The 133,007-nt window shown below is 36.6% G+C and overlaps 4 protein-coding genes and 1 pseudogene across 6 annotated transcripts; 3 read left to right on the top strand and 2 right to left on the bottom strand.

The window, feature by feature from the left end:
* Positions 1–20,411: 20,411 nt before the first annotated feature.
* On the bottom strand, positions 20,412–23,173 carry LOC140811931 (lysine-specific histone demethylase 1 homolog 1). Its single transcript, XM_073170061.1, has one exon. It carries the CDS (start codon positions 23,109–23,111, stop codon positions 20,670–20,672), a length of 2,442 nt encoding a protein of 813 aa, XP_073026162.1. The 5' UTR covers positions 23,112–23,173; the 3' UTR covers positions 20,412–20,669.
* Positions 23,174–50,015: 26,842 nt separating this feature from the next.
* Positions 50,016–51,079, top strand: LOC140811796 (protein EXORDIUM-like 2; annotated as a pseudogene).
* A 17,631-nt stretch (positions 51,080–68,710) lies between these two features.
* On the bottom strand, positions 68,711–71,653 carry LOC140811858 (phospho-2-dehydro-3-deoxyheptonate aldolase 2, chloroplastic). The gene is made up of 5 exons (XM_073169968.1): positions 71,037–71,653; positions 70,075–70,352; positions 69,715–69,991; positions 69,365–69,610; positions 68,711–69,256 (listed from the first exon to the last, which is right to left on the bottom strand). Exons 1-5 carry the CDS (start codon positions 71,079–71,081, stop codon positions 68,990–68,992), a joined length of 1,113 nt encoding a protein of 370 aa, XP_073026069.1. The 5' UTR covers positions 71,082–71,653; the 3' UTR covers positions 68,711–68,989.
* Positions 71,654–82,009: 10,356 nt separating this feature from the next.
* LOC140813051 (2-carboxy-1,4-naphthoquinone phytyltransferase, chloroplastic-like) lies at positions 82,010–85,360 on the top strand. Of its 3 annotated transcripts, none has more exons than XM_073171465.1 (10): positions 82,010–82,355; positions 82,878–83,047; positions 83,162–83,265; positions 83,505–83,576; positions 83,705–83,843; positions 83,921–84,031; positions 84,251–84,337; positions 84,406–84,444; positions 84,530–84,640; positions 85,031–85,360. In XM_073171465.1, exons 1-10 carry the CDS (start codon positions 82,307–82,309, stop codon positions 85,163–85,165), a joined length of 1,017 nt encoding a protein of 338 aa, XP_073027566.1. In that variant the 5' UTR covers positions 82,010–82,306; the 3' UTR covers positions 85,166–85,360. The 3 variants fall into 3 exon arrangements, with proteins under 3 accessions (XP_073027566.1, XP_073027564.1, XP_073027565.1); XM_073171463.1 differs by having other exon boundaries at positions 82,798–83,047; positions 85,031–85,358; XM_073171464.1 differs by lacking the exon at positions 85,031–85,360 and adding an exon at positions 84,793–85,024 and having other exon boundaries at positions 82,798–83,047.
* A 25,042-nt stretch (positions 85,361–110,402) lies between these two features.
* On the top strand, positions 110,403–114,041 carry LOC140812485 (2-carboxy-1,4-naphthoquinone phytyltransferase, chloroplastic-like). The gene is made up of 10 exons (XM_073170755.1): positions 110,403–110,562; positions 110,647–110,902; positions 111,050–111,153; positions 111,247–111,318; positions 111,410–111,548; positions 111,636–111,742; positions 111,824–111,914; positions 112,002–112,151; positions 113,422–113,487; positions 113,789–114,041. Exons 1-10 carry the CDS (start codon positions 110,471–110,473, stop codon positions 113,921–113,923), a joined length of 1,212 nt encoding a protein of 403 aa, XP_073026856.1. The 5' UTR covers positions 110,403–110,470; the 3' UTR covers positions 113,924–114,041.
* Positions 114,042–133,007: the final 18,966 nt, after the last annotated feature.

The raw sequence follows: 133,007 nt of genomic DNA on the forward strand, positions 1-133,007 counted from the left end.
AGAAGAAGTGGGTAGAGAGAGAGAGAGTTGGAAGAGAAAGCTTTTCACAGAGAATAAATGTAGTGACCCGTTCCAGAATCACCTACTAATCAAAAACTAAACATGCAATTAACCTAATTAATTATAATCAGAGATAACAGCGGAAATATGGCCAACAACAATAGTTATACAACCCAATCGAAATCGAAGTCTAGACTAACTCAAAATGAAATATCCAGTACAACCATATCGAATCAAATGGAAAACACTGAAAACTAAACCAACCAGCTACTCAACGTCCTCCTCCTGCTCCTCCTGAGCCATCCAACCTGAGGCCTGCCCCGTGGGAATGGGGTGTCCAAGAATAAACAAAACCGAGGACGTGAGCGATAAGAACGCCCAGTACAAAAGTATGAGTATACAAACCTATATGAAATGCACATGCTATGATATGATACCAGGGTAGTCAAGAAACAGGAATCACAAAGGATCTCAAAATGCTCAGTCTAGAGGCGCCAAGTGGATAGTGCCGCGCGGTCCAACCTCTGGGTCACTGCATCCACTACAAGACAGACGTGGACCTAAAATGTCCCGGACCACCGAAGCCCTCCCGACCCGTCGGCCACTGTGTACTCTCGGTGTCCATGCGTCCACAAGACAGGGCTGAGCGGCCCCAAGATATAGCTTATCTCGAAAGAGATACAGCTCAACAGTAAAGGCTATCTCGAAGGAGATACGGCTCAACATGATATGCAATATGCATCATAACTCGTGACATAATAGCATGCATCATATGACATATAACAATGCAGCAAATACTCATGCAACACATATATGAATGTATACTCAACCAGGATATCTCGGATAGTACTTTCGTACCTCTATCACAGCAAGCCTAGCCTTACGCAACACCGCTAATCAGGTCTAGCACAAGCCTACGCATCAAAAGCATACTCAATCAATACTACCATGCTCGACTAGCAAAACCAGTACTCCCTAGTACTACCAAAGGTTTAGGGTTTACCTTCGTCCTTCGACAGCCCTTTGATGTCGATTGCCTTGAAACTCAGGCGCCGCTACGCTACTACTCCTGGCAGCTCTTGGCTATCGCTCGACCAACAACTAACCCTAGAAACCTTCCAAATCCTCTCAACTATGAGGCAAAATCATGAATTGGCAAGTCACAAATGAGAAATCCGAGCACTATTTATAGGCCATGTTCGGATCCTCCGAACAACACTTCGGAACGTCCGAACGCTACGTGTCCATTGGCTCTTGACAGCTCATGATCGGATCCTCCGATCATACACTTCGGACCGTCCGAACATGCATGGAAAATGACGTGTCGATCAACACTTGACACCTATGATCGGATTCACCGAACTACACTTCGGATCGTCCGAACTCTTCGGTGCTTCCGAACCCTCTTCGGTCCGTCCGATCATGACCATAGCCAAAATTACACCTTAAACCTTCTTAATCACCATTACTCCGTTAATTACCCAATTTGGAATTCGGGCTACTACAATAAATTACAAGACTCCAACATTTATTTGCTCTACAGTTTTTATGTGATCGACGATCACTTTTGTAGGAGCTTTTCGTGTGAGCCTTTTGGTGTGACTCTTTCGTGAGGTCGGCAGAGGAACGCATACACAAAAGAAAATACGAAAGCCGAGCCTATTTTGATGAGACGTTTTTTTATTTTATGCATCTAGTTTTTATGTGGTTTGTTTTGATGCATTTTTAATTCCTTGGAGTGTCAAGGAATTTGGTTTTGTTTTCTCACTAGTATTGTTGTTTTTGGTGTAAACGATTTACATAATTTTTCTAGTGAATTTGTTGCCATGAGGCACCGCACAAGTATTCGTACTTGTGCATAATTTAAATCTGGTGTTAATCTATTAAAGTTATATTTGTGTGTTAAATATTTAATTTCCGCTGCCGTGTTGTGTACAGTGTTGACAACACCGGACACAACACTAACTTCTGATACACACATTATAATATTATTTTAATTTATTTCCTGCACAACAACAATTCCTTACACAAAGAATTATACTGCAATACTTGGGACAATCTGTTCGGCATTAGCACAATAGAAGACACCTCCACCAATGGCAATTCCCACATGTGATGAAGCCAGGGCAGCTGCGTCATTGATTCCATCACCAACCATAGCTACAATATTATGACTCCTCTGAAGTCTGATAATAAACTTCTTCTTTTCATCTGCTTTCACTCCATACAAGACCTGCAATTAACTATTTCATTCAATACAAACAAATAACCTCTGTGGTTGTTTAGACCAGGGTATAAAGATCCATTTAGTATGCAAATATTCACATTCAGCTAACCACCACAATTTATGCACACCATTTACACTGTTTTCAATCAGCAGCTACTTCAGGGGTACAATCAACCAAAGACCATATATGCCAAATATGCACTTTTTGCTTTGGAGATAATAAAGAAACAACAGAGAAGGTAAAAATTGTTTTCAAGTCCAAGCAAGGGTATAACTCGTCTATACATAGATTTCCTAAAGTAAATTTAGGGACCATGATATTAGATTAGATGTCTTGTAAGCCAACGGTTGGCTAGAGAATTTATCGACTCGGATCTAATAAGCAGTCTGGACTATTCTAATTAATTAACAAAGCCCAGTAAATTTAATTAAAGAACCTAAATCCACAATTAGCTATGCCTAATCTGGGTCACTATTGGAATGACAGCCACGAACATAATTCTCCATTATCATTAACTTAATGAAATTATGGAGCAGCAATTCTGGCTTCAGTGATGGCATTCTCCTTACCTGTCTTTTTATTCAGCACTGAGTTTCTTCTATCTGTTAGAGTGGGCCCATTGTTTCTTGGTTAAGGGTGTAAAGATTGGAATTTGGACCTAACTCAACCCCAAAAGCTAGCTCAAGGGGGGAGGATTGTCCAAGCCAATATATGCCACTCAAAGGTTATTTATCTAACCGATGTGGGACATTTAACACACTCCTCTCACGCCCAGGAATGAACATCTGGAGCGTGGAGTTTACAAATGACCCAATTATGGGCAGAACGGGTGGCCTAATTATAGGCAGTCCAACACATAACGGTGAAACCCGGGCTCTGATACCATGTAAAGATTGGAACTTGGACCTAACTCAACCCCAAAAGCTAGCTCAAGGGGGGAGGATTATCCAAGCCAATATATGCCACTCAAAGGTTATTTATCTAACCGATGTGGGACATTTAACAAAGGGCGGAAAATCTCTCCTCTCGAGATCTATGCAAGAATTTCAGGTTATTGAAAAACAAAGTTTGATAAATGGTGTGGCTATCATGTGAATGATTGATGGTGCGTTATGATCGCTTCAAATTAATGGAGGTCCAATTTGTGATTTGATAGCAACTGTATTTTAAATGCTGACAAATTTGGAGAAAATTCCTAAAAATGAAAGGTAGTTCAAACACATTCCATTGAAACAGGGAGAGAGTACAATTCCACATCTCGTTTCTTTTTTCTTCTCTTATTCCCTATCTTTGACAGGCCGGTTCCGATTCGATCCCAGACAACCTGGAAGATCTAGGGTACGTTGAAGATGAAATGCTCGACATAGAATCTCTGTTGGATGATGATACTTTCATGTCTCTGGCATTCCGGTGAGCACCCGGAGGTACCTTTATCACTAGGGATGTAATCGAGTCGAGCATAGTCGAACTCTTGAATGTTTGAGCTTGGTTCGTTTATAATCGAGCCGAACTCGAGTTTTATTTAATGAATATATGCATGTCTCACGAGCTTATTCAAGCTTTTATCGAATCTAAACAAGGTTAATAAATATGAATTATACATTTAAATTTTCATTAAATTAATTAAAAAATAAATTATATATTTAAAGAAAAATATATTATTTTATTAAAATTTGTATATTTATTATAATAAATAAATTTAATAGATTTTTATATATATATTTCATAAATAATATGCAAAATCAATAAATCAAATATCAAAACTATTATTTTTTCGTCTAAAAGATTACACATAAACTTACCAACGAACATGTTCACGAGCTAACGAGCCGAATACTGTAAAGCTTGAGTTTGGTTTGTTTATCTTAACGAACCTCATTAAACAAGCTCAAACGAACTTTTATCGAATCGAGCTTCGAATAACTAACAAACGATTTGGTTCGTTTACGTCCCTATTCATCACATTGATTCACCTACTTAGCTCTACTTGTAGTCAACTTTTGTATATACCTAGTACTGATGCTGACAGGATTCTTATAAATTATATAATAGTAATTGGGTTATGTCTAATTGAACCGAAATTCTCGAGGGAGCCAATGAAAAATTTGGTCTTTTTCCTTCACTTCAAATTCAAATGAAGGCTCAAATCTAAGAATTTCTCATCTCTTATCGAGGGATGAATGCAACCCCCAAAAAAGGGAAAGAAATTGCAAAAGTTCAGAGCTCTAAAATCTCTTTGATGATAAATGCAAGTTAAATGAATTTGAATATAATTTGAGGTTGTATTTGGATTAAAAGATTTGGATGTAAGGGTGTTCAAACTTCAGATAAAACCGAAAAAATCGAAAATTCAAACCGAAAAAACTGAACATCGAACCGAAAGCCGAATTTTGTAATTCGGATATAAATGTTAAAACCGAGTTTATTTGGTTCGGTTTCGGATTATATATGTCAAAACCGAAAAAAACCGAAATTTCATTAAATTAATAATTTTTTGTGTTTTTATTTATATTATATATTTTGATATGCTATTTAGTGAATGAAAAAAACCATTTTGAACAATTTTTTTAGTTGATTGTTGTTTGTTTAATTAATTTAGACATTATATTTAAATATTTTACTAAGAAAACATGTAAAAAGTTAACATATTATATTTTACAATATATTTATATTATTAATTTAAATAATTATATCAAAACCGAAATAACCGACCGAAATAACCGAACCGTTTTAGTAGAAAACCGAACCGAAGAAAAATGGTTCGGATATCGGATTATGTATTTCTAAAATCGAAAAAACCGAAATAAATAATCGAAAACCGAACCGAACCGACCGATGAACACCCTTGTTTGGATGAGTTAAAAATTTGGAAAAGGGATTTTAAATGACTAAATATAAGATGAAATACTAGGTGGCTTCTTCGTCAATCCCACGTTAGAGCAACACCCACCCCCAGTATGATCAACCAGAAAAACATATGTAGTCTTTTAAAAAATTCACAAGAATATAGTTAACCAAATCTGATATGTAAATAATTCGAAAAAAAGAATTCAGAAAATAGTAATATGATAGCAAATAAATATATACAACTAATATCCATGCACGTAATTATCGAAAAGAAACAATAACATGCAAATTTGCATGCACACCCAAACTTGAAGTCAAGATTTCATTGTAGTTGAGCACAGAAACCCTTTACCCTACCGGTGAAAGTGGGGGTTTCGAACTGTGCGAATGCTTCGTCGAAACAAGTACGCGAAAGCCCTGCAATGGTGTGGCAACAATCTGCATTAACTCTAACTTTCCCCCCAAAATATGAAGATATCAGATCCGGTACACATCCATCCACATATATCAAAGCTGTTGAGCAATCCTGGGGATCCTTCTTCCTTTGCGTTGGTGGGTTCTGATGATTATAGGATGGCGACGGACGGGGGACTGGATGCGGCAACTTCTTGTGGTGGCCTTTATGGTGTTTATGCCGTCGTTTGTGGTGGGGATGGCGTTTGAGATGATGTTTTGGTGGAGCGTCGCGGTGGTGGCGAGAGCGAGTTTGTGGCTGAACCCACCGTGCAGGGAGACGGACCGAGAATGATGGAGATCGTACAATAACCTCTTGATCATCAATGGATTCATTGGCTAAAGATACAACATTCATGCAGAGGAAGAACATAGTAAAGAATATTGGATTTCTCATTTTCGTAATGATTGAACAAATTATTTGATGCATTGGAATTTATGGTGTGATCTCTTGAAGGTTAAGTGATTATAAAAGATTTTGGAAGATATCTCAAGAGTCCATTCCTATCAAGTTTTTGTGCACTTGATTATGTTGGGTTCATTTTGATCGGAACACGATAATTTCATAATGAGTAGGTCTACGGTCTAATAAATCTTAATTTGTGAGACGGATCAACCTACCGATATTCACAATAAAGAGTAATACTCGTAGCATAAAAATTAATATTTTTTCATGGATGACCCAAATAAAAAATCTGTCTCACAAAATACGACTCGTGAGATCGTCTCAAAAAGTTTTTGTCTTTCATAATTATAATACATAATTAGTACACAAATTATATAAGAAGCAAATAATATGGTAAATATCATATCCCATTATTGTGTGTGGGAAAATTTTAAAAGATATAACATCTTTTGAAATTTTTAAACTTAAGAATTATCCTCACTCATTTTTAATTTAAAAATAGATAAGATATATCACTGGATAGCCCAAGTATATGTTCTTATTTTTTTTTAGTTACGTGAATACTCAATTTCATCAAATATTTGAGAAATTTTATTAAGTAATAATATTAGGCAATCCACAATAGCAAATATATTTCCTCCAAATATTTGTAGGTCCCATAATCCACATCATCAATCAAATATTTCACTATTCAAATATCTCATATTTCTCAATCAAATATCACATCAACCAAATATTTATTGGTCTCATTGTCACTTTAATTGATATTTTATTTTCATTTAAATAAAATAACTTACAATTTTATAAAAAAAAATCTTTTCACCACTTTAATTATTTTCATCTATTATTTAATAAAAAATATTTATTCGAATATAAAATTAGAAAGTTTATAACGATTATTTTTGAATAACTAATTTATTTATATATATATATATATATATATATATATATATATATATATATATATATATATATATATATATAGAGGGTTGTTACCCTGCACCCCAGGGGTGCAGGGTAACATGGGCGTCTGAGCCAGCTGGGCGCCACGTTTAGCGACGGTTTTATGAATCCGTCGCCCATAGCGACGATTTTTCAAATCCGTCTCTAATAGCGACGGTTTGCAATAAACCGTCGCTAATTGTCCAATTTTTTTTAAAAGAAAACTGACACAGGGCGTTCAAAGAATTGAACTCCCCACACCAACGCCCACTCACAATAGAGAGGGGTGTTAACACCTATTTAACACCCCATTGTGGGTGCTCTTCTGAAAGTGATTTTGAATCCATACTGTAGATAAATTGAGATCAAACAACAGAATGCAAAATTTCCAAGATGTGCAGGATGTTTCATTGTTCAGTAAAATTTTCAGTGTTTGATTTTTCAAACACAAGATTTACCTTCAAATACCATGCACATCTTGGAAATTTTGGATTCTGTTGTTTGATCTCAATTTATCTACAGTATGGATACAAAATCACGTCCATAAGAGCACCCACAGTGGGGTGTAACACCTATTTAACACCCTTTCCATTGTGAGTGGCCGCCTCTGTGTCAGTTTTTTCAAAAAAAATAAATTGGTGTTTAGCGACGGTTACTCATAACCCGTCGCTATTAGCCACGGATTATAGTAAACCGTCGCTATTCGCGACGGTTTTTCAGACACTGTCGCTAATAGCGGCGGATTCTGAGAAACCGTCGCTAAACATCCAGCTGGGCGCCAAAACAGCGCCTGCTGTGCAGGCGCCCATGTTACCCTACACCCCTTGGGTGCAGGGTAACAACCCTCATATATATATATATATATATATATATATATATATATATATATATATATATTATAATGACTAACGGTGTTGACTATTAGAAAAATATTTTTTGAATATTAAAAAATATTAAAAATATTTTTGAATATTAAAATGACTATTAAAATTAGAAAGTTTAATTAAAAGGTATTAAAAAAGGAAAAAAAAATATGAATAATCGGTCGTAAGCGGTTATGGATTTGGCATATAAATCAAGAGAACACAGTGGTGAATATTTGGGGTTGAAAAAAATTTGGATGAATATTTGAGGTTGAAAAAAATTTGGATGACATGGCAAGTACAAAATCCACTGATGCCACCCGGGTCGAACAGTGGAGTCGGGTCGGGAACTCTACCGGGTAAGCTATCAAGAATACGGGAAAAAATATGAGCTAAGACGGCGAACTGGAAAGAAGATTCTTCGTTTGCCTTTTGAAAGATCTGCCAATAAGAAAAACAACCACGTGAATGGGCGCCGGAGGGGGTCCCCGGCGTGACCACTCCGATGCTTAAGTCAGCAGGGTACTCAAGCAATAAAACCAACGTAGCCAAGTGATGGCTGTGATATTGGTGTGCAATAAATGAGTGTGTTAAATGTTCGTTAATATCTGAATGAAGGAATAAATGCAAAACCTGGTATTTATAGTGGAGGAAATAATGATGACCTCGTTTTTTGGGATGTGCGCATTAAATATACTAGGGCGGCTGATTATACCCTATTGTTCTGACATGTCAAATCATATACTAGTCATATCCCATCTGTCCAGTCACTCATTAATGTTAACAGGTCGGCCGCGTATATCTTATTAAGTCAACGTCATTAAATGCCTCCCTCGCTTCGAGATGTCAGAAGAGAGAGTTATACCAGAACTCTGGTGCTATGTCCTAAATCAACCACTCGGGAGATGGGCTGTCCTGACCCGGGCATCGCTCATGGGCCTGACCCATGACCCGAGCATTCCCGGGATCAACTGCCCGGGACATATCGGGGTATCAACACTCCTTCCTTAAATAGTCGGGCTAGAGTCTACTCGCTGTCCCGATTAGTCCCTCGTGCCCGGTCAGGAAAGCCATTTTGATACACCTTCTGGACTGAGCATAGCTACACAGACGTCGGTGTATGGTGAAGACTCGCGATGTACATCAATCAATCACATCTCCCACGTTTTTATGTTTTCGAGGATGATTTATCGCAATATTTCGATAGGCGTGTATGTCTTTTCAACTTTCTGGTGCAATTCCCAATGTCCATCCTGACCGTCTACGTATCCAAAGATTCGACGGTTGTGATTAGCCCCTTGTTATTATAAATATAGCAACATCTTTTTTCCCAAGTCACCATTAAATAGTTGGTCACAAGAGTCAAATGGCGAGCTCCAGTAATCCGTTGAATTCAGATATGGAAGAAATCTCGTGGCGATTAGTTGAGAAGAAGAAAACCGAGATAGAAGATGAAGTGTTCCATAAGATTGTTCGTTACTGGGAGAAACTTCAGAGATTACAACTTCTCCACGAGACCGGAGAAGCTAATGCTTCTAGACTGGTGGTAAAGATGGAGAAGTACCGGGAACGTCTGAACGTGATCGAAGAGGTGAACATCTTCGAGGATGACTACATCTACCAGCTAACGTTGCTTAAGGAGATGAAAATCCTCTCGGGCATTACAAGCACCGAGGGCTTCCTCAAGTCTTCCCCAAATGAGCTAAGAAAGTGGAAGACCACGTGGATACTCTTTGTAGAAGAAGAATACTCCGATGTAATTAATAGAAATGCTAACAAATGAATAAAGTTACTCTCCTGTTTCACCCTTGCTTTGTATTTTTAAGATCTGGTATGAGTCTTTATTACTGAATGCCTGCTGAACAAACCAAACAAAAGTATCCCACTATCAACGGTAATGATTGATCACCGGCTTTGCTTTGAAACATTACGCTGGGCCCTGGCACTCTCTTAGAGAGGATACGAAGCCCCAAGGCTTGTGATATCCGGGTAGTCATAATGATACATGCATTATCATTAAACATTATCTCGGGAAACCTTTCATATTCGGGGTCGTTTTGATAACTGCATCCGCCTTTTGGTCTATCCCACGTAGTTTTCGAGGCCCTTATTAATCGCCCACGTGCACTGGTCTTAATGGCTATGATACATTCTCCTTCCCAATAAATGACGGCATGCTTTAATTAACCTTAGGCTCTTCACATTCCCTCATCTCAAACGTCTTTTACTCCCTTTCCTATAAATAAATTGGTGGATAAGATGCACCCATACCAACAGAACAATGTCGAGCTCCAGCGACTCCAGTACTTGCAGCAGTGCCATCTCTTCTGTTGGTGTGCAAAGTCAAATCCCAGCGGAGTTACGTCCCTATGTGGAGCTTTTCAAAAAGAATGTCGATGAGTACATTCTGGCCAAAGTCATATGTACCTGGCATAAGCTTCAATTCATCGGCCTTCTTTATTTGAACGGCACAGTCCTCACTCGTTCTCAAAGGATGGTGACAAGGAAATACAGGCGGGAACTAGGGGTATCCCGCATTGAAGAGTTGTTGACTGACCAGAACCTGCTGCATGCTATGTTGTGGAAGGAATGGCGGCATCTAAATAAGGTCTCGAGCACCGATTCCTTTGTCAATCTTGGCATCCAAGAAGTTACTGACTGGATGGATGAGTGGAAAGGTCGAGTGGCCACTGAAATTTCTGTAATACGACGCCGACCATTCCCTTAATGAAAATTTAGACAATTAATTCTTGTGTCTTCTTTTAATTCTTTGCAAATGTTTTAACACCAGCTAAACTAATCATCAATCCGAAAACCGAAAAAGGTAGGCCTAAACATATCAGAACGCCGGGTCCCCATGCTGTCCGGGCCTTTTAGCCGGGTGATGGGATCCTCTACTCCCGAGTTATCTCGTAAGAGGCCGGGACTTGGCATGATTTCTTTCTTGCTTGTGATAAAAGGATTCTATCGGGGCGTATTACCTCTTTACCTTTTTCACGCATGGATATAAAAGAATAGTCATATGATAAATCGGTAAGTCCCAATCTGGGTATAGTGGGTACTCATTCGATAACTTTGGTTCTTCCGGGATCTGAATAAGACCGAGATATGGCATTATCCCAATCCCTCTCTTCGCTTTTTCAGTCAATCATTGCGCAGTCATAATGATAGAATTCTGATGACGTGTTGTCAGAGCCCGTACGTATTCTCAGCTACCATGGCGCCTCGATTTGAGCAACTGTCTTTTCAATTTTCCCGCCGAATGATGCCGCTCAACTTCCAAGGCTAATCTAGCCCGTCCAATCTATGCTAGATCAACGGCATAGATTCCATCTCTCCCTTATATATAGCGATCCATCGATTTTTCTAAAAATCACTTGCAAATTTATTCTTCGGCGAAGCCCTGCTTGTTTTCTTCCTCGGTCTTCTCTGTAGATTTCTCCGGCGATCTCTCCGACTATCAACCATCACCCTCAATTCCTCTCAGTAAGTCTCTCTTTTCTGTGTCTTATTTGCTTCTTTTCCATCATGTCCAATTCCACTTCTTCTACCTCTGGCAAAAATGCTAGGGGCCTATCGGAGGACAATTCTCCCACCCCTTCTGACCAGTCTGTTCAGATTCCGAGGGGTATTCCTACTATTCCCTCTCGATCTTTGTCCAAGAAGACTGCTAAAGCGTCTTCTTCCCGACCCCTGGGCTCCCCGAGTAGAGGGAAGGATAAAATAACAGGGCCCTTCTGGTTTTCTACGGTGACTTCCACTCTCCGTCCGGGTAGTTTAGGAGACATTCGGTCCCTGGGAGCTATTCCTTCTACTTATGACATTAGGATTCCCGGACCTAATGACCATCCTGATACTCCTCCCCTCGGATACCACGCTTTCTTCCTTGAGCAGCTTAGGAGTGGTCTCCGTTTCCCGGTTCATCATTTCTTTGAAGGAGTTGCTCGATTTTTTAACCTTCCTCTCAATCATCTTCATCCCAACGCTTTTCGTATTATGGCAGCTGCTTTTGTTTTGTTCCGCATGAAACTTATTCCCATTAACTCCTCCATCTTTCACTATTTTTATTCCTGTCGATTTAATGATGGGGTTTTTTCTTTTATGGCCCGGATGCACTATCGGTTTTTAACCGACATCCCTTCTTCTTTGAAGGGATGGAAAACAAAATTTTTCTTTCTTAAATTTCCGACTCTCCCCACCTGTGCTTTGGGGTTTCTTCCTTCCATGCCCAAACAACCCGAGCTTCCCCGAGATTTCAAACTTCTTCCCCCTTTTACCGATGCCTGGGATGCTTTAGGAAAGCAATCCTTCTTATCTTCAGTGCTGATTGGGTCGAACAATCTGGCCTATTACGGGATCGGGTCCCGGCCTGAAGACCCTGTAGATCAGATCATCGACGGGTTTGATCAACCCGGGTCGCAGGCGGGTAAATCGCTTTTCTTGGCTTTTTTTTTTTCGCAACTTTACTTTGCTGACCCACTGTGTTTTTGATGTAGCCGAAGAAAACATGATCAGAGCAAGCTTTCAAGAGGCTGCTGCTCAGAGGAAAGCGGAGCAAAAGAGAATTAGAGCGGAGAAAAGGGCGAAGGAAGCCCAGGAACAGGAGGAGCGCCGGGCCAGGGAGGCGGCCGAAGCTGGTGAATTGGAAGCACGCCGTGCTAGGGAGGCGGCTGAAGCTCAAGAAACAGAAGAACGCAGAGCCAGCGAGGCAGATTTGGCCCGGGAAGCAGAGAATGATGCCCAAGCAGGGGCCACTTCTCCCCGGGTGGGGCCTATCTCTTCGGGAGGGAAGGAAGACTCAACTTCCCTGAACCGTCGCAAGAGGAAAGCCACCATGGAGCCACGGGTGGAGACGATAGTGGTGGAAGATGAGCCCGAGGGGATGACCCCTTCTCCTGCTTTGGCTGATCCTTCTGCAGGCACTTCGGCGACGAGGCCTCTGGTTCTCCCCAATATTTTCGGGGATACCATTAGTTCAGATCTGCTAGGGGTGATCGGGAGCTTCCTCCGACCTGACGAGGTGGCACATCTTCAGGGAATGCACCCCAATATGCTCCTGAGCGAAGGAGCGGCCCGGACCTTCTCGGTAAGTTCATTTTTTGGTTCCCTCTCTTGCTTTTTCCTTTTTCCTGCAAATTTTCCTGACCTTTTCATTACCAGGGTTTACAAATGTTACTTCATGGGCATGAACGAGTGGCGAAGATAGCCAAGAGAGCTAATGCCCAAACCAAGGCCGCTCAGGGAGCGCATGGTCAGCTCCAAGAGGAAGTAAACCGGATCAGGGAAATTCACGAGAATGTCCTGGCCCGGGAGAAGGCCATTTGGCAGCAGCAGATGGACCTGCTTCAGGCAGAATTATCTGATGCCCGGGCGGAGGCGCAGTCGGCCAGGGCAGAAGCAGAATCCTCCCGGGCTCGTGCCGAGGATTTCGAGGCGATGGCTGCTGAGGCTAGAGAAGGGATGCTGGCTGCCAGAGAAGATGCAGAATACCACCGGGTCCGGGCTGAGGACTTTCAGGCGGCAGTGGCCCTTTTGAAGAAAACCCAGACAGAGCAGATGTCACACTTCCTGAAGTCTTCGGATTTTAAACGAATGCTGGCCAAAAAAGCCTTCCCGTACTTTGAACAAGGCTTCAACAAGTGTTTGGAGCAATTCGAGGAAGCCGGCATGGTTCCAGCGGATATGGAAGATTTCCCGGATTTGGAGAAGGCTGCTGCATCTCTCCCAGATGATGACAAGGAAGATATGGATAAGCAGGACCCTCCTGCGGAATGAATAACTCTTTTTTTTTCTTTTTTTTTTTTGCAACCTCTTTCCTCTGATCTATGTATGCATGTTTCTTTTTTCGATTTTGCTTCCTTTAGTAAAATTTCGTAATTTCGATTGCTAAATGGGATATGGTTTACCCGGGTTGGGTATAGGTCCTAAAAGATAATCCGGGGTACGTGTCCACCGGGCCAGGGTACGGGTCCCTGGTCTTAAAAGATAATCCGGGGTACGGGTCCACCGGGCCAGGGTACGGGTCCCTGGTCTTAAAAGATAATCCGGGGTACGGGTCCACCGGGCCAGGGTACGGGTCCCTGGACTTAAAAGATAATTCTTTCGAGTAATTTCCTTCATTCAGTGTAGAAATAACAGATACAAATGTTTCTTAAGCATAATACTTCTTTAAATGAAAAGCATTCCATGGCCTTTTAAGAACACGTCCTTGAGGATCTTCGAGGTAATAGGCCGTACCAGAACTGACTTTTCTGATTACTTTGAAAGGCCCTTCCCATTTGGCTTCTAGCTTCCCCACATCACCCACCGGTTTAACTTTTTTCATAACCAGATCTCCCACGTGAAAATCCCTTTTTCGGACGTGCTTGTTATAGGATTTTATGATCCTGCTGCGATAAGCTTCCATCCGGATGATCGCCCGATCTCTTTTTTCTTCCACAAGGTCGAGCTCCAGGGCTCGAGATAAGTCATTGTTGCTCGAATAGGATTCCACTCGAGTGGAAGATTGCCCGATTTCTACTGGCAAGACTGCTTCAGATCCATAAACCAGACCATATGGGGTTTCCCGAGTGGATGATCGAGGAGTAGTCCGATAAGCCCATAAGACGCTGGGTAATTCTTCTACCCAATCTTTTCCTTTCCCCTGCAGCCGGGCTTTCAAAGCTTGCACAATGATCCTGTTGGTTACCTCTGTCTGGCCATTGGCTTGAGGGTAGGCTACTGAGGTAAAAGATTGCATAATCTTCATTTCCTGACACCAAGAGGTAATCTTTTTTCCTTGGAATTGCCTGCCATTGTCTGAAATCAATTTCCTGGGGATGCCATATCGGCAGACAATGTTTCTCCATAAGAATTTCATGATTTCATCCTCGGTGATTCTTGCCAACGGCTCGGCTTCTACCCATTTAGAAAAATAATCCACAGCTACCAGGAGGAACTTCTTCTGGGCGCGAACTGGCGGAAAGGGACCCACGATGTCCAATCCCCATTGGTCAAAAGGGCATGATGCGGAGATCGGTTGCATGTTGGCAGTTGGACGGTGGTGGAAATTAGAGTGATGTTGACAACCTTGGCATTTCTGGACGAGCCGGGTAGCATCTTGGTTTACTTGAGGCCACCAAAATCCTGCTAAAATAACCTTCCGCGATAGAGCCGTTCCCCCCGAGATGTTCCCCACAGCATCCCTCATGTACTTCCCGAAGGACATACTCTGTCTCTTCCCCCGATAGGCACTTGAGTAAGGGGCCCTGAAAGGATCGCCTATACAAAACATCATTTAAAAGGGCAAATCGGGGTACCTGTTTCCTGATCTTTATAGCTTGGGCCCGGTCTTCTGGAAGTTTTCCCTCCTTTATGTACTCTATGAGAGGAGTCATCCAAGAGTCTTTTCTCAGCGGGGGTGTTTCTTCTTCAAGCGAGGATACGAGCTTCGAACAATAGAGAATCTCCCGGGTGCTTACTTCTGTCAAGGAAGCCGCCAATTTAGCCAACGTGTCGGCTTCGATGTTTTCTTCCCGGGGAATCTGTTCGATACTCCAGTCTGTGAAGGATGACGCTTGAGAAGTGATAAGATTCAAGTACTTGAGCATCTTCTCATTCTTAACTTCGTAAGCTCCTTTAATTTGTTGCGTAACCAGCTGGGAGTCGGAATAAATGATGATTCGGGAGGCCCCAATCTCACGGGCAGCACGCAACCCTGCCAAGACAGCTTCGTATTCTGCTTCATTATTCGTGACCCTAAAGTCAATCCTCAAAGCCAATTTAACCCTTTCTTCGAGTGGGGAGATCAAGACGACCCCCACTCCGCATCCCGCTATGTTTGAAGCGCCATCAACAAATACCCTCCACACTTTTTCTTCCTCGGGCTGGATCATTTCTGTTAAGAAATCTGATAGCGCTTGTGCTTTTATTGCAGCCCGGGGTTTATACTCGATATCATATTCCCCGAATTCTACAGTCCATTTGATCATCCTCCCCGAGACCTCGGTATGAGTCATAATTCTGCCGAGAGGAGAATTAGTGAGGACCACAATGGGATGTGATAGGAAATACGGTCTCAGCTTTCGAGCAGTCACTACCAAAGCCAGAGCAATCTTTTCTAATTCACTGTATCTCATTTCGGCTCCGCGAAGGGCGTGACTGACATAGTAGACAGGCTTCTGATCGGTCCCTTCTTCCTTGACGAGCACGGAACTAACAGCAATTTCGGTGGCTGAGAGATAGACCCACAATTTTTCTCCGGGCTCGGGTTTTGCTAAGACTGGCAATTCAGCCAGATGTTTTTTCAAATTTTGAAAGGCCTGCTCGCAGTTGTCATCCCAGCCGAATTTCTGCGCTTTCCTCAGAACTTGAAAGAAAGGATAGCTACGGTGTGCAGATCGGGAAATGAAGCGTGATAAGGCCGCAATTTTCCCTGTCAGTTTTTGCACATCTCGAACCGACTGAGGAGAGGGCATATCCATGATGGCCCTGATTTTTTCTGGGTTGACTTCGATTCCTCGATCCGTGACCATGAACCCCAAGAATTTCCCACTCTTAACCCCAAACACACATTTGGCCGGGTTAAGTTTTATCCTATACTGCTTCAAAGTGGCGAAGGTTTCGATCAGATCATCGATGAAATGAGCGACTTCTCGGGTTTTAATCAAAATGTCATCCACATATACTTCAATATTTCGGCCTATCTGTTTTTGAAAGACGAGATTCATCAGTCGTTGATATGTAGCCCCTGCATTTTTCAGTCCAAAAGGCATTACAACATAGCAGAAAGTTCCCCCGGACGTGACGAAACTAGCTTTGTCTTGATCTTCTGTAGCTAAAGGGATCTGATGATATCCCTGATATGCATCCAAAAAGCTCAAGAGTTCACACCCAGAAGTGGAATCGACTAGCTGATCAATCCGAGGGAGTGGGTAACAATCCTTCGGGCAAGCTTTATTCAGGTCTCTGAAATCTACGCACATTCTCCATTTCCCAGTAGACTTTGGGACGAGAACTACATTCGATAGCCAAGAAGGGAAATGGACTTCCCTAATGTGTCCAGCCCTCAGCAATTCTTCAACCTGTTTTTCAATTATTTTATCTTTCTCCGGGCCGAAATGTCGCTTTTTTTTGCTTAATTGGCCGGGACCCTGGGAGGATATTTAGTTTATGCTCGGCCACTTGGGGCGAGATCCCGGACAGTTCCTGCTGAGACCAAGCAAAGATATCGGCATTAGTTTTTAAACATTGCAAGAGTTTTACCCGGGTGGTGGCGCAGATGTCCCGGGCTATCCGGATAGTCTTTCCCGACTCAATCTCCACCGATTCTTGCTCTTGTTCCGCCACAAAGTGTACTTCCCTTTCCCGGGCTTCCTCCTGGTGTTCTTTCCCCTTCCCTTCCCTTCTTGCCTTCTTCTGATCAATTCGGACTGTTTCTCCATAACATCTTCGAGAAGAGGGCTGGTCGCCCTTAACTTCTCCGACCTGTCCTTTCACTGGGAATTTGATCTTTTGGTGGTACGTCGAGGCCACTGCTCTCATTTCATTCATGGCTGGTCTCCCTATGATGACATTATATGAAGATGGGGCGTCCACTACTGTGAAAGTAGTTATTACAGTTTTTCTCAAGTCTCCGGTGCCCAGAGTCAGGGGTAGAGCAATCTCCCCCTCTGGATACACGGCGTGACCAGCAAACCCGAACAGGGCGGTTTCCACAGTTTCCAGCTGGTATTCATGCAGATCCATTTGGATGAGGGCATCTTTGAAGATAATATTGACAGAGCTCCCATTATCCACGAAAATTCTTAACACGTCGTAGTTGGCGATGCGGGCTTGAATGACCAGCGCATCATTGTGAGGTAAACTCACTCCTTGGAGATCTTCTGGTCCAAAGCTTATAATCGGCTCGTCTCTTCTCTTATTATCAACTTCTAGACACTCCCTCCTACCCCTTGCCTTCCTTGCCCGATTAGAGTCGCCATCAGTAGATCCCCCCGAATCATTTTGATTACTCCTCGACTCGGAGAAGGATCCTCTCCTCCCGCTGGCTTGATTCTCTCTTCCCGGGTACTCGTTTCTCCTCCTCGTCTTCCACTTGGAGTGCTCATCGTTCTTTGGGGAATATTCAGCGATGAACGTCTGGACAACCAGGGTGGTTGTTTAGATCGTTCTCGTGGCGGGTGAGGCGCGGACACGGGACGTCTATTAGCATTTCTTCCCAGGACTCGGCACTGATTAGTATCGTGAGCACAATTTTTATGAAGGGTACAGTACCTTTTTTGTTCTGGCTTGGAGATTCTGACCTCGGAACGGGGAGGAAGGACCTCATTTGTCCTGCACTCTTGAATCTCTCTGTCCCGAGCCATCTTTAAAGGCACATGGGGAAAATGACCCCCACCACTTTTCTTAGGAGCTCTTTCTTCAGTTTTGTAAGTCCGATCTCCTCTTGCTCTTTTCAAGGCCTCTCTTTTTTGGTTTTGCGCTTCTTCCATATTGATATATTTCTCCGCTCGTGACAGTAGATCCTCAAAATTTTCAGGCAGTTTTTTGGTTAAGGATCGGAAGAAATCCCCTTCCCATAACCCTTGCATAAATGCGGTGGTTTTTGTCTCGGGTGCACAGGTCGGCACATCAAGGGCCACCCGATTGAATCTTTTGAGATAAGCCCTCAAGGTTTCATCTTGCCTTTGCTTTACTTCGAATAAACTGAAGGCGGTCTTTTTGTACTTTTTACTGCTGCTAAATTGATGCAAGAACACTTTTTGAAAATCTTCAAAGCAGCAGATGCTTTGTGATGCCAACCCTTCAAACCATCTCTGTGCGGAATCGACCAGAGTGGTAAGAAATACTTTACATTTGATTGGGTCTTCATAACAGTGCAACATGGCCATATTTTCGAAACGCGCGAGGTGTTCCTCAGGGTCAGAGCTCCCATCGTAATCTTTGATTTTTGCCGACTTGAAATGCCCGGGAAGTGGTTCCCGGATGATGATGTCAGAGAATGGGCAGCCTTTGCTTACAGAAATACCGCCCTTGGAGACAGCCTGCCCTTCCAATGCTTTCACTTTTTTTCTTAATTCTTCCAATTCTCCATCAATAGTGGGAGATTTAGAACCTGCGCTTTCCCTTTCTTCTTCCCTTCTCTCTTCTTCTTGTGCTTGCTTACGCTGCTGTTCGTGCTGACTAGCCTGGTGAGAAGCAGCCTTTCTTGCGTTAGCCATGTTGACAGCATCGGTTATGATTTTCTTCAATTCTTCGGGAGTCAAATGAATAGTGGGTTGAGGATCATTAGGGGGGGGGGACCACCTGCGCCAGAGAGACGTGTATTGTTTTCCTCTGGGGCTCGAGAGGCGTCTTGGTTTGCTCTCCTAGTAGGAGCCATATCCACGTCTTAGGACTCAGATTTCCCACAGACGGCGCCAATGATGCCACCCGGGTCGAACAGTGGAGTCGGGTCGGGAACTCTACCGGGTAAGCTATCAAGAATACGGGAAGAAATATGAGCTAAGACGGCGAACTGGAAAGAAGATTCTTCGTTTGCCTTTTGAAAGATCTGCCAATAAGAAAAACAACCACGTGAATGGGCGCCGGAGGGGGTCCCCGGCGTGGCCACTCCGATGCTTAAGTCAGCAGGGTACTCAAGCAATAAAACCAACGTAGCCAAGTGATGGCTGTGATATTGGTGTGCAATAAATGAGTGTGTTAAATGTTCATTAATATCTGAATGAAGGAATAAATGCAAAACCTGGTATTTATAGTGGAGGAAATAATGATGACCTCGTTTTTTGGGATGTGCGCATTAAATATACTAGGGCGGCTGATTATACCCTATTGTTCTGACATGTCAAATCATATACTAGTCATATCCCATCTGTCCAGTCACTCATTAATGTTAACAGGTCGGCCGCGTGTATCTTATTAAGTCAACGTCATTAAATGCCTCCCTCGCTTCGAGATGTCAGAAGAGAGAGTTATACCAGAACTCTGGTGCTATGTCCTGAATCAACCACTCGGGAGATGGGCTGTCCTGACCCGGGCATCGCTCATGGGCCTGACCCATGACCCGAGCATTCCCGGGATCAACTGCCCGGGACATATCGGGGTATCATCCACTATTGTGGATGCCCTTAATATATTAGATTTTAAGAACAAACTATTAGATTTGTTTTGATTTTCAAATTTCTGATAGGTTGATTTGCTTAATCCGTAATTCAAAGGGATTTGGGTATTGAAAAGATAGCATTTGGTGCCGTATATTTTTTACACAAGATAATCACGTGATGATCTTATGAACATCACATTATATGAAATAAATTTAAAAAGTTTTCAGATTAAACGAGATGATCATGTGAATCTGTAACAGAAAAGTTGTCTTGCGTTGGCATATCCAATTTAAATAGAGGTCGGCCTTAAATCATCTCATCTCCGTTTATATGAATACACACACACGTTGTTTGTAATTGCATTTAATCGGAAACTGACCGTAGTCTTAACTTTATTTAGCCTCTTTCTAAATGAGAGCTCAATTTTTATTTTTTTTAAATAAAATTAAAATCTGAAATAGTTTCAAAATATGTTTCAACAAAATCTGTGATAGATTTACGTGCTGTATAAACTATAATTATAATTTATGAATTATCAATATTTTTTAAAGAAGCGACAAAAATCCAAGGATGATTAATTTATTCTTCAATTTTTGGCTAAAATACGCCAAATGTTTGTATACGTTATTAATCTTTACTCATCGAATTGAACTAGGATAACAAGTCAATAAGATGTTCAAAGATAAAATTACAAAAGAAAAGTTTACAGCTAATTCCTAGAATTTGTGAGTGAACTCTTAACTAATCAACACGGAGGAGTAGCAGGAGCTCTGTCTCTCTTTGCTTGAAGAATACCTAATCAATAATCAAATTCTTGTAGTTCTTTAGACATCATTTTATTTCAAATCTAGCTCGAAGTTGATTTGATTTGGCTGATGAGGGCTTCCGCATCCTTGCATAAACCTTTTTTTCCAACCAATCTAACCCGAAAATCGCGAGTTAACATCTCAATCCTCCTTGCATCATCTTCAATCTTATTCAGTTCCACCGCCTGCTTTCTTTGAATCAAGCCATACAGATGTACAACACCAGACTCCAATTTTTCGTTCTTGAATTCAACTCGTACCAAGGCCTTTGATTCTGAATCAGTCGCTTGCGGATCATAGAGAACAGAAAAGCTACCAAATGTGAGGTCAGGGGTCTCGAACAATGTATCCACATCATTGTTTTGAAGACCACTTGGTATTATTTCAGATGGATGGATTGATCTTCTCCGAGCGACTCTCATGATATGAGCAGCTTCTCTCATCCCACTAAGAAAAGCACCATGCATTGTGGCTGGGTACTGCCTATTCGTGGCTTCTCCAGCAAAGAAAACTCGATCAGCAACGTTCTCTGCAAGAATATCATAATCGTCTCCAGAAGCACCAATCGCTACATAAGAATATGATCCATAAGAGTACAGATCCTGACCCCAGCGGGTGCATACGGCCTGAACTGGAGGTGGAACTGCAATTCCTTTTGGGCTGAAAATACCCTTCAAGATCTCCAAAACCCTGCCTACTGAATCCACAGGAGACATCTTTTCAAACTTGACTGCAGCCTCTCCAGCAACAAGGGCAACAAGAAGTGGCCCGCCAGCCACTGAAGAATAACTATAAAAGAGAAAGAACTCTCCTCGCATTTTCGGATCATCTGTCAAATGCCCAAAGGTATCGATTTCTCCACCCCAAAAATCATAGGGGAACAAAATGGCAACCTTGTTTAACAACCCGAATCCTAATCTCTCAATTGCATCTTTCTTCCGTTGAGGAAGCCCTGGTACAAACTCAATTGACTCCTTCTTGAGCACTCCTAGAGGAACTGTACAAAGCACCACATCACTACGAAATTCTTGTCCTCCAGCATAAACCAGAACCCCATCACTTCCATATCTAACACTGTCCACCGCACAATCATAAAAGATAGGAAGGTCTTCTGCCAGAGCTCTAACGAGCCTCCCATTACCTCCTGGAATAAAACAATGATCGCCACCCATTTCATACGGATCATCTTGATCCCAGAAAGCCATGGACAAATTTGACATCAAAGTGGCATTAGCATATTCTAAATTGGCTAGGTGCCAATCCAGTAACATCCGTTCCAACGGATGTTCAGCAACATTGTAGACATGTCTGAATGCCTCTAAAGCAGTCCCCAATGATATGTCCACGCTCCTTACTTCCTCCACTATACCCTGCCTGAGCTTACAAACTCTATCTAACAGTTTATTAAATGTAGACTCCACTTTTGAATCAACATCCGAATTTACCATCCTACCATTAGGTAAATACAAGGGACATATATCCCTCACCTTGTGAAGCGGGAACTCCAGCTGCCGCACTAAAACTCCCAATGGATTCCCATTAATTCCAGTCAACACGCTCCCACCCAAATCTGCAGCACCGACGACACTACCATCAGCTGCGCTCATCTTCTTGGTCCTAACTCTGCCTCCAGGCCGTTCCCTGCCCTCCAGCACCAAAACCTTGAAACCCAAAAAAATCAACTGCCTAGCAGCAACTAAGCCTGATAGGCCGGCACCAATAACAATCACACTGCCTTCAGGCATTTCTTGGACGACCTTGTTCTTAACGTCTTTGATCGCGGGGCAAACGCCGAAATTAATATATCCATGTTGAACAAGGAAGTTGAAGGCGGAATTAACCAGATTCTTGTGCTCAACGCGTATGGACTCGAGCGCGTGGTCTTTGGTGAGCCATACATCGACATTTGAGCGCCAACGGGACAGAATGTGGTTGCGCACGATAATGTAGTTCGCCTGCTCTGCCCCGCCAATTTGAGAGACTACATTTGCCTCAATTTCCTCCTCTGTGAGAGAATCTACGGGGAAGCCAACGGAGATGGCGATTAGAGCTTCAACGTCAACCTCCTTAGACAAATCAGAGGGGCCCCGGCGCTTGCGTTGGTAGGAGGAGGGAGAGCCGGGGAGGTCATCGTCAGCTACCGGCGTGGGTTTGGGGTGCGGCCGGAGGACGCGGAGACGCGAAGCCGTGGAGATCATGTCCGTGAAGATTTTCTTTCGGCGGCGCCGCTTCTTGCGTGGTTGAGGCTCCGGTTGTGCTTGAGGTTCGGGGACGGGTTTGGCGGTGCTGGAATTGTTAACCTGCTTAGGTTCGCTATTGGTTTCCATTGGTGCAGGGCTGGAATTGTTGATGTCCGTCGGTTCAGAGCTGGGTTCGGAGACGGGGTGCAAAACCGGGGATTCAGCTCCGATTAAGTCCTCAGTCACCGTGACGACGGCGACGGCGGCGGCGGCTAAATCTGATCGTGACTCGGTGGTTTCCATCGGACCACGCGAGTGCGCCGTTGGTTAGGGTTTAGTTGGGGGGTATACCTAGAATTAAAAAACAATTTCTAATCCTATTAAAAATCAATAAATTGTGATTACTAAAAAAAATTATAATAAAACAATTTGTGATCAAATCAAACATGTCTATCACGATTTATCCTCTTTTTAATAAAAATCTAATTAAACAATTTAGAGACGGTCTCATAAATCTTTCTCTATGAGACGGGTCAATCCTACCGATATTCATAATAAAAATTAATACTTTTAAGATGTATTTGGTTGAGTGGATTAAATAAGGATAGATTAATAGTCAAAATTTATCGTTTAAAATTTTAAGATGTTTTAATAAGCATTTTGACCCGGTTTAAGATCCAATTTTATGGATAAATATTTGATTAATAAAATTAGATCTTAAACCGGGTCAAAATGATTATTAAAACATCTTAAAATTGTAACGATAAATATTTGACTATTAATCTATCCTTATTTAATCCACTCAACCAAACACACCCTTAGCATAAAAAGTAATATTTTTTAATGGAAGACTCAAATAAGACATATATATGTCTTACAAAATACGATTCATGAGACCGTCTCACACAAGTTTTAGTCTTGGTTATATTGAGTTTGGATTTTTCTAATATAAATTTCAATTAAATAAACTTTTTCGGTTTAATGAATTTCAAAATCATTGTAAAATTTTTAAGCTATTGTAAATAAATTATCAATACAAAAAATATGATTTTTAAAAAGTTTACAGAATATGAAAAATATGATATAGGAGAAAAGAAAGGAGTAACTAGTGTTTATGTATATATTATTTTTAATAGAAAGAAGAGCAAGTTCGAGACGTTTTTCAATTAATTGTTCATAAAAAAATCTAGGTTGAATCAAGGACAAATATTGATATTTTATACTATTGGGTATGGAAGCTATGAATCGGAAAATCATTCTATTCCTAACCCAACAAGGATATTCAGTGCATTTTTGGGGTAAATTCTCGGTTTAATCCCAAATCTTAAGTGTGTTTCTCGGTTTAGTCCCAAATCAATTTTTAGACCCAATTTTGTCCCAAATCTTCCCATTATTTTACCCCATTGGTATTTCCGTCAATTTGAGGTTGGAATTAACGGAAAGGGTTTGCAACTCAATAAAAGGGTAACACAGAAGATGTATTCGGCTAAGGCGTGATCACGCCCTACCCAAACACCTCTTCTGATATCCCACAATAGAAAAGGGTTTGCAACTCAATAAAAAGGTCCACCACAGAAGAGCAAGGCACAGCTTTCCCCTTCGCACAACCACCAATCGCACAGCCGCCCCCGCTCGTGGCATAGCAGCATCGCTCAGTGCAATCAATTCCCTCTGAACACCACAGCCGCTCGCCACTCCCATCTGCAACTTCAACACCGTCGCTCACCATCTCCCAGAATCCACGTCTCAACGTTAGATCATTCGCAACTACTTGCATCAAATGATGAAGTTTCACTCGGTCACATTAAAACAGAGCTTGGCCTCATCCTAAGGGCTATTGATCTCAAATTTATACTCCTAAATCCTAATAAGCCAGTAGGGGCAAAAAGATTAACAAAAACCAGTACACTGAACAATAAAATAAAGAACAACCGAAAAAGTAGACTTCAATTTCCATCCATGACTAAATAAAAATTCATTTTACATCCATGACTAATTCAAGTCGAACAAGTTTCTTGAAGCACTGAAACAATAGAACACAAAGAAACTGGATTCCTAAACAAAATAAAATCTTCTCGACATAATATCACGTCCAAAAATTCATTTCTTCTTGAAAGATTCCTGAGAAGAGTTAGACTTGACACCATGAATTCGTGACGAAGATGATGACTGACCAACTCTACCTCGAACACCTGTTGAAGCTCGTAGTCGTGACACTGTTGTGAAGCTGGCGTCATCTTTCAGAAAAGCAGGTGTATGAATGTTCACTTATTGGTTAATCTATAACAATACAAACAAAATAATTATATCACATCAACCATTTCATTGAAGAATATATTGAACTCGTATGGATAATATTAAAATCAAAGAATTTAAAAAAACTTACATTTATCGAAGATATTGAGCATGAACTCCCTTCAATATTAACCCCAACTTGTCTTGCTCTTTTCACCTGCATGTAAGTACATACAACAACATTTTTATTAAAATAGGAAAAAATGCAATAAAAATAAGTTTTCATTTGCAGAACCTGTAGTTTTTCTTTTCTTGTTGCACCCAAATTATTATTGGGTAAAATAGCGCTTTCCTGTGTCATGGGCTCTTTTTGGAATGTTTCTTGATGTTGGACATCTTCAATCTGGATCTAGCCCCACGGCCGATAACAATTTCCCACCATGTTCTACCTTTAAGAAGCATCCATCAACGCCAATGACACGCCGAAGCATTCTTAAATCCTTGTTTGCAAGCTAAAAAACAAACATACAATCTCTGAAACCTTGGACCTTCGTCATCCTCTATCAACTTCAAAACTACAGTAGCCCCAGCGTCGGATCTTTTCAATTCAGCACAATACTTCCTTATTTGCCGAAACTGCTCAGCGACAGAACCTTGCACTAATTTCAGCGCCTTTCTCTTAGCCATGTAGGCGGTCTTCCTTGAAAAATCTGACTGAAGAATGGTAGAAATCTCTTCCCTAAACTCCAAGTGTCCCAATTTAGGATTTGTGCTAAATTTTTTGGCAAACGTCTTTCCCAACCACGTTGAGTTGACACACTTGTTTTTAAAATCACGAACACAATTACTGTGATATCCATCAAAATTTCTGACTTGCCAACAACTATCATTAGTCATCTTCGCAACATGGATCATCCAACAACATTTGTCATCATTGCACTTAGCCCACAATCGGATGTTATCATTTTTTACAAACTTCACCGGTCTTCCTTCTCTAATGCAGTGACTTTCAATTGTGAATTTTGCTTCTTTTTTGAGCTAAATACTAAATCAAGCTTCAACTCTTGATTTTCAAAATCTTTTTTTGGGTCAAACAACAAATAATTTTTAACTTCATCCTCATCAGAATCATGAAGACTGGTCAAACCGTCACTATCTGCACAAATATCCACTTCACTTTCATACTCATGTATTTTATGAAGGAGATTATCAGTATTTTCTCTTTCACGGACAACACTTTTTCCTTTCATAGATTCTATATCATGGGCAACAACTGCATCAACTAACTCATTATTTTTTGCAAAATCATAATCATTGTTATCAAAATTATCAACATTTTCATCTCCAACTTCGTCATTCTTACCATCTAAGTGTTCAATATATATTTCAACCTCATAACTAATTGGAATATAATATTCATGTAGTAGCCCGAATTCCAAATTGGGTAATTAACGGAGTAATGGTGATTAAGAAGGTTTAAGGTGTAATTTTGGCTATGGTCATGATCGGACGGACCGAAGAGGGTTCGGAAGCACCGAAGAGTTCGGACGATCCGAAGTATAGTTCGGTGAATCCGATCATAGGTGTCAAGTGTTGATCGACACGTCATTTTCCATGCATGTTCGGACGGTCCGAAGTATATGATCGGAGGATCCGATCATGAGCTGTCAAGAGCCAATGGACACGTAGCGTTCGGACGTTCCGAAGTGTTGTTCGGAGGATCCGAACATGGCCTATAAATAGTGCTCGGATTTCCTCATTTTGACTTGCCAATTTCTTGAGTTTTCTCTCATTTTGGAGAGTTTGGAAGGTTTCTAGGGTTAGTTGTTGGTCGAGCGATAGCCAAGAGCTGCCAGGAGTAGTAGCGTAGCGGCGCCTGAGTTTCAAGGCAATCGACATCAAAGGGCTGTCGACGGACGAAGGTAAACCCTAAACCTTTGGTAGTACTAGGGAGTACTGGTTTTGCTAGTCGAGCATGGTAGTATTGATTGAGTATGCTTTTGATGCGTAGGCTTGTGCTAAACCTGATTAGCGGTGTTGCGTAAGGCTAGGCTTGCTGTGATAGAGGTACGAAAGTACTATCCGAGATATCCTGGTTGAGTATACATTCATATATGTGTTGCATGAGTATTTGCTGCATTGTTATATGTCATATGATGCATGCTATTATGTCACGAGTTATGATGCATATTGCATATCATGTTGAGCCGTATCTCCTTCGAGATAGCCTTTACTGTTGAGCTGTATCTCTTTCGAGATAAGCTATATCTTGGGGCCGCTCAGCCCTGTCTTGTGGACGCATGGACACCGAGAGTACACAGTGGCCGACGGGTCGGGAGGGCTTCGGTGGTCCGGGACATTTTAGGTCCACGTCTGTCTTGTAGTGGATGCAGTGACCCAGAGGTTGGACCGCGCGGCACTATCCACTTGGCGCCTCTAGACTGAGCATTTTGAGATCCTTTGTGATTCCTGTTTCTTGACTACCCTGGTATCATATCATAGCATGTGCATTTCATATAGGTTTGTATACTCATATTTTTGTACTGGGCGTTCTTATCGCTCACGTCCTCGGTTTTGTTTATTCTTGGACACCCCATTCCCACGGGGCAGGCCTCAGGTTGGATGGCTCAGGAGGAGCAGGAGGAGGACGTTGAGTAGCTGGTTGGTTTAGTTTTCAGTGTTTTCCATTTGATTCGATATGGTTGTACTGGATATTTCATTTTGAGTTAGTCTAGACTTCGATTTCGATTGGGTTGTATAACTATTGTTGTTGGCCATATTTCCGCTGTTATCTCTGATTATAATTAATTAAGTTAGTTGCATGCTTAGTTCTTGACTAGTAGGTGATTCTGGAACGGGTCACTACATTTATGGTATCAGAGCATGCGTATGATTTTGGGATATAGATTCTGTTTTGGGATTTCCGTTGACCATTTTACCATTTTCCCTATTCTATCTTCTAGCGATGGCTGACCATTTTGATGACGGGAGTAGTCAGGGGAGTGTAGGTCGATGGGGTGACCAGGACGATCATAGACGTCATCGTGAGCATCGTCATCGTCGGGATGGTCCTAGGCGTTTCGATATGCATCGTTTCATGCAGATGGGGCCTAAGCCTTTAGTTGGTGGTGAGACTCCCGATGATGCTGAGGACTGGTTAGAGCGCATGGAGAGTTGTTTCCGTGCATTCCAGTGCACCGATGAGCAGAAGATGGAGACCCTTAGTTTTCTTCTCGAGGGCCGTGCTCGCAGGTGGTGGCGATCGACTTCTGCGCCGATAGTTCAGTCGCAGGGTAGAGCGACTTGGGTCGATTTCCGTGCAGCGTTCATGCAGCTGTACTTTCCTCCAGCTCTTCGCCAAGCCAAGACGATTGAGCTCCTGAACCTTAAGCAGGGGAGTATGTCTGTTGATGAGTATCAGCAGAAATTCTTTGAGTTGTTACCCTTCGCTCCTCATATCAGTGGCAGTTCTGAGGCCAAGTATGATCATTTCCTCCAGGGCCTTAATCAGGAGATCTTTGATCGAGTCACTGTCTGTGATAATCCTACTTCTTATGATGGGTTAGTGAACCGGTGTCGCCAGGCAGAGATCAGTCTCCAGCGTGGTAGGGCTATTCTTTCTTCTTCTAGACCTCCGAGTACTTTGAGGCCTCGATCTCAGTCATTCAAGAAATCTGGTTCATCTTCTTCTGGATCTGGATCTCGATCTAGTGGTGTTTTCCGCTTTGGTAAGAAGAAGGAGTCTTGTGCGCATTGTGGGAAGAACCATCCATCGGAGCAATGCCGAGTAGCCGCAGGAGCTTGTTATCAGTGCGGAGAGATGGGGCATATTAAGAAGAATTGTCCTCAGTTGCGAGGTGGAGCAGGATCCGGTTCTGGATCTCAGACGACTGTTCAGCAGAGGAGGCAGGGTCAGGCAGTGGGTAGTTCGAATCTTCGACCTCGTGCCCAAGGTCAGGTTTTTGCGCTGAACCAGGATCAGGCTGCAGATGAGACGGAGAGAGTCATAGCAGGTACTTTTCATTTATGCGGTATTCCTGCTTTTGTTCTTATTGATACAGGAGCCTCTCATTCCTTCATTTCTGCACGATTTGTTAAGCGTCATAGGTTACCCTATGTTTCTCTAGACGTCATTCTTTCTGTTTCTACTCCGATGGGTCATTCGGTGTTAGCGAAGCGTCTAGTGATGGGTTGTCCCTTAGATTTTGAGGGTAACGAGTTGACTGCGAATCTTATGATCCTAGAGATGGAAGATTTTGATTGTATCTTGGGTATAGACTTATTGACTACCTACCGAGCTACTGTGGATTGTTACCAGAAGCTTGTTCAGTTTCGTACGACTGAAAGCTCTAGTTGGTTTTTCTATGGTGAGGGAGCGCGACCTCCGATGCCAGTGGTATCTGCTCTGAAAGCCTGTCGTGCTTTAGAGTCGGGCGGGGAAGGCTACCTCATCTATGCGATTGATTCATCCACAGGTAGTGTTGGTCTAGAGGATATTCCAGTGGTTTGTGAATTTCCTGATGTTTTCCCAGATGAGATTCCTGGTTTTCCTCCGGTTAGAGAGGTGGAATTTGGCATAGATTTAATGCCAGGGACTGCACCGATTTCTCGTGCCCCCTATCGTCTTGCTCCGTCAGAGATGAGAGAGCTGAAGCAGCAATTGCAGGATCTTCTTGATAAAGGTTATATTCGCCCGAGTGTTTCGCCTTGGGGAGCTCCAGTCTTGTTTGTCAAGAAGAAGGATGGATCGATGCGGTTGTGCATTGATTATCGCCAGCTGAATCGGGTGACGATCAAAAACAAGTACCCTTTACCCCGTATTGATGACTTGTTCGATCAGCTTCAGTGTACTTCTGTTTACTCCAAGATCGACTTGCGATCGGGTTATCATCAGATGAGAGTCAGAGATGATGATATTTCCAAGACTGCATTTCGTACTCGTTATGGGCATTACGAGTTTCTAGTTATGCCATTCGGATTGACGAATGCGCCAGCGGTGTTCATGGATCTGATGAATCGAGTCTTCCGATATTTTCTGGATCAGTTTGTGGTGGTTTTCATTGACGATATCTTGATCTATTCCCACAGTGTGGAAGAGCATGCCCAACACTTGAGGATTGTGTTGCAGATTCTTCGCGAGAAGCAATTGTATGCTAAGCTGAGTAAGTGCGAGTTCTGGATTGATCATGTGGTATTCCTTGGTCATGTGATTTCCAAGGAAGGAGTTTCTGTGGATCCCAGCAAGATTGAAGCAGTGCTGAATTGGTCACGTCCGACGACGGTGGCTGAGATCCGTAGTTTTCTAGGTCTGGCAGGGTATTATCGTCGCTTCATCGTGAATTTCTCTCAGATAGCCAGACCATTGACGCAACTTACTCGGAGGGATGTTCCATTTGAGTGGTCATCCGAGTGCGAAGATAGTTTCAGAGAGCTTCGTCGACTTCTGACTTCTGCACCTGTTTTGGCGTTACCGTCAGGATCTGATGGTTTCAGTGTTTACACCGATGCCTCCACTCAAGGCTTAGGGTGTGTGTTGACGCAAAACGGTCATGTGATTGCTTATGCTTCCAGACAGCTGAAATCTCACGAGGAGAAGTATCCCACTCATGATCTGGAATTGGCAGCTATTGTGTTTGCGCTGAAGATTTGGCGTCATTATTTGTACGGTGTTCAGTTTGAAATCTTTACTGATCATAAGAGTCTGAAATATCTGTTCACTCAGGCTGAGTTGAACATGAGGCAACGTCGTTGGATGGATTTGCTGAAGGATTATGATTGCGAGATCAAGTACCATCCAGGTTCTGCGAATCTCACAGCTGATGCGCTTAGTCGCAAGGTGAGAGCCTCTGCACTTCAGACTTGTGCTATGACTAGTGCCATCCAGGATAGTTGCTCGTTGGGGTTTAACTTCAAGCATCGGAAAGGTATGGAGAGCATTCGTGTTGCTACCATTTTATCTGAGCCCAATTTGTTCACTCGGATTCGAGAAGCTCAGATGTCTGATCTCAAGACTCAGAGATTAGCTCGGTTAGTTGGTGGTGATAGTAATTTCCATTATCAGTCCAATGGTCTTCTGTGCTTATCTAATCGGGTTGTAGTACCAGAGGATGACACTTTGAGGGACGAGATATTGTCTCAGGCGCATCGAAGCAAGTTAAGTGTTCATCCAGGAAGCAACAAGATGTATAGAGACTTGAGGCTGCGGTTTTGGTGGAAAGGGATGAAGCGCAGCGTGTATCAGTTTGTCTCCAAGTGTCTAGTTTGCCAGCAGGTTAAGGCAGAGCACCGTCGACCGGGAGGATTGTTGTTGAACTTACCTATTCCAGAATGGAAGTGGGAGCATATTACGATGGATTTCATTACTCACTTGCCATTATCTTCGAGGAACAGCGATGCTATCTGGGTAGTGGTGGATCGACTCACCAAGTCTGCTCATTTTCTGCCGTATAATCGTGATTTCACTTTCGATCGTATGGCTCGATTGTACATTCAGGAGATTGTACGTTTGCATGGAGTGCCTGTCAGTATTGTTAGTGACAGAGATCCTCGTTTTACCTCACGGTTTTGGGGTAGTTTCCAGTCAGCTTTGGGTACTACACTGAGTCTGAGTACTGCTTATCATCCGGAGACTGACGGTCAATCAGAGAGGACTATCCGTACGCTTGAGGATATGTTGCGAGCCTGTGTTATGGATTTCGGACCCGCTTGGCAGGATCATTTGCCTTTGATTGAGTTCGCGTACAACAACAGCTATCATCGTAGTATTGGTATGGCACCATTTGAGGCGTTGTACGGGCGACGTTGTCGTACTCCATTATTCTGGGATGAAGTCGGGGAACGACAGGTAGAGGGACCGGAGTTAGTCCAGCAGGCTATAGATAAGGTTGCAGTAATCAAGAAGCGGATTAAGACTGCTCAGGATCGACAGGCTAGTTATGCGAACACAAAGCGTCGACCTCTTCATTTTCAACCAGGTGAGAAGGTGTTTCTCCGAGTTTCGCCTTTTCACAGGATTTTGAGATTTGGTCTCAAGGGTAAGCTGTCTCCGAGATTTATTGGTCCATTCGAGATACTGGAATGTGTGGGAGATTTAGCTTACAGACTTGCGTTGCCGCCGTACCTATCAAGTATTCATGATGTGTTCCACGTATCCTTGTTGAGACGTTATGTAGCAGATGAGTTGCACATCTTACATCTATCTGAAGTTCAACTTGATACGGATTTGTCTTACGTGGAGCGACCAGTTCAGATTCTAGATCGCAAAGATAAGGTGTTGCGGAATAAGATCATTCCTCTTGTCTTAGTGCAGTGGCAGCATCGAGGCACTGAAGAAGCCACTTGGGAGTTAGAGAGTCGTATGCGTTCGGAGCATCCAGAGCTCTTTTGAGTTGTGCTTTGTATAAGTTTGTGTTTTCAGTTGTAATCATAGTATCAGTTGTATTCAACAACAATTGAGATGTATTAATGATGTTGTTATTTCGTTTTGTTCATTCTCTAAGCCTGATTTCGAGGACGAAATCTTTTAAGGGGGGGAGAATGTAGTAGCCCGAATTCCAAATTGGGTAATTAACGGAGTAATGGTGATTAAGAAGGTTTAAGGTGTAATTTTGGCTATGGTCATGATCGGACGGACCGAAGAGGGTTCGGAAGCACCGAAGAGTTCGGACGATCCGAAGTGTAGTTCGGTGAATCCGATCATAGGTGTCAAGTGTTGATCGACACGTCATTTTCCATGCATGTTCGGACGGTCCGAAGTATATGATCGGAGGATCCGATCATGAGCTGTCAAGAGCCAATGGACACGTAGCGTTCGGACGTTCCGAAGTGTTGTTCGGAGGATCCGAACATGGCCTATAAATAGTGCTCGGATTTCCTCATTTTGACTTGCCAATTTCTTGAGTTTTCTCTCATTTTGGAGAGTTTGGAAGGTTTCTAGGGTTAGTTGTTGGTCGAGCGATAGCCAAGAGCTGCCAGGAGTAGTAGCGTAGCGGCGCCTGAGTTTCAAGGCAATCGACATCAAAGGGCTGTCGACGGACGAAGGTAAACCCTAAACCTTTGGTAGTACTAGGGAGTACTGGTTTTGCTAGTCGAGCATGGTAGTATTGATTGAGTATGCTTTTGATGCGTAGGCTTGTGCTAAACCTGATTAGCGGTGTTGCGTAAGGCTAGGCTTGCTGTGATAGAGGTACGAAAGTACTATCCGAGATATCCTGGTTGAGTATACATTCATATATGTCTTGCATGAGTATTTGCTGCATTGTTATATGTCATATGATGCATGCTATTATGTCACGAGTTATGATGCATATTGCATATCATGTTGAGCCGTATCTCCTTCGAGATAGCCTTTACTGTTGAGCTGTATCTCTTTCGAGATAAGCTATATCTTGGGGCCGCTCAGCCCTGTCTTGTGGACGCATGGACACCGAGAGTACACAGTGGCCGACGGGTCGGGAGGGCTTCGGTGGTCCGGGACATTTTAGGTCCACGTCTGTCTTGTAGTGGATGCAGTGACCCAGAGGTTGGACCGCGCGGCACTATCCACTTGGCGCCTCTAGACTGAGCATTTTGAGATCCTTTGTGATTCCTGTTTCTTGACTACCCTGGTATCATATCATAGCATGTGCATTTCATATAGGTTTGTATACTCATATTTTTGTACTGGGCGTTCTTATCGCTCACGTCCTCGGTTTTGTTTATTCTTGGACACCCCATTCCCACGGGGCAGGCCTCAGGTTGGATGGCTCAGGAGGAGCAGGAGGAGGACGTTGAGTAGCTGGTTGGTTTAGTTTTCAGTGTTTTCCATTTGATTCGATATGGTTGTACTGGATATTTCATTTTGAGTTAGTCTAGACTTCGATTTCGATTGGGTTGTATAACTATTGTTGTTGGCCATATTTCCGCTGTTATCTCTGATTATAATTAATTAAGTTAGTTGCATGCTTAGTTCTTGACTAGTAGGTGATTCTGGAACGGGTCACTACAATTCAACACATCCGAATCATTTTCCAAATATCCGCCTTCACTAATTGTAATTCCAACTTTGTGCCAAAATCTAAAAGAATTTTTATCTTCAAATCCAAGTTCTTCCATAAATCCCCACATTTCAATCATTCCCAACTTATCAAGATCGACGGAATCAAAATATTCAAAACTCTCACCAATGTATTCATCGTGTTTCTCAAGAGATTTTAATCTTCCATTATAATACATTTTTATTGTAAAGTGAATTTTAATCTTCCATTATAATACATTTTTATTGTAAAGTGATTCGGTTCCCCAATTAATCCTAAATAACAAAAACAAAAAATACATTAAATTATCAAGAAATTTCATCAAAAAAATAAAAAACGTGACAGTTACAAAAAGTAATGAAGTATCATAATTTGGAGTGCTCTTTCTTGAGGAATTACTCCGTCTACCCATTAGGTATCCACTCAGTCACCTTAATCACATATGGAATAATAGTCAAGAATTTATCAATCGTAGGCAATTAAAATGAAATGCAAACCACATTAAAAATTGTCCTGAATTCTCCTATGATTAATAAAAAAACAACTTTCAAAAAACCGAAGGAAAGAACACAAATGCCATTGTATACAATTTAAAATACAAGAACAAACCATGGCCGTGACTGTATCAAACGAGCAGCGGTGCGTGGAATTGCAGTGCATTATAAATTGAATGAGTCTCGAAGAAAAGAACACTTGGTTACCTCGAGAGTGTCGCGGTGACCGAATCGACGTGGAGGAAGAAGATTTGTTGCAGCAGGCAGGTATGGACTTGCTTGGAAGAGAAAGGATCGATTAGGGCTGATGAAGTGATTTGGGTTTTTTGTTCAAGGCAGAAACGTTCTCTTCCGTTAATTTAAACTCCAGATTGACGGGAAGACTGATGGGGTAAAATAATGGGAAGATTTGGGACCAAATTGGGTCTAAAAATTGATTTGGGACTAAACCGAGAAACACACTTAAGATTTAGGACTAAACCGAGAATTTACCCGCATTTTTGCATGTAACGTGGTCGAGATGGCGCTATACGCTAGCAGCTATAGATACGGGTACGGATATGTATACGACTGTACGACAAATTTTGAAAATAACACATGATACGACTATAATACGACAATTATTAAAAAATATATATGTATCCAGAAGCATATCTTCGCCGTGTCCATAGCATATCCTAGCAGATATATCCTATTAATTTTTTTTCTTTTGAAAAGATATATCTTACTAATCAGACCTACAAAAATCAGCAACATGGATTTTTCGGTATCCAACACATGTATCGGCATTTCATATCCGTATGTTATACTTAAAAAAAATTAGGAGTACATAGGCTAGTAGTTTGGTTGGATCAGCAGCGATCACGGTCAACCCTGATAAACGTAATCTCTACTTTCTTATTGCTTTGGGTATTGTGCTGCTATTATGGGAAATTGGATTCATATATAGCAAAGATTACGGGATGGTTGACATGAATCCAGTGTATATGGCAGGAATAGTCTTTATTTTCCACTTGGTTAGCTCTAGGGGAACATTGATCGAAAAGCGTCTTCTAGGGAATGAGTTTTTTTTCCAGAAGAAGGGCAGCCGCACGTAAGGAGAAATGAACCGGAGTCGAGGCAACTTGAAGAATTCAGGATCTTTCGAGCATCGTGTCTTTTGCTACTGGTCTTATTAGTTTAAGAACGTACATTCATTTAATTGTTGTATTGCTTGTTTCAGCATGAATTCTAGTAGCTAAACTTTCTTTTTGTTGAGATTCAAGAGGATCCTATCCCTACCCATTGTTTGAGTTAATTAAATACTCGACTTTTTCTTCATTCTTGATTATATTATTGTTTTTTTAATTATTAAAGTCTAAGTAACTTTGATAATAATGTATGTTGCGAGTGAATTTGAGAAAATAATTTGTAATCTCTGTGCATTTACAATTTATATAACATATGTATGCCTCAATTGCCTGCTATATAAACATACAATATGAATAGGCACACTTTCCATTAAAAACATAAGGAAAATATAATTGGAACAGTGGCTGGTATAAACTGAAATTGCATGTTGTCGTGCTCTTTCATTAGTTAGTGCAACTCAAATTAAAGGTCATTGAGGGATCCGGATCACCTACTGTGCACAGCATGATTCTATGCACACATTGAATTTTTTTTATTTTTTTTAATTTTTTCTTTTTTTTCTCTTTTTTTTCCTCTCTTCTCTTTTGTTTTCCTTCTATTTTGCTCCTTTTTTTTCCATCTTCCACAAACATTGGACAATTTTATATGAAATAATATAAACATTTTAATTCTTTTATGTTAAATTAATAATTTTGCAATTAAAAATTACTATATTAAATTTTTACATGTGAAAAATCGTATCATTTTTTTTTTTGAATTTTATGACTATTATTAATTTTTTTCCCAATGAAACAAAATTTTTAACAATATAAAACTATTAACATGTTAATGCTTAAATTAAAATTTAGAACACCCTCCTTGCAACAAACATATTTATACGAAGTTATAAATCCGGTGTTCTTGTTCTTGTTAAAATAATGCTTCTTAACTCCAAGTCCAGCTTTCCCACCATATTCAACCCAAAACTTCCAAGACTCGTCTAGACTATCAAATTCCATACCAATCTTAGGCTTGAATTCGATATTTGAACTATAATCCATCAAGAATCTGAAAGTATCAATAAAATTTTTGGCTTGTTTCAGATCAATAGCAACATAAAAATAGAAACCAACAAAATCAAATAAAAAATTCGATAGCTAAACAATTAGAAAAAGAATTAGACATTTAAAAGAAGAAAAAATCGAACCTTGTATGTTATAGTATTTCCTGCAAAAAAAATAATAATAATAAAATTGAGTGAGAGAGGAAAAATGAGAAAAGGAAGAAAATGGACAAAAGAAGACGAGATGAAAGCAAATGTTTATACTATTTTCATATAAAAGTGTGTGATTAATGTTTGTGGAAGAGAGAAAAATGGAGGGAAAACAAAGTAGGAAAAGAGAGGGAAAGAAAGAGATAAGAAAAAAGAAAAATTTTAAAAAAAATAAAAAAATTCAATGTGTACACAGCATCATGCTGTGCACAGCAGGGGATCCGGTTCCGTCATTGAGCTGACACAGCATATAACAAAAACCTCCGCCCCAGCATGCATGTGTCCCATTTTTTCCTTGGGCGGGTAGAGAAACCTCTACCCCAGCACGCCTATGTCGCATTTTTTCCTTGGGAGGGTAGAAACCTCCGCTCCAGCATGCTTGTATCGGCTTTCTTGTCCATCTTTCTTCATGTGCGAGGTGGGGCAGACATTTTCATCAATTCTAGCGCGCCTTTCTCGAATTTAGTATATCTTTCTTGTCCATATCACCTGCAAATCAACTCAAACATATGAAAAACAATGCTTATGCCTGACACAATACAAATAAGTAGATATACATGAAATCTCAATACACATGCATGAATGCGACGAAATGACATAATAAAAACACGAAAAAATTAACGACACCTATCATGTACCTAATTCGAAAGGTATACTGAAAAATCATATATTAGTATCACATATATAATGTTATGTACCAATTTTTATCCGAAAAAACATATGACAATACTACCAAAATTTGTTATACATGTTTTAAGTACTCAAAAATCATATATTAATAATATATCTGAAACATTTAGCATTCAAATATCATATATTAATATCAGATTTCATATCGAAAAGATATGTCATTAATATCAAAAAAATTATATACGCAAACATCAAAAAAGGAAACTAAGTAGAACTCAAGAAAGAGAACTTCGAATTAATGGTCGTCGCGAGATATTATGGTAAGGGAATTATTACAACTGTTTGACGAGATCTTACAATTATCTATATCTTTGTATGTATAATAATTATCACTGATTCAAATATGTTATGTCGATACTTTACCCTACGTAAAAGAATCGAAACAATATTGGTCGTTGGCTTAGTATATTTACTTTGAGGTAACTCCCATTTAGCATACTCTATAACAAAACAAAACAAAAACAAAATATGGGACTAGCAGAAAAATATTAATCCTACTATGATAATATTTATAATAGTTTATTTTAATTATTTCACAACTTCTCTATATCATTTTCAAAAATTTCATGAGTTAAAATCTTGAAATTTTTTAAAATTTAAAAGTTATTATAAACATTAATATTTAATCATTCTTAAATCATGATTTCCGATGTGACTATGTCACACGTGTTGCTCAATTGCTGTCCCGTTCAAGATTTAGACATGTCTGATTTGGGTCAACAAAAAAATCAGATACCCATCAAGCTCTTAAATTGATATGTCGAATTAAATAATAATAATAATAATAATAATAATAATAATAATAATAATACTACTGTTGAAATAATATATTTTAATATGAAATAAGTAATAGTTGAATATTTGAATGTTGAAAATAAGAGTTGTAAAGTTAGAAATCTGTGTGTGATGATGTAAGTAATGATGTATTTTATTTTTGGATTATGTGTAATGAAACTCTATAAATAGATCTCTCATTTGTGAAGAAAATCACAATTGAGTAGAGAGAAAAATATTATAAAGTGTGTAGTTTGGTAAATTTTGAGAGTTTGAGATTTTTACTTTTTACCATAAATTTTTACTTTTTCACAACACGTTATCAGCACGAAGCTCTAAAAGTCCTACATGCTATTCCAAGCTCCAAACAGAAGAAAAAGGTAACAAAAGTAATAATATTTATTTTACTGTTATTTATTTATTGTGTATTTATTTAATATACAATATAATGTTATTATTAGAAATAATAAAAATAAATTTTTCATAAACTTGTTATAAATCATGGGAGGATGTTAAGACGACATCTCACACTCCCGATAAGGGATACGACAAGTATAAAAGCCTATAAGGTTTTTAAACAAAATAAATTATGACACTCATTATAATATTATGATATGATATACATAATTATTTAAACATGTCTAATATTATATACATCATATTATTACCATAAAATTATACAAATACATACATTTATTTTTTGTACACCAACGGTCATAAACGGTAACAAACGGCTAGTTTTTGCCCTATAAATATCATCTCACAAACACATTCAATCACTCCAACTTTCTCTTCTTCTCTAAAAATTATTCATCATCAAATTTTTCGAAGAAAAAAGAAGATGGCTTTCTCAAGGATATTTTTAATTATTTTGGTTATCATACTCACGAGTCTTGTATTTATCGGAGAATATCCTCCTCGTGCGTTTTCTTTATTTTTACAAATAATTGTACTTGTTGTTTATCCGTTACTTTGTATTGCAATATTTATTAACTAATAAAATGCATCGTAATTTTTTTTAGTACCACCATGTCAAATTTAACAAAGCTCGAATTTATTGCGCTCGACATCACGGGAAAGAATTATATGCCATGGACTCTAGATGTAGAAATGCATCTTGAGTCATTGGGTCTAAGCGAGACCATTAAAGAAAATGGCATATGCACGTCACAAGAAAAGGCAAGAGCCATGATATTTTTGCGTCGACATCTCGACGATGGATTGAAATGTGAATATCTGACTGAAAAAAATCCCATGGCTTTGTGGAAGGGATTAAAAGAAAGATTTGAACATATAAGGGAAGTTATACTTCCGACCGCCCGGGATGAATGGAACACACTGAGATTCCAAGATTTTAAAAAAGTCAGTGATTACAATTCGGTGATGTATAGAATAATCTCGCAATTAAAATTTTGTGGACATGAGGTCACAGAATCTGAGATGCTTGAAAAAACATTTTCCACATTTCATGCATCAAATATTACTCTACAGAAACAATATAGAGTACGTGGATTTGCGAGATATTCTGAACTCATCGCATGTCTTCTTGTGGCGGAAAAGAACAACGAGCTATTAATGAGAAATCATCAGTCCCGACCCACTGGATCAACAGCATTTCCAAAAGTAAATGCTGTAAGTAAAAATGAATTTATACCTGGAAACCAAAATCAATTTCAAAGACAAGGTTTTGGTCGAGGTCGAGGTCGAGGTCGTGGACGTGGACGTGGAATTGGTCGTGGTCGTGGACGCGGCCGTGGTTTTGAAAATAATAGAGATAGTTATTTTTATAACTCATCTCAAAAAAGCGTCCCAAACCATCCACAGAAAAGACATCATGAGAATACAAGTGTTAATGAGAATCACTCAAAAAGATATGAAAGTTCTTGTTACAGATGTGGTACTCCAAGACATTGGTCCAAAGTTTGTCGAGCCCCTGAGCACCTTTGTAAACTTTATAAAGAATCATTAAAGGGGAAAGAAAAAGAGACCAACTTCACTGAACGCAGTGACCGTTTGAGTGATTCAACTCATCTTGATGCTGGTGATTTTATGAATGATTTCTCTGGAAATCATCAACATGTTGGTGGGATAGAAATGAACAATTTTGATGCTGCAGATTTTCTCAATGATTTTTCTGAAAATGAACAATATAGTGGTAGAATATAAATGTACAATAATTTATTTTTCATGTATTCATATAATAATGTTTTATTGTACAATTATGATATGTGTTATATTTATATATGTATTGTCAGTAATTTTATTTCATTGCATATTTTTTTTGAAGTACAAATATGGAAAATGCTATGAGCAAAGCTGAAGTTTGCATACCCGATAGTGGTACAACGCACACTATCCTCCGAGATAAAAGATATTTCTTGGAACTAAAACCAACAAAAACAACGGTGAACACAATATCAGGTCATGTAGACTTGATTAAAGGATGTGGTAAAGCACAATTTTTGTTACCTAATGGTACAAAATTTTTGATCAATGATGCTTTATATTCACCACAATCGAAAAAAAATTTGTTGAGTTTTAATGATATATATTCTCATGGGTATGATACTCAAACAATGAATGAAGGGAATGAGAAATATATGTGTCTTATCACATATAAATCAGGAAAGAAATATGTGATTGAAAAACTATCAATGCTCCCTACTGGATTGCATTATACACATATAAGTCCCATTGAATCAAACATGGTAGTTGATAATTCCTCGATATTAACCAATTGGCATGATGGATTGGGACATCCCGGTTCAACAATGATGCGAAGAATTATAGAAAATACACATGGTCATCCACTGAAAGACTAGAAGATCTTTCAGAATAATAAGTTTCAATGTAAAGCATGTTCTCTTGGAAAACTTATTATAAGACCATCACCAGTCAAAATCCAAACTGAATCACCAATGTTTCTTGAACATATTCAGGGTGATATTTGTGGACCAATCCATCCACCATGTGGACCATTCAGATATTTTATGGTATTGATTGATGCCTCCAGCAGATGGTCACATGTATGTTTATTGTCAACTCGAAATGTTGCATTTGCAATATTACTTGCTCAAATAATAAAATTGAGGAATCAATTTCCCGATTATACAATCAAGAAAATTAGACTTGATAATGCTGGTGAATTTACTTCCCAGACTTTCAATGATTATTGTATGTCTATGGGAATCATTGTTGAGCATCATGTTGCTCATGTACATACACAGAATGGATTGGCTGAATCATTGATTAAACGTCTGCAAATGATTGGTAGACCAATGATTATGAAAACAAAGATCCCTATTTCTATATGGGGACATGCAATTTTACACGCTGCTTCATTAATTCGCATCAGACCAAGTGCATATCATAAATACTCCCAATTGCAGCTTGCATTTGGTAAAGAACCAGACATTTCTCATCTGAGAATTTTTGGATGTATGGTGTATGTGCCTATTGCACCACCACAACGAAAGAAAATGGGACCTCAAAGAAAGGTTGGAATTTATATCGGTTATGATAGTCCATCAATCATTCGATATCTTGAACCTCAGACAGGAGATGTGTTCACAGCATGTTTTGCTGATTGTCATTTTAATGAGGAAATCTTCCCAATGTTAGGGGGAGAACAAAAACATACCGAAAAAGAAATTACATGGTATGTATCATCATTGTTACATCTGGATCCAAGAACAAAACAATGTGAAAAAGATGTACAACAAATTGTACACTTGCAAAGAATAGCAAATCAAATACCAGATGCATTTGCAGACACAAAAAGGGTAACTAAATCATATATACATGCTGCAAATGCCCCTGCTCGAATTGAAATTCCAAAGAAACAAATGGAAGATACTCATGATGTCATTAAACGCCTGAAGCGAGGAAGGCCAGTCGGTTCCAAGGATAAAAATCCTCGAAAAAGAAAATTCATAGAGAAACATGATGATCACAAAATAGAGAATGATGTTCCTGAAGAAACACATGATGATGAAAATGTTCTGTCAGAACCACAAACTGACGAGAATCATGAAATCTCTATCAATTACATTAATACTGGAAAAATATGAAACCGAAAAGATATAGATGAAATTGATGATATATTTTCTTATAATGTGGCAATCGACATCATAAATGATAATGAAGATCATGAACCAAAATCTTTTGGTTGAATGTAAAAATCGGCAGGACTGGATAAAATAGAAAGAAGGCATCCAGGTTGAATTGGATTCGCTAAATAAACATAATGTTTTTGGACATATAGTCCTTACACCTGAAGGTGTAAAACCTGTTGGATACAAATGGGTTTTTATTCGAAAGCGAAATGAGAAAAATGAAATAGTAAGATATAAAGCTCGACTTGTTGCACAGGGTTTTTCTCAAAGGCCTGGAATTGATTATGAAGAAACGTATTCTCCTGTGATGGATGCAATTACGTTTCGGTATTTGATTAGCTTGGCGGTATCTGAAAATTTAGAAATGCGTCTTATGGATGTTGTTACAGCTTACTTATATGGATCACTTGATAGTAATATATATATATATGAAAATCCCTGAAGGATTTAAGATGCCTGAAGCACAAAGTTCAAAACCCAGGGAATGTTATTCTGTGAAATTACAAAGATCATTATATGGGTTAAAGCAATCAGGTCGAATGTGGTATAATCGACTAAGTGATCACTTGATGAAAAAGAGATATGTAAATAATTCAATATGCCCTTGTGTTTTCATTAAGAAAACAACATCCGGACGCGTAATTATTGCTGTATATGTTGATGATTTAAACATCATTGGAACGAATAAGGAAATTCAAGAAGTTGTGTCATACTTGAAGGAAGAATTTGAAATGAAGGATCTTGGAAAAACCAAGTATTGTCTGAGTTTACAAATTGAACAAAAAGAGTGTGGAATGTTTGTTCACCAGAAAAATTATACGGAAAAGATCCTTAAACGTTTTAATATGGATAAAGCAAATCCTTTAAGTACTCCAATGGTTGTTAGATCATTAAACAGAGAAAAGGATCCATTCCGTCCATGTGAAGATGATGAAGATATTCTTGGTCCAGAAGTACCATATCTAAGTGACATCGGTGCCCTTATGTACCTTACAAATTGTACAAGGCCTGATATATCTTTTGCCGTGAATCTGTTGGCAAGATTTAGCTCATATCCAACAAAGAGACACTGGAACGGAATTAAACATATATTCCGTTATCTACGAGGAACGACAGACTTGGGACTTTTGTATTCAAAAGATGCTAATCCAAGTATAATTGGTTATGCCGATGCTGAATACTTATCTGATCCACACAAGGCACGTTCCCAAACTGGATATGTATTTACTCGTGGAGGCACTGCAATATCTTGGCGTTCACAGAAACAAACGCTCGTAACAACTTCATCAAATCATGCCGAGATTATTGCACTACATGAAGCAAGTCGTGAATGTGTGTGGTTAAAATCAATGACCCAACATATCCAAATTTCATGCGGATTATCATTTGATGAGAAGCCTGTGATACTATATGAAGATAATGCTGCATGTGTTGCTCAAATGAAAGAAGGATACATAAAAAGCGACAGAACTAAACATATTCCTCCTAAGTTCTTCGCATCCACCAAGGAGCTTGAGAAGAATAAATGTATTGATGTTCGTCACATTCAATCAAGTGAAAACTCATCAGATCTCTTCACAAAGGCACTACCTACGTCAATATTCAGAAAGCACATATATAATATTGGGATGCGCAATCTACGAAATTTGTGAAGAGTTGTTCGTGTCAACATGAGGGGGAGTTCACATGACTGCACTCTTTTTCCCTTACTATGGTTTTTATCCTAATGGGTTTTTCCTAGTAAGGTTTTTAACGAGGCAGTACAAAACACGTAATGAAGACATCATCTTATCATGATCATCATCACAAGGGGGGCTGTTGAAATAATATATTTTAATATGGAAAAAGTAATAGTTGAATATTTGAATGTTGAAAATAAGAGTTGTAAAGTTAGAAATTTGTGTGTGATGATGTAGGTAATGATGTATTTTATTTTTGGATTATGTGTAATGAAACTCTATAAATAGATCTCTCATTTGTGAAGAAAATCACAATTGAGTAGAGAGAAAAATATTATAAAGTGTGTAGTTTGGTAAATTTTGAGAGTTTGAGATTTTTACTTTTTACCATAAATTTTTACTTTTTCACAACAATTATAATTTCATTAATCAAAAGAGATTTAATAAACATAATAATTATCTATTTAATCAGTTATCCATTATAAGAACACGTAAACACGGAAAAAAATTGTGTTAGAATACAATCTCGATCGTAATCTACCGTGGTACTTACATGATGTTGGAAAAATCAGCAATATCTAGCATCAAGCGTTAACGGTATATAATTTCATGTAACACATGGTTTCAATATCGTATTAACACTTTGGTGAAATCTCACATAAAATCGAAAAAAAAAAAAGAAATTTGATGCTAAACTTTAACTACTTAAAACACTAAACCACCAAAAAAAACAAACCAACTTAAGGATGAATCTGACTATTTCTGATGTCAAATCTACTTGCTAGCTCACCTTTTCATCTGCCAGACCATATCATTTGGCCTGTAGATTTTTTAAAAATCAATCCTTTGTATTTTATATATTTTTTGTTTAATATACATTTGTCATTAAAATAGTTAAGTTTATTTATTTTTATTTAGTGACACATACAAAAATATCTTCTAAAATAGCAAATTGGTAATATAAAAAAGGACCAATTACATCAAATTATTGGCGTTCATTGTCTCCTAAAAATGAGCCAAATATGCCAAGCAACCCAACACTATTCAGAGGGTTGCATTTAGGAATAGAGACCACAAAACTACAAAGTATGGTCATCTGACCAGTTCTCGTGCCAAAATCTACTCGTCGCCTCGGTTTCAGAAATTTCATTAGAAAAATCTTTTACATGTATTTCACAATAAATTTCAAATCAATTACATTATTAATTTACACAGGTTTAAGGGGGAATGACTTTTTGATCTATTGATTTGTCTTATTTTATGTTTTAGTTCATGAACTTGATAGTCAAATCTTGGTCTTGGTGTATGATCAAATTTTAATTTCTAGCGATTTTGATCTGATTACTGATAAGACGTCGGATACGACAGTATTTTTCGACACCAACTTTAGTAATTTTCATTGTCATGTTAGCATACCATGTTACGGTGAAATAAAACTTTAAAAAAAAATCAAAATTACTGTTTAAAAATTAAACTTTTAATACTTAAAGGATCAAATGGGACAAATAAGTTGGGAAAATTATTTTCTCCAAATTTAATTATGGCGAGTTTCTTACTGAAATTATAGACTATGTTTGTAAATACTTCAAAAATGTTTTCAGTATTATAAATGTTATTCAAGTATAGTTTTTAAATAATAATTACGAGGTGTTTTTTTTTTTTTGAAGATTTTTTGAATAATAGAAATTTGTTGTTGTTCAAATGTATATTTATTCTTAAAACAATTTTTAAAGTATTTTATATAATTATTGTAAAAAAAAAACTATTATAAATATATTTTATAAGTATTTGTCCGAACGAAATAATAGTTCATGTCCCAATCTAATCCGTCAAAGTCTGCATTATTTGGATGCTTATCTTCATTAAATATGAAAACGTCCACACAAATTCTCGTGATTAATTCGAACAACTGATAATATTTTTAATTAATTTGACCATTTCGAGAAAACCCCACGAGCTAGTGATTGTTAACTTGGGCGGTGCATGCACTTAACCATCGATCTGCATCGGAGAGTGACCAGAAGCTAAGGATCCAGCATTGTTTTTGGATCGATCATCAACTGTTCCTCAATCGACATCAATAATTTTATGTATATATTATACATATACATATATAAAATGCACGTAGAAATTGTATGTCATATATTACGCGAGTTTTTTTATATTCACATCCCCTATAATCAGTGGCGGAGCTACATAGTAAGATATCAGGGCTTTAGCTCAGGTGGCCTGATTTTTTTTAAAAAAAAAAATTATATATAAATTTTGGATTAATATGATGTTAGTTCGGGTATATCGATTTAAAATATTAAAAAATTCTAGAATTTAAAATTATAGTCTGGCAGAGCTATATTCCTGGCTAAGCCAATGCCTATAATTGACATTAAATACATTATAGATGAATTCAAAAAACCCGAAATTGTGAATGTGAAAAAACTCTCTTGTACGTGTGTGTGTCTGTAATACTTATTATTGTTTTTGAATGCATTCTTTAAAATCATTACCAAATAGTTTGGCTCTACCTCTATATTCTGAAAAAGATTATTAAAAGTACTTAGGTAGGTTCGTTTACTTCGTCTATTGGGCAAAAAATTCTGTGAGATGGTCTCACGGGTTGTATTTTGTAAGACGGATCTCTATTTTGGTCATCCATGAAAAAGTATTACTTTTTATACTAAGAGTATTATTTTTTATTGTGAATATGGGTAGGATTGACCCGTCTCACAGATTAAGATCGGTGAGACGGTCTCACATAAACCCACTCCGTCTATTTAATTGTATTTATAATCTATCTTATCCAATTCAATGTTTTTTATCACATTATTTATCTATTTGCTTAGTTATTTATCTTAAATCAAAGCAAAAACTTATGTGAGACGGTCTCACGGGTATTATTTGTGAGACGGATCTCTTATTTGGGTCATCCATAAAAGAGTATTACTTTTTATGCTAAGAGTACTATTTTTTATTGTGAATATGAGTATTGTTGGACAGATTATGATCGTGAGACAGTATCACACGAGACTCACTCTAAATCAATCAAATATTGAATTTAAATTACAATATTATACTTAATAAATGATAGTAAGTTATCATTTTATTTCAAATCCAAATCTAATCTGTCAAACCAAATATACTGTTATTTACCCATAATATCCAATCTATCGAAGTTAACTAAAACTACTATTCGTTTGGACAAATAGTTCGAGGATTTTGCTGAAATTTCAATTTAACTAATATACTTATACAAATTAATTTCTACTAACATTTTATTATACTCTAATTAATCACAAAAACTCTTGTGAGACGGATCTTCTATTTGGACCACTCATAAAAAAATTATTATTTTTTGTGCCAAAAAGATTACTTTTTATTGTAAATATGAGCTGAGTTGACAAATATCATGAATAAATATATATAAAACCGTCTCTCAACCTAAATTAATATATGTAATCCCATAATATAGGATTTCAAAAGTCACATAGCATGACAAATAAAATTAAACATCGAGATCAATTGGAAATTGAAAACAGGTATATAGAAATATATTTGTTTATATATACAACACAATTATTAATCAGTGGGCATAATTAATAATCGGCGTGCATTTGATTAATTAATTAATGCATAGCAGTTTAATTAGCGACATTTTACTTTTATCTCTGATTTATTTATTTTTAAACAAACCAATCCCCCAACTTTTATAATTGTTTCCACCGTTTCAATATTTTATTTCTATCCATACAGGTCTCTTTTGAGATGATATCGCAAATCTTTATCTGTGAAACGGGTCAATCCTACCGATATTCATAATAAAAAGTAATATTCTTAGCATAAAAAGTAATATTTTTTAATGGATGATCCAAATAAGAGATCTATCTCACAAAATACGAGCTGTGAGATCGTCTCACACAAATTTTTACCTCATAACTTTTTCTCGGGTACACACAAAATTAGGAAAAATGTCATATGTCCAACTGAATGTATGAAACGTTATGGTCACATATTAACATTAAAATTATTAAAATATCTCGAATACATTTTTAAAAGAGTTTTTCCATCAAAATATTTGAAATAGTATTGTAATTTCAAAAATAACGTGTAACTCTCGTCGTAAATATAACATAACTCGTAAAAATTATACCTTTAATTATTTGGTGGCATCCATTATCAATAAAAAAATAATTTTTTTGGTTAATAACTACGACGTATTACATAAATATATCCACTGGCAACAATCATTGTTGGGGTTTTATGGAGGTGGAATCAATTATTATTATTTATAATTTCAAATGGACCATATAATTAGCAAAAGAATCTTCTTTTTAGGAAATATTTAATCGTCTTAATGGGCATATTTCGAACACACTTACACTTAAAAAATAATTATTAGCCCGAATTATTTTAATATTATATGCTAATTAAATAGTTCTTGAAAGATCCATAATACTCTTGTAGCTCGAACTAATACCTGCTCCTTGACAACTCACTTATATATCTCTAATAATTAGTGCGTTTAGCCTATTGTTCAAATATTTGGGATCGAACATTCGTCATTTTACTAAAAATATATACATCAAAACACTATAAATTTATATAATTACTTGAGAGTTTAATTATTAAAATTGTGGTTAAATTATAATTATTGAAAAAGAAATTGTTGAGACGGATAAATATAGTCATTTATACTAATGAATTTACCTACCCAAACAAGAGATGCTGAGATGTTTATATTGCAAAAATTTGTGTGAGACGATATCATAAGTCGTATTTTGTGAGTCGAATATCTTATTTGGGTCATCCATGAAAAAATATTACTTTTTATTGTGAATATCGGTAGGGTTATTACTTTTTATACTAAGAGTATTATTTTTTATTGTGAATATCGATAGAGTTGACGCGTCTCACAGATAAAGATTCATAATACCATTGGTACCGTTTGGTTCAAGTGCTGGTAAGTACTAATATAAATAGTCATATAATAGCACTTGTTTTGTACAAGTATTATTTATCCCAATCAATCAAATTATTAATTATTTATCTCACATCAATCAAATTCCTAATTATTTTATCTCACATCAATCAAATCAATAATATAAAAGTACGATATTACCCTTAATAAATAATATTATTAATATTTTTAACAAGGACAAAATGATAATATCATATTATCTCAAATTTAACCAATTAAATCAAAATCAAACATCATATTAACAATCATTTTCTATTTATTTTATTATTACAAAATATTACTTATCTCCATACTATATATCCTATAGTATGAACCAAACGGTACCACATATGTATATATGAACAAGAGTGGTCCTATTATTGTATCTTATTATCTTCACAATTTGATCATTAGGTATTTAGGTACAATACTTTCATCAGAAAAAAAAAAAGTTGAGAATTTTATATTTAATGTATATTTTTAGTATATTATGTAATTGAAACCATATATTCAAACATTATTATTATTATTATATATATTTCTCTTTAATTACACTTATTATTTATTTTAGGTTTTTTTAATTATTAAAATCATTCTCAACTTGCAAGAAAAATTGATTGAGAGAAAATATCACGAAATGGACTGTACGTTCTACGAATTCAAATTAGATTTTTCCGAAATTGTGTGTATTAATTGTTACAATCACAGGCACAAGCAAGCATTGTAATAATTCCACGTCACCATCAGCCTCCAGCCTGGCACTCGATCTCAACCAATCATATATGGCCACGTTGCAGCAGGCCCAAAACTCGCATTCTCCTCACTACAGCTGTCCCACTCTCCACTCACCTGGTATAAATACCATGCTCAGAAGCTCCATTTTGAATTTATCCCGATCCGCTGTATAATCAATGGCTTCTTCTTCTTCTTACCCTTTTGCCACTCCTAATCTTCAATTTTCGAAAATATTCTTCTTTTTCTTGATTTTTACATCCTCTTCAATGGCGGCGTTGGTGCAGCAGCCGCCCCTTGTGTTGAAATATCACAAGGGAGCTCTGCTGAAAGGCGCCGTTACTGCGAACTTAATCTGGTATGGGAAGTTCACACCCACTCAACGCTCCATTGTCGTTGATTTCCTCCAATCGTTAAACTCTGCGAAATCTCTTCAGCCCGCTGTTTCGTCCTGGTGGAAGATGACGGAGAAGTACAGCGGCGGTGGGTCGTCTAATCTTGTTCTGGGAAAGCAGTTCTTTGATGAGAACTGTTCTCTAGGGAAATCTCTGAAAAACTCACACATTATTTACTTAGCTGCAAAAGGTGGACACCTGAACGTCGCGGTTAACGTCGTACTGACGGCGGAGGACGTCGCGGTTGATGGGTTTTGCATGAGCAGATGCGGCACCCACGGCTCCACTCGTGGGGCGACCCGGTTCGCGTACGCTTGGGTGGGCAACGCGGAGACGCAGTGTCCTGGATACTGCGCGTGGCCGTTTCACCAGCCGGTTTACGGCCCGCAGACGCCGCCTCTGGTGTCTCCGAACGGCGACGTCGGAGTTGATGGAATGGTGATAAATTTGGCCACGGTTCTGGCGGGAACGGTGACGAACCCGTTTAACAACGGGTACTTCCAGGGTCCTGCCACCGCGCCATTGGAGGCTGTCACTTCCTGCAGGGGAGTGTTCGGTTCGGGCGCGTACCCTGGTTACGCCGGTACGTGCTGACGGAGAAGACGAGCGGGGCGAGCTACAATGCGCACGGGGTCAACGGAAGAAGGTTCCTTATGCCGGCGATGTGGGACCCGCAAACGTATCAGTGCTCCACTCTTGTGTGAGCATGAAAAAATAAAGAGATTGGGTGCGGGCGGGTGTAGTGCAGATATGAATTTGTCGTTTTGTATGATGTGTAAAGTTGCTTATGATTAAAATTTTAAAATATTAATATTTGTCTTTATTTATTAAATAAATTTCAGGTTTTAACTTTGTGTAATTTGGGAAAATAATATTGTTAAGATTATTTTGTCCGACAGATATAAAAAATAATGAAAATATCAGAATATGATGTAAAATCGTAAATTCGTGTTTTATCAGAATTAAATGTTGTGCCAGATGTTACAACATTTCGGACAACATCTACACGCAGCGGAAAATAAACTTTTATAACACAAATTGACTTTAAATTAATAAATGGACAAGATTGAATATGCACAAGTATAAATACTTGTGCGTTGCCTTAGGGCAAAAATTAATTACTAGAAAACCGCAATGTTTACACAAAAACCTATCACTAGTGATTATGACAAAAATCAATTTTCTCAACAAGTTGAGAAAATAAAGCTTTCTAAAACTACCAACAATATTAAAACGTTAACAAGAAAGCAAAAGAAACGAGATCCCTAAAAACACGAGCAGCTAAACACGATCTCCAACCAACATCGTTACGGATATTGTATGGAGATGTTCCCAACATTCACGGCAACACCCTGTCACAACTCTTCAAACACAGCACGTATCTTGAATAAGGTTTTCTCTTAAATTCTGAACGTGCAAAAGTGCATAAGTTTTGCATTCATGAAAACCTCCAAGCGAAGAGTGAAAACGATATAAATCGAAAAAGCTCTCTCTTAAAAGTATGCGTGAATCCTCAATCCAAGTGCTCTCTCCAAAGTGCGTGTATGAATAATTGAGAAGGCTTGTGCACAAGAGAGAGAAGAAAGAGTGAGAGAGAGAGCTTCAACAACGTCTTTTCTCTCTTATTTATAGATGTAGACTTTTATTCTTCAAGGAAACCTATTTCACAAGAAAAGTGAGAGTTTAATTAGAAATAAACTCTTTTTAAACATTGATACCATATCTCATTAAATCATTATCATAAATATAATATCTAGAAAAGGGAAACTCAATATTCCACATAATCTTATCATAAGAAATTAAATTTAAGGAAGATATTATATCACAATAAAATCTTAACATAATTATCTAGAAAGGCAAAACCATAATTAAATATTATACTCAATCAAATCAACAAGGAATAGATAATATTAGGGAAACTATTTAAGATAAGAAATTATATCAATTAAATAAAGAAAATATATTTCCCTTCAATCTCCCCCTTTTTGCCTTTCTGGACAAAATCAAATCAAACTCAATTTCTCAGTTGAATTCCAGTTAGCTCTCCCTTAATATGAGAATTTTTCTCTCCCTGAATAAAATCAAGTTAGTATGGGTGTTGTTCGTTGTGTTGGCAACACCTGAGACAACACCTGCAAAAATCATTAAAGATTTATTAAAATATAAATACATCAGGGAAACAAAACCTTTAACAGAAAAGAACATCAACAAAGAAATCAAGCAAAGGTATCAGATAGATGGTATCATGTGATATCCACAGTCCCCTTGAGTTCGAGTCGCATCTTCTCCCCCTTTTTGTCCAGAATGGACATCCACCTTCATAGCCAGACGATAGTCAGAAACTAAGTTCTCAAAGGAGACAAGATCAGTTTTAGCCCGTAATCACTATCTAAAATTACTGAGATAATTGCGTCAAAAATCATTTAAAAAAAATTCCAGAATTAAAACCCACATCGAATTAACACCACTGAACCATAAAAAATCACAAATATTGGATTTATAGCAAAATCCGGATTTTCATCGAATTTTCTCTGTTGAAGTACGCATACCACCCTCTTGACCAACAATATTCACAATGTTATGTTTATGCATGACATATTTATGTCCTAATAACAGAATGTAACAGAAATAGAAACATGAAAATAAATATGAGATATGTTCACAAATGAAATGTTGTCACAAATTTTGGCAACATCTTCTGACAACACGTCCAATTTCAAAATATATTTCAGTTTTTTTTTTTTTGCATACTTAAAGACATATCAACTTTCTGATCATAGAAGTGGTAGCTCCCACACTAGAAGAACGATCTTCTTTAGGACTCCTCTAGGTAGATTTTTTCTTTTCCATTTTCTTCTATTTTTGCCATTTGTATTAAATTCAAAAGAGGTAGCTCCCACACTAAAACCACAGCCTTCATTGGACTCTTTTAGGTAGCTTTTTCCCATCTTTTCTTCTGATACAGAGCATATGCATAATTGATTTTTCTTTTTACTCAATCTTTTCAAGTCACTTTTCGTATGTGATAATGTCATGGAGTACATGATCATCCTTCAACTACTTTGTGATTTAATCAGATTATTAATCATATCCAAGTGTGTTAAGTTTAGATAGAACAAGAAATTGTAAGTGCACCAGAAGATTATGCAACATTGTGGTAACACGTCATATAACAGTATGAATGCAAATGCAGTATGTCTAAGTTCTAGAAATGCACATGCATGTTAGGTGTTGTCCGAGATGTTGTAACATCTGAGACAACATCTATGTATGTTTATACAGAACACATGCTGAGAGATTTCCTAAGGTTGGAAAATCTCTCAAAATCTAATGCTTTTGTGAATATGTTAGTCAGTTGGTTATTTGTACCAACAGATTCAATTCGAATCAATCTTTTTTCTACTAAATCTCGAATAAAGTGGTGTCTAATGTCAATGTGTTTTGTTCGAGAGTGTTTTACTGGATTTTTTGAAATATCAATTGTACTAGAATTATCATATGTGACCGATTTCTCTCTAATAAAACTAACCCATGAAAATTGTGAGAAATCATAAACATAAACTTGACAAATAAGCATCTCACCTTTAGATTTCTGAATAAAAAGAGTTTGTCTACCTCACCTCGTTTGAAACCAATTTTTAGTAGATATTCACTTAATCTGTGAGTATAAGGAGCTCATGCAAATAAGTCCAGCCATCTTTCGTTAATCCACTTTTTCTTTCTTTCGAGTTTGGACACCTTCATGCATACTTCCAATTATTTGAGATGATGGATGGTTATTCTGAATTTTACTTGGAATATTCTGTCCATCATCTACTGCGTCATCATCATTATTCGTTTCGTCCGCAGCTTCAGTGACTTCAGTGTCAGGTGTTGTGTCAGATGTTGCAACATCCTGGGGCAACATCTGCATTTTCCAGTGATATTGGAATTTCCAGAAACTCATCCACATCATCTTCAGCTGTTTTCTTTTTGAGATCTGCAAGGTCATCAAAAACAACATTAATGGATTCCATAATAGTCCTAGTTCTAAGATTAAACATCCGATAAGAACGACTATTAGTGGCATATCCTAAAAACAAACACTTATCACTCTTTGAGTCAAATTTTGCAAGTTGATTTCTGTCATTCAAAACATAGCACACACAACCAAAAACATGAAAATATTTAAGGTTAGGCTTCTTTCCCATAATTATCTCATACGATGTCATTGTCGAACCACTTCCAAATAAACTCTATTTGAAATGTGGCAAGCGGTGTTAAGGACTTCTGCCCAAAAATACTTTGAAATACACTTTGAAGTCAACATCACTCTTGCCATTTCTTGAAGTATTCTATTCTTACGTTCGTCTATCCTATTTTGTTGTGGTGTCTTTGGAGCAAAAAATTCATGTCAAATACTTTTTTTGTCACAAAAAGATGAGAATGAAGTGTTTTTGAATTCCTTACCATAGTCAGTCCTTATCCTTCTCACCTTCAAATTATGAAAGTTTGTAATCCTTGTGATCAATTTTTTAAACACATCGAAAGTGTCTGACTTTTCCCTAATAAAAATTATCCAAGAAAATTGTGAAAAGTCATCTACACACACAAAAGAATATTTCTTACCTCCGAAACTTTCAACTTCCATAGGACCCATAAGATCTATATGTAGTAACTCCAGACAGCGTGTTGTCCCAGATGATGGCAACACTGGGTGTGACGCGCGAGTCTGCTTACTTTTTTGACAATCTCCGCATACAAATGGTATACCAAATGAAAGATTAGACATACCTCGTACTGCATCGTACTTACTCAAGTTCTTTAAGGTTTTGAAGTTTGCATGTCCGAGTTTTTGATGCCAAAGGTCAAGTTCGGTGATTTACACATGTTTGCATGAAAGATCTTCACCTATTTGGTAGAAATTATCCGAAGACCTTGTACCTGTCATAATGCACATATTAGTTTTATCAAAAACTTCACAAGTATGTTTATCAAACTTAACAAGCAAATTATCATCACACAATTGGCTTATGCTTATCAAATTTGAATGTAATCCTTCAACATGAAGCACATTGTGGAGCTTTGGCAGTCCTTCAACATTCAAAGTACCCTTTCCAACAATTTTTCCTTTAGCTCTCCCTCCATAGGTCACTCTACCACATTTTTGTTCAACATAATCAATGAGATGTTCTCTTGAACCTGTCATGTGGCGTGAGCTTCCACTATCAAAGTACCAATGACGTGCAGTGTTAGTTTTCAATGAAGTATAGACAACATTACAGTGAGTTTTTACCTTTGGTACCCAAATTTGTCTTACTGTAGGTCGATCGTGGGAGGTGTTGCGGGAAATGTTGTGCAACATTCAGGGCAACATCCTGCTCGACTTTCGATTCATGCAGTCATCCTTGAGTTTAAAACAGTATGGCCTGATATGTCCAGACTTAAAACAGTAATGACATACATACCTTCGTTTTCTCTTCTTAGTAACAAATGCAGTTGGTTGTCTTTTCGGTGGAAAGCTTTTGGTTGAAGATCTAGATTGTGGCGGTGTGAATGTTTCAGTTTTTCCTTTTACAAAGACAGTGGATTTGAAGATTCATCAGTTTCATATACACTGTCTTTAAATCCCAAACCTTCTTGTCATATTTTCCCATTGAAAGAATGGTTTCAAGTTTTGATGTACTCGAATTAAACTTGGACAAGGTTTCAGTTGATTTTTGGAGTTCTTCTTTGATCTTTCCAAGTTCCAAATCCTTTTTGCTCAAAATTACCTCAAGTTTGGCAACTACGGCTTTTAGTTCAACGTTCTCCTTCATGAGACTTGAGTTCAACTTGTTTCTCTTGGTCCAATCTTCAAACAGCTCTTCATAAAGCTTTTGCACACTCTCAAGAGTGAGTTCTTCATAATCAGTCTCTGATCAATCATCCCCACTTAAATTTCCAGAAGACGTGGATTTCAAACAAACTGATTTTTCGCAGATGTTGCGGCCAGGAGTGGCAACACCTAGGGCAACACCTAAAGGATTTACTTGCAACCAGCGTTTTTCTTCATTCCTTGGTCGAAACTGTTGTTGGACAGGAGGTTTAGGAGCTGGTGGTCGAAGTGCTCCGTTTTCAAGTGATGTGTCCATTAAATATTTCTGTCAAAACAAAATAAAAACCAGAATCAGCACTTAAGTATATCAAGAGTTGGCTCTGATACCACTTGTTAGGATTATTTTGTCCAACAGATATCGAAAATAATGAAAATATCAGAATATGATATAAAATCGTAAATTCGTGTTTTTATCATAATTAAATGTTGTGCCAGATGTTACAACATCTCGGACAACATCTACACGCAGCGGAAAATTAACTTTTCTAACACAAATTGACTTTAAATTAATAGATGGACAAGATTGAATATGCACAAGTATAAATACTTGTGCGGTGCCTTAGGGCAAAAATTAATCAATAGAAAACCGCAATGTTTACATAAAAACCTATCACTAGTGATTATGACAAAAATCAATTTTCTCAACAAGTTGAGAAAATAAAGCTTTCTAAAACTACCAACAATATTAAAACGTTAACAAGAAAGCAAAAGAAACGAGATCCCTAAAAACACGAGCAGCTAAACACGATCTCCAGCCAACATCGTTACGGATATTGTCTGGAGATGTTCCCAACATGCACGGCAACACCCTATCACAACTCTTCAAACACAGCACGTCTCTTGAATAAGGTTTTCTCTTAAATTCTGAACGTGCAAAAGTGCATAAGTTATACATTCATGAAAACCTTCAAGCGAAGAGTGAAAACGATATAAATCGAAAAAGCTCTCTCTTAAAAGTATGCGTGAATCCTCAATCCAAGAGCTCTCTCCAAAGTGCGTGTATGGATAATCGAGAAGGCTTGTGCACAAGAGAGAGAAGAAAAAGTGAGAGAGAGAGCTTCAACAACGTCTTTTCTCTCTTATTTATAGATGTAGACTTTTATTCTTCAAGGAAACCTATTTCACAAGGAAATTGAGAGTTTAATTAGAAATAAACTCTTTTTAAACATTGATACCATATCTCATTAAATCATTATCATAAATATAATATCTAGAAAAGGGAAACTCAATATTCCACATAATCTTATCAATAAGAAATTAAATTTAAGGAAGATATTATATCACAATAAAATCTTATCATAATTATCTAGAAAGGAAAAATCATAATTAATATTATACTCAATCAAATCAACAAGGAATAGATAATATTAGGAAAATTATTTAAGATAATAAATTATATCAATTAAATAAAGAAAATATATTTCCCTTCAAATATTCCAATGAATTTTTTAAAAATAATTATTAATTTTCGCAGTCCAATCTCTCATAGGTTATGTTGGATTAATGTTTTTGTTTCCAATGCAACAAAAACGCTATACGATAACAGATTTTATCCGATATCATAGGCATTATGACAACTGTTGTAATTTACAGTGTTGTTGAAAATGCGTTCTATGACAATGTTGTAGCTCCAATCAGCAACGGTTTTTCCAATTAGCGACGGTTTTTACTATCGTTAATTAGCGACAGATTAATTAAACCGTCGCTAATATTAGCGATGATTTTTTTAAAAAACCGTCGCTAATATTACGATCGCTAAAATTAGCGACGGTTTAAGTTATACTGTTGCTAACATTCTATAAACCGTCGCTAATTAGCGATGGCTTTCTCAAAAACGTCGTCAATTAACGTCGGTTTTAGATTAAACGGTTTAGAATAACACCGTCGCTAATTAGCGACGACTTTCTCAAAAACGTCGTCAATTAGCGTCGATTTTGGATTAAACGGTTTAGAATAACATTGTCGTTAATTAACGACGATTTAGTCATAATCTATCGCTAATATTTTAAGTAAAATAAAATAAAATTACTTTTATAATTTAATAAATCTAATAAAAAAAACTTCCTATCTTTCTAATCTAATATAATAAAATTTATAATCTTAACTAAAACTTAAAAATTTATAAAGAATTCAAGCGAAAAAACTTATTTTAAATCGAAACTAAAATCGTACCAGATAGGAAAATATATTGTTGATGTGAAAAAAAATAGACCGAAAGTATGAGCAATATTTATAGACAATTTGCGACAGTGTTTGGTAAAACCGTGGTTATTGGCGACGGTGTTTGGCTAACTGTCGCTAATATATTAAATTTTAGAGAAGTATTTATGAAAAGAGTAAGTCTCATGTGAGACCAGTCTCACGGATCATAATCTGTGAGACGAGTCAACCCTACCATATTCACAATAAAAAGTAATAATTTTAGCATAAAAAGTAATATTTTTTCATGTGCGGCCCAAATAAGAGATTTGTCTCATAAATAAAGATTCATGATATCGTCTCACACAAATTTTTGCCTTATGAAAAAGACAAATATTTTTTTATAATCGATGTATCATATCATGTTAAGATTGTATTTGAATAAATAAAATCGAAGTTAGATATTTCAAATTCATAATAATAAATCTACTTGAGAATTGATTTCAAATCTCAAAGAAATTTTCTTTATTCATAAATTTTAAATCAATCTCAATATTAAATCATTTCAAATCTTCTCATCGAACTACCTCCTCAAAGCTAAATCTTTTAATTCAGACACAATGAAATTAAAATTTTGTCAATAAATCAAATTGTTTCGATAACAATGAAATGGGAATAATATTTTCCCGACCTTTCATCGGGATGTAAATATAGAAGTTCATTGAATCTGAAGTGAAATACACTGTTACAATTGCACTGTCGCTATTTTTTTATTTTTGATTTTAACCATATCATAAATGCTATAATTATTTTATATATATCAAGAAACATTTATAAAAAAACTATGTTCATTTAATTTCGGTTGGCTTGTTTGAGTGCATGAATGAGGGGTAGCTGTGGACAAGAAACTTAAAGAAAACTGTGAAATTTGCAGACGTAACAGGCTTGTGATTGTGCTTGGATTTTCGTGAATAGATATTTAATAATTTTTGTGCAATATGCATTTACTGTTTTGAGTGGAGGGGGACAACAATGGCAGCCGTCAGTGGGATTTCTCCCTTTATCACAATTGAGAATTTTATAATAAACCAGCATGAATTTGTGGCCCATTCCGAATGTAAGAGTTTGCTTCGCAATGATCGAAAATATACAAAATTTTGAATATTTTGTCATTATTAATTTGTTCAGTACATGTATATGTAAGATTAGGTATCTACCAAGTTAAATTATGACTTCTTTTTATTAGTTGTTATATGGAAATAATTTTTTTATAATATTTTATGGTTTTATATAAGAGTAAGTCTTTTGTGAAACGGTCATCACGAATCTTTATCTGTAAGAGGGGTCAACCCTATCAATATTCACAATAAAAAGTAATACTCTTAACATAAACAGTAATACTTTTTCATGGATGACCCAATAAGAAATCCGTCTAACAAAATACGACCTGTGAGACCGTCTCACACAAGTTTTTGGTTTTATATAATTATAACATTTATTTTATATGTATACTCATTCATGTAAGATAGATTGAAATTTCTGCTACTCGTTTTCCTTTTAAAATGTATTAGAAAATTTTTTTCCTCGAGTTCGGCCGAAAGTACCATGTATATACATATATATATTTAAAATACTTTTGCGCCATCTAATATAAATCAACCAACTAATATTTCAAAACCCAAAAGAAAGTAATTCAAATTATAAAGTTATGAGACGTCAACCAACTTAAACAAACATTATTTCAAAAATAAACTTAACTCTAACATCCTCTCAAAAACATCTCAAAAACATCACAATCCTAAAATCTTTAAGTAATCATAAATCATAAACATGTTTTATTTGCGGAAAACTAGCGACGGTCATCGGGTTGTGTGCATCTTCAATCCTGATATTTCATCTATCAAGTCTTCCATGAACATCATGCTCACCTGCATCGATCACACCTAGTGAGTCTATTGACTCAGCAAACATTGACCATGATAACAAGTAATACATATACATCCACATGCAACAGTGAAAATACTTTTACTTAATATAACTTTTCATGAACATGCATTCACTTAAACATTTTTTCTTTCATTGTATCATATCGTGTTTCCTTTCATCATATCATATCATATTTTCTTTCATCATATACGTATACGTTTTCTTTTTATTGAATTCGGATCGTTAATTGTGGATTTCGTATCAGCCGAGGGTCGATGGATCCATCTACGTATAACCACAGTACTGGGCGGCAAGGGCATCATCAACACTCTCACCCATCAACTGAGTATTGGCCTTACATATCATCATAGCACTTTGATGAAAATACGATCGTCGGGCTCCATCTGGGGTCTTCTTCCGTAAACAGGCTCCCTCTGGGGCCTTTTCCCTCACGATATCCATAATCACATCATCATATCATCGTATTAGTCACAATCACTTCAACTCCTTCAACTTTTGATATTTCATCACTTATAAAAATCCATGTACATATAAATCATTTTCCTTTTAAATCAAAAATGCAACATATCTTTTAGCATTAACGTTTCATCATATAATTTCATAAACATTTAAAATAAACATATTAAATTTTTTACAGCATTCAGGGCACTAGCCCAAGTCCTCCTCAAATCCTTCAAACCTAGAACCTAACCGAGTGGACCAGACTCTGCCCAACCCTCCTAAGACCTACACCGAACCCTTTATGACCCTACTGGACCAACCTCTACAGCCCATACAAAGCCTGCCCCCAAACCCGCAACTTCAAGCGAAGCACGTCTCCTCCTCATGCGCGGTTCCTCCCTAGCCTTCACTCCATCCCCCATGCGATCAGCCAAGGACCTGTACTAGCCTCTCTTAAGACCCTTGATGTCCCCTAACAGCAGCTCACGGCTGCACGCATTAGGAAGCAAGCCGCCCCCTAGCTAAACCCTAACTCATGCATAACCAACGTTTTTGGTTCGAGTCATCAGTCCTTCACACCTAGCATCGTGTAGCCCCTCTTGAACCACCATACAACCTCTTTTTGGTCTCCTAGACACGCCCTATCAGCAGCTGTTAGCCGTAACCCTCGAAGACTCCTAGTCGAAGAGTCATAGCCCTTAAGGAGTCTATTTATGTTCTTATTCCTTACCTATCTTGTCCAGCCCTTAAACGCACACTTAAGTTACCTTAAACATGTGAAAAAACATCAATTTCCATAGCCCTATAATGACAACCCTTTTATGTATCATTAACATAAGTTTTAGAACCAAAAAACATGAGTTTTAAGCAAACCATGGCATAAAAAGGAAAATACAGAGTAGGGTATCATATTTTTTATGCAACCATTTATCAAATATATAACATGATGTGATAGATGTGAAAAAAATATTAGGGTGTGCCTTTTGCGTTTATTACGCACGAAAAATGGCTTGCGATACGAAGAACGTCGACAAAGAGAGGACCTTGCTGATTTTTCCTCAAATCCACATGATTTTCCTTCAAAGTTTTCGTGTGATGTGTGGTTTGTGCTGATGAGAGCGTCCTAGTGTTTATAGGGGGTTGGGACGTGGGGTTGTATGAGTAGTGGTGGGGTTTAGGGCTTTAAAATTTGATATATAACAAGTGGTGTAAGCTTAGGTCCATTGCCCATTATGTAATATTAAAAATATTTTGTTTAGGAAAACTTGTGAAAATAATAGCCGAATTCTCGAAAAGTTCATATTTTCATCGAAAATCGAATACCGTTTAAAAATACGTCTCGGCATATAAAATCACCTCAAAACACCTCATTTTCGAAAATTCTATTTAAAATGAGCCACATTAAACCATTAAAAATAATCATTTAATAAAATATTTTCTGATATGGTCCCCGGTCTCTGTTCCTCGATCACGTATTGAATAACCTTTTAAAAAACAGTTTTAGGCATTCATATAGAAAGGTACATTTTAAATATGTACACATGCACATCATATTTAATTCATACAATTAAAATATTTTGATTAAAATACATAAAAAAAATTGATAACTTGCATGCATGTGGTTCACGTAGACCTTCAAATTTTTGGGACGTTACACAGATAAAATTCTTGAATATATTATAAAATTATGATATTTATCTCGCAATGAATATCATGAAATTCATTAGAAAAGTATATTATATATTCTAACTTTGTTCATAGTTGATTCAGCTGCTTATAACAAGGATAAAAACTCACTCGAGTTCGAGACTAACATATATTATGTAAACATCAAGTTTCATTTGGTAAGACATGGAGATATCCCTGCATATATATGGGTGCTCGTTGGGTGAGTCACTGAACAATCCTCAATCGAACTTTCCAAATGATTATCACTGTGGAGTAAATTATTACGTGGTTATGTTTGAACACTAGTCCTTTGATTTAGGACAACATAGAGACTCTATGTATTAGCGTTTCACTTTGACTCGTTCATTGACATCATGAGGGTCATCAGATGACGAGATGGGTGTAGTCCCGATGTACCTAAGAGTCGATCCATCGCAGTCGGTGATTCACTGCTCGCATACATGTGTGAATATCGCATATGATCTGATGAGTTAATAGTGCCATAAATATCTGACCAGAGTAAGAGTTGTGGTTTAGAGAAAGTGTTTCGTGAGTTGCACACTCGATGCGACTATGGTTACTTAAAGATACATTACATCATTATCGAATTCATTTGAAACTCTCAATATACCAATAGTTGTAGGTTCGATCAAGATATATGAGTTTAAGGGACCGTAGTATATGTTAACCATAACCTACTAATTCTTGAAAGCACTATCAGTTATACATAGGGATCATGGGGCGACAGTAACAAAGGCTTTTACCATGATATGATGAGTGTAATCAGACTTGAATTCTGACGTTCTTGATCAAATGGTTGGTGGAAATAATGATGCTAGTTAGTGTAAGTCTGAATAAGTCAAATGTTCATGAATCACATGTAGTTGTGAACCAACGATTAGCTGTATTCCTGAACCATTGAGGATCATGTAAGTATGAAATTATATGTTATCGTTGAAATATTTGAATTTAAGGAGTTTAATTTGATGATTAAATTTGATGGAGATCAAACTTATTTCTTGTAAATTATATTTATGTAGATTCTATATTTATAAGTCGTGGAAGTTAGCTTGACTGATAATTTTGTGAGGAGAGTGCAACTGCCTAATTTAGTAAAAGAGTTCTAAAATAGACAACTGCCAAAAATTGGATATGGAAAATTTTGACATTCGAAATTTTTGTTTTCATTACATTAACAACTTTTGTACTATCTTGACATCGACGTTGTCTTTTCGTCGATTAAAAATATAATAAATCAATAATCCTAAAATGTTTTGTCACGTCCCGAGCTCGGGCCCGCACCTGCGTGACTGCACAATGGGTTCCTATAGCAACTACTTCGTATTCGTCATCGTTTTACGAAAATAATTAACCCAAGTTGCTATAGAAGTCCATTATAAGATATTATAAACTCATTTTAAATCTTTTATTTTTAAGATGTGGGACAAGGGTATCACAATCACCCCTCCTTCAGAACGCGACCTCCTCGTCGCGGCCTGACCCCTCGATCCACCAGCACCGAGAATCTAGCGGTGGCTCCTACAGGTTCAAGAGGTGGCTCCCGTCATGTAGCACTTTGCCCCGCAGGTTCAAGAGGTGTCTCCCATGCACATAGCACTTTACCCCGCATAGCAGTTATTTCTCGGTGTTCCACGCCGGTGACCGGCTCTGATACCATTTTCTCACGTCTCGAGCCCGGGCCCGCACCTGCGTGACTGCACAATGGGCCCCTATAGCAACTACTTCGTATTCGTCCTCGCTTTACGAAAATAATTAACCCAAGTTGCTATAGAAGTCCATTGTTAGACATTATAAACTCATTTTAAATCTTTTATTTTTAAGATGTGGGACAAGGGTATCACAATGCATTCTGTCACGCCCCGAGCCCGGGTCTGGGCCTGCGTGACTGCACAAGGGGACCCTATAGCAACTAGTTCGTATTCGTTCTCGCTTTACGAAAATAATTAACCCAAGTTGCTATAGAAGTCCATTGTAAGCCATTATAAACTCATTTTAAATGTTTGATTTTTTTCGATGTGGGACAAGGGTATCACAATCACCCCTCCTTCAGAACACGACATCCTCGTCACGGTCTGACTCCTCGATCCACCAGCACCGAGAATCTAGAGGTGGCTCCTACATGTTCAAGAGGTGGCTCCTGTCATGTAGCACTTTGCCCCGCAGGTTCAAGAGGTGGCTCCCGTCATGTAGCACTTTGCCCCACAGGTTCAAGAGGTGGCTCCTATGCACGTAGCACTTTGCCCCGCATAGCACTTATTTCCCGGTGTTCCATGCCGGTGATCGGCTCTGATACCATTCTGTCACGCCCCGAGCCCGGGCCCGGGCCTGCGTGACTGCACAAGGGGCCCCTATAGCAACTAGTTCGTATTCGTTCTCGCTTTACGAAAATGATTAACCCAAGTTGCTATAGAAGTCCATTGTAAGCCATTATAAACTCATTTTAAATGTTTGATTTTTTCGATGTGGGACAAGGGTATCACATGTTTAATTAGTAAACATGGAAAAATATAGTAAAATGTTGATTAGTATATTTCAACAAGTCAAAACATCCATACAATATTCTAAGAGAATCTAAAATTAATTATTTATTTGAATAATTATTATTTATTTATATCAAGTATTTTTAAGAGTTCAAAATAGTTCATGAGAATATTCTAGAAGTATCTAGAGTATGTTAATTGAATAATAGTTATTTAATTATATCACATGTTTTTAATATTTTTCATATGAAAGAGTCTTTGGTCATCTTTCATTTCAGACATGACTTGTATGTTTCAAGAAAGTTAATCTTTGGTCATCTTTCATCTCCTACTAGTTTGTGCAACATTTTTTGGGAAATATGTTCTAACCTAGCGTGATACAAGTGTGGTTGATTTAGACTATCTTGTTTTCTTTTGTCTATTATTGATATCGTGTTTATTTGAACACCATTAATTGAAACATCTTTTATTTTTAAGTTATAAAGATCGTTTTGTAATTCGTATGTTCTAATTAAACATCCATTCTTATAAATATTGCAAAAACATTTAGTAAATAAACAAAAAAATATATCTTTATCAAGCATATAAATGAAAAAAAATATTTTTAACTAAGTCAAAAAATATAAAATATCTCTTAAATGTAACTTAAAATTATTTTTTAATACTAAGTAAATGTCTCATACGGTTGAAACGACTCCTGCTACATTGTCCATCCTCAGGAAGGTCTCATCATTCCTTAATCTTATACTTCTTGTCATCACTTGCAAATCATTTCATATATGAGATCCACATCAAATATCTAATACCCAAGAAGTTGAATTAATTGAAACATTGATTTCAATATAAAACATATCCTTGTCAGAACTCTCTTGCACTAGATATTCTTTGCAATTTCGATTCAAATGTTCAGGTTTATTGCAACAACTCCTGCTACATTGTCCATCCTCCGGAAGGTCTCATCATTCCTTAACCTTATACTTCTTGTCATCACTTGCAAATCATTTCATATATGAGATCCCCATCAAATATCTAATACCCAAGAAGTTGAATTAATTGAAACATTGATTTCAATATAAAACATATCCTTGTCAGAACTCTCTCGCACTAGATATTCTTTGCAATTTCGATTCAAATGTTCAGGTTTATTGCAGTGGAAGCAAACATCTTCTACCTTGTCTGGCTTTGTGAGCATTTTAGAAGTGTTTGGAGCTTGTTTTTTCCTTTGTTAATTTTTCTTGGAAGGAGCATAATGTTTCTTTCCATAGACTTTGGGCATTTCTTTGTCCTAGATGAAGAGTCCACTAGGAAAACAAGTTTTTAATTTTTTGTTGGCTTCAGAAAATGTAGAATATTTGATAGAAGAATGGGTAATCATGTTGACTAACTAGTAAGATTGTTGACCAACTCTTCAAAGTTGGTCTCCAACTTGTTTATATTGAAGCTCACCACAAACCCATCAAACGATGATGGTCGTGACAATAGTACAATGTTCATGGACAATTCATTTGGAATAACAAAGTCTAGGCACACTAGTTTCTCGATGAGCTCAATCATCGTTACACCATGATCATGGAGTACTAATGCCCTTTTCATGCATACGTCATGAGCTCCTTGGCTGTAGCATGCCTTAGTGGACATGTTTGTTCACCATACCACTCTTGTATGTGATCGAAAATGTCGTCAGCATTTACAGACCCCATGTGTAACTCGTTCAACATAGAAGCCAACGTATAACTCTTAGCTTGTAAATCATGGTCCACCATTTCTCAAGCCTAGTCAATTCCTCAGCAGGGGCATTGACATCAGCAGTTTTCGAAGGCAATTTTTGAGCAGATATCCTATTTCCTCATAATCTAAAACAATTTTTAAATTCCTCAGTCATTTTAGCTAATTTGGTCATGTGAGCTTTTTTTTGAATGAGTATAATAGATAGAAGATTTCACGAAGATATCTAAATCTACTGAAATGGAAACAAAATAAACGTTTGATGAGGGCCCAATAATATGATCTCCTTTATTTTCACGTGTCAAACTTGACCCATCAATATTGAATCTTAATGGACGGTCGTCATGAGATCGACCAATAATATGAGCTAATTTCATGTCAGTTTCATGTAGTTCACATGAAGTATGTTAATGGAAGTCACAGTTTTCCGACGTCTAGGACTTCCCAATAATAAGAGCCAGACATTGGCTGTGGGTAACGTTCATTATACAACCAGCATTGATGAAAGACAATGAAATATTAACTTTAATTTTATTTCAATGAGTTTGATTTAAATTTTGGATCTTATCCAAAATGAATGATTTTAATTTTAAAAATTTGTCGCATCAATATTTTTAAAATCTCGTGTCATGTTTGTTTCTATATTTGTCGGATTAATGCAACTCTTGTTATTATATTAATAATAACGCACATACTGATTATTTATTATATATCATATACATTATAAAAAAATGATCGATAACCGAGAGCCAATTGATCCATACGAGCCATATATGGATCCATGTCCAAAAACTAGGAAAATGTAGGTATTCAAATACAATATTACATAAGTTTTCAGTATTTTACATGTTTTCGATCTTTAAAACTCTTGAGGATCTGGGCCACCATCTTTAAATCTTAATCTCTCACTAAATCTAATATTTACATTAAATTTTCATAATAAACTGGGATATAAATTTAAGGGGTGCGAACGAGCCATAAATTAGACTCACTTTAAATAATTATCAAATAATTAAAAATACAATATGTAAAATATCAGGACATATATCTAGAAAATTGATTACGACTTTCGATCATCCTTTTATCATATAATATCAAATATTATATTAAATTCATAATATCACATATTATCGACAAATCATGTATCTTGAAATTATCACTAACCGTCATAATTATAAATAAATTAATAAGTTAAATAAAAACCTTTATTTAATTTCAATTAGTTCATTAATAATTTAATTTATCGTAAAAGATCTAATTCTAATTATTTATTTATAATAAAAATATATAATTTTATCAAAAATTTATTCCAAGGATAAATTCGGCCATATTTTCATAAAATATCAACATAGCCCAAAAAAAATTCGAGAACTTAGAAAATCGTCATGAGGCTCCCGAAAAAGAGTTCTTCTCAGGCAGGGCAGCCGAAGTCCATCTCGGACACCCAACTCGTGCCCTTACTGCACTGCCCGAACTATTTTGGCATTGTGGTCGCGGTTGCCTGCCCACCCTGGGCAGCGTTGCTCGAAACGGGCAGTGTTTGCCCCCACCTGCTGCCTCGAACAGTTACGAGCAATTGCAAAAAGTTTTAATCTCTAATTCTTTTCAATCTGCGTGCCTCAGTCCTTGACCAAGTCAGTTTTAATCTCTAATTTTACTTTGACTGGAATTATGAATCCAACCCAATTTTTAAATGATATAATTAATGACAATCTTACAATTCAAAGATGGTATACTCAATCTTTTGAGCTGCCCTTGACCATTTACCAAAGGAATCAGCATAGTACAAGAATAACCATGGAATATATGATAAGAGTACATTCCGGACTACTTGTGGATATTCCCTCGTCCTATGGCCTACTACAACAAAACCCATTCAAGCTTTACATTGATCTTTCTATTAAAATATGTACAAGGATGTCATATTTTAGTTTTGTAAATTTTGTAAATCAATTGTAGTTATGTTCGCTTTTAACATGACGAAAAAAACATAAGTTGTTCGTCAGAATATAGTTAGGTGACTATAATTGATTCAAATACGGACTAGAAATAACACATGAAGATATACATGATTAACATTAACATTTTGCCACTAAAAAAACTTTAACCATCATTAAATTTACCAAATAAGAAATGAATGATAAAGATCAACCCAAGAACTTCACCAATTCAAAATCATTCCAAAATGGCCGCAAACTCATATACATTCACAACAAAAGAACAAGTGATCGATTGCAAATTCAAAGTAACATTCATTATTAGCCAATATTACACATTATACCGTTATATGTTGCCACAAATCCGAATATATATCACGAACTCTTTCGATAATTCACAAATACTTGGTCTCAAATTATTCTCACATGCGGAAAAACCTATTAGCAATCACCATTCTTGGAGATATATTATTCTCATTGTTTTACAAAAGTGCGAAAAGTTCCCTACGGTCTGACAGATGAAAGGTTACGTAGTGGTCCAAGTCGTCTCTTCCGAAGCCGCTCAGCAATAATGAAAGCAAGTTCCAATGATTGAGAAGCATTAAGCCTTGGGTCGCAATGTGTATGGTACCGGGAGCTCAAATCGTTATACGTAATTGTACGCGAGCCCCCAACGCATTCTGTAACGTTTTGGCCTGTCATCTCCATATGCACCCCTCCAGGGAAGCTTCCTTCTTGGTCGTGTACGTCAAAAAATGCTCTCACCTCAGCCTAGGTGATGAAAACGTACCACCAGTTAACAAAACAAGCATTCTTGCATAAAAATTACTTTACAGATGATTATAAATTTCATATGAAGGAAAAAAGGTCGAAATTTACCCGGATGGCATCAAAGGAGCGAGTCTTGAGTCCACAAGGAGCTTTGATGGTGTTTCCATGCATAGGGTCACTGACCCAAGTGACGATTTGACCTGCTCGACGAACGGCCCTGATGAGATAAGGAAATTTCACTCTTAAGTTTTCAGCACCCATACGAACTATCACTGTTATTCTTCCAGGTTGGTTTTTGGGATTCAGAATCTCAATCAGTTTCACAAGCTCGTTTGGGTCCATTTTGTCACTTACCTGAATCATAATCCCAAATAGGGTACCTCAGTCACAAAAGCCATATAACCAAGTAAAAAAACTATTTAAACTAGATTAACGGATATAAATAGCTTGTTAGAAACCTTAATCCCAAGAGGATTGGAAACTCCTCTAAGAAACTCAACATGAGCACCGTCCAATTGCCTTGTTCTTTCCCCAACCCAAATCATGTGAGCGGAGCAATCATAATATAGGCCGGAGGTTGAATCTAGCCTAGTAAGCGCTTCTTCATACGGTAAAAGTAAGCATTCATGGGATGTCCAGAACTCAGTAGTGGTCATGACCGGATGATCTGCTGTGAGACCACATGAAGCCATGAAGCCAAGGGCCTCATCGACTCGATGAGCCAGTTCACGGTACCTATGAAAAATATCAGCTCATTAAAACTAAATATAGAATTGAAAAGAAAAAAATGGTAAAGTAAACAATAATAGATGTGATACCTATCGCCCTGCTCGCTATGTTCAGTAAAATCAAGGTTCCATTGGGCAACCCTCTGCATGGCAGCATATCCTCCAGTAGCAAATGCTCGAAGAAGGTTCAAAGTAGACACAGATTGGGTGTAGGCTCGAATCATTCTATCGGGATCAGGAGTTCGTGATTTCTCATCAAAAGAATCACCATTAACATTGTCACCTCGATAACTCGGCAGCTTCACCCCATCCTTCTCTTCAAATGGATCAGACCTTGGCTTAGCAAATTGCCCCGCCATTCTTCCCACCTAAATGTTTGAACTTTGGTTGGTTCACAAATCGGTTATAGAAACCAAATACAGATAATCAATAAGCCAATAACAAATGGATCGATGATCACATCACCAAGTAGTTTCAAGTCCATGTTTCGTTTTTGGGAGAAAATCAATCTCTTGATATTAAACAGACTAACATAAGAAAACTATTTCAAGTCATCAGCCTATGAAATGACTATATTCTTCCACCACAATAATTACACACTTTCCCTTTTCATCAGTTATGGAGTGTTTGCATGAGCAGCCACTTAAAATATATACACTTAAACCCAAAAGTACACAAAAAATTTAAGATAAAAAATAATTGCCTCAAATCATTAATTAAACTAACTTAGTTGAAATGGAGAACAAAAAATGAGAAGACGAATGCGAACTCAGCATCCATGGCAAATTCGTAACAACTGTCTTATGAGCAACCAACTCTCCAACTACTTAAATCTTCCTGATAATTCTGCATTCAGTCTTCTCATCAGTAGATGGTGGCTACCTAGGGATTTCAAATTCATCCATAATTTTAAAACTTGGAATTCATTGCAAACCAACTAATCTCAATTCTAATCTGGAACAAAATCCGAAGGAACTAAAAACAGGATAGTTCTAAACCAATTATTCACATATCCAGCTTAAAATCAAGGATATAAGAGGGAAAAAAGGGACCTTGATAACAGGCATCTGGCCACCAAACATGAGAACCACGCTCATCTGCAAGAGCACCCTAAAAGTGTCCCTAATGTTATTTGCGCTGAATTCTTTGAAACTCTCCGCACAGTCTCCACCCTGCAAAAGGAATGCATTCCCCAGAGCAGCCTGCCCCAGCTTCTCCTCCAGGCTTCGTGCCTCACCTGCAAAGACAATCGGGGGAAAGGATTCAAGAGTCTTGACGACTGATTCGAGCGCGGCTTTATCAGGGTATTCCGGAAGCTGGGACGCTTTCTTCGATTTCCAGCTGTCAAGACTCCATTTTATTGATGCAGGAGAGGCGGAAGTGGATGGAGGTGGGTTGGAGGATTTGACGGCTGATATTGTTTTCGATCTCGGTTTGATTGAAAGAGAGGTAAATGCGTCAGGTTTGGTGGGAATTGAAGGACTAGGGGCGGCGGGAGCGGTGGAAGTGTGGAGGAAGGGGTAAGGGGTTGTCGAGGCGCGGTGAGGCGGCGGCGTAGGTTGTCAGAGCCATGGGTCTTGGCGGCAGAGTTTTCGTGATCTCCTCTATGGGAAGTTGGCGAGTGGATTTGGGAAGAGAAGGATGGCTCGGGACTCGGGAGGGACTGAAAGAAAATAAATATTGTCAAACAATTTATATAAAAATAATTCCCTACGTCAGCGTTTCTATTTTTTTATATTTAGCATTTTCGTCAAAAGAAATTAAATATTAAAAAAATATCAATAATATTTTATGCTAAAAAATAAAGATTATTTCGGGGATACTAATAAAAATACCTAAAAATTAATTTATAAATATTAACCTCTACCTTGATATAGTTGATTTACAAATAATATTATTTTTAAACAATAAAATATTTATTTGCTATAAGTTTTAGACAAAGAGTGGGTCTCATGTGAGACCGTCTCGGATTTTAATCTGTGATTGAGTCAACCTACCGATATTCACAATAAAAAGTAATACTCTTAGCATAAAAAATGATAATTTTTCATGGATGACTCAAATAAGAGATTCGTCTCACAAATACGACCTGTGAGACCGTTTTACACAAATTTTTGTCTTATACAAATTTTTTTCATCTTGAAAAATAAGTTAATTTTCTTTGGTTTAATTTTATCTTTGGGAAAAAAATATTAAAGAAATGATCTTGGAAGATACAAATTCCGGTCAATTGGTGTTGGCGCCTGATTTTTTAAAACTCCTATTTAGTCAAATTTCATCCCCGTAGACTTTTGTTAGTGTGTGCTTGGATTATAGCGTCAACTCTGAATACAGTCAATTTATTTAGAACCTTTTTAAAACTTTATCACGGGCATATCACATTGTATGCAATATTAATATAATAAAATTTTGTGTGAGAAGATGTTGGTCAATTTTGTGAGAAAAATATTTTATTTGGGTCACAAATAAAAATATATTATTATTTCATTAAAATTCTTTTTAGATGGTCTCATGGGTCAATTTTGTAAGGCATATATTGATGGACAGATTCTTACACCTTCGAGGGTGCTTCAAACATAATATTTTTAATGAGCTCCAATAGCTCGTGTTCTAAGAATGTAAATACTGATGAATTAAATCGAGTTTGCCTACATCAGTTCTGTTAAACGAAATGTATACGCACAAACAGAAAGGAACAAAGAAAACAACGAGAAACAAAACAGTATCGCAAAGCTTAAAATAAGCAAACCGAGGCCTGTATGAAATACAGTGTCCTTAAACAGATTCGTCCCCTCTGGTGCGTGCTGCGAGGATGAACGTGGACGTCTGTTTCCCAGGATACAACGGAAAACCAGTAGTACCGTAGCACAAGGCACCACCACGGGGAACTGAAAAAGTACCTGAACTTTATCATGGGACGGAGCAACGACAGAGGAGCGGCAGCCGATGGAAACAGCGGGAGCCGAGACAGGAAAGCTAGAGCAGGGCCGAAAATATAAGAGTGCAGGGGAGTGTCGTTGGATTTTTTTTTTTTTTTGAAAGACTTGATGTTGCCTCTGTTTTATAGGCACTCCGGCTGTAACTGTTGGTCATCCGAAAGGCCAGCTAGCTGAAACACCAAAGGTCAACTGAAACTGTCCCAGCTGAAGCACCAAAGGTCACAGACCATTTCGAAAATAAAAAATAGCAAAAGCTAGTTAAGCTTGGTGGGAAATTTTGCCTTGATCGGTCCGACATTCGACGCGCCCAGGTCGCGCACGTACGCCTGCACACAAGTCAAGCCTTTTTCCACTGCAAATTGGGCCCATGATTTGCATCCCCCTGCGCCTGTGCGCGCGAGAGAGAGCCTCTTGACCAATCTTTGTTACACCTCCATAAAGTATAACACAATATAAACTCACCAATGTTATATTCATTTTCCAATGTGGGACATTTCCCACTTGCCATCTACTAAGCCTTGTCCAATTTCTCATTCAAAGAACAAGCCCAATAGCCCAATAAGCCTAAGTCCAACAATCCCCCACATGAATGGAAATTGAAAGATATTCAACGATTTTCGTGATAAAGTTCAACAGTTGAATCTTGCATAGGATAGGTAGGTATTACCCTTTGAACCTTCCCTTGTGAAAGCATAATAATTCACTGGGTGACAGTAGACATGATGTCTTTGAACTGTACAGCCGTTTGTGTGAGTTAAGATATACTCCACACAAGATTCTTCCTAATACTATTCTGTTCTCATGATTGTGTTCGTTTTGGCCATGAACACACTCCTGGTTCTGCAAGAGGGTCTAGAATTGAGCCCTGCAATTCCTTCGAAGCGGACCCACTTCTCTCTCACATAGGTGATTCTATATTGCTTCTCATCAGAATCATTAAAAGCCGTAAGCTTATCCTCAACATTCACTGTTTCATGATAGGAATGGATTAGGGATAACCCCCACAGTGATTCTCTAAATTAGTGCGATTAGGTTGTCCCATTGAACCTAGTTCTTGGGATCTCCAGTCAGCGTAGGTTGGGTTTTCCTTCACACCAACTTATTCTATAGGCTTGAGCCCCATTCCCCTTGACATTTTCGCAACTAACTCTCTGTTTAACCCTTTGGTTAGCGGATCCGCTATATTATCCTTTGACTTTACATAGTCAACAGAGATAACTCCAGTTGAGAGTAGTTGTCTAATGGTATTATGTCTACGACGTATATGCCTAGACTTACCATTATACATATTATTTTGTGCCCTACCAATCGCAGATTTGCTATCACAATGTATGCATATAGCCGGCACTGGTTTTTCCCATCCTGGAATATCTTCTAAAAAGTGACGCAGCCATTCAGCCTCTTCACCACACTTTTCAAGAGCTATAAACTCAGATTCCATTGTGGATCTGGCTATTACAGTTTGTTTAGAAGATTTCCACGCAATTGCTGCACCTCCTAAAGTGAATACGAATCCACTTGTAGATTTTGAATCTTTCATATCAGATATCCAATTAGCATCACTGTATCCTTCAATAACAGCAGGATATCTTGTATAGTGCAGTCCATGATCACAAGTGTACCTTAAGTATCTTAGCAATCTGATAATTTCTTTCCAATGTTCAACTCCTGGATTACTCGTGAATCTACTCAATTTGCTTACTGCATAGGATATGTCTGGTCTTGTACAACTCATTAAGTACATCAGACTTCCAATGACTCGAGAGTATTCTAATTGAGACATACTCTCACCTCGATTCTTTGATAGATGCTGACTAGTGTCAATCGGGGTTCTAGCCAATGCAGAGTCATCATTATTGAATTTCTCAAGTATTTTGTCAACATAATGTGATTGACTTAGGACTATCCCTTCTGATGTTCTATGGATTTTAATTCCAAGGATCACATCGGCTAAGCCTAAATCTTTCATGTCAAATCTTGAGTTCAATAACTTCTTAGTGGATTTGATCATCTTATCATTACTACCAATGATAAGTATGTCATCTACGTAAAGACATAAAATGACATATCCAAATTCAGTGTTCTTTATGTATACACATTTGTCACATTCACTGAATTTAAATCCACTTTCCATCATGGCTTTATCAAATTTTTCGTGCCATTGCTTTGGTGCTTGTTTTAAGCCATACAGAGACTTCACCAATTTACATACTTTGTTTTCTTGCCTATTCGCAGAAAATCCCTCAGGTTGTTCCATGTAAATTTCCTCTTCTAAATCTCCATTTAGAAAAGCAGTCTTTACATCCATTTGGTGTACTTCAAGATTCCGCAATGCGGCAATCGCAAGTATCACACGAATAGAGGTTATTCTCGATACAGGAGAATATGTGTCAAAGTAATCAAGCCCTTCACGTTGATGGTAACCTTTAATTACCAATCTGGCTTTATACTTATCTATTGTTCCATCTGATTTCATTTTCCTTTTGAAAACCCATTTACAGCCTAGTGGTTTACTTCCCGGAGGAAGATTTACTAATTCCCACATATGGTTTTGTAAAATTGATTCCATTTCAGAATTGATAGCCTCTTTCCATAGAGGTCCCTCAGATGAACTAATTGCTTCCTTGAAGCTTTGAGGTTCACTTTTCATCATGAAAGTGATGAAATCCGGACCAAAGGATTTCTCAGTCCTAGCTCTCTTGCTACGTCTAGGTTCAATGTCTTGATCAAGCTCTTGTTCTTCATCAACTGTTTCATACAATCTTTTGGATTAACTTGGTTCTTCCTTAGATTTACATGGAAACATGTATTCAAAGAACGAAGCATTTCTTGATTCCATTATCGTATTCTTGTGAATATCAGGTATTTGAGATTCATGTACAAGAAAACGATACGCACTACTGTTTTGAGCATATCCAATGAAAATGCAATCCACAGTTTTTGGTCCTATCTTTACTTTCTTTGGAGTGGGTACTGCTACCTTGGCAAGACACCCCCACACTAGTAAGTATTGGTAGGAAGGACTTCTACCTTTCCATAACTCATATGGACTTTTATCTAGCTTCTTTCGGGGCACCTTATTTAAAAGGTAATTTGCTGTTAGAACAGCTTCCCCCTACATGTTCTGTGGTAAACCAGAACTTAATAGCAACGCATTCATCATTTCTTTCAAAGTGCGATTCTTTCTCTCTGCAATGCCATTTTGCTGAGGAGAATAAGGTGCAGTTCTTTCGTGTTTGATACCATGTTGAGCACAAAACTCAGCAAACGGTGATTCATATTCACCTCCACGATCACTTCTTAGCACCTTAATTTTCTTGCTAAGTTGATTTTCAACTTCACTCTTATATTGAATAAATTTTTCAATAGCTTCATCCTTGCTTTTGAGGAGATACACATAACAAAATTTTGTGCTATCGTCAACAAAAGTAATGAAGTATTTATTTCCACCACGAGTTTGTACACCTTTTAAATCACATACATCACTGTGAATTATATCAAGTGGTTCACTATTTCTTTCAATAGTTCGAAAAGATGATCTCGTTAGTTTTGCCTCAACACAAGTTTCACATTTGTGTTGTTTATCAATTTGAAATGCAGGAATGCTTTCATGTTAATTAATCTACGAATTGTATCATAATTAACGTGTCCAAGTCTACCATGCCATAAACAAGAAGACTCAAGCAAGTAAGCAAAAGTATTAACTTTATTGATCACGGGCTTAATAGCCATTACATTTAGTTTGAACAAACCATTACAAACATAACCTTTGCCTACAAACATTCCACTCTTTGACAAAACAACTTTATCTGACTCGAAAACAATGCGGAAACCATGCTTGTTAAGAAGCGACCCGGACACCAAGTTCTTGCGGATGTCAGGCACATACAGCACATTGTTCAACGTCAGTTCTTTTCCCGATGTCATCTTTAGGACAACTTTTCCTTGACCCTTGATTTCAGAAGTGGCGGAATTTCCCATGAACAGCTTTTCCCCATTCTCAGATTCCTCAAGAGTAGCAAACATCTCCTTATCCGAGCAAACATGGCGAGTGGCACCCGTGTCGATCCACCACTCCCTTGGGTTAGAACCCACAAGATTAACCTCTGATATTACGGCACAGAGATTCATGTTTGAAACCTCTTGAGATATGTTCTCGACCACATTCACCTCGCGGTTTCTTCTTGGATTCTTACACTCAGATGCCTTGTGACCCATGCCATCACAGTTGTAGCATTTTCTCGAGAACTTCTTCTTTGAAACGCCTCCTTTGGGTCCCATGTTCAACTTTCTGTTGGAGGAGGAGAAGATTCTCTTTTTCGAGCTTTGACCACGCTCGACAACATTTGCCTTAGCAGCAACAGGAGAGAACAATCTTCTTTCCGAACTCTTGTTGTCTTCCTCAATACGAAGTCGAACAATAAGCTCTTCCACATTCATCTCCTTTCGTTTGTGCTTCAAGTAATTCTTGAAATTCTTCCAAGCTGGTGGTAGCTTCTCAACAATAGCAGCCACTTGGAATGATTCGCTCAAAGTCATCCCCTCACCGTGAATCTCGTGAAGAATCACTTGGAGTTCTTGAACTTGGCTGATAACCGGCTTTGAATCCACCATTTTAAAGTCCAGAAAGCGACCAACAAGAAACTTCTTGGCCCCGACATCCTCGGTTTTGTACTTTCTGTCGAGGGATTCCCACAGCTCTTTAGCCGTTTTCTTTTCGCAAAACACGTTGTAGAGCGAATCTGCCAATCCGTTTAGTACATAGTTTCGGCACAAGAAATCAGAATGATTCCATGCCTCAACCGCACTAACGGATTCAACATCTCCCTCACCCTCGTTGAGTTTAGGAGCATCCCCCGTGAGGAATCTAGTCAGGTTCAGCATCGTCAAGTAAAACAGCATCTTCTGCTGCCACCTTTTGAAGTCCACACCAGTAAACTTCTCGGGTTTTTCACCGTGACTTGCTGGAACAGCAACCGCAGCAGCACGTGGGGTACCGTGAGGGACAACTTGAGGAGGGACAACATGAACAGTTTCCCTTTGCACACTGGATTCAGTAGCCATATCTGAAACAGCACGTAATGAGTAATCTATTTTAAGATTGTTAAACGAAATGTATACGCACAAACAGAAAGGAACAAAGAAAATAACGAGAAACAAAACAGTATCGCAAAGCTTAAAATAAGCAAACCGAGGCCTGCATGAAATACAGTGTCCTTAAAACAGATTCGTCCCCTCCGGCGCGTGCTGCGAGGATAAACGTGGACGTCTGTTTCCCAGGATACAACGGAAAACCAGTAGTACCGTAGCACAAGGCACCACCACGGCGAACTGAAAAAGTACCTGAACTTTATCACGGGACGGAGCAACGACAGAGGAGCGGCAGCCGATGGAAACAGCGGGAGCCGAGACAGGAAAGCTAGAGCAGGTCCGAAAATATAAGAGTGCAGGGGAGTGTCGTTGGATTTTTTTTTTTTTTTGAAAGACTTGATGCTGCCTCTATTTTATAGGCACTCCGGCTGTAACTGTTGGTCATCCGAAAGGCCAGCTAGCTGAAACACCAAAGGTCAACTGAAACTGTCCCAGCTGAAGCACCAAAGGTCACAGACCATTTCGAAAATAAAAAATAGCAAAAGCTAGTTAAGCCTTGGTGGGAAATTTTGCCTTGATCGGTCCGACATTCGACGCGCCCAGGTCGCGTACGTACGCCTGCACACAAGTCAAGCCTTTTTCCACTGCAAATCGTGCCCATGATTTGCACCCCCCTGCGCCTGTGCGCGCGAGAGAGAGCCTCTTGACCAATCTTTGTTACACCTCCATAAAGTATAACACAATATAAACTCACCAATGCTATATTCATTTTCCAATGTGGGACATTTCCCACTTGCCATCTACTAAGCCTTGTCCAATTTCTCATTCAAAGAACAAGCCCAATAGCCCAATAAGCCTAAGTCCAACAAGTTCAGTTATGAGAAAAACTGAACTGATATCAGCTAAACTGATCAAATCGGTTTTAAAGCAATAGTTAAACAGTTAGGAACACAAGATATGTTTATAGATGTTCGGATACTTCAACTGCTCCTATGTCACCATTTCTACCACCTCGGGTAGGTTCCACTTGAAGACTTTGATTTATACAACACCTTGTACAAACACACTCAGCTTAGGACTTACACTACTGCCTAACTGAACTCCTAGCCTAGATTGAAGGCAACACCTTCCAGCCAACACTCGTTTAACGTTTATGTGTTAAATACTAAATAAACAAGTTTAATTTCTTTATGCAATACTCACTCAGTATTCAATAATCTTAAATCTCTGTATTTGTGAGTGATTGTGTGTGCGTGTGTGAGAATTGATCTATGAATAGAATACGAAAGTATTCTCATACACTGAGGAAATTGTGCTTCTAATCTAAGCTCATAACACCATGAAATGTTCCCTCAAATATGGGCTTGTTGCTCCTTGTAAGCTGATATAAGTTGAGCGTGCCCTATCTTCTTCCACACACTTATTTTTCTCCGCTTTCACTTGTGTGTTCTCTCTCATTATATTTGTTGATGGTCTTGATCTTGTATATATAGGGGAAATTATCCGTACATCAAGACTCATCAAATATTTTTGTTGCAGTTTGAATCTGTTCCTCAAATTTTGTGTCTTGTCTTTTCTGATAGCCATTATGGAAAATTTCGACTTTAAATTTTGCTGCAATATTCATTATTGTCCTTTGATTGGACAATTCTTTTGTACCCTTGTGCAAAGCTGGATTCCACTTAGATAAGTTTTTTTTGTTCTGCAAACTGGTGGGCTCCTAACTGATGCTTTGAACTGGTCTTGAACTGGTCTGGTGAAATCATTTGGCTCGTCGGCTGAACTGATTTCACTGATTCAGTTGAACTGCTCAATTGAGCTTTTCATCAGTTGAACTTTTCATCAGCTGGTCGAACTTCTGAAGGTCTTCTGTTGAACCACCAATCAGCTGAACTGGTCCTATCAGTCGGGCTGGTTCAGTTCGATCAATCAGTTGGTACTTTTAGTTTGCGTCTCGATAGCTTCAGTTTTGACTCTGTAACTAATAAGTTCGAAACCTGGTCAATTTCAGCTTTTTGCGTACTTAGGTAAATTCATTAGAAACAAAGCAATAAGTTTTGTTAACATCAAAATCAAGATCGCGAACATGAAATGTTCCAACATATATGGTATTTGACTCACTAATACAAAAATATTATTTTTTATTGTAAATATGAGCAGTATTGACAGTATCATGAATAAAGATCTGTGAGACCGTCTCACAAAATATCTACTCAGAATTGACTCGTTTTACGAATAAAAATCCGTGAGACCATATCACAAAATACCTACTCAATTAATATAAAGACTTCTATCATTACTAGTACTTTACTAAAATGTTATTTTATTTAATTAATAATTAAAATTAGTAAATTTTAGTATTTTAATTATTATTTATAATTATTGATCATATATAATAAATTTGTTTAAATTTTAAATATTATTATAAATAATTATTAAAAAAAAGTTTATACTATTTGGGATAATATTTGAATAAAGATAATAATCTAATATCGCTTAATTGATTTATATATCTTGATTGAGTGAAATTGTTATTAATAAAAAAAATTAAAATAAATATTATTCAAAAATTCAAATTTTGTGTTGTTTATTAGTATGAATAAAGTTTGATTAAAGTTTATAATTATTTTTTAGGCCATTTTAAAAATATTTATATTTAAGTTTTGATTAAAATGCATAATAATAATAACAACAATAATAATAGTAATTTACAAACAATCAATATACACAAATTTCACGATGAAACTGTCTAAAAAAAAGTTAGAAAACGTACTATTATATAAAAAAATGTATTTATTTAATACGATAGAGAGTTATGAGAATTAAATATATAAAAGTTCGATTTGTTAAACGACAAGCGAATATGGTTGCTCATATATTTGTTAGAGCAACCGATTTTTATACTAGTCCTTATGTTTTTAATGAAACTCATGTATTTTTTATGATTTTTTGTTTTATGATTGTAACAAGTCTACTTCGTTTTAATGAAAATTTGATTTTGTTTGTTTGTTTTTAAAATAAAAAATGGCAATCACCACATCTAGTGGGATTTATTATGATATCGATAAGGTCTCAGTGACAAGTAATCATAAACTTGAACAAATTTACTAGCAATCGTGTTGAGTATCCAATTTTAAGTTTTGCTCGCAATTTAATATTACTAGAAAATTGCGTTACTCAAATTAATAATTTGACATTTCAAAAATCGTGATACATTCTTGAATCTTGAAACATTTCAAATAATATTTCTTTTATAAATCATAGTAATTACAACTTTTTGGTATGTATCGGGTAAAATTCAGATATATATATCGAAATGTACATACCAACTCTAGACGTATGTGAAAATTTTGGTACTAAAGGAATGACAAAATTATTGATGAAAAAACCATCATGAGTGAGTCTCATGTGAGATCGTCTCACGGATCTTAATCTGGGTAGATTCGATGCTACATCTGGGGGTACTGCCTCACATGGTTTGGATGGACAAGATTCACATACATATGTGATTTTAAAAAATTTAATGGACCCCATGTATATGTGACTAAATTTTTGGGCCCTTGATTCTATCATGGGGTAGTGCCCCTACATGTAGGATGAAATAAATCTCTAATCTGTCAGACGGGTCAACCTACCAATATTCACAATAAAAAGTAATATTCTTAGCATAAAAAGTAATACTTTTTCATGTATTATCCAAATAAAGATCCGTCTCACAAAATACAATCCGTGAGACCGTCTCATATAAATTTTTGTCTCATTAAATATATGATCTTCAATCAGTTTACTGAAATATTCCGAAAAATTATCTTATCTATATAAAAAAAAATCATTCCTTTATTATATTATCAGGCTATTCAATTTTTTTTTTTTTCAAAAAAGGATTTCTTATGATTGTATAATTCTTTATTATAAAATTTTAAACTATTATTAAAATCAATGCTAAAAATTATATCACTTTTTAAGGCAAATTGGCACTTTCGTTTTGTGAACGTGCACTTGCACCCGAAATTTTGTCACCGTCCAGGAGTCTCTTTCTTTCTTGTACTTCTTCTGGGCTTCATCTCTTCTCACACTCTACGCATTTTCTTGATTAAATAATCAATGCTTTCAATTTTTTTAAAAATAATTGATGTGTTTTCAGCCAAGTTAAGCATCCACCATTCTTGAGCTTCAGACCCCATTTCTTTACATGTATGTGCGACACCAAATTTTTGCCCAGAATCATTAGAATCTTTTGTAGCTAGTTGGCCATATGGCTGTAGCAGGAGCCTCCGTTTGGAATACGAGCTATGTTTCTTGTTCCTTGGAACTCGTCGGATTCAGGCGAAATACTAACAGGTAAGTACACGTTTATCTACGTTTTTAGTGGGTTTTTCGAATTTTTGCTTGTACGCGTTGCTTGATTCCGGTTGTTTCATTTTGAATATCAAGACTGAAAACATATGTGGTGATGGAATTTAGTTCAGGATCATTCTTGAAAAATGTGAACTTTCATGTTTTTTCCTTGATGTTCTTTGAGGTTGTCTTTTACCCACCTGGACTCAACATTATTGGATAAGTTATATTAACACTAACATCAATAGTAAGATACTGGTTAAAGATTAGATTTTTATACGAGTGTTTGAACTATATAGTTGACCTTTCATATCAGCTCCGATGAGTAAATTTTGAATAAATTATAGATTTTCATGGAGGTTGCTATAATGTGTAGAATGTAATTAAGGAAACTTTAGAACAAATATTGAATTGATCGACAGAGTGGGAACCCTTTCGATTTCAGGATTTATCAAGCATCATCATGTCTTCCAAATGCTGCTCAAAGGCTACTATTATGCACTCAAATGTCTTTCAATAAGACAGGCATAAGGCGATTAAAATCCATGCGATTAAGGGATGGGTTTGGACTGAAGTGTGAAGCTGTGTATGGTGAAATTCCTCTTCAAGAAAAGAGTGAAAATATTTCTAAAGCAACTTTGATATGGAGAGCCATCAAATTGCCTATGTACTCTGTTGCTTTGATCCCTCTCACAGTAAGCATATAGTGTTTCTGTACACTCTCTTGCACATATGTATATACGGGTTTTAATAATTACTCGTGATGGATAAACATTGATTTCTTCTAAAAGTTTTGATAAAAAAATTAGGTAGGAAGTGCCGTTGCTTATTGGCAGACGGGCCACTGTTGTGCGAAGCGCTATTTAACTCTCTTGGTTTCTTCAGTACTTGTTATAGCCTGGCTCAACTTAAGGTACAAAAAATCTTGGAACTTTATGTATAAGTTTTCTGAAACTTGCAAGTTTCGCTTCTCCAAATTTAGAACCCACATTTTGCCTCCTCATCCAATCTTGCCCCCCTCGTTTGAATTCTTGGATCAGCCCCTGATACTTTTTTTATTCAAAAAAATGAACTCATAAGATTTTGGTGAACTTTTGTGTGTACATCAGATTAGTGTCTTCTGGGATGACTTTTACATTTATGATGAAACAGCAACGACGTTCATGATTTTGATAAAGGAGCGGATAGAAACAAGAAAGAGTCGGTGGTTAATTTGGTTGGCAGGTGAGAACAAGTTGAATGATTTTGGTAACCATGATCGACCTTAAACAGACTAATTGTCTAGAAATGGTATATGAAGTACAATATACAGATATAAATAAGCTTATGATGTGTCATGTTGCTCTTTGAAGCCGAACAGGAACTCATATTATAGCTTGTTTGCTACTTGCACTTGGCCTAATTGGCCTAACACGAGTATCGATCGAGGCTGGAAGTCTCCGTTCTGTATTGCTTCTAGTTTACGCCATATTTTGTGGCTACATTTACCAGGTATCTGAAGCATGGAATTTTGGCACAATTTTTGAAACAAGATTCTCAAATGAGTGCTTATGAATGCTTTGTTGCAGAGTCCACCTTTTCGTTTGGGTTACATAGGGCTGGGGGAACCCTTATGCTTCGCAGCATTTGGTCCATTTGCCACCACTGCTTTTTACTTGCTTCAAAGCAGGCACCAGGTTGTTGATTAGACATATATTTGATTGAATTTGTGGTACAAATTTAAGAATACGTTAGACTTGTGAAGTTTTTCTAACAAGAACATTATATTATATGGTTTATTGGACTCCTACTTCAGCTTTCTTTAAGATTATTTTTAAACTATCACACCCAAATATTAAGTTGTTTCTAACCAAATTCATCCTCATCTGGATACTACCTTCTTGCTTGATGATAGTGAGCTTGCAATATCTGTGACTGCCATTTCTTCATCGTTACTTGTCGGTTTTACTACGGCCTTGATCCTCTTTTGCAGCCATTTTCATCAGGTACCCTGTCTCTTTCTGATCTCCTTATTTCAGGTATCTTTATTAACTAAACAAAATGAAAAATATAGGTCGAGGATGACAAGGCTGTCGGGAATTACTCCCCATTAGTAAGTTCTATGAAATATTAAACCCGGAGAATTAAATGGTTAGCTAAATGAACAAATTAAGAGATAGTGTCGGATTCAAACTCAGGTAAAGCTTGGAACTGAAGCGGGTGCAAAAGTAGTCAAAATGGCCGTGACATCGCTCTATTCTCTTTTATTTGCTCTTGGACTTGGACAAGCTCTTCCTTTCTCGTGTGTCGTAAGTCATTATCACTTCGCCAAATTATCCGTTTCATCAGTTGTATGAGACATCTTAAAGTCGTCATGTTTTCAACATTGTTTCAATATTTTTGTTACTTTTTCAACTTTATCATAGCTATCGTTCACTAGTGATAGCGTTTTCTGTTCCAGATTCTTGGTGCTTTAACATTACCGATTGGAAATTTAGTATCTTCCTTTATCGAAAGAACCACAATGTGAGAACTTTTTCCCTAAGCATAAGTTCAGATTCTTACATAATCGAAAAAATAGCAATTGCTTGAGGGACTAAAAATCCTGTACTCCGTCACTTGATGCCTCTGCTCGTGATTTGTTGGTTCTGCATTTCTTTTCGGTATGATTTATTTTATCATTGCCTTTCGATTAATAGGACATATCAATGATCTTTATGGCGAAATACTATTGTGTGAGACTACACACTGCATTTGGAGTTGCCTTAGCTGCAGGGCTGGTGGCAGCTAGATTATTTGTTAGGAAACAGCTCCCACATGCTATTATAATCTGAATTTTGCGCCACTTTCCGGGTTTCAGTTAGTTTATTGGTACACAATCTTTTTACAAGTTTTTGGAGACAGCGCAAAACGGTTGCTCAGCAGGGCTGTCATAGTTTCGAACGAAAAATGTTAAAATTTTGTAGTTGTAGGAAAATTTAATAGTTTCAACTGCCCCGATGAGTTTACCTTAATTTCTTTGTTAGGAATCTGAACATTGTGCTTTACCTTGCATAATTCTTTCTATATATCCCAAGCTAGCATGACAAACTGCTCAAATTCAAATGTAGAAAAAGAGTTCATTATGCTAAATCCACAAAAAAATGAATGGCAGTAGCTTGCCATTCTTTAAACAAGGCCAAAAAATGGTAGCTTTCCAAACATCCCGAACTTTGGGGCAAAAGAAAAGATTATGGCTTGTCATGGCTTCAGACGATCTACAGAAAAGCATCGTCCTGATGCATGGATATGTCTCCTGAAAAGGTTCTCTTCAGTAGGTAACATATAATTGCTCGTACGCCAAAGAAATATTCCGACTTTTTGTGGGATATGAATCTTCCATATCCATTTCCATCAACTCTCGAAGAAATAGGACAGATTGTGATTCAAGAGAATCAAAACATCTAATCTCAAAAAGATTACTCAGATTTAACTGAATAATGATCTTTTTCGGACAAGTACTGTTATTTGGGTTAATGAGATGTTATTCTTATGACATTACTCTAATTATCTATGCATCTAATAGTTCACTTTCATCCTCACACGTGGTGTCCAAAAATAAAATCATGGACTATACGAATAAGAATACCCAGACATGTCCATAACGAATTACCGATAATAATTATGTTATTTATATCATAAATTATTAATTTGATTCTTTTACGTAAATTACATCTCGGACAAGCATGTGCATGGTGCTACAACTCACGGAATTTATTTAGTTTCTTTCTCAATTTCCAACAACCTTCGACTTGTTCGCGACTTCTATGCCAAATTCATCTGGTTATGCTTCTTTTTTATTTCAAGTGTTCACTTTCAACGCATAATTTTTTATTAGAAAATTTCGATGATCATGATATATATGGTACTTACTACTTATTTATATAACACTCGATTAGCTTGTTTTCTAATTAATTCACACTTGATCACGTTTATCATTTTACATCAACGGGAGAAGAAACTTTGAATTGGAGAGATCGTTTGCGCAAAGATTATGATAAAAGGCAAGCCTGATTTGTGTTCAACTTTATGTTTACTATATATACATCATATTTGTACGTACGCGTTCATGATCAATGTGAATGGCCACAGGCGGAGCCATGTGTTACTCGCCCGGGCGGTAGTCCGGATGACTTGTTTTTTTCCAACATTTTTTATACATAAAATTGTCTTATTTTCTGGTAGCACGGAGCTTCATTTGTCAATATTAGTTCAACCATGGTTGGGTAGAGATGAAAATCTGGTTCCGTCTTTATAAACTCATGATCTTTCTCTAGATCTTCCAATGTGGGACTTTGATTACATCCCAACAGTTATTACTCATATCAGTAGGACACATTTTCTTGTCGAGAGATCATAACTTAATAACTTTAAAGTTAAGTGTGTTTGTCTTGAGAGACAATTTTGGGTTGAGTGACCACTATGAGAAGTTCTCAGAATGCATGTGAGTAAAAATTAAACACGTTGGAAAGATCCGTGTTAGTACAATAGGGACAGCGTTGAAGTTGGGGCGTCACATTTTTCATACTTAATGTTATTAAAGGTAAAATTAGATAAATATAATGTATGTAACACAATTCTTAACTACTATTGTTTTAATTTGTATATCTAATAATGAACCAAGGTCCGAGTGTGAGAATTCACACCTATGAAGTCGTGGTGGATATTTCTAGCTTCTATTCTTATCAAACAAAAAGGGCAAAAAAGAAGACGTTTGGTCTTAAATTTTTTTTTGAAGAAACAATAAAGTCTTAATTTAGTGAAAGGAATGTTGTTCATAAACGTACATAAAATTAATAAATTGTGTGTATCAGAAGTTAATGTTGTACTCGTGCTATGGTGTTGTCAACACAAGCGCACAACATGTAGCGAAAATTTATTTTCACACACGTAAACTTTAATGAATAAACACCATATTTACATTATGCACAAGTACGAATACTTGTGCAATGTCTCATGGTAAAAAATTCACTAAAAAATTATGTAAATCGTTTACATTAAAACAATACTAGTGAGAATAATAAAACTGAATTCCTTGATAATCCAAGGAATTAAACAACATCAAAATAAATCATACTAAAAACTAGATGCATAAAACAAAAGAGACGTGTTGCTCGAAACCAAACGACGCCACTTTTCACCTGACACTTCACTCAGTGTTGTTCCAAAATGTCGTCAACACCAAACAACAATACGGTGATAATGTGAATCAATCACACAAATTTTTCTCACGAATCTTCAATACTGAATTTCTGCAGGCTAATGCTATGCCTAAAGGCAAGCAAATTATCCCGAGGAGAGGCAACTCACTCAATCAAATTGCAGTTGGTCAAGAAGATTTCGCGACTGTAGCAAAATCCCTCTGAAAGCCCCGTAATTCTTCTCTTGATATATTACTATATAGATCTTCCTCTTTGCCCTAAATATCTTTCTACAGATACTCAAATTCTAAACACAAGAAAAACAACAAGTTTATTAGGAATAAAACTCTATTCAAATCTAGGATATTATATCTTAAAGATGAGTTCCTAAATTAAATCACATGAAATAACTCCCAAGAATAAAATTATCTAGAGATAAATCTTAATATATTGACCAATTTAAGTTAATCTAGAAATACAAAATTCAAATATTTCTCTTTAGATAGAATATAAATTAAATAAGAATAAAATATTTCTTTCATTTAATAATGCTAATATACAAACATTTCTAAACAACATATCCATATTGAATTCTACATCTATTAGTTTATTACTTGGATGCTATGAAAATTAACTTTGGTCTTAATATGACATTCTCGGTCGCGTTAGAAGATGGGGACATGCATCCAATACAAAACAAATATTTCTATTTTGTTATAATTTCTTACTGAAAAAAATATTTTTTTGGTCATTAATTTGTCAAATTTTGGGTTTTCCTGGTTAATTAAGTTTCAAAGTTTTGTTTTACACCACGTCAAAATTTTCAATGTCATATCAATATTTTCGGTATTATATCAACATTTTCCGTTGATACGAAATAGTCAAAATGAAAAGTTATTGTACCAAAACGAAAATTTAAAAACTTAATCGATCAATACTCAAGATTAGACAAGTGAATGGACAAAAAAAAAACCATTTTCCATTATTCATTTGATTATATATATTTTTAGAGTTTAGATTAACTCACTCACAAAATAAATTAATGCATTTTATTGGCGCTGTCCATGTATCCCGGTTGCCAATATAGAATGTGATTCCACGTGGCCAATATCCATTTCTGTGTTCATGAAAATTCACGTATTAATTTCAAGTCAAAGGCTTTTTATTTTTAAAAAAATCGCCCCACAAAGTTTCAATATATATATATATATATATATATATATATATATATATATATACACACACTAAAAACTTGTGTGAGACGGTTTCACGAGTCGTATTTTATGATACAGATCTCTTATTTGGGTCATCTATGAAAAAATATTACTTTTTATGCTAAGAGTATTACTTTTTATTGGGAATATCGGTAGGGTTGACTCGTCTCACAAAAGACCTACTATATATATATATATATATATATATATATTATATATATATATATATATATATATATATATATATATATATTTCCAGTATCATCGCAACTAGAAGGATTTTTTATTAAGTAGTGAATTTATATATTTACATAGAATTGGTTTCTTGAGATACGTAGTGGCGGAGCCTGAAATATGTCTTTGTTGGGGTTAGAATTTTAAATTTTAGAATCTTTTAATATTTTAAATTGATTTACCCGACTTAATATCATATTATTCCAAAATTATACAAAATTTAAATATAAATATTTTTTTTAAAAAAAATTGAGCAATCCGAGCTAAAACCTGTGTATCATTGCATGTACCTCCACCTCTGGAGATACGTACATATAAGTGAAACGATCTATCTAATTTATATTTATTATAAAAAATAATATTTTTTTAATAAATTGAGTCTGATCGAAATATATTTAACAAAATTAATCATAAAATAAATTCACATAAATTTTTGTGATTTAAATATAAAAATATAAGTAGTTCCCATAGGCCATATATAGAACAACGCACGAGCAAGTTCGTCGGGTCAACGATGTTTAATATTCTCGTAAAGTCTAGTGTTTTAGAAGTTGACGGCACAACTTGACAATTCAGCACTTTGATTCATGAATTCCGCCGCCACTGGAAAATTGTTACGTACTTTTGTTTTATTAGTGTAGATATATATATATATATATATATATAAATATATATATATATATAATTTATACGTGAATTTTTATTTGTTTCTTTATTAATTGTTTTTTAAAAATATGTGTGATTATTATTTATTAGTGTTTGGTCTGCTGTCCGCATTACAACATGTTATTTCTTATTTAATGGTTTAGATTTTTTTGATTTAGTTTTTGATTATGTAAATTAAATTAATTAAAGTTTAGAAATAACTTATTGTTGAAAATTGAAGTTTCTTTAGTGTTTTATTGATTTTTTTTATGTCCTCATTAATTAGATTGTGTATAGTTTATTTTGGTTGTCATCACATTTTATCTTCATTTTCATTGATTATTTTAAAATAAGGTTATGATTTATGAGCTATAACTTATGTGTTTAAATAAAAGTTATTTGCAACTAACATTTTTTTATGTAGTTTATATTCATGAATTACTTGAATATAACATAATTAAAAATAACTGTTATATACATTTTTTAGAGTTTTAAATTTTCTAATATGTAATACTTTTGTTTGTGATGTTGGTTAAAATTATGTGTTTTAAAAAAAAAATTGAACCAAAATTTTTAAAGTTTACATTTATAAATTATTTAAATAAAGTATGATAAGATTTTTGTGATCTGTTTTTTCAGATTTTATAAATTTCTAATCTCTTTTTGCTATTAGCTTGAAATTATATATATATAACTCTTGTGATACGGAGCTACTAGTCGTAGGATGTTAGCTGCTGTTTGTTATGAAATCTTTTCTGATACCAAGGAGGTGAGATGAGGAAACCCTCGAAACCACAAAAAAAAAATAGTAATGAGGAGTTATGTTTCTTGCTTTCGAGTGCAGATGAATAAACCTTTTTTTGCCGCCAATACTCTGCCTCATTCCTTGATTTCACCCGACACGTGAAAAGTATTACTTTTTTATATCCAAAATATTATTTTTTATTGTGAAATTTTCATTTATTCTTAATTACATTATCAAGAAATAATGTGTAACATATATTGATTTGAATGAAAATTATTGTTTTTATATCAAAAGTATATTGTATAATAATATATGTTGATTTAAGTAAAAAATATTATTTTTTATGTAAAAAGTATTTTTTAGCCAACTTTGACGGATGGGAAAAAAAAAAAAAAAAAAAAAAAAAAAAACTTAACTTGTACGCATAGCTTTTGAAAATCTCCATTAATTATCAAACGAATATGTCTGCCAACAAGACAAAATTAGATTATGTGTTAGAGGGTTAGAGGGACGTACGTTTTAGTAAAACTCATCAGTCCTCCTCGTACTCATGACATAATAATAAAATCACCGTAATTTTTTTTCTTTCATGGATTCATCATGATAAGTTTAGAATAAAGTATCTTATGAGACGGTCTAACATATATTTATTCGTTAGATGTTTCAACATTGTTCATATTTATAATAAAAAATAATATTGTTAGCAAAAAATAATATTTTTTTATGAGTAATCCAAATAAAATACTCGTCTAACAAAATTAATCCGTCAGACTGACTCACATGAAATTTTGTGATAAATAAAATATGGACCATGGATCACGGGCGTGCAGCATGCGCCATATGAACTTTCCATGCATGATCCTGATGTCTTCAAGTCAATCAATTTCTTTTTTTTTTTAGAGTGAGTCTCATGTGAGACCGTCTCACGGATCAATTTTTTTAATTCGAATTAGTATAGAAGTAGAATACATGATGGTTTTGATTTTCGAACTTCCAGAAACAAACTTATGTGTTCTATATGTTTTTGCACAATTAGTTACGACACACACATCTTTTATCGGTTTACAAGATTTGTTATCAGTTTGATAAAAATTTTGATATATCAGCTCGATTTTTTTACCACACTTTCATATAAAATTACTCAACTGATCAGTTTCGATTTAAAAAAAAAACAGTTTCATCGGTTGTTAACTCAAACATGAAACATCTATTCATTGCCAAATAGAACCTAACAAAATGAATATTTAAAATAAAATAAAAAAAGTAAAGTTATTTCGAAATTATAATTATGTTAGAGTAATTGCTCAACTAGTCAACTTGGGGCTTGTGTTTTATTGACTCTAATGTAAAAATGATATTATGTTAATAATATTTTACGATTTTATCCAATTATGATATTTACTTTATATATACACTCATGCAAGCTGCATAAATAAAGTCTTTAAATATATAATAGAGTAACCGTGAAGTCTGCCTCTCAATTTACCATATATTCTAAATAAGTTCCATATCGAATCAACCACCTAAAATTAGGATAAATATCAATAGAGCTTAGGACTAGTATCTCTGATGTAAACGTCATGTTTCAGTGGTAAGAACATGAAGATGTCTATTCATATAGATGGGTGATCATTTGATAATTCACTAAACAACCATCATCTTCTCCCTTAAAAGTTTCGGCCAACATCTCCACATTTGGAAAGAATTTCGGCCGAGAATTTCTCAATGCCGCCGCTCCGTTTCCATCGCACCGAATCGGATTTCTGAAATTCTTGTGTCCTAGTATCAACGTGGAAATTGTTTGAAATCTCTAGTGTGAGGTCCTTAACTCCTAATTGTTATTACAATGTAATTTGATTAAGATTAATTAATTACAGCAAAAAACGAGTAAAATATTTATTTACAATGAGCCCAAAATGTGATAACCATAATTATGATACTAATAAATAGTATATAAGAAAGTCTCATATAAATATATTACATCAGAAAACAAGCCCACACATAATCAAAATCAATTATATACAACTCATATCATCGGGACATGCTCCTGTATATAGATACATATATACACTAGGATAGACCACTGAACCTCCACTCAGATGTGACTCCATCCAGAAGTACCATCTCCGATCTTCTGATAACCTGGAATACCTGTCATTGTCCACACAGAAAGACAACAACAGCCCCCCTTGGGGGTAAGCACAATCTCCGTATGTAACAACCATAATATATACAACATGTGTCTACACAATTATATATGATATGCAATGCATGCATGTCGTGGGGATATCAGGTCAAATGCCCATCCACTGAGCATATATCAGAACCAATCGAATCGCTATTAAATCAATGCTCGCGTTGACACACCTGCCTCAATCAAGTATAAGGGTTGATCATATATAGCTTTGGCAAAGCGTCATCAAATCTCAAATCTCAATCATCGATCATCGGGCCACGAATGACTATGTTTTAAGGGTCACACAATGTCAAACATAGCATCATGCTCACAAACCCCAGAATCAAATCCAATGATATAAAGGTATCCAAGGATCATAGCTCAACGTGCATGTCATGTATCGATATATGAATAAAATGATGCGTGTTACCAAAATATTTATATTATACATCGATATACCAATCATGAATATCATCTATGCCACATCAACTCAACAAGTAAGGCATATAGATACATATTCTCAGTCAAATCAATCAAACATATAATGACACAAGTACCTGTTGTATGTTCTCGGTCGTAACATACCTTAATTCTTCGTTTCCAATCAATGTAGCTTTAAGATTTCAATATATAAATGCTATCTACATAATCAACATCTTCATTTTACTCAATGAATTCAATGAAAATCAACAATTCAAGTTCCAAAAATCCTTTGAAACTTTGAAAATTCATATCAAATTGAAATCATAATATAATTCAATTCCGACTTTGAACAGAAGATTCTTGTCGGTTATTCAATCGCATATTTTGATCTCGACTTCAACTACATGCTATTTTAGCGATTCAAGAAATAAAAGTTCTGAATCAAGAAGAAGCTTACCTCAAAAGAACGCTCTCGAAGCGAGGATTCCGAATATATAATTTTTTTTCTAGTTTTTACAACGTTTCAAGGTAGATTTTTACGATAGAATTCGGTTTCCAACTTTTTTTCGAAAGCGATGCCCTAGCGCGCCGGACATGACAGCCCCAACACGCCGGGTTCTGTCCACAAACCTTGATACTGCCGCACTGGGGCGCACGAGAAGTAGCGCCCTAGAACGCCATGTTCTGTCTAGAACGCTAGGTTTTGAATTGGCAAAATTGGTCAACATGAAATTGTAGATCTATGTCTTAAGTTTTCATTTGCCACTGACCTCACTCGATTTGGATATCGGACGTGAATGTTATGCTCATTCTCCCAAAATGTGTCAGTGTAGGAACTTCAATGCATACGATATATTTCGGGGTGATTTTGCCCATATTTTCAAATGGATTTGGACAAAAATCAAAACGTAAAAATTCAAGTACTATGTATTAGCTTTCTAATGAAATTGATTTCATTTCATTTGAACTAATATCCAGATAATTATCTTGAAAATCGTAATATATGTCACTTTTATACTGCAGTTTAGCATATTCTTCAAACACAATTCAATTACTACTACAATCATTCATTATCAAAACATATTTTCTCTAATAATATAAAAATCTCATGAATTATCGATAATCAAGTTATGATTTACGATAATACGATACACGATCCTTACATCTAGTGCGATCCAAACAAGGAATACAACATCCAATCATGGGCTTAATTTAACGATCAAAAAAGAGAGATCCGTTCGAAAGAATATATAAGAAAGATTATTTCTGCTTAAAATCCGGATTGGTTTGGAGTCATAGTTAAATACACAAAAAGTAAGAGTTCTAAACACCTTATGAATATTTAAATTCATACAACGCCTAAGGAACTTTTCAAACGGCGAAACAAAAATTTTAAACTTTTGCTGTGTTTTGAATGCGAGAAAACGATACTCGATAGATTAAATTCAACACCTTGACTTTAATCAATGAATGCCGCCGCCACTGTGATATTGTTACGTACTTTTGTTTTATATATATATATATATCTAAGGGAATTTGGGTTCCCAGCGTCATTTTTTTTTGTGTCAGATCCTAGTTATTCTAATTTCTATGAGTGTACCACATTTCACATGAGTGTACAATATATATAGTAATAATTTTATATATGAGTGAAGCCAAAGAATTTTTATTATTTTCATACTACCCCTATTTAAGTATATAGTTATATATATATAATAGAGAGATAGTATATATATATATATAATAGATATATTGAATTCAAGATAAAAAAATTTCCGGTGAGAACCACCACGCAATCAGTAGATAGTGTTATATATACATATATTTGTATTCACACACATATATTATATAAATATGTAATTTATACGTGAATTTTTAATTCTATATTTATTAATTGTTTTTTAAAAATATGTATGTTTATTAGTGTTTCGTCTTTTGTTATGGCTGTCCACATTACAACATGTTATTTCTTATTTGGCAAAAACTTGTGTGAGACGGTCTCACGAATCGTATTTTGTGAGACAGATCTTTATTTGAATAATCCTATGAAAAATATTATTTTTTATGCTAAGAGTATTACTTTTTATTGTGAATATGAGCAGAGTTTACCAGTCTCACATATTGAGATCCGTGAGACGGTCTCACATGAGACCTACTCTTCTTATTTAATGATTTAGATTTTTTTGATTTAGTTTTTGATTATGTAAATTAAATTAATTAAAGTTTAGAAATAGCCGATTGTTGAAAATTGAAGTTTCTTTAGTATTTTTTTTATGTCCTCATTAATTAGATTGTGTATAGTTTATTTTGTTTGTCATCACATTTTATCTTCTTTTTCATTGATTATTTTACAACAATAAGGCAATAATTTATGTTTTTAAATAAAAGTTATTTTCAACTAACATTTTTTATGTGGTTTATATTTATGATTTACTTGAATAAAGCATAGTTAAAAATCACCGTTATATACATTTTTTTACAGTGTCCCATTTTTTAATATGTAATCCTTTTGTTAGTGATGTTGGTTAAAAATTATGTATTTAAAAAAATGTTTTTTTGAAACAACATTTTTTTGAGTTTACATTTATACATTATTTAAATAAAATATGATAAAACATTATTGTGATATGTTTTTAAGAGATTAAATTTCTAATCTCTTTATTTGACTTGCGCTATTAACTTCAAATTTTATATATATAAGTCTTCTGAGAAATATTCGCTTGTCAAATTTGTGATACGGATCTCCGACTCACTCGACACATGTATTTTTTTTATTTTTTATTTTTATGTTCGAAGTATTATATTTCATTGTGAAAGTATCATTAATTGTTGGTTACATTATCAAGAAAAATTGTGTAACTGATTTGAATGAAAATATTATTTTTTATTTCAAAAGTATATTGTGTAATATATATTGATTTGAGTGAAAAATAATATTTTTTTATTAAAAATTATTACTTCTTATTGGAGGTGTGAATCAAGTTGACACATCTTACTGATATATATATATATATATATATATATATATATATATATATATATATATATATATATATATATATATATATGTATATATATATATATGTATATATATATATATATGTATATGTCGACGGTAATTCAACAAATTTAGCATCAGTGACATGAAGATGTCTATTCATACAGATGAATGATCATTTGATGATTCTCTGAACAACCCTCATCTCATCCCTCAAAAGTTTCGGCCAACATCTCCACGTTTTGGAAAGAATTTCGGCCGAGAATTTCTCAACGCCACCGCCCCGTTTCCATCGTACCGACTTCGGATTTCTGAAATTCTAGTGTCCTAGTATCAATGTAGAAATTGTTTGAGATCTCTAGTGCGATCCAAACAAGGAATACAGTCTCAAATCGTGGACTTAATTTAACGATCAAAGGAGGGAGATCCATTCGAAAGGAAATATAAAAAGGACTATTTTTGCTTAAAATCCGAAATGGTTTGGAGTCAGCGTTAAATACACAAAAAGTAACAATTCTAAACACCATATGGATATTTAAATTCATACGACGCCTAAGGAAAGTTTCAAACATCGAAACAAAAATTTTAAAATTCTACTACGCTTTGAGTGCGAGAAAACAGTACTCTATTATATTCAACACCTAGACTTTTAAACATATTATTATAAAAAAAATTCCGTCATAATTAAGACAAGATGCATGTTTTCATCAGCTTTCTTTAGTAAGGCGTCAAATACCAGCAAAGCACTGGCTAGTTACCTTGAAATTTATGTTTTTTTTAAAAAAATATTATATATACATATACCTACCCCTTAAAATAGTCAAACAGACGTGTTCGATGGCTTTTTTTGGGGTTGTTACTCTCTGTTTATTTTATTTTTTTCTATCAATTAAGATGTATTAAACTAGTGTCATACTTTCAGAAGAGTCCGGATCATGGATAACCCGAGACAATAAATTGACAACTTGGATCATGGTAAAGAAAGTTCTCGGGATGTTATTTACCCAGGCAACCAGAGGCCCGAGCCCTCGGGCGAATTCCCTGGTGACGACTCTCTATTCGGGATACCTCGATAATAATATCGCACTCGAGTACGGGAGCAGATGATATCTTATATCGATAAACGCGCCTGAAAATATCTTACTGATTTGACATAATTAAAAAGTCGAAACGGCGTGACATGAACTTTATGTAGGTGGCAAATATAAGTGGTAAGTAGGCACCGAGAACAAGGAAAAATCATTATTTTCCTTCTTATAAATAGCTGGTTTGTTTTGAATTTATTTCATTCACATATATGACATATATTCACACATATACACACTAGTGGCATTTATTTCTCGGTAAAATTTTCACCTGGTTTTCTTCATTTTCAACCTGCTAACTTAAGCATCGGAGTGACCACGCTATACACCCTTCCGGCTCCCAATCACGAGTTTGTTTTGTTTTTCTGTGTTCAGGACATCAATACAACTTTTTTTCCTCATCAACTTCATATCAAGATTCGATGGATTGCTCGACCCAACTCATCTTATTTACTGGCTGGATCACGTCACTATGTGACAATGACAAAAGAACGTGTCACCCGGGCTAATTTTTTATAGCCTTGTTACATATACTTGTACTCCAAAAATATGTAGTCAAAAAAATTCAGCCGTCTTATTAGGCATTATCTTCTTCTATAAAATTTTTGTATATATTATTTTTTTTTAAAATTAATGAAAAATATAATATAAGAAAAATAGATGTTACTGAAAATGGGGATACGTATGATTATAATTAATATAGGGTACATTCAAGATTTTAGTATCATATCTTAAATTTAATATCTTAGTATTATATGAGTTATAAAACGTCGACATATCACATAAAATGAATCGGGTTATGAGTTATAAACCGTCGACATATCAAATTAAATGAATTTGGTTTGCATAAATTATATAAAATTTGATTATAGTTTGAAAAAAGTGGATGGATGCGACTTGCAAATTGTGCATTAACATTTCTCATATTTCATATACAATATACATTTTACACACCAACACAGAGAAACTTCATATTTATTATTAGAGTTTGAATCGGTTTTCACAATTTCCATACTATAAATAATATCGTGTCATACTCTTTTTTTAAAAAATAATAATAAAAAAGTTATAATTATATAACAACATATCTCATCATTATTTTAGCTACCAAATGTCACACGCGATGCATATGATAAATAAAATATAGAATAAATTAGTATTTTAATTTAAAATGGTAGGAGACACTACAACAAAAATGGCTTTTCGCAGCGTGTAAATTCTCTTTCCGCGGCGCACATTGTGCACGCTGTTAATAATATTATCAACGGCGTGCTTATGGACACCGTTAATACACTATCCGCAGCGTGCAATGTAAGACGTTAATGTTAGAAAAACATCTAAATATTAGCGACGGTTTGTGACAAATCTGTCGCTAATTAGCGACGGTTTAAAACAGACGAAACTATCGCTAATGTGCGACGGTTTATAAACCGTAACGACGGTATTTAAATTTAGCGACGGTTTGTAACTGTAACGACGGTATTTAAAATCTGCGTAAAAATAAAAAAAATATTACTTTTATAATTTAGTAAATTTTTTTAAAAAAATACAATACACCTATGATAAATAAACTCATAATCATAATTAAAACACTTAAAAAATTAACCAAAAATTGAAACAAAAAATTACCTAAATCGAAATTTAAATCGTATGAGAAAGAAAAAGAGTGGAACACTATTACCGACGGTTTTCCAACAACCGTCGGTATTAGCGACAGTTTATATATAACTATCGCTGATTTACGGCAATTAGCGACGGTTTTAGCGACAGTGTATTTTTATACCGTCGCGGATTAAAATGGCGTCGGTTTGGACAAAACCGTCGCTAATTTAAAATTTCTTGAGTGAATTAAATAAGGATAGATTGATAGTCAAATATTTATCGTTAAAATTTTAAGATGTTTTAATAATCATTTTGACCCGGTTTAAGATCCAATTTTATCAATCAAATAGTTATCAATAAAATTGGATCTTAAATCAGGTCAAAATGATTATTAAAACAACTTAAAATTTAACGATAAATATTTGACTATTAATATATCCTTATTTAATCCACTCAACCAAACACACCCATAGAGTATTAACAGCGCACATTTTTGCACGCCGCGAATAGTATAAAATATTATTTTCCACAGTATGTTTTTAATGCACACCGTTAATGTATATGTTATTAACGGCGCGCGTGAAAAGCACGCTGCGGAAAGTATATAATATTTACATCACACATAAAATACACGCTGCAGATATTACTTTCCGCAGCGTGCTTTTGATGCACACCGTTATTTCAGTAGGGCAACAATATTAACAGCGTACATATTGATGCACGTCGTCAGGGACGGATCCAGGAATAAAAGTTGGGGGGGCTTGAACTCAATATGATAAGTTATATATTATTAAAAAAAATTTACATTATATCGTTCAACGAAGTTGTGCCCTACGAGATTTTAAAACATAAAATTCATCAATAATAGAATTTACATCAATATGTTTAGCTAAATCTCGTTCAATATAGAGTGTCAAACAATCGGCAAGAAAGTCATCCTCCATTTTATTGCGAAGTGCCGTCTTCACATGCTTCATTGCTGAAAAAGCCCGCTCAATAGTGGCAGTAGGCACATGTAATGTCAAAAAAAGATGAATCAATCTAGTCAACATAACATAAACACTTGACCGTCCACTCTCGGTCAATTACTGACACAACTCAACAAGTGTAAAATGTAAAACCCGGGATTCTGTACAATCGGGATCATATCAGATTATTATCAAATTTCGAAATTTGTATGGGATAAAAGATTTAATTTTTGAACATATCACGGATAGATCACGATTTGAGATAAAAGATTTAAGCCAGATTTCATCGCGATATCACTCGATCACGATAGCAGCCAACCCCTATAAATAGGAGGGCCCTGTATTCGAAAATCACACCTCTTTCTCCTCCAAATTTTCGAGAATCCCCCCTAGTCTCCTTAGGATTTTCGAGTACAGCGAAGCGCTGCTGCCGTCCAGCCAGAGAAGTAGGAATTTCGAAAATTCCTGTGCAAGCAATCTTAGCTATTAACGTTTCTTTTTCATCAAGAATTCAAGGTAAGTGGGCTGTTTTAAATTTCGGTTTTATGCATATGAAGATTTCGGTTTTTGGTTTAAAAATGCGGTCGAGTACCGTCGTTTTGTCTATATGTTTTTACGAAAGTTGGTACGTTTTTGAATTGGCACTGTGAGGATTCCCTGAAAATGGGTGGAATTCCAACATATGGTGTAATGCCCAGAACACCGAGTGATCATTCTGAATTGAGAGATATGTTATGAACAATGTGTATAAAGATAAGAAATAAGAGATGAAGAAGTTTGGCGTAAAATGTAGAATTATGCCATTGTAATTCGAAGTTATAGCGCACCCGCAGTGCTTGTAAGCACCGCACCCGCGGTGCAATGGGCAGAAAATTAGTAACATTCCCGTAGCCACACCGCACCCGCGGTAGAATTAGACCGCCCCCGCGGTGCTGAGACCGCACCCGCGGTAGTTACATGACCGCACCCGCGGTCATCACTTGTGAAAAATAAAAGTTCTGCCGAAGCCATAGCGCACCCGCGCTCCTTACGTTACTGCACCCGCGGTATTGCGTGTTACAAAAAGACATAGCCATGTGTGGAGTTTCATGCAATATCTATTAGGTGTCTTCGTTTCCTTCATTTCACGCAGCTGATAACCGAGACACCTCCAAGGGAATTCAGTAAGTTCTTGCAAGCCTTCTTTGCTAGTTTTACAAGATTCGATTATCCGAATTTAGTTCCGAGTTGAGATTCTTGTTCCTTGCGTCGAAGGCGTTGAAAGGGTACACTTTTTATTCCGTTCTAACATGTTTCAAGAAGCTCATGTAAGGGAAATGCTATTATGACTATATTTAGATAGTCTAGTAAGGATTATGAGTTTATAATCGAAACTAGAACCAAGAAAGGACGTCGTACGCATTTCTTATGAATTTCAGCATGTGTAGGAATAAGAGGTATCGATTTTGAATATGGTGTTGTGTATTTGATTCGATCGTGAATTGAGGATGGTATATGTGTGATATTTGTTGAGATTGGATTGACCGGTGTTAAGAATATACGTCGTTATGCCGTCAAATTGTATCGAGATCACGTAGTAACTTGGATATGTGTTGATTAGATAAGAGATTGATAGATTTTGTATCAACATTTCCATTTCAGATTCGTAGTGTCAACCGTGACAGCAACTGTGCGACGAAAGGTATAGTACATGTTTTGTTTGGGGACTTACGACTCAAATGAGATCACATTTGAGTTTCCCAACCAAAATCACATACTTGTTTTATTGATTATATCTTGATATGATTATGATTGTTTATAGAACTTGTATACAAATCTTGCTATGCTTTGTTTACAGATCATGTGGCATTGCATTAGAATGATTATGCTTGTTTACAGATTGTGTATTCATGCATTAAGATAGGACAGTCTGGAGATCAGGCAGACTACTAAACGTTCGGCGATATCACAGCTTAGGGGAAGATCACCGCCCCTATTGTAGACGCGGATACAGATCAGGCCGAAGTCTAGGAATAAGACGTACAGCACCTCGATTGGGAGGGTAGGTGACAGACAGTGACGTCTAATTCACAACGAGATCCCTAGAGTTCTAGTCGAGTCGCATCTAGACATGATTAGACTTGCATTGCATGATTTTATATGAATGACATTCATATTAGCATGTTGCATGTTTTAGATTGTTTTACTGCATGTATACATGTCTATACTGGGATTTGTTCTCACCGGTTTTCCGGCTGTTGTTATGTCTGTATGTGTGCATAACAACAGGTGGGGCAGGATCTGGGTCGAGACAGAGATGATCGTGTTAGCGTGGAGATCACGGGCATAGCAGATGGACCAGTAGTTGTCTTTTATTATGTACTGTCTTTTATTACTGGTTAGTTGAGAACATACAGAATAAGACATGTATTGTATGTTGTATGTTGTAAATTAAATAAAGAATGTATGCTTGTTTGGTTACAGGTGTTTTTATGTAAAAAGCGAAAATTTGACCCATGTTTTATAATAACGATCCATTTAATCCCAAGAAAAAGAATTAGAGCCCGGGTCCCCACATATGGCCCTTAACAGTGTGATAGAACTGTTTTATGGCCTCGCCCCCTTAGAGGATTAAAACTTAGGGGCTGATATCAGTAAACCATGAAAGGTGAAAAATCGCAGTGTTGTTATGTTATTATGATATGATTATGATTATGAAAAGCATGTTGTATTGATATGTATGTTTCGAAAATGTTATAAAAATTGTTGTGTTGTGTTCAAAGTCCCCCATTTACTGAGTATTCCCAAAATACTCACCCCTTACACACTTTCCCAGATAAATCCGAATGAACAGGTTGAAGAAGAAGAATCTGAACAATTTTGGGGATGGTGAATTTTGCGATTTAGTTTAGTTATGTTATTTTACTTTCAATTTTATGTAAGACGCTTCCGCATTAGTTATTTCAGTTGTAAAGACATAAGTTTTTGAGAAATTATGAATAATAAACTAGTTTTCGGTTTATACTGTGCTGCGAGGCTGGTTGTTTTTAATTGTGTGATTGATAAACAACGCCGGTGTCTACTAACCCCGGTCTCGGGGCGTGACATTTTAGTGGTATCAGAGCCGCCAAGTTCATAATCCGAGTGGAAAAAAAAACGAAAAAATCGAGTTTTAAAAAAAAAAATTCGGAAAATTTCGGGAAAATTTTGGCCAAACAGCGCCTTAGCGCGCCGCCGCGTTCTCCGCCTATTCCGGCCGTTTCCGGTACCCTTTCTTCGATCGGAGACCCGTTCCAGAATCGTCTCAATAAAACGAACTAAAGCCCTCAATCAATTTCATATTTACTGTTCGTGTAAAACCTGAAATTTCAGATCTACGAAATTTGCGTATGAACCCTAAAACCGAAAATTATTTTGTCCAATTACCCTACCAATCCTACTCCGATTTTCAATTCATTTTACCCAACCAATCTACTATCCATGGGTAACTTTTCCCAAGAATCAATGTTGGGATCGGATCAACCAATCAGAAACGCCCAATTTCAAGTGAGTCAACCGATTTCTCGCGAGTTCCGACCAAATTAAGTAGCTTTCCGACCGATTCTGGCCGTGCCACCACCGGTTCCGTGATCTTGACCCCTTCGCCGACACACTCCTTTGCTCCGACCATACTTCGGAGAGTCAACCCAGCGAGTCAACTCGGCCGAGTCAACGTGTCAACCCGCCAACATATCCTTCTATTTGTTTTTGGATATTTTCGAATTTTTAATTATTTTCATATATTTGACTCTATATTTTGTCCTATTTTTGATATTCTGAGAATTTTCTTTTTTATTATTTTACTTTTTCCGTTGTTGCTATTTTATTCAGTACGACTTTTATTTCCTTTAGATTGGCCATGTTCTTTTTTTAGAAATCAATAAAAATTTGTTCTACTTGTTTAATTGATTTCAATTTATTTCAGCACAATCTATTGTATGAACTTTACTCGTACAACAAATTCTTAGAACTTGCAATCTGTAGGAAATGGCCGGCAGACCCCCGAGGCAGAACCGCAACCCGCGTTATGCTAATACCAACCGTGAAGGCGGACATGAGAACGAGCAAGGGAATGGACCCCCGCCTGCAGTCAACTTAAAGTCGAGCTGATCTTATGGCCATAGCCACTATTGTGGCGACAACACTGCAAGGATTGGGAAACCAGAACGCCAATCAGCCGCTACCACCTCCACCACCTAATGGAATTAGGTTCCACTATGAATCGCTCCGCAAGAACAGATGTCCAACCTTCAGTGGAGCTGCTGACCCTGAAGTTAGCCAGAGTTGGCTAAAAAGTGTAGAGACTCAGCATCGACTATTGGAAGTTCCCGAGGCACTGAAAGTGGACGTGACTGTGCCGTTCCTGGAAGATAAAGCAGGAAAATGGTGGGAAGCAATCTCGCCAGCCATGACAGCTGCAGGACCAATGACTTGGCAGCGATTCCGAGAAGCCTTTCTGAAACAGTATTATCCAGCCGAGGTCAGACTGCAGAAACTGAGTGAGTTTGAAAACCTCATTCAAACTCCGGATATGTTGGTTGTGGAATACACCTCCCAGTTCAACGCCCTTGGATCTTATGCTCCGTCAATCATGGCGGACGAAGTTTTGAAATTGCACCGCTTCAAGAAGGGATTGAAGAGCAGGATCCAATCAGCACTAGCAGTCTACCAACCCGCGAATTTTTCAGATCTTGTGGGTGCAGCTATCCGAGCTGAAACTGACATCCAGCGTAGAGAAAAGGAATTCAAGAACAAAAGGCCTATGAATAATCAGTCTTCACGCAGCGATCAGACTTTCAAGAAGCCTAACCAGTCCGGTGAACCATCCAAAGGGCCTCCGCCTACCTCAAGTTACCAGAATATTAAGCCCTGCCCAACTTGTCACTTACGACACCTGGGAGAATGCCGAAGAAACAGTGGTGTATGCTTCGGATGTGGGAAAACGGGACACCGAATTGCCGAATGTCCTACTGCCGCCAACCAGGTAGCCGGGCCCAACAAGGGAACTGGACCAAATATAGGAGCTAACCCCAACAAGCCAAAGGAAGGAAAGCCTAACGCTAGGGTCTTTGCTATGACTCAAGAAGAGGCCGACAACGCCAATGAAGTAGTTTCAGGTACCATCCTAATTCAAAAAGTGCCTGCTTATGCGTTATTTGATTGTGGTGCTACGCATTCCTTGGTATCTAAGAGAGTTTTTAAGAAACTAGGACTTAAGTTGAATCACTAGCTGAACCTTTCGAATAACCACACCGAAAGAGAAGCCACGTGGGAGCTAGAAGAAAGGATGAGAAACCAATACCCATACCTCTTCATAAACCAAGTCAATCCAAGTTTCGAGGACGAAACTTCCCATAAGGATGGAGGGATGTAAAACCCGGGATTTTGTACAATCGGGATCATATCAGATTATTATCAAATTTCGAAATTTGTATGGGATAAAAGATTTAATTTTTGAACATATCACGGATAGATCACGATTTGAGATAAAATATTTAAGCCAGATTTCATCGCGATATCACTCGATCACGATAGCAGCCAACCCCTATAAATAGGAGGGCCCTGTATTCGAAAATCACACCTCTTTCTCCTCCAAATTTTCGAGAATCCCCCCCTAGTCTCCTTAGGATTTTCGAGTACAGCGAAGCGCTGCTGCCGTCCAGCCAGAGAAGTAGGAATTTCAAAAATTCCTGTGCAAGCAATCTTAGCGATTAACATTTCTTTTTCATCAAGAATTCAAGGTAAGTGGGCTGTTTTAAATTTCGGTTTTATGCATATGAAGATTTCGGTTTTTGGTTTAAAAATGCGGTCGAGCACCGTCGTTTTGTCTATACGTTTTTACGAAAGTTGGTACGTTTTTGAATTGGCACTGTGAGGATTCCCTGAAAATGGGTGGAATTCCAACATATGGCCCTTAACAGTGGGATAGAACTGTTTTATGGCCTCGCCCCCTTAGAGGATTAAAACTTAGGGACTGATATCAGTAAACCATGAAAGGTGAAAAATCGCAGTGTTGTTATGTTATTATGATATGATTATGATTATGAAAAGCATGTTGTATTGATATGTATGTTTCGAAAATGTTATAAAAATTGTTGTGTTGTGTTCAAAGTCCCCCATTTACTGAGTATTCCCAAAATACTCACCCATTACATACTTTCCCAGATAAATCCGAAGAACATGTTGAAGAAGAAGAATCTGAACAATTTTGGGGATGGTGAATTTTGCGATTTAGTTTAGTTATGTTATTTTACTTTCAATTTTATGTAAGACGCTTCCGCATTAGTTATTTCAGTTGTAAAGACATAAGTTTTTGAGAAATTATGAATAATAAACTGGTTTTCGGTTTATACTGTGCTACGAGGCTGGTTGTTTTTAATTATGTGATTGATAAACAACGCCGGTGTCTACTAACCCCGGTCTCGGGGCGTGACATAAAAACCTTTAAATTCTGCATCACATCAAGTTTATAATGTATCAATTCATACTCCAAAGCAACAATTTCTTGATCTGTGAAATCTCCAGGATAAAACTTCTTCGCAAGCTTGCAAATATCATCACTATTAAATGAGTCAAATGAATTTTTAGGATCTAAAGCTGTACTAAGAGAAAGAAGTTCCACCGATGACTCATTGAACCGAGTATTTAACTCCATCAAAATGAAATCTATTGCAGCATTAAAAACATCAAAGTGGTAATGATGTTCTATTGTAGTTTGCCGACAAGAACGTCCAATCTTATATAGACAATCAAGGTCAGGCACATCAATTTCATTTCTTGAGCAAAAAACTTTAACTTCCTGAAGAAATTCATTCCACCCACATTCTCTAAATTCTTGAAGGCAAGTTTTGGTAGTAGTGACAAATGTGATAGCAGTCAAAATGTCTTGAGATTTTCTTTGAAGAATTTGACAAAGAGTATCTGTTGTTCTCATAATTTTATGCATTAAGTGCAAAATAAACACAAATTCAAAGCTTGCCATGTTTCTGTAAATCCCCTGAACTTCAGCCTTAGCTCTTCCATTTGGAGAATGATCACTGAGAACTTCAAAAACTTTGCAAGTTGTAGTGTACATACCTATCAAGCTTTTTACCGAATCATAGTGAGAACTCCAACGAGTAGCTCCTGCTCGTTGCAAATTACCAATCTGGTTTGCACCACTTCCAGAATCACGTTCTCCAATTGACAACATATACTCAATTTCATTTCTTTGTGCAGTATGTAATTCAGCAATGCGCTTAGTAGAAGAAGTGACAATATTAGCAATATTGTCCAAATGAGAAAAGAATTCCCAAATAACACTAACATCCTTAGCTGCAGAAACCAATGTCAGTTGTAAACGATGTGCAAAACAGTGGACATAGTATGCATAGGGACAATCTTTGAGAAATAATGCTTGAAGTCCATTCCACGCTCCACGCATATTGCTAGCACCATCATATCCTTGGCCTCTGATTTTCTTAACATGGAGATCATGATGAACAAGAACATTTGATATCTCATTTTTCAAATTCATTGAGGTAGTGTCACTAACACTTTTGATGGCAAAAAATCTTTCTGTCAAAATCCCATGATTGTTCCCAAACCTCAATATAATGGCCATTTGCTCTCGTTTAGATATATCTCGGGCTTCATCAACAAGAATACAGAAGTATTTATCTCCAACTTCTTCACGAACCATCTGTCGTACTCTATTGGCCATAATATGTAAAATCTCTTTCTGAATTTCTGGAGCGATATATTGGGCATTTTTTGGAGCATTCTCAAGCACAACTTCATCAATTTCTATATTCATTTTTGCAAAAGCCTTGACCAATTCAAGAAAATTTCCACGATTAGATGAAGATAGAGATTCATCGTTACCTCTAAAAGCACAACCTTGAAGTGCTAGCCAACGAACAGCTACAATTGAGGTGCTCAAACGCAGACGATTTTTCTCTTTTTCCTCTTTAGATTGTGCATGCATCACTTTATCAATATGTTGTGAGTGCCTCATCAAATTTTCAGCCCTTCTCTCACACATAATATGAGGTGAAGAAGCTGCAGAACCAATATGAGAAAGAAAAGCACATGTTTTCCCTTGGTTTACCCTTTTCCAATTATCAAATCCTTCATTGACCAATGCCGAGATATTAGATGAATTAATATCATTCAGGAAAATAAAACAATGGAAACAATATGCCTTATTTGTTGAAGGCGAATACTCCAACCAATAAAATTTCTGAAACCATTTTTTCTGAAAACGACGATTCTGGCTTCCAAATTTCGTACCTGGATACTCCAACATATCTGGTTGATAAGGCCCCATATTTAGATATGAACGTCTTATCTCATCTCGTACATTAACATGATATTCATATATCTATTTTCTTTTTCCCGGATCTCGTTCAATAAAAGTAGACGAAGACTGATGATCGTCTCTAGGAGAGGAACATGAAGGAATTTGGATATTGGGAAATAAAAGAGTTTCACTGGATTGATGTTGCATTGTAAGGACCGTAGGAATTGAAGTATCTTCACTAGCTTGACGATCTCTCTTCTTAAAGAAAGAGGATATCAATGTTTTTCCTTTCTTTGCAGCAGATTGATGTTCCATTTTCAAATAGTTCAAGTTATAATCTTAAACAAGAATAAAATAATTATTAAACAAATAAACAAGTAATAGTCAATCAACAACAAACAATCAAGAAACCACAAATCATGCACAGAGAAGCTATAAAAAACAAAATAAAAAATGTATAGCCGATTCTTACCTGGATTGTCGCCTTGCCGATGAGCAATTCGATTTCTTCGGGAGTCCGCAATTCTATTCTGTCGCTAAAGGGCTTGGGACTTGGGAGAGAAATTTTGTAGAATTGAGGTGGGGCGGATCAGAGGATATGGGATGAATTTGGTCTCATCTTTGTAAATGGATGGGACTTGATTGGACTAAGACATTGATGTACGACGGTTTTGGAACAACCGTCGCCATTAGCGACTGTTTTTTGAAAAACCGTCGCGAATAGCGACTGTTATTATTTACTTTTTGAATAAACCATCGCTAGTAGCGACGGTATAATTAAAACAGTCGCCGATGTAGATCGGCGACGATTTTACAACAACCGTCGCAAATATTAGCGACTGTTTGAAAAACCGTCGCTAAATTATTAAAAATGGTACCACCCTTGATTATAGGGATGTCAATGGGGCGGGTATGGGGCGGGTTTGGCTAAACCCAAGACCCTCCACATGAAAAAAAAAACTTCGACCCATTACCCGCCCCACCCCGGTTAAATATTTTTCGGACCCACCCCATCTCGAATATGAAACAGGGCGGGTTAGACCCATGAGACCCGTTAGACCCGAACTTTTTTTAAATAAAAACATTAATCTTCTTTGTCACATGACTTAATTATTAAATAAACAAGCATATAAATACCACACAATAATTTGAGAGATACCTTGAGACTTGAACCACTAGCATATTAGCGTATAGTTATGGTGGTGCAGGGGCAACAAGACTTTATTTATAATTGGTCTACCTATTTGGATAATACTAAAGCCCACCCAATAAAGAATTCAATTAACTCAAAGAATCAGATATGTCATGGTTGACTTTGAGGTATGCTATTAAAAAAATAAAAATTAATAAAACTCTTAGAATATTTATATTTAATATATGGGGCGGGTATTATAAAACCCATGACCCGCCCCATACCCATACGGGTCTGAAAAACTGGACCCGAGACCCTCCCCATAACCCATTTAGTATGCCCAAACCCGTCCAGATGGGGCGGGTCCATTACGGGTCTGGGACATCCCTACTTGAATAAATCTGCCTCTGCACGTCGTTAAAAGCACTATTCGCAGCATCTTTTAATGCACGTTGTTGATAACGTGCTGCGGAAAAATATTTTTCTTATAGTGAGATAAAAGTAAGATTGAAAGATCAACGTGGAATATGAAAGTAAGATTAAAAGATAAACATGGAATATGAACTTGAGTAAGAATTGTAATTTCTACAAGATATCAAAATTACTTTCTCTTGAGTAACTTTAAATAATAATAATATGTAACCAGTATTCTAAAAAGACCGCACGAACTTCCAAATTTATTATTTTAATTCCACAAATTAGACGGTATATTTCATAAAAAAGCACAAGGTTATAAAAATATAAATCCAACTACAGTAGAAATTCTACTAATATTCTATGACAAATCCAACTACAGTAGAAATTCTACTAATATTCTACTAAATTCCAACGACTATTTTTTTTGACGCTAAAATTCCAACGACTATTAATATTCAAAGTGTCATTAAATTATCATATATCATTATTAAAATGATAATATTTAGAATAGAAAAAAAATCATATCAGTAAATTAAAATGATAATAAAATAAAAATTTAGTGTTTCATATTAGAAGAAAGTCTATTCGGGTGGTACATTAACATTTCGTAGAGATACGCGATCATTCTGGCGAAATATGACTTGAATGTCAAAAAATTTAAAGTTAGCGCACTAAAACCACAATTTTAAAATTTAGTGAACCAAAACAAAAATAAACAAAGTTAATGTATCATAAAAAATTATTTTCCCATGATTTTTGTTAGTTGATTTTGAAATTTATTTTAAATTTAATTATGATTTTTATAAAATAATATTTATTTATCCTATATATAATAGTTACTATGAGAAAAATATAGCAAAATTCAATTATGAAAGGGTTGGAATTACTAATATATATACATAAAATAAAATTTTATTCAAGTGTATATATGTATATAGGTATCATGCCACATTCAAGTGATGCACAACTCTTGTTCGCTTCACACTCAGAAATTGGCAACCTTCTTCAATTCTATTCAGCAATGGCAGCAACCTATGTTTCCCAAGCTAATAATGGATTTTGTGTCGCCAAGACCAATGGAGGGTACCATCCGGTGAGACACAGCGTGGCGAGGCAAGTCCGGTTTACATTCGCCAGTTAGTAATTAAGCTCTGCCTTTTTTCCCCATGATCTTTCAAACAAAGTCTTTGTTTTCAGGAACTATGCAAGTTTGTCGATGCCGCATTCGACACAGAGGTCATTCGGCAGCTACAACAAGGCATACACGGGCCTGTTGTCCTTGAAAAAGCAGGTTACACATCCTCGTTTCATCCAAAAATGTAGAGCTGCTGAAGTTGCAGAACCGAAACTGCTAAATAATAACGCTCCAGTCGAAGAAGAATTGTCGAGATCGACTTTAATATGGAGAGCTGCCAAACTACCTATGTACACTGTTGCTCTTATTCCAGTACTTGTAAGCTAATTGCAACAACATTAATTGTACTTGATTCTGTGTTGTTGGTTGAGTATAATATTCTTTTGTTAGAATGTATAATTATACTATGTTCCATCACTTCCTTTGAATCCAAAATTCTCTTACAAATTTTTGATATTCGAACAGGTGGGATCCGCAGCTGCATATCAGCAAACGGGCCAGTTTTCGTTCTGGCGATTCTTGGTGTCGTTGGTGTCTTTTGTTATCGTGAATGTCTGGGTAAATTTAAGGTTAGAGTGACTGAGCTTTTGATTCTGCTGTTTTCTCGATTACCACTTTCGAATTCTATGACTTGATCAGACAGCTAACTGTTTTTTCTGCAGCAATGATGTTTACGATTTCGACACAGGAGCAGATAAGGACAAGAAAGAATCCGTTGTCAATCTCTTCGGCAGGTTGGAATCAGCCAGTTTACATTTTCTTGATTATCAGATTTTCTTTCTGTGACGATTTAACTGATTGTGTCTTATATTACTTTCGACCTAGTCGCGAACTCATCAACACCGTCGCTTGGTCGTTACTCGTTATTGGTTTCTCCGGCATTTCGTGGTTGGCGGCCGCAGCCGCGAGTGGCCGTTCAATAGTACTATCAGTCTTTGCTGTGTTTTGCTTCTTCCTTTACCAGGTAAAATAGTGTTCAGGTGTTGTCTCTCTTAAGAGTTCAAGTTTTCATATCGAGTGATCAAATTATGGTGTGATGATGCATAAGCAGTGTCCACCGTTTCGTTTGAGTTATTTTGGTGTGGGAGAGCCCTTACTCATGATGGCATACGGCCCGCTTTCGACCATCGCCTTCTACTTACTCCAAAGCCGAGCAAGGTAACTAAACTTTTCTTTCTGGTGATCTTCTGACTCGGGAACCCGTACCTAAACGTAGACTAATCGTTGCCACGATGTTAGTGAGCTGCCGATATCGGGGACGATTGTTTCGGCATCACTGCTTCTCGGTTTTACGACGGCTCTGATCCTTTTCTGCAGTCATTTCCATCAGGTGCCACTCCGACTCTGTTTCTATTTCTTCGGTACAATGTATTTTTTGTGTTGTTTCAAGGTGACTTGGAATGTGCCTTAATTCCAGATCGACGGTGATAAGGCTGTTGGAAAAATGTCCCCATTGGTAAGGATTGGGACTGACAAAGGCTCAAAAGTGGTGAAATTTGGTGTTGTTGGGCTCTACTCGCTTCTACTGGGTCTTGGATTCTTCCAAGCTCTTCCTTTGCCTAGCGTTGTACGTGACCATGACTTTTTTAGCACATCTCTATGTTATTTCTTTCTCGCGAAAAATATATAATATTCGAATATCAAATAGATCGTATATCTCTGGTTAAATCATAAGCATATTCGAAATTGTTCATACATAGGCAGACATCTACTTGGATTTCAGAGAAAAAATGTTATCCAGATGACTCAATTTTTTTTTTTTTTTGGTTGGATTTGGTTGATCTCATTTAGGAGTCAGTTGACCCGTCAACCTGACCAAATCGACTTTTTAAAAGAATTTTTGTGCATTTATATGTAATAATTTTATTTGCAATCCAACCGAACTGTTTAAATAATTATTTTGTTGAAAATAATCTATTATAATTAAACCGGGTTGGTCAGGTTCAAGTTCGAGTTTAGAATTTTCAAGTTGTTTTGAGACTCGGGTTTATAATTTTTTTTATAATATACTACCCGAACTCACCCGACCCCCTCCCGTAAATTAACAAAACATAGGTTTGTTATATTGTGCATATAAATATTTGTGTTAAATGTTTGACACTTGACAGTCGGCATTTTATAAACATCAAATTAATTCAACTCCCAAAAGCATGGCATGAGTTATGGTCTGGTGAATAAAATAATTTGAATAATAAAAATAATTTGACTTTTTAGTAAAATAAAATATTCTTTTTTATTCATAAAATTTTAATTTAATTGTACTAATTGAATAATTATTAAACTAAGAAATTACATGTTCATAGATTTAAAGTTTATAAATGATATTTGATGAAATATATTCTCATTATATTTATTTAAAATAAAGCTGAAGTACATTGATTGGAGATGAGTTATGTGTTTTGGCAAAAACTTGTGTGAGACGGTCTCATGGGTCGTATTTTGTAAGACAAATCTCTTATATGAGTCATCCATGAAAAAGTTTTACTTTTTATGCTAAGAGTATTGCTTGTTATTGTGTATATCGATAGGGTTGACCCGTCTCACAGATAAAGATTCGTGAAACCGTCTCACAAGAGACCTACTCATGTGTTTTAGCAAAAATTGTACTATTTTAACTATTGTTTAGTATTTGCTAAATTAAAGCTATGAGCTAAAAGACTATTTTTGTATGATAGATTATGAAAAGTTAGTAAAAGATCCAAAATTAAATTAAAATAAATCAACATAAAATAGACTAATTAATTTCCACTTATGTTTCCCATTATTTTTAAAATTCAAAATGTTATATTCTCATTTACTAACCCTTTTTAATTTTTATTTTTATTTTTATATTTTAGATTCTTGGTTTCATGACACTACCAATGGCGAACTTAGTGGTTGGTTTTGTTGAGAAGAATCACATGGTGAGTATTATGCTTTAAAAATTTATTAATCATAATATATTTTTATAATAATTACTTTTTTTAAATCCAAAATAGCCTTATTTTTATAATAAAACAAATACCGTGGAGACTTTTTTTAATATTACTATACTTTATAATATAAAATTTATTATACATAAAATATATGCATAAAATTGTTCATTTTTTTGTATGCTCGTTAGAATATTCTTATTAAAATAATAATTTTATTTTTAAGTGATTTTTTATAATTATTTTGAATAATAATAGATTTCTTTTTTAAAAAAAATTGTGAAATGTATAGGATAAATCGAAGATTTTCATGTCAAAGTATCTGTGCGTGAGATTGCACACTGTATTTGGTGCCGCATTAGCTGCTGGATTGATGATTGCTAGAACGCTTGCACCTGCTGCTGCTGCTACTAAGCTTGTCCTTTGATTTATTACTCCTCAAATTTTGTATCAAACTCGATACCTTATCAGTATACAAAAGTTACTGTAAAACCTCAATATTGGGGCCATAAAAAATTATTAATTTAGCAATATATTTGTTTCTTCAATAAATAAATAATTTATTTATTTTAAAGAGTATTTTTCGATTCAACAAACATAAATTTAATGACAAAAAATGGTGTGCTACACTAATATATGTATTGTTGGATACAATAATTATCCTTGCTTGATAGAGCGATCGAACCGTGGATTCTTGAGCTGTTGTGCAGTTTGAAATATTTGAGTTGCACCATTACTACAAGATATAGCTTTTGGTAAAGCGACAAGCACTCGGTCCTACAATTGGTATCAGAGCCAAGATCACGGGTTCGATTCCCATTGATTGTAAGGAGTGCAATTATTGGGAGGGAGTTTGTTGAGTGCAATAATTGTCATTGCTTGGTAGAGCGATCGAACCGTGGTACTTGAGCTGCTGTGCGGTTTAAAAGATTTGAGTTGCATAATTACTACAAGCTATAGCTTTTGGTAAAGTGGTAAGCACTCGGTCCTACAATTTGTATCAACTCCTCAAGAAAAGTGCTTCAGAACTTGAAGTCTAAACTCGATCATCCTTTTTTAGGATAGAAACATAAATGCATATCATTCTTGGGACCGGTGAAAGGATAAGTTGACTTCGAGGCGGTGTAATACTTTGAATGTGTAGAGCCGGTCAGAGAATGTTTTTGACCAATAAATAGTTCTCTTTAATGAACCGGTTCCAAGCTTCTTTTTATCCAGACGATTGAATATGTCAGCGGTCTGAAATTCGCGTGGTGTAGACTTCCTGAGCTTTGGCCGGTTTCGAAGTTGGGCGGTTGAACTGATACCTGTTACAACAAGCTGTCTGGATTTTGTCATACACCAAAATTCTTGGGTAAATAATATTTTCTAACATGTATCATATTCCTTTTTATATATATATTTATAAAACTAAATGAGATCATTGTATTTAAAAATAAATAATATTAATTGTTTTAACTAACCAAATAAAATTCTCTATTTAATGTGAGTACAAGCCACTTGTATCTATGAGTTCGATGCATTATAATTAAATACATGGGAATTTTTGGATGCAATGAGAAAAGTTATAGATGAAATCCAATTAGATTTAAATTTAAGAAAAAACACATAACCAATAACCATATTTTATTAAATTGTTCTAGTTATCTTTGTAATATTAGAGAATTTTTAGTTTATGATATTGGCAAGACCATATATTTATATAAAAGTCTTCCAAAAAAATTATTAACTTATTAGTTTATTGAAATTATTAATTTAAAAAATTGGTCTAATCAAGCTAGAGAAAAAAATATTACTTTAAAGAGGTCATTAAATTTATCGAATATTGATTTATAAAATTTATTTTATTTAAATAATTTTAAATTCATTTTGGTTAATTAATAAAATTTAAAACCCACCCTAGTTTTAGATTTTCAAGCTCATTCATTTAAGTTTAATATAAAAAGTAAATTAACTTATGAAAATGTTTTTTTTTAAAAAAAATATGTTGTTTATCTACTGATTTTAAAATACCTATTAATAAATAAAAAGTGTTGTTAAATTTAATTATTTCAACAAAATGACATATTATCAGTGGATTTTTTGGACTGAAATTTTGAATTTTTAAGAATAAAAAACTCTAAGATTAAATTTTTTTCTTAACAAAAAAATCGAAATAAATATGCTGAAAAGTTAATAAAAAAAAAAACGAACATTATATAATCTCCAGCCATCCAATTTAACGTAAAAGCGTATGAAACTTCGAATCCAAGAATTTCCCATCACCATCTGAACAATAATGGGCAAGACAAGAAAACAAAGGATACTTGAAATGAAGAAGATGAGAATGTGGGGGTTTTTTTTTTAATTTAATATAGTTATCATATTAGAGTAGGTGTACAGCAAGCCAACATTTGACTTAAACTTTATTGATTCTTGTGTAAAAATTATATTTATTTTAATAATATTTTACGATTTTTATTCAATTATGAAATTTACTTTATTTGTATACTCATGCAAGCTGCATACATAAAAACCTTAAATCTACTATAGTACTATGAGATTTTACATATGATGACGATCGTGAAATTCATTTATAAGTTATTGTATATTCTAAATGTGTTCCTGGTCGATTCAATCGTTTAAAATGAGGATAAAGACTGTCCGAGCTTGAGACTAACATATGTAATTTTGTGTATCACATTTTATTGGTAGAAACATGGAGATTTCAAAACATACGGATGAATGATCATATGATGAATCACTAAACAACCTTCCATCAGGCTTTTCAAGTGGTTATCACTTATCACGTGGATAACCGCGGTTGTGGACCTACGGTTGTATATCATTAGTCATTTAATTCGGGATAACATGGAAGCTCTATGTACTAGCACTGCACTTTGATTAGTTTACCGACTCCACGTGGGTCATCACGTGGCGAGATCGAGTGTAGTCCGACATACATAGGAGTCGATTTTTTGTAGTAAGGGATTCATCGCTCACCTATAGATATAGATATTCTATGTGATTGAATGCGTTAATAGTACTAAGAATATATGTCCCGATTAAGACATATATTTTATGGAAATGTGTTTCCTTAGTTACATATATTATGTCACAATGATTAGTCAATAATACATCACATAGTATGTTATCGAATCATATGCAACTCTCGGTGTACCAATGATTACATATTTGATCGGGATATATGTGTTAAAAAGATCGTATTGTACGCTAAATATAGCTTATTGGTTTTTGCAGGCACTATCAGTCATGCATAGAAGATCGTGAGAAGATGCTACTAGACGCTAATAACATTAGCTGATGGGTACAATCAAACATGAGTTCTGACGTTCTTGTTATCAAGTGGTTGATAACAAAATGTGGCTAACAAAGGGTAATCATGTATACAAAATAAATGTTGTTTCGAATCACATGAGTTGTGGACTCACGACTAGTTATATCCCTGAACCATTGAATGTCACAAGAGTATTGAATTTTGTGTTCCTGTTGAGGTGGTCGAATTCAAATAGTTGAATTTGATGATTAAGTTTGATTGATATCAAACAAAGTTCATAATTAGATTCGATATTTGAAAGTTGTGAAAGTTAGCTTGACTGCTAATTTAGCCAGCAGAGTGCAACAACTTAATTTTGTGGGGACCCGGGCTCTAACTCTTTTCTTTGGGATTAAATGGATCATTAATATAAAAAGTGGGTCAAATTTTCGCTTTTCAACATTAATTCTAATGTATGTACACAAGCACAAGTTCTTTATTTATTTTACAACATACAAACATATCTTGTTCTAGTACATTTATCCAACTAGTGTTTAATACAATAAAGCAAATACAAATAGTCCAAGTCTACTAAAACCACTATTCCTCTGCTGCGTCCGTAGTCTCCACGCTATATCAATCTCGTCTCTGTCTCGACCCAGATCCTGCCCCACCTGTTGTTATGCATACATACAGACATAACAACAGCCGGAAACTCCGGTGAGAACAAATCCCAGTATAAACATGTATACATGCATATAATCAATTTAAAACATGAAACATGCTATTATGAATGACAATCATATAAATATGCAATGCGAATCAAACCATGTCTGGACTCGACTCGACTAGAACTCTAGGGATCCCGGTGTGAATAAGACGATCTATCACCTACCCTCCCAATCGGGGTGACGGTACGTCTTATTCCTAGACTTCGGCCAAATCTGTATCCACATCTACAATAGGAGACGAGTCTTCTCCTAAGCTGTGATATCACCGAACATCTAGAAGTTTGACTGTTTCTGTCAAGACTCCCTATCTTAAATGCAATGCATAACAATCTGTAAACAATGCATAATCAATTCAAAGATTTGAATACAAATTCTATAAACAAATCACAATCATAATTCAAGATAAACAATAAATCTAGTATGTGATTTTGGTTGGGAAACTCAAATGAGATCTCATTTGAGTTGTATCTCCCCAAACAAAAACATGCATTATACCTTTCTTACAACAATCGATGTCGTACTCGAAGTCTCGATGTCAATTCGGCCAGCTTCAATCTGAAATAACAATGTTGATACACATTCTATCAATCTCTAATCTCATTCAACACATGTCCGATTCAATACTTGATCTCGGTATAGTTTGACGGCATTACGACATGAATTCTCGATACCGACCAACTCATATAACAATATCAAATAACCTCAACTCATATTCATCACCATATCTATATCGTAAGCTCATATTACTTCTGAAATCTCCATCTTTCAATTTAATACATTTAACAATCATAACAATCACGTATGGTATCATTTTCTCGATCTGTTTACGTTATTACGATGCCTATATTCTTAAGAACATCTACTAGCAATCACATCTTAATTTCTCCAACACATAAAATCTGAACCATGTTGGAATTCAAAAATACTTACATTACCTTGTAGAACTTAATGCGAGAAGCTCAAAACCGCAATCGGATTAAAGTTTGGGTATCTAAATCTTGTAAAATCACAATTTAAAGAACCTAAGAACATGTAGTTTCCTCTCTCTGAAAGTATCAAATCCTGCTGAAATGAAGAAAGAATCGAAGCAAATTTATATATATATCTTGCATGATTACCAACACATGGCTCATCCTTTGACATACACGTCTCGCGCATATGCGCGACATCACCCGCGCATATGCGCGAGACCTACTGGTCTCGGCAATGTAATTCACAACACCTCGCGCATATGCGCCATTCTTTTCGCGCATATGCGCCAAAGCTTCTGGAGGTGTCGCGCATATGCGCCACTTCATGCCGCGCATATGCGCCAATGCTACTGGAATTGTCGTGCATATGCGCGACTTATCTTCGCGCATGTGCGCCAATTGTTCTGTCCTAATTTGAATATTTTCTTCTCTTGTCCATGTATTTCCTATTCTCATCTCAATTAACACTCCTCATTATATATATCATGCATACTCATAGATTCCGAGTAGTACGTCAATGAGGACTAAGAATCTCGAACCTTACATTTCTCCCCCTCTAATAAATGATTTCGTCATCGAAATCTCAGGCAGTTATCAAATATACATGACAAGTAATATAATCAATACTGAAAATTTACTTACATCATGTAAATAGTTCGGGATAGTTTTGTCGCATATACGCTTCTGTTTCCCAAGTCGCTTCCTCGATGCCATGACGACTCCATTGGACTTTCACTAACGGAATAGTCTTCGTCCTGAGCTTCATTTCTTTCCGATCAAGAATTTGTATCGGTTGTTCAACATAGCTCAAGGTCTTATCAAGCTCAGCTTCGTCAGGCTGAATGACATGAGAAATATCTGGCATATATTTACGCAACATTGACACATGAAAGACATCATGTATCTCGGATAACGAAGGAGGAAGAGCAAGTCGATAGGCTCGGTCGCCAATCTTCTCTAAAATCTCGTAAGAACCGATGTATCTAGGAGACAGCTTCCCACGCTTACCAAATCTGACAACGCCTCTGAATGGGGAAATCTTTAGAAATACTCGGTCTCCTTGTTCAAATACCAACGGTCTACGTCTGACATTGGCGTATTTGGCTTGCCTATCTTGTGCCGTCTTCATTCTCTTCTGAATGACTTTCACCTTCTCAGTCATGTCACGAATCATATCTGGCCCAATTTCTGGTACCTCTGAGATGTCATCCCAGTATAGCGGAGATCTGCACTTCTTGCCATATAAAGCTTCAAACGGTGCCATCTCAATGCTTGTCTGATAGCTGTTATTGTAAGAAAATACACAAAGAGGTAGAGAATCTTGCCAACTAGTGCCAAAATCTAGCACTACGGCTCTCAGCATATCCTCTAATATCTGGATAGTCCGCTCTGACTGTCCGTCTGTCTGAGGATGGTATGCAGTGCTCAGGTGTAATGTCGTACCTAAAGCCTGTTGTAGACTGTGCCAGAAGTGTGAAGTAAATCGTGGATCACGATATGATACGATAGACTTCGGCACACCATGTAATCTGACTACCTCTCGAACATATATCTCCGCCATCTGATCGTGTCTGTAAGTCATTCTATACGGAATGAAACAAGCTGATTTGGTCAATCTGTCAATAATGACCCAAATCGCATCACAGCCTTTAGATGATCGAGGTAACTTCGTCATAAAATCCATGGAAATGTGATCCCATTTCCATTCTGGAATGGCTAAACTCTGAAGTAACCCTCCGGGCTTCTTCCTCTCCGCTTTTACCTGTTGGCAATTTAAGCATTTAGACACAAATTCTGCAATGTCTGACTTCATCTGCTTCCACCAGAACTGTGTCTTCAAATCATTATACATCTTTCTGCCACCAGGATGAATGCTAAACCGACTAAAGTGTGCTTCTGATAGAATCTGATGTCTCAAATCTGAAACATCTGGCACGACAAGGCGGTTATTCACATACAGCACATGATCACGTACCTGGTATTCTGACAAATGCCCTGATCTGACCATCTGAATCGATTTCTGCACATTCTGATCCATTCTTTTTGCTTCTTTAATCCTCCAAATCAGATCAGGTTCAACATGAATGGTAGCAAGTCGTAGTGGCCTACTATCTGTATCAAATTCTCATTTGCACAAACAGCAATTTTCAACTAACTTTGTAACACCTATCGTCGATAAGGATAGGGAACAAATCTTTCGACTCAAGACGTCCGCTGCTGCATTCGACTTTCCTGGATAGTATTTGATCTCACAATCAAAATCTTTCAGCAGATCAAGTCATCTACGCTGCCTCATGTTCAATTCCGATTGAGAAAATAGATACTTCTGGCTTTTGTGATCGGAGTAAAACTCAAATTTTTCGCCATAGAGATAATGACGCCAGATCTTTAATGCAAATACAATAGCCGCCAGTTCAAGATCGTGAATGGGGTATCGAACTTCATGTGGCTTCAATTGTCTCGAGGCGTACGCGACCACATGACCTCGCTGCATAAGAACACATCCCAAACCTCTGTGAGAGGCATCACAATATACAACGAAATCACCTGCACCTGAAGGTATCGTCAGTACTGGAGCACTGGTCAGCTTCTTCTTCAATTCCACGAATCTAGCCTCACAATCTTCAGACCATACAAATGGCGCATTCTTTTGTGTCAACCTGGTGATTGGCTTCGCAATACTGGAGAAATCTTTAATAAATCGTCTGTAGTATCCTGCCAAACCCATGAAACTGCGTATTTCTGGCACAGAAGTCGGTCTTGGCCAGCTGATCACAGCTTCCACTTTACTTGGATCTACAGCAATACCATCTCCAGATATGATATGCCCCAAAAAGACAACTCGATTCAACCAAAATTCACACTTTGACAATTTAGCATACAATTTCTCATTCCTCAAGGTTTGCAACACAATTCTGAGATGCTCTGCATGCTCATTTCTGTTCTTTGAATACACCAGAATGTCATCAATAAAGACAATCACAAAATCATCTAAATACCTCTGGAAGATTCGGTTCATCAAGCTCATAAATACCGCTGGAGCATTCGTTAAACCAAAAGGCATGACAATAAATTCGTAATGTCCATACCTGGTTTGAAATGCTGTCTTCGGTATGTCTACATCTCGAACTCTGAGCTGATGATATCCGGATCGCAAATCAATCTTAGAATAAACAGAAGATCCTTGTAATTGATCAAATAAATCATCGATGCGCGGCAATGGATATTTATTCTTCACTGTCGCTTTGTTCAATTGCCGATAATCTATACACAATCGCATCGATCCATCTTTCTTCCGCACAAAGAGCACTGGTGCGCCCCAAGGAGATACACTAGGTCGGATATATCCCTTGGCTAGAAGATCTTCCAACTGTGCTTTCAGTTCTTTCAGTTCAATAGGTGCCATCCTATACGGAGCTCGGGATATAGGAACAGTACCTGGCATAAGATCTATGCTAAAATCTACCTCTCGAGCTGGAGGTAATCCTCGGATCTCATCTGGGAATACATCTACAAACTCCCGCACTACTGGCAAATCTGCCAATGTAAGGCTCGACTTCTGTACATCTACAACATACACAAGGAACCCATCTGCTCCTCTTTGTAACAATCTATTCATAGTCAAAGCCGAAATTAAGGGAATCCGAGATCTGGAACCCTTACCGTAGAATTTCCACTCTTCTGCCATTTCTGGTCTGAATCTGACAATCTTGTGGAAACAATCCACGGTGGCTCTGTACTTTGTTAGCATATCAATCCCCACAATGCAATCAAAATCATCTAACCCAAGTACTATGCAATCTAGATCAATTTCATGACCCTCAAATTGTAAGATGCAATGTCTAACCGTAGTCACAGCTATCAAACCACTTCCCAACGGAGAAGTAATAGACACTACATCCGACATTGACTCAACAGGCAAGGAATGCAATAATGCAAATCGTTCTGAGATGAATGTATGTGATGCACCAGTATCTATCAATATGTAAGCAGGATAACCGCAAAGAGAACAGTTACCTACTATGACATCATCTGGGGCATCCTGTGCTTGCTCCTCCGTCAATGCAAACACCTGAGCCTGTTTTCGAGGGGGTTGGCTCACGGTCTGGCTACCTCTGGCTCTGGGCTGTGTCTGTGCATGTGGTGGCTGAAAGGAGTGAACCGATGAAGCTTGCCTCTCAGGCTGAGCTACGAATGCAGATGACCCCGCACCTTGAAATCTCTGTGAGCTTCTCTGGGGACACACTTTGGCGAAGTGCCCCGGTTGTCTACATATGTTACATCTGCCCCCTACGCCATGGCACTGCTCTGTGGCGTGCCTGCCACCACAAGAGCTGCAATATACACATGTGTACCTTGTACTCTGATCAAAACCACTCTGTCTGGATCCACTGGAGCTCGACGAACTGCTCCCAGGTCTTTTGAACTGCTTCCCTTTCGCTTTCAGCTGATCCTTCCGCCCGCTGTTACTACCACCGGTATCGAATCAAGGAGGAGGTTGTCCTGGAGGTAGTGGTGGTCTCGGACTCGGAGCAACATACGGAGCACTCCGTTGCCTAAGCAATCCTGCTTCTGCTCCTTTGGCACGGTTCAATGCCTCAGCGAAATTGTTGGGTCTTCCAGTATTTACCAACGTAAAGATATCAGGATTTAAGCCATTTATAAACTGATCTGCCACGGCCTCATCACTACCTGAAACATGAGGTGCAAAGCGAAGCAATGAAGAAAATTTAGCGACGTACTCTTCGATGTTCAATTGCCCTTGCCTCAAGTTTGCAAATTCAGCGCCTTTATCTTTACGGTAGGATATAGGAAAGAATCGCTGATAAAACTCTGTCTTGAACAATTTCCATGTAATCTCCGTGCCACGCTGTTCCAATGCTCTTTTAATGTTCAACCACCAATTCTTAGCCACGTCTTGCAATTGATGGCCAAAGAGTTTCACTCGTTTATCATCACTGTATTCCAGAGACTCAAACAGCATCTCGATATCCTCCAACCAGCTTTCACATTCGATGGCGTTTTCTGTACCCCTTAAGGTAGGTGGTCTGAAGGACTGAAATCGTTTTAACAAAGTCTCCATGGGTGTAGCCGTAACGTCCATTGGATCCCCAGATGTGCTACCCTGCTCTGGTGCTATGGGTCGCAAAGGTACGGCTGCTCTTCGAGGAGGCATGTATCTGCTATTCAAACGAATTAGTATACAAGCTATACAACTGTCTCAGCCCTCCTCTGATCATTTACCTCTGATTCAGAATCGGTTCTGATTCAGTCTTTACTACTACATGTTGTAATACAAGTCAGATAACCGTACAACATGCAATAAAGAAAGCAATAAATCATGCTAGCACATCATAAAGCAAGGAAGAAGACTCGATCTACCCCGCTCATTCTATCTTATCTCACTCTAAAGGATCTATCGCTCTGATACCACCTGTTGTGGGGACCCGGGCTCTAACTCTTTTCTTTGGGATTAAATGGATCATTAATATAAAAAGTGGGTCAAATTTTCGTTTTACAACATTAATTCTAATGTATGTACACAAGCACAAGTTCTTTATTTATTTTACAACATACAAACATATCTTGTTCTAGTACATTTATCCAACTAGTGTTTAATACAATAAAGCAAATACAAATAGTCCAAGTCTACTAAAACCACTAGTCCTCTGCTGCGCCCGTAGTCTCCACGCTATATCAATCTCGTCTCTGTCTCGACCCAGATCCTGCCCCACCTGTTGTTATGCACACATACAGACATAACAACAGCCGGAAACTCCGGTGAGAAAAAATCCCAGTATAAACATGTATACATGCATATAATCAATTTAAAACATGAAACATGCTATTATGAATGACAATCATATAAATATGCAATGCGAATCAAACCATGTCTGGACTCGACTCGACTAGAACTCTAGGGATCCCGGTGTGAATAAGACGATCTATCACCTACCCTCCCAATCGGGGCGACGGTACGTCTTATTCCTAGACTTCGGCCAAATCTGTATCCACATCTACAATAGGAGACGAGTCTTCTCCTAAGCTGTGATATCACCGAACATTTAGAAGTTTGACTGTTTCTGTCAAGACTCCCTATCTTAAATGCAATGCATAACAATCTGTAAACAATGCATAATCAATTCAAAGATTTGAATACAAATTCTATAAATAAATCACAATCATAATTCAAGATAAACAATAAATCTAGTATGTGATTTTGTTTGGGAAACTCAAATGAGATCTCATTTGAGTTGTATCTCCCCAAACAAAAACATGCATGATACCTTTCTTACAACAATCGGTGTCGTACTCGAAGTCTCGATGTCAATTCGGTCAGCTTCAATCTGAAATAACAATGTTGATACACATTCTATCAATCTCTAATCTCAATCAACACATGTCCGATTCAATACTTGATCTCGGTATAGTTTGACGGCATTACGGCATGAATTCTCGATACCGACCAACTCATATAAAAATATCAAATAACCTCAACTCATATTCATTACCATATCTATATCGTAAGCTTATATTACTTCTGAAATCTCCATCTTTCAATTTAATACATTTAACAATCATAACAATCACGTATGGTATCATTTTCTCGATCCGTTTACGTTATTACGATGCATATATTCTTAAGAATATCTACTAGCAATCACATCTTAATTTCTCCAACACATAAAATCTGAACCATGTTGGAATTCAAAAATACTTACATTACCTTGTAGAACTTAATGCGAGAAGCTCAAAACCGCAATCGGATTAAAGTTTGGGTATCTAAATCTTGTAAAATCACAATTTAAAGAACCTAAGAACATGTAGTTTCCTCTCTCTGAAAGTATTGAATCCTGCTGAAATGAAGAAAGAATCGAAGCAAATTTATATATATCTTGCATGATTACCAACACATGGCTCATCCTTTGACATACACGTCTCGCGCATATGCGCGACATCACCCGCGCATATTCGCGAGACCTACTGGTCTCGGCAATGTAATTCACAACACCTCGCGCATATGCGCCATTCTTTTCGCGCATATGCGCCAAAGCTTCTGGAGGTGTCGCGCATATGCGCCACTTCATGCCGCGCATATGCGCCAATGCTACTGGAATTGTCGTGCATATGCGCGACTTATCTTCGCGCATGTGCGCCAATTGTACTGTCCTAATTTGAATATTTTCTTCTCTTGTCCATGTATTTCCTATTCTCATCTCAATTAACACTCCTCATTATATATATCATGCATACTTATATATTCCGAGTAGTACGTCAATGAGGACTAAGAATCTCGAACCTTACAAATTTAATGAAGGAGTTTCAAAATATACAGCTACCAAAAAAGAATCATTAAAAAATTTTGACCTTCGAAATTTTTGTTTTTCACGATAATAATAAGTTTTCGACAATACCTGATCGTCGATCGAGATTATGACAAAGTCGTAATTTTTTAATTAATAAATTTTAAATATGTTAATTAAATATTAATTTGTAGTTTTAACGAATATGTCAAACTTGTCATGAAATAATATTGGGAAATTTTTATTCAGTCCCCTTGGATCATACTTCTTTGTTCCTACTCCCCTTTTTCTAAAATACCCTTCAACCATATTTTAAATTAAATGATTTTCTTTTTAGATAACGGCCATCATGCTTCCGTAAAATAAATTAAATCTTTTACCTTTTTGACCGAAGTACCACCGGTTATATTCACCGTATTTTACGAACTGCTCCTCACAGTCCAACCACGCGATCGCAACCGATGGTTACCGACGCAGATTTCTTCAGCAGTACTCGACACAATCCTAATTCGTTTCCTACCTTAGGGTGTACAATAAAAGATAGAATTTTGGAAATAATACATGAGATGGGCTAAGAGCAAAGATCTCTTTATTCAAATACAAACATTTATTAATACAATGATACATCCTGTAGAGGAAGAAAAACTTGTTTAGCTACTGATAGTAGCCGAACTTGAAAAACACATAAACTAGAAAGAGGAATATTACAATATATTGTTGAAAGAAATGAGAAAAATGTTCGATGATCTTCACTTTGATAAGCTCGTAATAGTTAATATTTTATTTTCATATTTCTCATTATTTTAACCTCCGATATGTTTAATTGACACATTTTTTGTGTAATTTTATTGTAGGAGGAACTTTCTCAGTCTTGGAGCAAATTTGAGTTAAAAAGGTGATGACCATCACATTTGAAATTTCCAAGATAGAGTTTGAAAGAAAATGGTCAAACCAGAAGAGGTTCGGGAATAAGGCGTGGCCACGCCTTGTGATGATATTTCAGCTGCCAAAAATTACAAATAGGGAAAATATAGATAAAATATTATCTATTATATTATATTTTAAGAATTAGGTTAATTAGAGATTAGTAGGCTTTTAGCAAAGAATTTGGACCCAATTTTTCCTTCTTTGACTTACACATCTCACGTGGGAGGCGGCTGAACTTTTGCACAAGAAAAGAATTCAATTCTCCAACCATTTTATTCCATCCTCACGTACAGTAGAGGAGAGATGGCACAATAAATATTTTTCTCTCACAATCTCCCAACCCTCTCAAAAGGAAAAGTGAAGACCAAGAAGAAAACTCAAGGATTTTCTCTCAACTTCTCTCCACAACTTTAGGCTAAGTTTTATTTTTTATTCAGGGGATATTTTTACTATTTCAATTTATCACTGTGAGACTTTTTGTGCTTTAATTTAATATTCGTGTTTTGTTCAAGTATTTGTTGATTTATGATTTATTTAGATGAAAGTTGTATGTTGATTAATCTGACAATTTAATTCGATATATAATTTTCTACTGCTATCCATGAATTCAGTGATCCGTAATTGTCATGAACGATTGGTACATGAGTAGCGATAGATTAGGTGTGTTGTGCTATCATAGCATATTTAATCTAAATAAATCAACGAAACTCAATCTATCAATTGCAGCTATCCCGGTTGTTAGATTTAGGATTAACTGTTTTCACAAAACGAAAATACTATCTTTAACTAATATGGAACGCTATCGTGCCCAGTTAATTACTGATAAGTTTTGACTGGATGCTGGGTTTGGTCAATTAAATTAGGAAAACGCAAGAATTTTAGCGGCTATCCCTATAATTCTAAGGTTAATTACTTGTAACTGCATGAATAAATAATATGTTAGTCGATGAACAGTGATACAATTGAATAGTAAAAAATCCCTTGAATCGAGCTTGGTAATATTAGTTTACATTTCATTAGTTATTCATCTTGATTAGTTATTTCTTCTTGCATGTTAAATTTAGTTTAGTATTTTATTAAATTATTATCAAACAAATCCCTCCTTTATTTGCATTTTACTCGAAAGGAATAAATCTACCGTTCCCTGTGGATTCGACCATACTCACCATTACACTCGTTTTATTTAAAAGAGTATGAATTAATTTGGTGGTCAACGACAGCACACCACACTTATTCCTTCCTGCCTTATTTATAGAAGTCTTCTTCGGATTTGAACTTCGGATTTCAAATCTTCATAAACCTTCACAGCTTGCACATGGATCATGTAGTGGTTGAGTGATCCATTTAGATGGTGGTTGAGTGGTCCATTGGGATCGTCCCTCCACCTTTCTTGATTTGTCTTCTTCTAGATCATCAATCTAGAAACAATCATTTCTTGAATTTTTATCTGCCTGCATAAATAGTTTATATGCATCTGGATCATGATCAGCATGTATCTCCCTTCCTATTTCTTTGAGCCGTTTATAATAATCTTTGGAATTTTTCAGCTCTTTTCTTTTTGCCTTAATCCTACTTCTAGAAACTTTGAGATATGAAAAATACATTTTTGTTTCCAGTTTTGGTTTAAGTCTGGTGTGATTTACTAGTTCCCATTTACCCTTATTTATAGTATGTATTTTGGGTCCAGTTTTCTTGTCCGTTTATCATATTTTCTTTATCTTTAAAAGGAATCCAATGTTCTTTATCATTTTCCACCTATTATGGGTGGTCTTTGTTCTTTTTCCACCAATTATTGGTGGTCCTTGAATTCCACTCACATGATGTTTCACATGGTGGTCCTTCTTTTTTCGGTGGGATGATCACATGTCCACTTTCAACTTTTTTGAGGAATCTATGGCTTTTTGTTTCCTCGAGAAAATGTGCGTGTGGTCCTTCCATGCTTGTCCTTGTTTCGGTAAAATGTTTCCGATCAGATCTCGGTTTGAAACCTTTACCGAACTCCGGTTCTTTCTGATTCTGGCATTCATGACAGATGTTTTCTGACCATCTTCCTACATGTGCCATATTGCAGAATTTCCGACGAGTCTCTTTACTTGCCGGCAGCTTGTTGTTCCACATAAGATTTCTTTTCTTTTCAAATATTTCTTCTGCAAAACTTGTTTTTTTCCCTATCATTGTATTTAACAGGAACGATCCATTCAAATAATTTTGATAAAAATTGAATGGAAATTTGACTTTGTTCATCTCAGTGAGACAGACCCATAAACCCCATGCTCTTCTGGTTAAAATATTGTCTTCAGTTATTGAAGCAACCAGAGGTGTTTCTTCTGTCGGAGGATCCTTGATAAATTTCTGAATATTTATATCTGACCTCCTTAACTTTTTGAAATGAAAGGCTTCGTGTGAACTTTTTCCTGCTGGTTCTGGTACTGAACTAAAAAAATATAGCTCCAAAACATTTCCTATGGACAAATAATCGTTATTCGCCCAAGTTTCATGAACAGCTTCCTGAATCCATTTCGGTAATCCTGAAGTTTCCGAAAAGCTGGGTGAGGTGGTATAAACTGAGGCAAGAGCCCCTAATTCATACCAGGCTTTGACCTCCTTGGAATATGAATTAGGTTTCATCCATACCCTAGGATATTTACCTGAAACATCAACCCTATTGGTAGCTGGGTTAATGCCCACTCTTGTTTTTAATTTCTCCCAGTTTTGTTGATAAACCTGAAATGGAGAAATTGCAACTTCATTATCAACCTTAGATTTGCCTTTGTCAGTACGAAGCCTAAGGTTGATCTCTCCCTCGTACATCCCCGAGGTGGAGGGTTGACTTGAGGACTCAAGATAAGGATTAAGAGTCTCAATTTTTGTTTCAGCCAACTCATCTGGAGATGATCCCGACTTAACACTTGTGCTAGACGTATTTGAGTCCCCTGCTCCAGGTATAGAATCCTGTACTCGAAAACTCTCTATTTGGGAAACCAATGGCTTCTCAATGTCTTGGAGGATAGGCCTTTGTGTTACAGACCATAACTGAGTATAAGCCTGTAAACATCCTGTAATTTGATCAGAGACAACTTTCTTATCGGCTTGTTGTAGTCTTCCCGTAACTTCTGCGTTTAAGACCAGCTTGTTAAACTCGTTTTGAAGCATTTCAAGGTGTTCCCTCAAATGCCTCTGCATCTTGATGATGGCATCGATATCACCGCTATCCATATCTTGTTAAAAAATCTGCAAGAATATTTTCATGAGATTTTATTATCACAATATCAAAAATATAATTTTGACATAGTGTCTGCCATCTAAATAATCTGGCCTTCTCAGGTTTAAACTCAATTCTATTCTTTAAGAAAGCTTTCACATGTGTGTTATCTACTTTAAAAGTAAACTTCTTTGCAAGTAAAAATAATGGCCATTTTTCAAAAGTCCTTTTTACTATATATAATTCTTTCTCGTTGATATGCCATCTGATGGCTTCTGCATCTGAGAATAAACCGCTACAATGTCTGCATAATTGTTCTCCATCTGGTGTAAGCTTAGTAAGAATTGCTGCCCACCAATGATCACTGGCATCGGTATATAATACCAGATCATCTTCATCTTGAGGAATAGCCATTTTTGGAAGATTCTTAAAATTTCCTTTAAATAAACAAGTCCTTCTGTGTGTTCTTTTGTTCATATAAATCTTGCATCTTTTTTCAATAATGGACTAAACACTTTCCTGTGTTTTGCTAGGTTTTTAATAAACATCCCAGCAAAATTAACAACTCTCAGAAAACTTTGAAGTTGTTTCTTGTCTTTGAGACTTTCTGGAAAATTCTGCACCTTTTCGACTATGTGGTCTTGCAGAATTATTTCTGACTCATCGATTTCAATTCCGAGGGATTCAATCTTTCTTGTTGCAATGACTGCTTTCTTTTCAGATAAAACCAGTCTTTTTTTACAAATATTAGAGAAAATCTCCAAGTGTTTAACATGTTCATCCATATTTTTAGATGCTATTAAAACATCATCAATATAAACAAACATAAATTTAAAATAATCTTTGAAAAAATTATCCATTTTTCTTTGAAATATCTGAGGTGAATTAGCATATCCCATTGATAATACTTCCCAAATATAATGTCCTTGAGATGTGGAGAAAGTTGTAAATTTCTTGCTTTCTTCCTGCATCCGAATTTTATAAAATCCAGACTTGCAATCGAACTTAGAAAATATCTTGGCGTTGCGTATGCAACTAATCAAGTGTTCTCTACTAGGTATAAAATACCCATCAAACTCCAGAATCTTATTAATTTCTTGATAATTAATAACAAATCTGGGTTTTTCTCGTTTTATCTCACCATGATTCCTTACCAAGAAACCTGGACTGCTATATGGTGACATTCCTGCTTTGATTAAACCAACCTCCAAATGTTCCTTGATTATAATCTGCATAATCATTTGATTAATGACATTCATTGGGATAAGCTTACACCGGACAAATTCATACTCTTTGCCTTCCTTAATTTTAAGGCAAGCCTTGAGTTGATTTCTGTCCCACCATGCCAAGGGATCTTCATTGTAATTTTTCTTGATCATTTTCTTGACATCTTCTAATGATACCTTAGATTCAAACTCTACTTCATTTGTTTGTAGAGTTATCTTCAGGCATTCTATATCTTCAGGCATTTCTAATAAACAACTCGGAATGATGTGTATTAGATAGATCATATAAAATCTGATAAGTAATAGAATATGGTCTATTACCTTCTTTCATCAGCCTTTTTTCTTGAAATTCTAATGTAATGTCAATGCTCGGCTGAAATCTCGATCTGTCAGGTTGTAGGCTATCCTTGGATAGATTACTTCTACAATCTTTCCTGCCCAGAGATTTCCTGAGATTGTTCTCAGTACTGAATCTTGTAGATTCCCCATTCTTTTATCGTAGATATCAATATCAACAGGCGAATCTATCCCTTCTTTGAAAGTAGCCTTTATCATAATCTGGATTGCTCCAATATGAATCCAGGACATAGTCCATGCTACTTCTATCTTGAGTTTTTTGTAATTTCTCCTTAATTTCTTCGGAGAGAATTAACTTCATCTCCATTCCATTTCCTGTAAGTTCCATCGGGATTTCCATTTCCCTTCTAGAAACTTTATAGATTAGATGATGCTTTCTATTTCTTAGGCCAAGTCTTCCTAAGAACTTTTCTACCTGTCCTACAGAGAATCGTTGATATCTCTATAGACTAGGATTTTCTCTCATGATCCTTTGGACCATATTATGAGATATTGTTGTCTGGCTGAAAAACCCAGACAAATCTTCATGTGTTTCGTGTCGAAACACCTTGTCCTCAGTCAGATTCCGATTTTGTTCCATCAGATTCTCCCTGACTTAAGACTTCTTCTTTATACTTTCATCCGAGGCAATGTCCTCGAATCTGTATACCTAAATAAAATCTTGGTAATAAACTGCTTCTTCAATGTTCGGGGTTGGATCGAATCGTTTAATACCTCTTTTTTTCATTTTCTGGACAGTTGGTCGAGATATGACCTCTTGCTCCACGTGTCCAGTAATTACAATCTTTGAAACTTTCATTTGCTCGAGTATGAGCTCTTCTGAAAGTTTTTTTCGTAGGTGTTCTTCCTGTACTTCGAGATGTACTCGATGCTTGGGATGATATCCTACTTCTTGATGGTCCGCTTCTTTGTCCAAATTTATAAGATCTAGCTTTCTGTCTAGACCATTCAGTTCTTGGTTTCCAAGAACTTCTTCCACTTCGTGCATAAGGATGAGTCCTAAAATTTTTCCTCTTATGCTTCTGTGGTTTACTTCAAATAATTGTTCGAAGATCATTCTCTTTACAACACAAAGGAGTTCTTTTGCTGATACCCCTTAACCGTTTGTAATTCTTTTGTAATGCTGCCATATGGCACCATTCTGCCAATTTTTCTTTAAGAAAAGAGGCTCTTCGTGCCAACGTATCTGGATTTTCAGGTACGTATTCCCTTATGAGCATTTCTCTCCAAGGGCTTGACATTTTGCGAAGAAAAGCTGCATAGCTATATCTTCTTCGACTCCTGAATTCCATCGATATTTAGTGAATAACATAATATATTCATCCATTAAACATATATCGTGTAATTCAAGACTATACAGAGCCTGAGTATATTTCTTCCTCTTCTCTGTATCTTGACTGTTAAAATAATCTACCTCTATAAATTGTGCTTTAAATAAGATAGCCATTTTTCCAGCTATCTCTCTTAGAGATTCTCCAGCCAGGACTGACTCTTTCATTTCTAATGAAGTCATGTCCCAAGCAATTTTCACTGATCC

Source organism: Primulina eburnea, chromosome 14, assembly GCF_022965805.1.
Source record: "Primulina eburnea isolate SZY01 chromosome 14, ASM2296580v1, whole genome shotgun sequence".
Taxonomy (NCBI): Eukaryota; Viridiplantae; Streptophyta; class Magnoliopsida; order Lamiales; family Gesneriaceae; genus Primulina; species Primulina eburnea.

What these genes read in the sequence shown, in the direction of transcription:
- LOC140811931 (XM_073170061.1), bottom strand. Translation starts at nt 23,111, where the DNA reads ATGGAAACCACCGAGTCACGATCAGATTTAGCCGCCGCCGCCGTCGCC.
- LOC140811858 (XM_073169968.1), bottom strand. Translation starts at nt 71,081, where the DNA reads ATGAGCGTGGTTCTCATGTTTGGTGGCCAGATGCCTGTTATCAAG. An exon ending in CATAGCGAGCAGGGCGATAG is followed by an intron (nt 69,992 to 70,074) that starts GTATCACATCTA and finishes TATTTTTCATAG; the next exon opens with GTACCGTGAACTGGCTCATC. An exon ending in GCTCCTTTGATGCCATCCGG is followed by an intron (nt 69,257 to 69,364) that starts GTAAATTTCGAC and finishes TTCATCACCTAG; the next exon opens with GCTGAGGTGAGAGCATTTTT.
- LOC140813051 (XM_073171463.1), top strand. Translation starts at nt 82,270, where the DNA reads ATGGCTGTAGCAGGAGCCTCCGTTTGGAATACGAGCTATGTTTCTTGT. An exon ending in TTTGCAGCCATTTTCATCAG is followed by an intron (nt 84,338 to 84,405) that starts GTACCCTGTCTC and finishes TGAAAAATATAG; the next exon opens with GTCGAGGATGACAAGGCTGT. An exon ending in CTCTTCCTTTCTCGTGTGTC is followed by an intron (nt 84,641 to 85,030) that starts GTAAGTCATTAT and finishes TTCGATTAATAG; the next exon opens with GACATATCAATGATCTTTAT.
- LOC140812485 (XM_073170755.1), top strand. Translation starts at nt 110,471, where the DNA reads ATGGCAGCAACCTATGTTTCCCAAGCTAATAATGGATTTTGTGTCGCC. An exon ending in TTGCTCTTATTCCAGTACTT is followed by an intron (nt 110,903 to 111,049) that starts GTAAGCTAATTG and finishes ATATTCGAACAG; the next exon opens with GTGGGATCCGCAGCTGCATA. An exon ending in TCTGCAGTCATTTCCATCAG is followed by an intron (nt 111,915 to 112,001) that starts GTGCCACTCCGA and finishes CCTTAATTCCAG; the next exon opens with ATCGACGGTGATAAGGCTGT.